We start from the raw sequence: 141,022 nt of genomic DNA, 5'->3' as shown, positions 1-141,022 counted from the left end.
ATATGACGTAGTCTCCTGCTTCCCAATAGCTGCCTCCTGGGCAGGAAGTCACTCGAGGAACCTGAAGGGCCATCAGACTGACAGGATGTGGCATCCCAAGTCATGGGTCTGCACTTCTTCTGGGCAGTTTGCTACCATATTTCCCACCAGTGGGAAAGGCTCACGTAACACCCCCAGCCCTGGAGGCTGGTAACCCCTCATCTTCCCAGCTGCTTCTTCACAGAGCAAGAGCAAGATGCTCCAGGGACTGAAAAAGGGTCCAAGGCAGAGACAGGCAGTGGGGGCAAGGGGGGGGGAAAGTAATAACAGGGAAAAAGTAAGAAAGAAAAGCAAATGAACTCTGTAACAAAATCCCAACATAGAGATGAGACACATGATAGACTGTCTATGCAGCCCCTGCTCTTCCAGCCCTGGTCTCCCACCCCCACCCCAGGTCTGCTGATTCCCCTCGGTTGTGATCCACAGTCCCTGTGGTTTCCTAGCCCTCAGTGTCCTCCCCACAGCTTGCTGAGGCCTGTCATACTCAATACACACCCTTGCTATTTCTGAGCAGAGATGCAATTCTGCCAGGGACCAAGAACAAAGCTGGTTAACAGTGAGGTGAGTGCAGGAGAGGAGCGGTTAATCTCCCAGCATGTTCTGGGCACAGTTGGAGTGGGTGGGAAGCTATGATCATTTTACTTTTGGCCTCTGCAGGCTGAATTTTTCATGAAATTGCCAGAGGGAAGGTCAGTGAGAGCCTGCATGAGCACAAAGCCGGTAAACAGCAGAGCTGGTCACAGTCAGATCACGGCCACATCCCTGGGCAGGGCCTGGAGCTCTGCCTCTGCCAGACTTGCCCTTACATGCGACTCCTCTTATCACTGGCTGCATGAATGGCACGACAAATCCCCATGGCACTGTGAGTCACCTGCCCTCTGTGCACATACACATAGGGGCACCGTACATATGCATGCACATGCACGCAGGAATGCCACACACACACTTGCACAGATATAAATACACGCACACGGGAACACATCCTGCATGTGCGTCACTGGAGGTGTTCACAAAAAGGCTGGACAATCACTTGGTGGTTGGGGATGATGTAGACATAGCTGTCTATGCCTGTGTTCTTCCATGGGTACTTCCCATGCTTCTGGGCTTTGCTGCTCGCCTTTCTGCTAACGTGTTTGGGTGTTTCTAAGCCTCCCTCAGAGGCACTGAGTGTTGGCTACAGCCAAGGCTGAGGATTGGGACTGGGGTGTGCCAGTGCTCCTGCTGGGTTCAAAGCTGGAGGTTCCTGGCCAGAGGGTCTTGCCCTTCCGCTCAAGGTCAGACTGAGCTCCATGTCTGGGGTCAGGAAGAAATTTTACCCTATGGTCAGATCAGTATGGACTTAGGGGGATGTTGCCTTTCTCTGTAGCGGGGGGCATGACCCTATAGCCAGAATCTCTTGAGCATCCACTGACAACATTTCACAAAAGCAGGACATTGGCTGCCGTGGTTCCCCTGCTTCACCCGTCACAGGCTAGGGCGTTAGGTCTGTATGGCGTCAGGGCTGATAGTAGAGTTCAGATCATGCATTGAATAGGATGGTTTGGATAGGGGTGATCCTGCCTCATGCAGGGGGTTGGACTAGATGATCTCTGGAGGTCTCTTCCAGCCCGACTTCTCTATGAATCTGTGCACACACAGAGACACCATATGTACAGAGACATGTGCACACGTGCTCACACATGCAGACTTCCCTCAGATCCTTTCCTTTTGCCCTCCTTGCCATCCTTGGCCCTTTATTTGGAGCCTTCTGACATGTTTGGTTGCTGCAGAGTGGTAGGAACAGCTGTGCATTGGCGGAGAGGAGTTGGCAGGTCAGGTCAGAACTACACACAAGCTCCAGTGCTGTGCTAAGAGCTAGCAATGACCCCCAGGAGGCCATGTGCCAACTGGCATCTTGAAAGGGCCATGTTATCCCTTGGCACCAATGCATAGAGAGGAAATCTGGCGGGGCATGGATGGGGAGCAGCTGGTCCATGACAGCTCCGCAGATGCCCCCATTTTTTGGCAGCCCGGGAGGGACACTGTGGGGCTCGGAGCATCAGGAGCAGTCTGGCACTTCGGTCAACTCGTGATTTTATTGCGAGCCGGATTGCTGATGGTCTTCAAGCCCCAATGCCTGCCATCAGGGGACTTGGCAAGAGTCAGCCTCACCTGGAAAAATGAGTTTCAGCCCCTGATGAAGAAAAGCTGGTAAACGGGATCAGAGTGGGACCCTGCAGGCTTGGATATCAGGATGCACAGGAATGCTCATTATTTCTTTAAAAAAAAAAACTCTGCAGGATTTTCAACCCAACCCGTGAATGTGCACAGTGAGGGTGCTCACAGGCAGCTGGGAACAAAAAGAGCTCACTGGAGTCCATCTTAATCCCACTGAGGTACTGGTGGATTCACCAGGCTTGCGGGGAGAAAGCTTTAGAGGAGGCAGAGAGCTCTAGAAAGAGTTAATCCAGGGCTCACAGTAGGGGCCTGGACTGGTGCAGTTTGTGTCAGGTGAGTGAGGATTATGATGCAGAGATTCAAAGGGTCTTTGGGATATGTCTGAGCCACCAGGAACAGAGAGGTTCAGAAGGAAAGCCACCACTCATAGCGCTGGAGGAGTTCCTTGACAAAAAACCAGGGGGATGGACACGGTGTTACCTGCAGACGTGGGCATGTGTGTGAGAGAGGTCCCAGCCGCAGGGCTTCCTGTGCAACCTGAAAAGACCTAGAAACTCTGGGCCTGTTTCCTCTCTCACTGATGCTGTGGGAAATCGGGAGAAATTGCCCTAGGGGCAGTTCTCCTCTCACTCCTGCTGGTGCAGCTCAGGACAATCCCACTGAATCCACTGGTGAAAGACTGATGTGCATGACAGCACGGTCAGGCCCTTCACTGTGTCCATGCTTGACTCCTGCGGATGCAATCCTGGCCAGCAGCAGCTGCCCCCCATCCTACCTCCCCTGGAGAGGCAGCAGCTGGCAGGAGGCTCCTCCACTGATGCCATCCCAGGGCCCCAGATTCCCCTCCACGCTGCAGAAACAGTCCCGATGGGTCCCCATTCTGCAGGGAGGATAGACTGGGACCTGAGGGGAGCCTGCTTGGGTCTGACCCTCAGCTGCTGTACATCATTGTTGCTGCCTTAGCTTCAACAGCCCATTTGCTTCAGCTGATGGTCTGGCCCCATGTCTGGCTTGGAGCCCCAGCGCACAGAGGGAGGAGGATCTCACTGGGTGCTTCTTGGATTTTGTCTAAAGAAAACAAGGCTAAACTTTTGCTCTCTCCCTCCTTCCCCTCTCCCCTGTGGGAGCTTTTCTGTGAGTCAGCTGCTAGCTCATAAATCTCCCACCCACACAGACAGCTGTGCCCCATCCCTTGCCAGACATTGCTAAGGGTTTAACCCTTCCCTGGGCACAGAGGAAGGACTCTGGGGGATCCCATCTTGCCTTCAGCAATCTCCGTCCCATCCCCACATCAGCACTGTGCTCAGAGGGGATGCACTGGGCTCTCAGGCTACCAAACTGGACAGCGTGGGAAATCCATGCTCAGGTGCTTCCTCCCCCCTCCCATGGCTGGAGTTAACAGAGCTGGAGCTGGCTTGCTGCTGCTGGTTGGGTACGTGGCACGCAGTTCAGCCCCAGAGCTAATGATTTCAAGTCATGTCTCAGGCGGCGCCTGCTACTGCTTTCAGCCATTGCGTGGGCTTTCGGAGCTGGTCCAGAGGGAAGGATTTTTCCTTTTGGTATGCGTGGGGTGGAGTCCCTCTCCTGAACCACTTAAAAGCCCTTGTGGTGCATGTCTGCTGCCTGCCTATTAACTGAGGTGTGGCTCACTATCCTGGGGCTGGTTGCAGCATGGCAGCAGTGTATAGCGATGCAGAGAGGATAAGTAGCTTGTCTGCCCACAGGGACCTGCCTGGCTGGGGCTCTGGTGAGGACCTGTGGAGTCTATGACTTGCCAGTTGCTGATCCCAAGTTTTGTCATTGTCCCCACTGGAGGGAGGGAAGTTACCCATTACAGTCCTGACAGATGAATGTCCACATCTTTAACCTCCCCTCCCCTCCCCGGCGCTGGGACCTTCAGCAGAAAGACAAGACTGTGGCCTTTAACCTCCCCTCCCCTCACCAGCTGGGAGAGAGTTGGGAGAACTGAGGTGGCCCCAGTTGCCCCTAATTTGTAGCTAATCAGCCTTGCTGGTGGCAGCAGCACTGACATAATTTTCAGAGGTTCGCGTGCAGTGGCTGAGTGGCATTCAAAGACAGGTTGGTGGGCCCTGTAGCTCTCTTCCTTTGTGCCCCAGCAGCTATCTGGGCAGCAGACAGGCCAAACACACCTCTTTCCCACTCACATGGCAACTCTCTGGTAAGGAACAGCATTAATTCATTAAGAGGCTTTGCAAAAAGAGCAGAAAGCAGGCACCAGAGTGGAAAGCAATGCAGGCCTTCAGAGGGGCTGAACACTGACAGCTTTTGCCCCAGTGAATAACACAGAGCAGTGTCTGCATACCGGCTCCTCGGGCCGCTGAGAGTCTTCCCTCCCATTTGCTGCCATGGCGGGGTGGGCAAAATATGGCCCATGGGCTGGATCTGGTCTGCAACGGGTCTTTATCTAGCCCATGGTGGGTCCTTGGTCCCCTGGCCCAGGCACAGTCCAGCCGTGGTGCATCCTGCCACCCCCTGGGCACGCAGCAGGGCTGGGGCGGCTCCGCAGCTGGACTGTCTTTCTAGGTAGCCCAGGTAGTGGTGGCTTCTTCCAGCTGCCGCCACCACTGGCCCCAGCCCCATGGTATTGGCAGGGACCCGTGCTGCACAGCCCTGCCCCTGTGCCTGCTCTGGGCTCGCGGTGTCCAGGCTCGGCAGTGGTGGTTCAGGACAGAAGTTGTTGCTTGGTGCGCGGGGGGAGCGGCCACTCTCCTGCCCACTGCCAGCAATGCCCTGCTGCAGCTGCCTGGAGCCCATGTGGGGCTGCCCTGCATCTGTTCTGCACTGGCTCTGCTGCCCTGCGGGGCAGCCCAGTGACGGCAACAGAGATGCAGGGCAGCCCTGCACAGGCTTTGGGGGACTGCAGCAGGGAACTGCCGGCAGGAAAGAGCCTAGAAAAGCAGTCCAGGCGCGGAGCCACCCTGGTCCTGCTGCATGCCCAGGGGCAGCAGGATGCGCCACAGCTGGGTGGCATGGAGGGGCTGGGTCGGTGCTGTGTGCAGGTTCCAACTTATCCACTTTGTGGGGCTTGAGTCTGGAGTGGGCGTGGGATGTGCTGGGGCTGCACACTGCTGGCAGTGGTGGGGAGGTGCCCCAGGGCATGCGCACTCCAGGCTGTTGCAGGGGAGGTGCTGAGTGGCTCAGGGGGGCATGCACGGGAGCTCCCATGTACCCCCCCACCATACCCACAAATCCTCCCCCACAAACCCCACAACCACACCCTCCCCCACACATAATCACCCACCCTGCAAACACTGCACCCACCCACCCTTCCCCACATGGAGCCCGCCACACACAGACCTGCCCACCTTTGGGGGGAGCCCCCTCACTGCTACATGAACATACTCTCCCCCACGTGCACCCACACTCCCCCAGCCACCCTCCCCCTTCACACACTCCACAAACCCCATCCCCACCCACATGCACACTCACACATACCCCACATCCTCCCCCACACCCCAAATACACACACATGAACAGTGCCCCACAAGCCCCATACCCACCCCTTCATATTCCCTACTCCTCCACACCCCCCTACAATATACAAAAGACTTTATTTTGAGCTATTATGCAATCACCTCCATATATGCTACACAAATGCACACAAATCAGGACAAAAAATATATTTTTAAAATAAAATTAAAATATGTTATTGTCAGTGTTTGATTTTTAGTATATCATTTGGGGGGGGGGGGTTCCGGTTCCAAGGTGGCAAACCCCCTTCCCAAAAGAACTATTTCTGGGGCAAGGGGAGGGACTTCTAGTGGCAAAGGTCAGGGGTTAGGGGGTGGGACTTCTGGTCCTAAAATGATGACCAAGGGGGTGGGGCACCTTTTAATGGGCGGGGCTATCCTTGTGGCCCTGGACAGCTTGCTAAAACTCATTAAGCGGCCCTCCAGCCAAAATAATTGCCCGCCCCTGTGCCATGGGTATGGGGGGAGGGCTGTATTCCCTGTAGCAGGGCTGCGTGGTTGGCCCCCCCCACAGGCCAGTGTCTATATTTCCCTTTCACGACTGAATTTAAGGAAATCTGATGTGATGGAGTTGAGCAGCCTCGCTACCGAATCTCCTATGTGAGCCTTGCAGTTATGCAGCAGGGCTTATGCAGCACAGCAGGTGCTATGAGACGATGGAGCTTTGCCTGGGGTGCCTTGTTGCAAGGAAGATGGCCTCACTGCAAAGCTGTGGTGCTGGTGACATCCTCCCGCTGAGCACTTGCGCGATAATCTGTTGGCCCTGAAGTTTGGCAAGCACGAAAAGTTTGCTAGAAAGAAGCCTCTGCTTTGCTGCATATACCTCTGGTTTGGCTGTAGCTAACATAGTCAATGGACCCACCCAGTCCAGGTCAGTCTGGAGTAAACTGGTGCCCTCTGCTGCCCACTTCATAAACTACATGTTCCCACTTCAGTGAGGTTCACCCATTTCTATCTCCGATTTTGTTAGTCTACAGAGTGCAACTCTACCGGGCCTTCTGCCTCCCCTCTTGTTTGCAAAGCAATCGGGGGCATGGATGGTGCTTTACAGATGACAGCAGCCTACTCCTCAAAGATGCTGTGCTCTTGATAGACAGAGTGCAGAGAAATGAAGTGTTGGGGGGTGCAGCACAAAATGTTGCTATTATTATTTAGCTGGCAGTATTTAATGTCACATAAATTCAATACTGGGACTCAGGAGCGATTTATGTCCTGCAATTTGCTCTTTTCATGCATAGGCTCAAGTTCGTTACTAGGTTCCTCTCGGTGGGGACTCTGGGAAGGGAAGGGAAGGGAGCAAGGGTTCTGGCCTTTAATTCTCTTCTCTAAGCCATAGCACGAGCATGGATTTTGTTACCATGATCTACAGCAGATGGGACACGGAGGCGACAGATTCCAGTGTCTTGCTACAACAACAATATAGACTTTCACCTTTGTGCCCTAGAGCTGAAGGCATTTTACAAATGAATTTCAGAATCATGACCTGTTTTACAGATGGGGAAACTGAGGCACGGAAAGGGAAAACAATGGACCTATCTGACGTTGTAGCTTGAACCAGGAGCAGATCTGTGAACAGAGCTCACAGCCTTGACTTGCGGTGCCTAAGAGGGGTAGGGAGGTAGGGTCTCTGTGAAGTGTATCCCTGGAGGTAGGCACCAAACTTGCACCTACATCCTGCTTCAAGCACCAATCGCCCCTTGCTGTTATTCTGCCTGCGTCCCTTGGAAGAGCTGGATCTGGAAGGTGCTTTCAGATCACAACTAACACATGCCAATAGAGGCAAGCTTCCCAAAAAACAAAGTGGCATCTGCCACTTCCTTTTGAGACAGGGCTGGTGGAGGCAGCATTGTAAGCGGGGCGCTCGCCCAAGTTGTGGGAGATGCACGTTTCCCTCCTCACCCTGAAGAGATTCAAACCCATGTCGCTGTGCAGAAAAAAGCAGATTTGGGGAGTCAGAAAGAGACAATTAAAGCCTGACTGTAGCCTAGTGACTGGAGGACCCTGTGCACTCACTAGGTGCCCTTTCCATTGAAGCACTGCTGTGAGTGGGGTCTGTTCAGACCTGCCATGAGCCATCAGCACGTGTGCAAAAGGGAAACTGAGCCACACAAGCAGGCAAATATGCAGACCAAGGATTTTCTGTGTAGCACTCGCCAGTGTGCCTTTCACATCTTTTAAAATAAGAGAAGTGCGTAATCAAGAGTTAGGGTGAGGGGGGGATTGTCCTAGTGGGACACAACACATCCAACAGGCCATATGTTGTTTGCTCATGGTGTACAGCACTCGCTGGGGATGGAAGAGGGGTGATGTTGAATCCCTGCAGGCAGAGGAAGGCTGTGAGCCAGGTCTTCCTCCTGGTGAGTTCAGTAACTGCTGGGATAATACCAAATATAAGTACCACTAATGCCTCTTTTATTGCTCTGTTTTAAGACACATGTGAGCCCTGCTGAGTTCTTTGGCAGAAAAGGCAGAGGTGCCTTACCCTCAGGAGTGGGCTCCGGGCTGTAGATCCCAAGTGGACAGAGGCCTTTCCCTGCAGCCTGCTGCAAGGTACCTGATATAAGACTCACTCCTGTTCTCAGAGATGACTCTTAGCAGCTCCCTGCTTAGCTTGCAGGGTGTTTGGATCTCAGGCTGAGGTGGCAGCTCTTGTCATGCACCAGATGGGGAACCAGGTGTTCAGTCAGGGTCCTGCATCCCAACCTGATGCCAGGTACCTAGCATTAGGCTGATGACACTCAGGTATACCTGGCTCAGGGCTAATCAATGATTCGTAATAATATATATAGGTAGCAAACTCATTCCCCTTCAAAAGAAAAGCCTATAGATTATAGGCATATGTGTTGAACTTTTCCTGGCTGCAGGAAAGACAACCCCAATGCAGGCAATAAAAAACCCTAAACATTGTCTTTGGAGATCAATTAGTTTAAGACACTTCTTGCTCAGGAACCGTGGCCAGAGTACTCCTGGGTCAGATACTGCAGTAGTTAAGCACTTTACTGCATCTGGTCCTAAGTATTCTTCTGGGCTTACTGCAACTCCGACATCTCCAGATCCCATCCCTGAACCTAGCCACGCAGGTGTAAATCCACTGCTCACCAGGGCAGTGTGGCTAGGATGTGAGTAGGAGTGGCTGAAGAGTATGGTCTTCAGCTTGTGGGAGGCTGTATCTCTTGATAGCAGAGTCTTATATTTTCATAGTTTCTAGGGCCAGAAGGGACCTGAGTAGATCATTTAGTCCGACCCCCTGCCCTTGCAGGAAAGAGTACTGGGGTCGAATGACCCCAGCAAGGTGTACATCTAGCCTCCTCTTAAAGACCCCCAGGGTAGGAGCCAGCACTTCTCTTGGAAGTTGGTTCCAGAATAAAATTACAATTAAATCTTGGCTCCAGCATCTTGGGTAGTAGATAAGGGGAGTTCTTCATTGAAGTCAGCAGATTCTGAAACCTTGCAGTGCGCTTCCCCTTTGGTCAGTAATCCAAGAGCTGAAATCACCCTAACTGGGTGGGTAGGGGAGTCTTGTAGCTGAAATCGGTATCAGAAGGAGAAATGGCAGCTCTTCCCTGAAGAGTTGGAGGACAGCAGCTGAGCAAAGTCCAATGACTTTGCCCAGCCTCCATGGAGCTGGAGCCACTGGGCTGGGTGCAGGTACATTTGAAGTGGGCAAGTGCAGACATGGCATGGTGGCTGAAGCTAATGACAGAGAGGCAGTGTGGAACGCAAAGTGTCCTGGAGCCAAGCAGCACTTCCCAGGAAGGATAGAGCTGAGGTTATTGGTAACCACTGACAGCAAACTACAGGTCAGAGGAAAGAGCTAGAGGAGAAAGGGGAGAAAAGGTGAAGTCAAAGGACAGTCATACCAGCATGCAGGGAAACTGAGGCAAAGGTGCATGAGCTAGGCAATGGTAGGGTGGGTGTTGACTTAGTATTTGCTTCCTGCTAGTATTTTTGTATTTGCCAAAGTTCTGCTGTGTTAACTTTCCCTTTAAGAAATATTCTCTTCCTACCCAGACTCAGTGCTTTGAAGGGGGAAATTTTTGCCTATTAATGGTGCCCAGAAGAGGTTTGTGGGTGAGAGTCAAGGCTGTTTCATGTTATAATATCATGAAGAACATCTGGATTTTGAACCTTGTTGAATACCTTATTTTTGCTGATAGGAGCTGGAACAGGGGGCTACAGATTGTCTGTATTTAGTCCTTGTGGCTGTCAAAAAGCCCAAGGCTGAATTGATTCAGTCGTTGCAGGTTAGTCTAAGCTGCAGATATTAAACTGAGAAACAACTGGGCAGACATTCACGTTTGATTCAGGAAATTCATCCACGTACATGTAGTGGCTCAAGCCAGAGGCCAGGGGTGCTAGAGCAGGGCTTTCTGACATGTAGCCAGCCTGGTCTGTGTTCGCTTCCTCTTCCTGCTGCCCCCAAGGTCTCTGGGATTTGCAGTCCAGAGTTACAGCAGCAAGACTCTGCAAGGTTGCTCATCACTTCCTCTTCCTGCTTCTGGGATTTGTGGTCCACAGTCATTGCCAGCAGTAAGTTTTTAGCAGGGCAGCTCTATACTCAGGGGAAGGGGAGTTTAACCCACCTCCCTGGCCCCAGACCCCAGCTGGGGTTTGCCTGGGGACATAATCCCTGCTTCCTCCTCCCTTCCCCTCCCCTCCCCTCCCCCTTTCCTTCTCTGCTGGAGCAGACAGCCCAGGCCAGCAGAGCATGCTGGGGGACTATTCTTTAATTTGAACCAGGAATGGGTCTGGGACAGAAGTTCTATAAACCGGTTTGACCCAAATCAGTTAAGTCTGATGGTACGTTCAACCAGGTTTGTCTTAAACCAGTTTCAGCCATTTTGAAACCAGTTTATGTGCACTGAAGAGTTCTGTTCTGTTACAAGCTGAAACCAGTTTCTGATCACTTAAACCAGTTTATGTGTAACTTCTGTCCCTAGCCAAGCTGTTCTGAGCCTGGACCCAGAAAACCCTGGTGCTTTGGGCTTTGTGAATGTGGAGGTTTGCTCTGGGCCTGGTTTTAGCTCCCAGGTGCAGCTGGGATAGTCTCCTAAAAGTTTGGTCCACATTACTCATTTCCTGTTCCCACTCCCAGTCTCTCTCTATCTCTTTGCCCAATACATGTTGTCCTGCTGATGTGAAGAGGATGATTTCCTGGTCTCGACCACCTATACCCCAAGCCCCTCCACAAAAGGGCTGAGAGAGAGGATGCAGCCCCAGCCCCTTCTCCAAGACAGCGAGGGGGCTGGGGCAGCTGGCACGGATGTCTAATCTGCCTTGACATGTTAGAGCTGGCTATGTGAGCAGGAGCAGCCTGAGGAGGGGTCCTAGGGGGAGGGGAGGAGCATATTTGAGGCGTGATCTCGGAGAGGTTCCCTTTACAGACAACAAAAGCTCAGCTGTTGTTTCTAAGTTTGTCCCAGGCGTTTTGGGAAGTGAGCTACCTTTTTAAAGGTCAGACGGGACAAAGAAATGAGCTCTTTGTTTGGGGGCTGGGGCAGGGTGGAAATGGAAAAGGAAGCTGGCTGGTTCCAAGCCTCTGCCACCGATCGGCTCCGTGGACCACAAAAAAAAATTGTGGTGGGGCTGTCTAAGCGGCCTAGGGGAGTCAAGCACCCACTACATGTCAGTGGGAACTGGATGCACGTCTGATTTAGGAACTTCATAATGTCCAAAATAAGCTGGTGCCATCTCTGTCCTGGGTATAAAAGAGGTGTGCTGTCATATATGCCCTATTGGGCAGGTTTTCAAAGACCAAGCCGGCACAGGCAGATGTCTGGGTGGTATTAGGCACCAGAGCTTTCTGGTCTGCTAGTGGTAATGGGAGTGCTGGCCACCTAATGGGAGTGCTGGCACCCAGTGGCCACTGGCTCTTCAAAACAGGTAATTTAAAATGCTGGGGCCTACCTACACTGTTGGCAGCCCGTTGTGGTTCCCAGAAGTACTGGGGGAGCAACAGCACAGGTCAGGTAGTCACGAGAGATTCTCCATGCGGAGAGCCTGGCCAGGGGAAGGAGCTCAGCTTCGGCTGCTCAATGCTGCAGTTGTAGCTGGCCCCAGCCCGAGTCCCTCTGACCGCACGGCCCCGCAACAGGGCACAGGCACGTTCCTTTTATGCTCCCTGCCTAGGCACCGCAGACTCTGCCCTGAAAGATCTCAAGCAAGAAAACAGCTTGTTTGCCTTCTCCTCAGCCCTTCTGACCTGGGAAGGGGCTACCAGGAGCACCAGGCAAGTGATAAGACAGGAATGCATATGCAACTAAAGCAGGGATGTTGGATGGCACTTTGCAGTGCTGCATTGCAATAGGATCAGTTGGGCCTCCAAGTTAGGGACTGGCTGCTGGTCTTCTGGTGCAGTGCATTGGAGGAAGGCAAAGGGACAGCATCGTGAGCAAAGGTCTGTAAAGCAAAGATATGACATGCGTACTGGACTTGTGTAGTGGGTATCCATCTCTCCATCTTGTGTAGACCCAGAGTGTATGGGTCCACTCCTGGTAGCTTTGGTACTAGGGCTCTTGGCTTCATTTCCCATCTCTGCCACTGGCTCCATGTGAGATGGTGGGCAAGTTGCTTCTTTCCCCTGTGCCTCAGTTTCCCCACCTGTAGCCTGGGGTCTGAAGTGCTCACTGCATTTGAAGCATGCTTTGAATTCCCATGGGTGCTATCATCATATCCCCTTGCTGTCCCATCCCCCCCACCCCCTTCCCTCATTTCTCCTCCCTTTTCAATCTCAACAAAAGAGGAAATCTGAGAAGGGAACACATGATGCCTCTAAGTGTTTTGCTGGGCTGGGCCTGGCTGGGTCACTGCACTGGGAGATGGGCCCCAGGGTAGTGGAGGGAGGGGGGGTGCGCATCCTGCCTGTCACCAGCTAATTTTGGCTATCTTGTGTTCTGAAAACAATCCTTGGTGGTATGGGACGAGGGGCCAGCTACTGACTGGCCAGCAGCTGAAGGCACACTTTTGCCTGGCCCTTTTTTGCTTTATAAAGGTTTAAGTGGGCCAGGTATAACACTCCTTGCTTGTGAGTCGCATGCAAGGCCTGTGATGGGGTCTGGGTGCATTTGCTGCTCTGGCCTTAATGTCCTAGCAAGCAGCACTCCCCGATGGGCAGTGGTCTGGCCCTTTCCGTTTGCAGCATTGCAGCATGGTATATAAGCGCATCTTACCAAATGCTTTGAAAAGGGCCTGTTCCCCAGGGCTGGATGCAGCAGGGATTCCCAGTGAGATTTTTTGCTGTTCCCACATGTAAGAGTGGGCCTGGAGCTCTGGCACAGAGCCTTGTTCAGGACAGCAGGGAATGGCACGAGAAAGAGTATTTCTTAGGGCTGGGGCAGGGATTTGACCAGAGGGCACAATGGGGAGGTATGTGGCCGTACTAGGGGCTTCCCTGCTTGGGCAGCTCCTGGGAGCAAACTGCTTCATCTGGGGCTCTGGTTGAATCCCTGCCCCAGCCGGTGAGAGACATGGTCTAAACATAATGGGGCACTTGAGACCTGAACTTCTGGGTCAGATTGTGGAAAGTGAATTTCCTTTGCTAACCACCTGCCTGGGGATCCAGGACCCACCTCCACACCACATGGGGAACCCTGGGTCCTTCTCCAAGTTCCACTCTTTATCTCCCAGGTTGGTGGCAACCCTAACGGCGAGGCTGGGGCTTGTCTTGCCCTTTGTGGGGGTGCCGGCACTCTCTCGTCCTTGCTCCCCAGGGTGAGGCTCAGGGGTACAGGAAGATGCCGTACGCTATCAGGCCTTGGCGTTTGTTCCACCGTCTGGCTCGTGAGCTTTGTCCCTGGCCTTTGGGTTGGGACTGTCGGATGGGAATGAGGCCTCCCTGTTTCCTTGTGATTCCTTAGGCTTTTTGGCAAATCTGGCATATTCTCCAGGTTCACTCAGTTTTTAGGTGGGTTTCAAAGAAGGCCACTACTTCATTGTAGCAGGATGGAGGCACTGGGGACGGGTGGAGAAAATGACAACAAAGTGGGGTGAAGTAGGAAAAAAGGATCCCCAGAACGGAAAGTGGAGATGGGGAAGGAGACCCCGTGGTGTCCAGCAGGGGCAGGGAGCCCTATAGAGGGGCGATCCAGGCCATGCCTACAGCGGGGAGCTAGCAGCATATCAGGATCGCTTCTGTATCCAGCAGCGGGCACTGCCACTGCCTAAGATTCAGTGGGATTAGAGCCAAACCCAAGATTGAATCTGCTCCTGGTTATATTGGTATAAGTATACAGCAATCCCATTGACCCCAGGGGCACATGGCTCAGCTTTTGGGGCAGGGCTGACACACAGGCTGGCAACCGCCTCCCTCCTTTGACAGTCCAGCAATGGGGCTGATGGAGGGTGGGGCCCTGGAGCACTTGCTGTTGTGACGTGGTCCACTCCTGGGGCCAGCCCATGCGGTAGAGCCATGGGACAGGAGAGAGGAGCTGGTGGACTTGACCTTTTCCCCAGCCCCAGGCGAGGCTGGCGTGCATCGACACCTGCCGGGCCTATAGAGGAGCTTTCTGTGAACCACTGCTGCCAACTTAACATCAACTCCTCTGCTGGCATTAATCAGAGGCACGTAGACTTTTCCCAGTGTACAGGAGGGTGCAGATCTGACCCTTGGTCCTTGGGGATGCCATAGTGGGGTCAGGGGGGGACGGGGCTTTTCTTTACCCTGGTAAGCCTCCAACACTTGTGCTCAGAAGAGGGGAGGATGGCAGGCTACCTCTGCTCTCAGCTGCTGTTTCCCCCCAACAATGGGCATAGGCTGCCTCGTGCCCACAGCCGAGTGTCCTGGAGTTACCATAATAGCCGCAGGGATTAAAATTCCAGGCATTGTCCTTGCTGGGCTGTGGTCTCCAGATTGTTTGCTCATAAGGTCTACCCTAAAAATACACAGGCCAACAGGTGCAACCCTGGTCCCAATTCTCACAGCCCCTCACCCCTCCAAGCCTTTGGGGTAGACAGCAAGGATGTTGCTGAGACCAGCACAGTCAGGCCCTGGCACTGCTTTTTGTTGCATAAGTTTGCAGTTAATTTGATCGAAAAAGCTGTTGGAGCCTGAGAGGCACTGGCTTCAGGGCAAGGAGGCAGACAGTATTGCCAAGTCTGCTTATAATAAGCAGAATTGGGCTTGTTTGTTTGTTTTAAGTCACTTTAATTTTTTGAGAGTCATGGGTTGATAAGCACCCCACTTCCCTCTCTCTGAAATGGGTTGGGCTTGTTTTTAAAGGTAGTGCCACTTCTTTTTCTTGTGAGACTTGGCAACACTGGGGGCAGAGCAGGCAAGTTGTGCAGGTACCACTATCCCACCTCCTGGCCCCTCACCCAGCTCTGCCTTTGTCCCTTGCTCGTGACCCAGAACCCCCTGCCCTCCCAGTCCTGGGCGCCCATCCAGCCAGTGCCCTGTAGTCCTGACCTGCAGCCCCTACTATTCCAGTTCAGGTGCCTCACATTGCTCTGCTGACAGACCTGTGCTCTGACCTGTGTCCGCACCCCTGCTGTTCCTCTTGTGGGATCTCTGCAGAGCTCTGGCCAGGCACCTCAATCTTGACCACTTTCAAACACCACTCATCCCTGCCTGCTGTTCCTCCCTCACCCGCCTCAGCTCTGCCAGCGCACTTCAAGCCCCTGCAAGTGCCTCTGCTACGGAGAGATTGCTCTGCATTTCCCGTGCCCACCAATGCTGCTTGCAGTGAGGTGTGTTTGGGTGGAAGAGCCGTTCTCCTCTGAAATCAGGCTTCTCTCTTTGGAGATTTTGCAACCACTTGGGCTGAGCAGGTGCATGGAGGCCAGGAGGCCTGAATTCCTTCTGAGCAGGGAAAGTAGGATTCAGAGTTTGGGGCTCAGACAAATCCCTGTTTAATTTGTCTGTTGGTGTGGTGGCCATCGTAGAAGACATTTCGGTTTTCTCCTACTCTGTCCTCTATTGATACGAAACCCTATGTCTTTATGTCCTCTATTCTTCTCTTCAGGAGAAAAATAGAGGACATAAAGGCATTGAGTTTCATATCAATAGAGGACAGAGGATAACCGGACTGTCCTCTGATGGCCACCCTGTTGTTGGTCTAAGTCATTCATCATGGCTCAAGCTCTGTCTGTCTAAATACAAACACAAATACGTCAGCATGCATACCTACTGATATGCTATGTGTGTATAAGTATGTAGTAGATGTGTATGAGTGTGTAGCGGGTCAACACATATAGCGTACTTCTCTATAGAAATGTGTAATGTGTATTCATGTTAATGTGCGCTTGTGTATCGCATACCTGTTGGGGAGGGGCAGCTGTAGTATGTGCATCTGCACTGTGCGCATGTCCATGTGAACATGCATTGTGTATATGGTGTGAGTTTATGGTGTCTATGGGTATCCAATGGATGGGTGTGTGTGGTGCGTGTGTGCGCCATGTGTGCTTGTGTATGTATGTATGAGTATGTGCACATGCTTTGTGCCTGTGTCAATGGCTGTGCTTACATATGTGAGCATAACTACAATGATGTATTTATACACTTAGGCCTTGGACCCATCTCACTTCCAGTTGCTTTTAAGATGGCCTGTCCTACAGGAGTTACTCCAGAAATTCCCACTGGGACCCCGTAAGAAAAGATGCTATTGGTCATTTTTAAACTGAATGGCTGTTCAAACTGTGTGAGAGAGAGAGAGAGAGAGAGAGAGAGGGAGAAGTTGTGCACTGATGCTGTTCCATGGATGTATTAGCACAATGGCAAATATGCCTTGGTGTATCCATTTGTAAAGTATTTATGTTGGAAGAAAGTGTGTGTATATGCATGCATGCACATGCATGTACATGTTGTCTTTGTATGAGGCTTAGTGATTAACTATATATATATAGTGTGTGCATTGCATGGAGATAGCATGTCTGTTTAATGTACCTGTATACATGCAGCATCTGTATAACATGCACATGTGCAGGGTGTGTGTAGCATGCATAAGTGGCATGCAAAATATGTGTGCAGTGTGACTGTGGTATGGTCATGTCCCACATGTGTCAGCTGCATCTGCCGTGTGCGTAGCATGCACAGTTATATACAGCGAGGGGGGTGTTTAAAAGGGGTATATGTGCCTGTTCTATTTTTACTGACCACTTGCAGTCAGGCTTGGAATTAATACTGTCCTCCCTTCCCATCCCCTCACAGTCTGCAGCCCTCCAGCCTCCAGCCACCACCTCCCCCCTGCCTGGACTGCACTAGGTAAGACGCTGCCATGCTCCCCAGCCCCAGGAAGAAGTTTTATGGGCTTTTTTTTGTTTGGGTTTTGTTTTTTGCCATTTGCTGATTTATCAGTAAGATCTGATTCTGCTAACATTAGGCAAACTAGTTCTGTGGGTGCCTGTCAGGATGGGAGTCGGAGCGGTGTTATCTAAGAAGTAGTAGGGTATCTAGACATCAGGATGGCAGGTAACGTGGGAATACCTGACTCTGCCTGCCTGTCTGGGGAAGCTGGTAGTGACATGCTTCATGGGAACTATGTCTTCTATAAAATGCGTTTGGCAGCTGTTGGTTTTTGCTTCAACAGTGTTTAACTGGCTCTCAGGAAAGCAGCATGTGCCTCTCTTGTCACAGCCAGTCCCTGCTACTTTATCTCATAGAAGCCCTGGGGATCCAAAGGCCCTGGGGGACTTTGGAGCCTAAATCTCCTTCACTTGCAACAAGGTTTCTGAGCACTGGGAAATGGGACTTCAGCTTCTGGCTTGGAGAGTGTTGACCCCAGTGTCCAGCTGGAGCCTGACTCGGCTGTGAGGTTTAACCAAATGCACCTTCAGCTTCTGCTTCATCTGCCAGTCAGAGGATGCAGCTGCTTCCCAGGACACACTCTGGGGCTGATCCAGTGTCCCTCACGGTCCAAGAGAGGGGCTGATATAGTGGGGTGAGCAGTGTGGAGTTTGGAGACTTACTGCTTAAATCATCTGTCTCTTCCCACTTGACATATCTGCCCTGCTTTGGCCACAAAGCCTTTCAGGTTGGTATCTGAGGAGGCATCTGCCTGTCCAGGCGGTGGATCTCATGTGAGATCCTGCCCCAGGGACTAGCTGACTGCCATATCCCTTGAGAGACTGTATTGCTCAGAGCCGGAATTGCTTCATGATGCACCTTTGAGAGCTCCATTATACTTGTGTGTTATTCGAGTGTGTGATATATTTGTGTCGTGCTGTGAATATGTCCAGTTTGCATTATGTGAGCATGTTGTGCGTGTGGGCACATGTGTTCATACATGAGTGCTTGGTGCTTTGTGTGTGGTTTCCTTTGTGAGTGTATGTCTGCAGTGCATGTGTGTGTAGCGGTGTGTTTGTGCGTGCTTAGGGGCTTCTGGCTAGCTGAGGTTAAGGAGGTTGCTGTTTGCAGGTGAGGCTGGCTTCTACAATAGAAACAGCATCTGAGGAGCTAGCGCTTTAGTGAGTGCACACCATCTCTAAGGACAGCTGGGGAATCTGTCCCAGGGGGCACATAAATCCAGTACACATGTCAGCTGGCACAGGTCCAGTAGCCCCCCTCCAGACAGGGGGAGGGCTCCCTAAAAATGGTAATTTTCTGGCCTTATCAGGAGCTCAATCCAACCTGCGACCAGCTGTTGGGTCAGTGCAGGGAACTTGCAATCTCCTGGCTCTGGCAGGTGCTTTTTGCAAGGCTGGATTCCTGGCTGCCAAAGGGAAGGCAGTTTAGATAAATCTGTCCCTAAAAGTTGATTGACACTGACAGGGGCTGACCCACCCTGGGGGGAAGCAGAGATCAGTACCTTCTAAGGGCTCATACTTTCGCCTGGACCACCCGGAAACTCTACAGGACTTGTCTTTGGTGCAAATCGGGAGTAACTCCCTGGGCTCAATTCTCCTTTCTCGCCATAAACGTATCAGACTTTCAAAATGGAAAAGGTTTGGTTTGAAAACGTCAGTTCTCAGCAAGATTTATCTTTTGATGCTCCTGATCGGAAAATATAAAATGGGTTGAGATCAGTATTTTTGTGCAAAAACACGTTTTATTGAAGTCACCTTCTATGAACAGACCCTTTCTTTTTTGACAATGTGATCAGCTGTAGCCCTGGGACTTGAGTGAGAGCTGACTGGGTGCACAGGCCAGTGTGGCTGTGCCCAGGGGCAATGTCTCCCTTGGCGACTGGTCTAGCAGATGAGGTAGGAATTAGTAGAAAGAGCTAATTGTTAGGCCACTGCTAAGCAACAGTTGTGGGGAGGGACTTTGAGATTTAGACTCATGAATATAAAAGCCTGCCTGCCTAGGGTTAGCAATAGGGAGCACCTCCTCTCTAATTCAAAGCTCTCGCTACAAGGCTTGTATTGCATGCAGTTCTTCTTTGTGGAACCAGAGTAGAGATAAAGGCCAAGAGATCTCTTCAGGCTACAGGGTGGCTGCGCTAAGCTTGAGAGATGAATTAAGAGGTTGTGAAGTCTCCATCCTTGGAGATTTTTAAGACTAGGCTAGACAAAGCTTTGGATGGGATGCGATAATTGGGGATGGCGGTTAGACTAGATGACCTCCTGATGTCCCTTCTGCCTCTAATTTCCTGTGGTTGTATGATTCTACATTTCCCCTGGGATCCTGATTCAAAGGGTCCCAGCAGGAAGCTGAAACAAAGCCATGTAATTTAGGTGCACAACTGAAACAGCTCGGAAGCAGAATTGGGAATTTTGAACGGTTTCATTCAAGCCCCAGCTCTAAATGGACCCCACAGAAGTAATTTGTAATGATGCATAAGTTGGGAGAGGTGGGGTGGGGGAGGTTGTGAAAAGGAGGCAGCACAGTTTGGAGGCAACCTGCAATCAGACAAAAGGCAGAAAGCTTAATACATGATGCAGTAGAAATTGTTCACCCTGCCTCATCAATCCTGTCCCTTTATAGCCACCCCTCCCTACTTTTATCTAAGAGATACTGCCCAGCTGATGCACCACACAGTAATTGGCTTTTCAGTGCCAGCAGCTGCTTATCTGGCTAATAATAAAAGTGCAATTGCTCTCAGAGACACGCAGGAGCAAGACAGAGCTGCCTTCTTTTATCAGGTGTGCTGGCTGGCCTTCCTGCCCAGCTTTGCTTCTGGTTAGCTTCTCCATCTCCTTTGCGCTCAGACCTCTCCATGTGAGTAGGGCTTGGCAATCTGGAGAGTAGTGTGGGCAGGGGTTTCAGGTGCTTGGAAAAAGCCAGGAAAAGCCCCTGAGCACAAGGTGGTCGTGCTCCCCTGACTAGCTCCAAGGGGATGGGGAGGGGTGGAAACTTATAGCCTCCCAGAGCTCATCGGAAAATGTGAGCTTATCTGAGCTGTATGGTTTGCCCTTTGTTTAGCAGGCTGTCAGCATAGCTGGGCACAGAGCCACTCCACTCCTGAGGAGGACACAGTGTCTAGGGGAGCAGCACGCACCATCCCCAGCAAAACCATACAAAGTCATGATGTCCGTTGTCCGCCAGGTTAGAGGCAGACCCAGCTGTGGTCTCCAGGCAGGGGGCTCCTGGAGGCAAGGACAGAAGAGCGCAGCTCCACTGGAGACGCTCTAGATTTCTGTTTACCTTGTCCTAAGTTTGCTGTCTGCCCACACCCAGTTGTGGCCTAGTGAGACGCAAACAGTGAGATTTGTCCGGTTGTGGGACTTCGGTTGCAGTTTATTGGAAAGCAGCAGCATTCAATCACAGATCCTTGGATCATCTAGGCTAGGGACAAATATTACACACAAGCTGGTATAAGTGATCAGAAACCGGTTCAAATCACAACAGAAGTTCAGTGCACATAAACTACTTTCAAAATGACTGAAACTGGTTTAAGATAAACCCGGGTGGATGTAGTATCAGACATGAACGAAGTGTACCCCCGGAAGCTGGGGGGGCATGGCAAATTCCCACAGGTGGTGGCAGGAGCAGGGCAGTGGTGAGCAGGGAGCTCCTGCAGGCAGCCGCAGCGCTCTCGGCCGCATGGGGGCGAGCAGCGACTGCCCGCAGGCACCACCGGCAGTGTTGGGGCGCCTTTTTGCAGGGGGTGCACCGGCAAGTGCAGGAGGGGCACGTGCACCCATGTGCACCCCCTATACATCGCCAGTGGTATCGGACTTAACTGATTCAGTTTAAATTAGTTCATTGAACTTCTGTCCCAGGTTCCCTCCAGATTCAAGTTAACTCACAGTCCCCTAGCATCCCAGGATGCTTTGCACCTCTCCCACAAGCCCCGCTTTGCAGGGTGGGTGGGCTAGCCTTGGCCCAAGCTGTCTGCTCCAGCCTAGAGGTGTGCTCTAGCGCCTCCCAGCTTCTGGCCTGAGCCAACGCAGGCATGTGGCTGCACTTCTGGAATCAAAAGTGAATGGCTGTTTACCATATTTTATGGTGTACAAGGTGCCATGGTGTATAACTTGACCCCATATTTCCTGTCGAGAAAGTTAGGATTTTCATAGATCCGGTGTATAAGTCAACCCCACCTCACTGGGGAGGGGGCCGGCAGGAAGGCAGCTGGGTGCACTGGCAGCGTGGACAGTGTGCAAGGCACTGGAAGCCCAGGAGGGCTCACGGGAGAGTTGAGCATCTCCGAGCTGGGGCAGCACTCAGCCCGCTGGCAGCCTGCCCAGCCAGACCCAGGGGGTGTTGCCACTGCAGAGGGAAGGACCAGCGCTCCCCCCACACGCACACACCTCCACCCCACCTTGCAGCTCAAGCGCCGCCTGGCCCCCCAGCCACTCCCCCACCCGCGTCCTGTCCTGCCACCACAGACTCCATCCCTGGCTGGCACAGCAGACGGAGTGGGGCACGTTGCCCTCCAGGCCCAAGGCAGGCATCGGGGCCATGCCTGCCCACAGGTTCACACTGGAGCCGGTGCCAGGGTTGCAAACCAAGCTCTGGGGGTGGCCCCTTGCCCTGCCACAGCTCAGTCCAGCTGCAGCAGCGCCCAGGAAATGGCACCCGTTAGCCACAGCCCGCCGCATTGCCCACGCCCAGTCCAACCCAGCCTGGCTGCCGGTTTCATCCTCGCTGAGGCAGCCCAACTAGCCCGTGCATTAGTCCACCTATACCCACTAGCAGCCTACCTGGCCAGGCCTGGGGGCCACTGCCACAGCAGAGGGAAGGACCGGGTCCCCCTGCAGCTCAGGGGCTCTCTAGCCCACAGGTAGCTCAACCATCAGCCATGGGAGAGGCAGCCCAGACTCAACGGGCGCAGAGTTTGGGCACCCAGCCTGTCTCCAACGTGTCGGGCGGGGGCAGGGGTGGGAAGCAGGAGCCTGGCCTGGCCTCAGTCAGCACCTTAAATGTCAGCACACTGCCTCCCCGTGTGGCAGGGTGCCGGCACGAGGTCCAGTTGAAGTATTGATACAACGTAGAAGTTGAGGTGGAAATTTATGGGGTTCGAACCTCAGCATATACCCCTTGAAATAAAATATGGTAGTTGCTTATTGGTTTGATGTATGCATCTTAGACAAAACTGTAAAGATTGAACCTACTGAGCCTCAGGCTTTTTGACTGTCTGTACTCCATTTCATGGGCTGGCAATGCTGCCCCTTCCCACCTTGCACCTCTCCCTGCTGGTGTCCCGCAACAGCTCTGTGCGCGCCTCTCAGGCCAGACCTACTCCACCCACCGCTACTGTGCTGTGACTCTACATACTGGTCTCAGCTCTTACAGCCTTAACCCCAAACTCTGTCAATGAACCTCAGTCCTGAGCTGCAGCCCATTTCCACCACAGCCCTGGTCCTCTTTGTAGTCGCAGGCTGTTGATTGTGACATCTCGTTGCGGGGGGGGTTCTGCCATACGGCTTGCTTCCTTGCTGTTGATTATTTTGTTTTTGCATGATCCTAGGTGCAGAGTTTGACATCACAATGCCAGAACCGTAAGTAGCAAATGTTCCCCTTTGGCTTTGGGCACCAGCGAGAGACTCTACTTTGGCCAACCACCGGGTCTAAAGTGAAGACTTAAGCGCAGAGCAGGTCACTATGACTGGAAGTGGGCCCAGGAGCCCACTCCCACAGCAGATGCACATGGTTCTGCTGGGAATAATCTGCTAGAGGGCAGCATAGTCCTACCTTGTGCTATGTCCTTCACAGCAGGAGGACTCCACAAGTTTGCCTTTGATTTTTGTGACAATGGTCCAATATTTTAGAGAAACTTCTGAAATGTTGCCTGTCTTTGGTCAAGGAGGTCAGTTTGGTGAAACTGAAATTTCACGCAAGTCCAAATTGTCCGATTCTTCAAAATAAGAGCGGGGGTGGGGGTGGGGGTGAGGATGAGTATAACCACTTGGAATATATATTTGTAATGGGAACAGTCCTTCATTGGAAAGTGTCAAGCTGAAGGGGCTGAGATGTGTCATGAGATCAACAGGCTGAGATCAGAGGAACAGCCCTGCCGCACACTGGCTGCAGAACGGGCCCACAGAAATATTTCTGGTCTGTGGCACATTTTGCATGGCAATGGCAAGCAAACCATCTGCACCCATACCAGAACTTGAACGGATTTCTTCCTCCAGATGTGTCTGATGCCTGTCTATTGATGCTATGTTCTGTTTTTCCTCCTCTCTGTTTCTTCTCCCGGACTGAACAAACAACTGCAGAGAGGTAAGAGGTGCTCCTGAATGTTTTCTTGTTTTGAAATCTGGACAATAGCAGGTATTTTTTATAATGCGTTTGCATTAAAAATGCCTTGTTTCCTCCTTTCCCTTTAGAGAAAATCCAAGATCACAGCCTCACGCAAACTCTTGCTGAAGGTGAGTCCCAAGGAGTAGAAACTCCCATTGGGTTTGTCTTGACTGGAAGAGCAAGTCAGGGCTGAAAATGATCACAGATGAAACGTTGCAAACGTTCCCTGCCGGGGAACCCGTTTGGACTGACAAACAGGGTGGTACTTGGAGAAGCTTACAACAGAGGCCTCCTCATAGTCCATCTTCGCAATTCCTAGTACCTGTGACAGACAAGCTTTTTAGGGTGACTCTGATATCTTTTATTAGACCAACTTAAATAGTTGGAAATTTTTTTTTTAAGCAAGCTTTCAGGTTTAAAAACCCTAACCCTACACCCTAGTACCTGTGATGAATCCGTCGCCACTTCAGGCTTCAGAGTTCTAGCCTACCGCCTTCCCCCGTGTTATCACCTAGGATTGAACCAACAGAAAAAGCACAGGTTAGAGACACCTGTGCAAAAGGCATTGCAGCAAAGGCTGAAAGGGACCATCCTGGACCACCTTTAGCATAGACAAAGGCCTGGCTCTGTTTGCATAAATATCCTCTTATCCTTTATGTAGGGTAGACACTAGGAAGAGCTACAGCATGCTTATCCAGAGTGCATCATAAGCAGGCGAAGATATCAAGCGTGCATCCATCCCAAGCAAAGTGCATGGGATTTGTGAAGCAGGGGCTGCCCACTCTGTCTCTGGTTATTTTTTTTATTATTATTGTTACTTGAATAGTGCCAAGAGGGCATCAGGTACTTGGCAGACAGGCTACGAGTCTAGGGAAAACTTTCAATCTGAAGGGGAAAATGAATGAATGAAGAGAGACTGCCCATGCTAACGCAAAGCTGGAGCAGATCCCCTGATAGCAGGGACATCTCTTCATTTCCACTCCCCACTCTGGGCAGCACAGCCCTATGCTGGGGGTTATGGCACGCGATGGGGGAAATAGTTTTTGTGGGAGCACAGCATGGCAGCCCCTCTCTGGACTGGGGAACACACTCCCCAAATGGCCTTCCTATTTGTTGGGATCCAGTACCATAGACGCACTGAGAGCTAGGGCAGGCTTTCCTTGTGGGGTGTCTCTCCTTGAGATAATGGCTCAGGGTATGAACAGACATAACATTTGGACTCCATCTACAGCAGGAAAAATGAAATGCTTCTAAATAGTACCTCATTCCAACAGGGTCACTTTTGGAGCGCTTCAGCTAGTTTTGAGCAGTTAAAAGGGCACGTGGGTCCGGCTCTTTGCCCTTTGAAGTGCTTCAGAGGCATTTGAAAGGCTTCGAATGTGATGTCTGTCCATACCCTAAGAGATGGATGGCAGATCTGATGTATGTGCTCATGCCGCTGTTGTATGATGTAGAGTTTGATGCTGGCCAAAGCGAAGGAAGAATGGGATCAAGAGCAAGTGGACAAGCTGTCAGAGAAGGAGAGGTACCTGGCCGAGCGGATCACACCCCTGAGTATCAGCGGGCTCTCCCTCAGCCAGCTCCAGGTACACACTGAGCTGGCATCGTCAAGCCTGCTTGGGAGTGAGGAGAAGCTGGCAGGGGGCACCGGGGATGGTGGGGGGGCCATTCTGTTCTTTATTATGCAGGCTGAAGCAGGGGTGAGGAAATCCTTCCAGTCACTTCTGGATGAATCCCCCTGGAAAGTTGAATCATGTCAGCATCCCTTCCTGCGGGGTAGAACGTGTAAAGGGGGTTTCTCACATAGCCCCTAGGAAAATGTTAGCAGCTGGCATTTTGGGATGACTGACTGATGCTGCATCGCCATCATATTGGAGGGCACTAGAAACCTGCTGTGTGCTAAGGGCCTGTTTTTTCAGTGGGAAACATGGGATAACAAGGCAAAACCTCCCCAGCAAAGCTCAGGGGCAGGAGCAGCATGTAGGGCGTTGACTCAGAGCTTTCCTTCTGCGCTCTGACCCTACAGGACCTGTGCAGGGAACTGCATGAAAAGATCGACGTCGTGGATGAGGAGAGATACGACATCGAAGCAAAATGCCACCACAACACCAGAGAGGTAGGAGGAGAAGAGGAGGACAAATGGCTGCTGGATTGGATACCCATTCAATGACTTGTGATTTATTTCTCATATGCATAGCAGCCGTTACTCATTTTGCTCTGTGTTATGTGCCGAGCCAGCCTGATTACTACCATTTCGATGACAAAAGCTTCCACTGGCTCCCAAACCATTCTTTCTGCTGTTCAGATACAGTAACAGGTAGTCCCTGCCCCCAGAGGGCTGACTGTTTAAATAGGCAAGAAGGATGCAGCATAAGATGGGAAGGGTATGCAGGAAGAAACTTGCCCTAGGTCACCCAATATGCTAGAGACAGAGATAGGAATCGCATTCATTTCTCTCTGTCCTTGTTAAGTACCATATCCACATGCCCAGGCATTCCCGACGGGTGGTACGTGACCTGGCAATACATGAGCATGGTTTACCAGCAGTTCCTTTCTCAATGAATTTCCCAAAGGTGGTACGTGAACTGGTAAACTTCAGGAGGTGCCTCCTGGTGCTCTTGGCCAGGAGAGTGCAAGTGGATACAGGGAAGTGGATGGGCTGAGAGAGCCTTGCAAAGCAACAGACTTCAGCCAAACTGGCAGCTAGTTCTGCCCAGTCTCAGATACCATGGGCCCATTTCAGAGCCACAGGACAACCCTCATTCCCAAAAACTCTAGGTATGGTCCATGGGGCTCAGGGATGACCAAGGTCAGGATTTTATATGGGGTACCACGCAATATCCCAGATGTGCCCATGTTCATCGGTCAGGGGCTCCAGCAGCGACTCTTGAAGGGTGAGACAGAGCACTGGCTCGGTGACCCTTAGCAGAGTCTGAGCACAAGTGCAGCAGACATGGCCAGGGACCCTTATCCATCAGCAACTGGATGCAGTGTCTGGAGCTAGGAACAGGTAGATGTCTTGGACTGAAAATTAATGCTTCATTTGAGATTGTCCTATCTGGAGAATCACCTCTGTTATGTTCTCAATCTGGGTGGGCTCCTGTGAAGATCCCAGAGCCCTAGAAGACGAGGGTCTATGTACCATGGTTCTGGGAGCAGGCAGAGGTGCTTGCTCCATGTTAGTATGAAGCAGAATTGGGGGCCTCTTTCTGCTATGGTTCAGCTTTGGGATGTGACTCTTACTGCTTGATATTCCCTTCACCTTTAGATTAAAGACCTGAAGCTGAAAGTGCTTGACCTCCGTGGCAAGTTCAAGCGCCCTCCGCTGCGGCGTGTCCGTGTGTCTGCTGATGCCATGTTGAGGGCTTTGCTTGGCTCCAAGCACAAAGTCTCCATGGACCTGAGAGCCAATCTAAAATCTGTCAAGAAGGAGGACACAGAGAAGGTGGGTGACCAAGAACAGTCCTCCTTTCCCCAACTGCATCTCATCCAAATGGCCACGTGAATGAGAGATGGAGGAGATGGCTTAGAGCAGGCCAAAGGTTGCCTAAGGCAGCATGCGTTCAGACATCCCTACTTCCCCCGAGTGCCATCCTCCCACTACAGTATCAGTGCTCAATTCATCGCTTTGTGAAATTGCTAGAGATTTTATCCAAAAAATAAGGGTGCATGTGTGCACAGTGATATTCGTCTAGTGAGATCGGGATCACTATGAGATCATACAGGTTTTAGTTATTCAGAAATGATGCAGTTAAACCCGACTAAATATGAGGAGGTTTTGTGACTATCCTTCCTAACTGGGTTGGAGAAAAGTTACGAAAACTGACAAAAAGCTCAGTTAGGCTCCGGAGTGGTGAGAGACGCGCAGGTGAAGCCCGCTGCACCCCCGCTCCCCCGAAGCCCTCCAGACACCCCCTCAGCAGGAGAGGGCGCGGGGGGGCACAGGACCCTGCCTACGACCCCCCAGAGTAGTCAGCCCCAGCCGTAGCCAGCCTACCGGAGGCATGACACGGATGGGCACGCGCCGCACCCCTTGGGCCCCCTCGGGCTCTGCGGCCCCCCCATTGGGCACCTCAGAGACGGCCGCCCAGACGGAGCCCATGGTCCCGGGCCCACGCAGACGGAGCCCTGGCTCTTGGCTGCGGGGGCTGCCTGTCCCTTTTTCAGGCTCTGGGGCCCGGGAGCATGGCCACCTCCCCTTGCGGGGTCTGCTCCCTACTGGGGTCTCTGGCGCGCCAGCTGGAGGAGCTCCAGGCCGCAGTCCAGAGACTGCGTGCCATCAGGGACCGTGAGCAGGAGATAGACTCCTACTGCCAGGCCCTTCTCCCCCGGGAGCCGCAGGGGAGAGCTCCGTCTCCCTCCAGGACTAAGGAGGACTCTGGGACCTCCCGCTCTGCCCAGTCAGGGGCACGGACCAAGGTGGTCAAGGGCCCCAAGGCCCGCCGCACCGAGGCCCCTGCCCCGCCGGAGCTTAGCAACAGGTTCGCACCTCTTGCAGCCCCGGCAGAGCCCACGCAGTTGCCGGCTCCCTCAGGCAACCCAGGCTCGACCGCAGCTACTGCCCCTGCTCTCCCCAAGTCAGAGCGAAAGGTGTTTGTTGTGGGAGACTCTGTCCTGTGGGCACTGAGGGGGAAATCTGCCGCCCCGACCCCTCAGCCCTGGAAGTCTGCTGCTTCCCGGGGGCCCGCATCCGAGACATTGCGGAGAGGATCCCGCAGCTCCTCCGGCCCACAGACCACTACCCCATGCTCCTTATTCACGTGGGCACCAATGACACGGCTCAGAGCACCCCCAGCCAGGTCATGAGGAACTAGGGATTTGGGAGCGGGGCTTAGGGGTTTGGGAGCTCAGGTGGTGTTTTCGTCGATCCTCCCAGTCTCGGGCTATGGGTTGAGGAGGGAGAGGAGGATCCACGCGGTGAACCAAAGACTGCGGAGCTGGTGCCATCAGGAAGGCTTGGGCTTCCATGACCACAGCCCGCTCTTTGGAGAGAGAGGCAGTGAGCTGCTGGGAAGAGATGGCCTCCACCTCTCCCCCCTGGGGAGGAGGCTCTTTTCAGCCAGGCCGGCTGACCTGCTCCACTGGGCTTTAAACTAAGCCCACTGGGGGATGGGGGGACTACTGCCACTGCTGGCCCGCTGAGCGGCCCTTGCAAAGCCAGCAGACCAAGGCACTTAAGGGAGCCCACCCCTGCCCCAGCCCTGGCACAATCTGTGGGCAAGGCAAGAGCCCCCAAGGGCACACTTGCCTGCCTGTACAACTAATGCCAGGAGCCTGGGCAACAAGCAGGAGGAGCTCGTCCTCCTGCTCAGTACAAAGAATTATGACGTCATTGGGATAACGGAGACCTGGTGGGACTCCACCCATGACTGGACCATGGGTATAGAGAGCTATACCCTGTACAGGAGGGATCATGTTGACAAAAGGGGCGGGGGTGTAGCTCTCTATGTGAAGGAAAGCTACATGTTCCTGCAAGCTGATGTTGGCGACCGGCATGGACAGCTAGAGACCCTCTGGGTAAAAATTCGTGGGGAATACGGCACAGGGGACGCAATGGTGGGAGTCTACTACAGACCTCCCACTCAAAGTCCTGAGCTTGACCAGGAGTTCGCCCGGGAACTGACTGAGGCCGCTTGCTCCAGGACCTTGGTTGTCATGGGTGACTTCAGTTACCCGGACATCTCGCAGGAAGATCACTCAGCAAAATCCAAGCGGTCGCAAAGCTTTCTCTTGTGCGTGGATGACCTCTACCTGACTCAAGAAGTCTATGGGCCAACGAGAGGCAAAGCGCTGCTCGACCTGGTACTGGCTATGGGGGACGACCTAATCGGCGACCTAGTGTTTGATGGGAAGTTGGGTGACAGCGACCACGAGCTGATCACCTTCACCATCTGCCATAAAGCTGGCAAGTCAGTCAGCAACACAGAAGTCCTTGACTTCAGAAAAGCTGACTTTGACAAGCTCAAGAGGCTAGTCGGTCAGGCCCTCAGGGACCGTGACCCCAGGGAGATGGGAGTTCAAGAAGAGTGGTTGCTTCTCAAGGAAGCGATCCTCAGTGCACAAGCTAAATCTATTCCAACACGGAGGAAAGGCAGCAAGAAGGCACAGCAGCCCTCCTGGCTCTCCAGGGACCTAGCGGACCTCCTGCGGCTAAAAAGGAAAGCCTACAAAGGATGGAGGATGGGATTCACCTCCAAGGAGGATTATTCTGCACTGGTCCGGTCCTGCAGGGAGCAAACCAGGAAAGCCAAGGCTGCAACTGAACTCCAACTAGCTTCAAGCATCAAGGACAACAAAAAGTCCTTTTTCAGATATGTGGGAAGCCAGAGGAAAAGCAAGGGCAATGTTGGACCCCTGCTAAACCAGATGGGGCAACTGACAACTGACGCCCAGGAAAAAGCCAACCTATTAAATAGGTACTTTGCGTCAGTCTTTCATCAGTCCCATGGGACACCCATGCCTGCTGTGGGACAGGGAGATCCGGGTGATGGGGATCCCCTACCCTCCATAAATGCTGACCTCGTGAAGGAACATCTTGAGAAGCTGGATACCTTCAAGTCAGCCGGCCCTGACAATCTGCACCCCAGGGTACTCAAGGAGCTGGCGAGCGTCATAGCCCAGCCCCTGGCACGGGTCTTTGAAAACTCCTGGCGCTCTGGTGTAGTGCCCGAAGACTGGAAGAAGGCCAATGTGGTGCCGATCTTCAAGAAAGGGAGGCGAGTGGATCCGGCTAACTACAGGCCCATTAGCCTGACTTCTATCCTGGGGAAGATCTTAGAAAAGTTTATTAAGGAGGCCATCCTTGATGGACTGGCCCAGGCTAACATCCTAAGGGACAGCCAGCACAGGTTTGTTGCGGGTAGGTCTTGTTTGACCTTCTATGACCAGGTGACCTATCACCTGGATGAGGGAGAAGAGATTGATGTCATATATCTTGACCTCAAAAAAGCTTTTGATCTGGTATCCCATGATCACCTCTTGGCCAAACTGCCCAGTTGTGGCCTTGGCTCCACCACGATCCGCTGGCTGGGAAATTGGCTTCGTGGTCGGACCCAGAGGGTTGTAATTGATGGCAGTCACTCATTGTGGTGCCCTGTGACCAGTGGGGTCCCTCAAGGCTCTGTCCTGGGACCCATACTGTTCAACATCTTCATTAATGATTTGGACATTGGAGTCAGGAGTGGACTGGCCAAGTTCACCGATGACACCAAACTTTGGGGCAAAGCATCCACGCCAGAAGACAGGCGGGTGATCCAGGCTGACCTGGACAAGCTCAGCAAATGGGCAAATGAGAACCTGATGGTGTTTAACACTGAAAAATGCAAGGTTCTCCACCTTGGGAGGAAAAACCTGCAGCACCCTTATAGGCTCGGCAGTGCTACGTTGGTTAGCACTACAGAAGAAAGGGACTTGGGGGTCATCGACCACAAGATGAACGTGAGCCTGCAATGCGATGCTGCGGCTAATAAAGCGACCAAAACGCTGGCTTGCATCCATAGACGCTTCTCAAGCAAATCCCAGGACGTCATTCTCCCCTTGTACTCAGCCTTGGTGAGGCCGCAGCTGGAGTACTGCGTCCAGTTTTGGGCTCCACAATTCAAAAAGGATGTGGAGAAGCTTGAGAGAGTCCAGAGGAGAGCCACACGCATGATCAGAGGTCAGGAAAACAGATCTTACGATGACAGGCCGAGAGACATGGGACTCTTTAGCCTGGAAAAGCGTAGGGTCAGGAGTGATCTGATGGCCACCTATAAGTTTATCAGGGTGACCACCAGGATCTGGGGGAACGTTTGTTCACCAGAGCACCCCAAGGGATGACGAGGTTGAACGGTCACAAACTCCTGCAAGACCGTTTCAGGCTGGACATAAGGAAGAATTTCTTTACTGTCCGAGCCCCCAAGGTCTGGAACAGTCTGCCAGCAGAGGTGGTTCAAGCACCTACATTGAACACCTTCAAGAGTAAATTGGATGCTCATCTTGCTGGGATCCTATGACCCCAGCTGACTTCCTGCCCTTTGGGCGGGGGGCTGGACTCGATGATCTGCCGAGGTCCCTTCCAGCCCTGATGTCTATGAAATCTATGAAATGAGATCCAAGTCAGTGCGAGTGATAAATAGTTAGTGAAAACTGTTTTCTTCCTCTCTCCCTGGAGTGTGGACCAGATCCTTATCTTGGGTAACTAACTGGCATAATTCCCTTGAAGGCTATGCTGATTTACACCATTTGGGGATGTAGTTTTCTTCAACATGGCAACTCCATTTCACGGCCATCTCTGCTCTAGATATTTGGTGTTTTTATTCAAGACACAGGTTTTGATGTCCTGGGATTACAGGAGAATCTCCATTCTTCTTCTTCAATTCTGTTTCTTTTAAAACATAAGTTTCTAGCCCTCCTGACTATGGGGAAGATGTGACTGCTAAAGTCTCCAGCACAAGAAGGCAAATGCTCAGGCACTACATTTATTTTTATTTTTTTAAATCTCCTGATTTTTGAGACAGTGTTGTTGTTTGGAGGCCTGATTCATGACTTCTGAATGCTTGGGGTTGGTGATGCTGACACGTGAGCGCATTTTCAAAAAGGCCTTAATCATCCTCCAGTTGTGCACGAAGACATCACCTGCATGCACTATTATCACATGTGCAATGTGAAATCCTTCACTGTGCAAAGAGTCAAATTAGGCATAAGATAAGAAACAAGCTTAGGTTGATTCCCTATTGAGGGGCTGCATTTGACCCTAAAGGCCCAGTTCTAATTCTGCTTACCTACAAGCTGGCATAAATCTGGAGTAACTTCACTTCACTTGATCAGAAGCAAAGGTTTCTGTGACTTCAGTGCCTTTAAAGGCCTGATGCAATTGATGTAATTCCACTGAATGCCATGCAGTTACTCCTGTTTTGGATTGAAGTACATGGGATGAAAGCTAGGTCTAGGATTTGTATACTGGATTAAACTCTGGATTTGACTAGTTCAACACTCATCCTATGGCAAAGGCCAACCCAGGATGGCTTACAGTAAGGGAATGGACCTGATGATTCAGATAATGATGCACATGGCGGGAGTGTTCCCTTCCTGACCCTTGAGTGACCACTTTATGCCCTGAAGCAGAAGTTTTCATGGCCATAATCCTTACCTACTTTGCTATTCCTTCTGATAACATTATCCAGTCCTTTCAACTGCAGCCAAGAGTAAGCCGTTGGCATATAGCCTGCTCTGCACTAATGACAGTACTTTGCCCTTATCCAAACCTCCATGAAGAACAATGCTGGCAGCAGCTGATGGACTCTAAGGGTCTGGTTCTGCCAAGGGCAGGGCTGCTTATGCAAGATGCCACATGCCCCTGGCTCCCAAGCACAGCAGGTCAAAGTGCTTAAGTAGTTCCCAGGCTTGGGCCTTTATTCCTGCTTTCCCAGCTATCTCCAGTCTATATTCATGTTAAAGGCCATCTTGGATTCCAAAATAATAACTCCACAACACCCCCAAGGGTTCTCCTTGGGTTTTGTGTAGAGCAGGTTGCAGGAGATGGTGCATCCTATTGATTATGTGATTTATAAGGAAAAGGTATCACTTGAAACTGGATCGTTTTACTGCTTGTTGTCCCCCACACAATGTGATGCCTGGGGCTACTGCAGCAATTTGGACCCATGATCCCACAGCCTGAACATGCAGCTCATGTATAATTGATGTGCAGCGTTACGGATTCAATGGCTTAGTCCCAAGCTCCCCGAAGCCCAGTTCTCTTGTGACCCCGAGTCTGCCTCTCCCTGCAGGAACGTCCAGTGGAAGTGGGTGACTGGCGTAAGAACGTGGAGGCCATGTCTGGCATGGAGGGTAGGAAGAAGATGTTTGATGCTGCCAAGTCTCCAACAGGCCAGTGAGAGGTACTGTGCTCTGCCCTGTCTTCCTGCTCTCTCCTCTTTTTTTTTGCCATCTGCTCCTCAACAAAATGGTGCACAGGCAGTGCCTCTGGCCTGGAATCCGCCCCCCCCCCCCCAAACCCCCTTAGTTACAGTTTTGCTTTGATTCTTGTTCTTGGAAGACTAATCCAGTGGCTGGTTAGTCCCTAGGCTTCGGGTTTAGGAAGCATTTTGTCCTGTAGCTGTGAGCTGAGTGAGTGCAGTGACCCATCTGACTCCTGACTTGGCAGCTGGGATCAGAGACAAAAAGCCTAGATCTAGTCTGTAAGAGGCCAAAACACTTTCCTGCAGGAGGCAACCCATTGGAGGTCCTCAGGAAGAGGCTGGAAAAGCATTGGTCAGGGATGATCTAGGAGTTGGTGTGCCTATGTTCTCCTATGGGTATTTCCCATGCTTCTGGGCTTTGCTGGTTGCCGTATGGGGACAGGAAGGAATTTTTCCCCCTTCTGTTGCTACAGGGGTTGGGGGTAGGAGGGTGCATTTCACCTTCCTTAGAAGCATTGGGTGTTGGCTGCAGCTGACAAAAGGGATCTTGACTGTGGAAGACCTGCGGTCCTTCTGGGACTAAAAGTTGGAGGTTCCTAGCTAGAGGGTCTTGCCTCTTCTCCACATTTGGGGTCAGGAATGCATTTTACCCTATGCTCAGGTTGGTGCAGACAGTGAGGGGTTGCCTTCCTCTGTAGCAGGGGGGACATGTGGCCCTCTTCCTTGGATCTCTTGAGCATATTTTAACAGCCCTCACAGCAGCAGGACATTAGCTATTGTTGTCTTCCAGCTTTATCTGTGGCAGGTTACAGTGCAATGCTTTCTGGATGGGTCTGGGTTGACTGTGTAGTTTTACTAATCTGCTAGACACTGGATTTTATGGGGTGTTTTGGATAGGCATGATTCTGCCTCAAATGGGGTTAGACTAGACGGCCTCTGGACGGCCCTCCCAGCCCTGCTTTTCCATGATTTGGTGATCTTAAGGCATAGTTTCCCCTGCACTACAGGCAAAAGTCGCTGCCCTGCCCAGGAAGAAGGGCTGAGCCCCAGGGAGCAGTAGGCCAGGCAGGGGGCACCTGAGATGATAAAGAACTGTCTCATCCCCCTTCCCACTGCAGAGCCCCTGCCTTCATGCTAGAAGGCGTTTGAGGGTGGGGCTGAATTCACTGCAGCTGGTGATCTGTGCTATGAGATAAAGCAATAAATTGTACCTGGGTGTCTGCCAGTGCTGCTCCGTACTTCTGTTTGCAGGCTGCAGTCACATCATGCGCTGCCTCAACTTGCCTTTGGGCAGGATCCCGCAGCAGACACCCCACTCACCTAGACTGCAGTACATGGCCCAAGCCCCTGGTGGTAAACCCTGTCTCACAGAGGGATGGCTTTTCTGGTTTGAGTCCAACCTTTGGAGTTATTTGCTTTAACGTCTCATTTTTAAGTCAAAGCCCCTGCTGACCAAAACCTGTGTCTACACAGAGAAGGCATAACCAGCATTAGCAGATTTAGTCATGCTGGCTTAAATCTAGTGAGCTCAGGTAACGGGGACCTAGGAACGTAGGATTGGAAGGAGCCTCCCGGGCCATGAAGTCCAGTCCATTGTGCTCAGTTGGACATTAACCAAAGGACTCCCCAGAAGTGCCACTGTAAAGCTGCACCCCCAACGACAAGGCATAATACCCCCCACACTAAGAACACCCTGTCACATGCCAGGGGTAAAAGCAGGGGGTGACAAGGGCACTGCCTATGCTCTGCCACTCCAATGACAGAGCAAGTAGGTGGTTAATGTGTGCTCATAAGATCCAAGGAAAAGGCCCAAGCCCCACGCCGTAGAGGAAGGAAAACCCTCCCAGTCCATGCCAGTCTGACCTAGGGGGAAAATTTCTTCTCAATTTGGGATTTGCCAATCAGTGTGAGCCCAAATAGAAGAGAAACACCCCCTAGCCAGGAACCTCTGGGCTTTATTATAACTTCTGGCAGGAGCCTCAGCCAAAACTCCCCCACCATCCCACAAGACATTCAGAAGAAGGTGGGAAAGACACTAGAAACCAGGAAAATTCATGAGGGGAGAGGAAAAAATCCCTTCTGGGCAACCAGGGAAAGACCTGAGGCATCAGGTCACCAGATACCTTCCACACTCAAGGCAGTTTGCTCTAGTATGCACCAATTTGAGGACCACAAACACTGGTTCCACCTTACACAAGGACCAGTGTGCCAGGATGCTCTGTTATATCACACTGTCTCTTCCAGAAATATATCCAGTCTAATCTTCAAGAGATGTAACAATAGCAGGGGCCTCTCATGGTATGGGCTTTGGGGCAGGCTGTGCAATATGGGCCGTGGATGTGTACTCAACTGGCTCAGCACACAGTCATGTCCAGGCTGTTGCAACTTCACGGTTGCCATCCAAGGCTGCTAGATGAAAGCTAGCTGGGATATCCCTCCCCTGCTCCAGCTGCTGGATAGTCGCACTCTGTCCTGCCCTGACAGTTTGCACACTCAGTCTAATATAACCCTTTCCTGTTTGGACAAAGCTACTATTAGATTGTTTCTTTTCCTCTTAGGTGCTTCCCAGAAGGACGAAGATCTCCCTCCACCCCTGCCTCCCATCACCTGCAGCTTTGTTCCCTGCTGGTGTATTCCAGCAATGGCCTTCGAACCAACCCATTTGTGAAAGTCTCCCTTGAAAAGATAATCCAGTCCTTTTGTGCTTCTGTCACTCCCTGCCCCACAGCCGTCCCCAGTCCCAGCAGTGGCAGTAGCCACTGCCTCACTTGATACAGTGAAATAATTGCTCCAGTCTGGCACTAACTACAACAGGGGACTGCCATTACTTCCTGAAGGTCCTGGCTTGCTGTATCCACCCAATGGAGTGACGTGAGCATGCATTTGTAGGGAAGAAGGTATTGACATTGTGGCCCAAAGTGCCACTCGTGTTAAATACTAAGGGTGAGTTTCCAGACAACCATCCTGCTCATGTCATGTCCTGTGCCATACAGAATGGAAATGCCTATGCCACGTGCTGACGGTTACATGGAGGCAGGCTGTCTGAATTTCTTAGTCTTGTACCCAACTCCAAAATGTTGCTAGATGTGTTTGTCCTGTCCTTCTCCACCAGCTATGGCAGACAGCACTGGGAGGGAACTGTTGGTCCTGCTCTCACCACCCAGCTCTGACGTGTCCAGTTTGTGAGATGTGACTGCGGTGTCTGTACGGTTATTAAAAGACTGTCCTTAGAACAGAGGTGTAGGGTGTGTGATGTGTTCGTCACTGTGCGTTCCCTCATTGTGAAATCAGGAAAGCAATCTTGAGGCTGGTGATGACAGTGGAAGATCTAAGGCATGATCTGGAGGCAGGGATAGCGTAGGTGGCCCTGCTTAGATGCCTCCCAAGCCCTGGCTGTGATAATGACCTCAGCCCCAACCTGCCCACTTCCTGATCCCTAGTGTGCTCTGCTCTGCCATGGACCTCAACTTAGTAGCACTCCCAGATACTGCGACCCTGCAATTCAGTGAGCCCCAGGTCTGGACTGCACAGCCCCTGGTGTGGACTTCTTCAGCATCAGTGCTCTGGTGCAGTACTGCAGTTCCAGACACAGGGTTGCTGCTGCTCCCCTCACAGATTCACAGAAGTTTAAGGCTAGAAGGGACCTCGTGAGATCATCAATCATGCCCTTTGCTCTTGAGGCGAGCTGTTCCAGCCCTAGGCCCCGACACTTCTTTGCTGTTGCAATGCTCCCCTGACTAGCGTCATTCCTGCTGGTCCTTAGTAGACCCTGGTCTGTTTGCATTAGTTCTGGATATCAGCTCCTTGCCTTTCCATTCTCACGTGGCCCCAGAAATACATCCGCACGTGATTTCCCCCTTTAAGCATTTTGCTCACAGACACTTCCTCCTCCTGTGATATATTGTAGCTCTTTTAACCCTAGCCCTTGCCCTCGTTCCCTGGACTCTGGAAGCTGAGTGATCACTAACCCCCTTGACAGGAGCACAAGGACTTATTTCTGGTGATTTGACTAAACAAAGCCACAGAGCCAGGCTGGGTTGTATCACTATGGGGATGCACCAGGTCATTAGGGAAGTAAATAGGAGGGGGCTCTAGGTGACAGCCTGTGAGCTGGTCCCACAGGATGAGGGATGGTACAAAAAGCATTTTTGGTGAGTATCTGGGCTTCCAAGAGAAGTGTTGGAGTGATGTTGTAGCCATGAGGGCCTATAACAGTGATTCTCATCCAGGTTGTATCAGGAGGTGCAAAACTACCCTGCCTCTCACACAATCCTAATCGCTCCCACTAGCCTAGTGCACTGGGGCACCTCATTCTTTGCAACAGAAGAATTGCTCTATTATTTTTCTGTAGCCAAACGATGCATCAAAACTAAGAGCTGGCATTTTCCACAGGCTGCCTTGTGTGTATGGAGCGGTGAAAAGCTTGAGAACCACTGGTCTATCAGGTGCAAATCTGCCCTGCCTCTCACCACAATGCTAACCATCACCGCTAGGTGGCTTGATAGAGCCATGATAGAGCTCTGGAAATGCAGGTGATTTTGTCTGTTTTCCATCTGAGCCAAAAGAGAAAAGAAAAGTAAATAAATATATGAGGGTAAGGCAAGCAGGAGCATTTTCAGTTTTCTCTGAGAGACGAGAAATAGAAAAAAATAGTCATTTCAGGCCTCCTAATGCTTTGAGATGTCAACCCAGAACTTCATTTTCATAGATTTCATAGACCTTAGGGCTGGAAGGGACCTCGGGAGATCATCGAGTCCAGCCCCGTGCCCAAAGGGCAGGAAGTTAGCTGGGTTCATAGGATCCCAGCAAGATAAGCATCCAATTTCCTCTTGAAGGTGTTCAATGTAGGTGCTTGATCCACCTCCGCTGGCAGACTGTTCCAGACCTTGGGGGCTCGGACAGTAAAGAAATGCTTCCTTATGTCTAGCCTGAAATGGTCTTGCAGGAGTTTGTGACCGTTCGACCTCGTCATCCCTTGGGGCGCTCTGGTGAACAAATGTTCCCCCAGATCCTGGTGGTCACCCCGATAAACTTATAGGTGGCCATCAGATCACCCCTGAGCCTGCACTTTTCCAGGCTAAAGAGTCCCATGTCTCTCAGCCTGTCGTCATAAGGTCTGCTTTCCTGTCCTCTGATCACGCGTGTGGCTCTCCTCTGGACTCTCTCAAGCTTCTCCACATCCTTTTTGAATTGAGGAGCCCAAAACTGGACGCAGTACTCCAGCTGCAGCCTCACCACAGCTGAGTATAATAGGAGAATGACATCCTAGGATTTGCTTGAGAAGCATCTATGGATGCAAGCCAGTGTTTTGCGACAATTTTTAATTTTTTTGTGACAAATAAAATTTGCATAAAAAAGCTGGGCCGACTCTAATGGTTCCAAGGGGAACCATGATAACTGGGTCGGTCCTGCTTCCATGAAGTCAATGGGAACTCTGGCACTGATGCAGAGTGCGGCAGGGGCGAAGTGGCTGTTCAGTGATGTGCCCTTTGCCTCATGCTAAGTTAAGTCACAGATCCCATCCCCTCATCTGGGGTTGGCACTGATTCTGGCAGTGGTGCTCAGTTCCCTGGATCAGAGTGTTATCTGGACCCGTGAGCTAGACAAGACATGCAGAGCTGGTCTGCGGGGTGGATCCAGAGCATGGAGCTGTCATCTAGCTCATGCGGTTGGAAATTTGTCAGCACCACTGTTAATTGCTGCAGGTCCCAGGCCTGTGGCAGCCATTGCTCCTCCTGCCACCAAATTTCTGGCTTTATAAGCAGCCCCATAAGCCAAGATGACATAGCTACATACTCCAGATCTGGCCTGCAGTGTCCTATGGGCCTGGAGGACATGGCTCTGCAGCCTGGATCTGGCCCACGGGTTGTATCTTTGGCATCCCTGCCCTAGTTAATAGTCAGGAGCCCACTGTGGTCATGCAGGACCCTTCCATCCGCTTCTCTTGTCTCCACTCCTGTGTCACTTGAACCAGCTCCGGTACCAGTCTCCACGGGATTAAATCAGCCTTGCTTTTTTCTCTCAAACATTGCGTCTCCCTGCTGAACCTATTGTTGTAAGGGAGGGGGAGAGGGGCAGGCAGCAGGAGCACCCCCTCGAAGCTGTGCTGTGGCAAAGGTCTGTCCATGGCTAGCCAAGGTCTGGACCGGAAGTGTCCAAGGAAACGACATGTCTCACAGGGGGGAGCAAGCAGGAGGGGAAGGGAAAGAAAGGTTACATTGCCAAAAGGGACTCTGCTGCTTTTTCGTTGCAGCTGCAAGGCCTTCATTTGTGTAGCAGCGAGGTCTTTTATGCTGGGGACTCCCACAAGTTTCAGGAGACAAGGGCAGACTGCTTGATTTCCCCTCCATTTGCCCTCCCCAATCAGTGAAGTGGAGCTGGAAATCCCATGTGCACGATCCCATCAGCTCCACTCTGCTCCCCCCACACAAGCAAGATACCTGCTCCCACCCCAACCCTTCCAGTGCAGCCTATAAAATATATGAGTGGCTATAAACATAGAACAAAGGACAGACTCCTATCTACTCCACGCTCTTCAGGGTGAAGGGGAACTGGATGGATCAACATCTCAAATAATATCTCATTTCTTGGGTCAGTCGTCTGGGGAGAAGACCTTTTGTACAGGGCACTGGCTATAAAAGTGCAATGTGCTGAGCCATTGTGCCAGTTACATTTTTCAAACTCCTAACTCAGAGGCATAATTGAAATCAGCTTTCCTGCTTAGTGTTATTTCCCTGCCACTTTTGGACTTTATAGGCTAGGGAAGTAACCAGGCAGGATGGCCTAGGGCAGGGGTTGTCAACCAGGGGTATGTGTACCCCTGGGGGTACTTGGAAAAGGGCTAGGGGGTATGTGCAGGCAGGTGGGGACAGAGTGCTGCCATGCATCACCCCATGCTGCAGCCTCCCAGCAGCTCCCCTCTGCGGACCATAATGGCACCACTCAGCTGGCCAGATGATGTGGGGAGCTCACCCATGGCCGCCACTGCCTCCATCTACCACCCTGCACCACCACTGCCACCAGATGCAAGCTCCTCTCAACTCTGTGTCCAGCCACCGCCATTCCCCCCCGCCCCACACGCTCTGCCAGAAGTGTACCCAGAAGGGGTGCACTCCTTAAAAAAGGTTGAAAACCCCTGGCCTAGGGCAGGGGTTCTCAAACCTGCTAGACTCAAGCACCTCTGGGGACATTTTCTCTCTTAGCTATTGCTCTTTTTGGTGACTGAAAAAATAATAGAGCAATTCTTCTGTTGCAGAGAACTCAGACCACAACAGGTCAGAACACATCTGACAGTATGGATTCTGTGTTTGAAATCTCTGAGTTTATCTTGTGAATCATGTGTAGGTGCTAATCCTAACGGTGTTAATAGTGACCAGAATCTGCAGCACCTTTAAAAGGCTTTTAGGATACCCCAGAATGCCCTAGGACCCTGATTGAGAATTGCTGGTCTATGGGTTTGATTGCTAATTGGGTACTTCTGCAAGCCAGATGCTGTCCTTGCTTTGCTATGTACTTCCTTCTCTGATTATGGACAAGTCAGGGCAAAAGTTTTAAAGTTATTTTGGGAATTAGGTATGTAGATACCTTTAAACATCTAGTCCTTAGTCCTTTGGCATCCTGCTGGTAAAATGGGAGTAGCACCACTTTATACAGTGGGGCAATGATGGTGGTATCCAGGATAGAAAAGTTAGGGTGTGTTTTCATTTTTGTATTTCTTTACTGCTGTCCCCATTCCCAGAGATGTAGGAAACGTTCTTAATGGAGGGTTTGACATATATTCATCTTTGAGAACAAACCTGGGAACTTTAAAACAGGAAGGTCAACATCAGGGTAAGGCATGAAAAAGTGAGCTAGAAAGAGAATACCTAGGACAGAGTGTGAAGAATTCTCTCTGTGATTTAGCTGCCTGGGTGATTTTGGGGAGACAGCATATAATTAACTGGGACAGAATGAATCAGGACACAAGAGTTAATAATACTTGTCTCTTACTGAATCTACTATAGGCTTCTTAAGAACTACAGATCTTCCCTCTGGTACCTACAGCATCCATTCAGCAGTCTCTCCTCTCATTCATCACCAGTTCTAAGGGGAGAGCGCCCCGATGAACTGCCCGCACGCAGCTCCATACAGCACTGAGGGTTTTCCTTGAAGAGCTCCCATGCAGCTCAGCCTATAAAGCACTGCAGCTTCCCAAGGTCACAGAGGGAGGTACTATTGCTTGGGGCTGCATGCCACACCTACCTCTGTTCTGGATACCTTGGGACAAACATCAGGCAGGTAGGCCACTTGTCAGAAGCAGGTAACAAACTGTGCCCAGGAGTATAATTGGATGAAAGGTCAAGTGTTTTGGCTCGGTACCAGAACACTACCTTGTAAACACACAGAGTGACTATACAGCTCATTTGTAGTCTAAGTGGCGGCCAGTGTATGGGGCAGAAGCCTAGGAACAGCTGTGAAGTGGAGACCTTTGAAATCTGCATGAAACAAACAAGACAAGCGATCAGTAACTGACATATCCTGAAACCGAAAGTTACAGGGCGTTAATGTGCCGTGTTCTCCGAAGCTTGCCATTTCAAGCAGACCTGCCCCAAAGGACTGCTTCAAGCCCTGTCTATCCACTTCACCCCAGCCCAGAAAGAAACACACGCACACACGGCGACTTGTACATTTCAGCTTTACGAGAAGCAAAAGGATCATCGCCTTGGTGAAAAGTGGTTTGGTTATGTATATTTGAGCAGTGCGCTTTTGGGCTAGGGACAGACATTCAAAAAGCCAGAGCCTGAATTGATTCGATCTTTGCAGGTTAGCCTAACCCACCTAGGTTGAACAGATTTGCAACAGTACAGACATTCCTTGTGGACTGAGGAACTATCGGCACATGCCTGCAGTTGCTCAGGCCAGGCGCCGGGGGGTGCTAGAGCTACTCTCTGCTGCAGGGGAGCTGTGCTGGAGGGCCGAAGCCAGCCTTGGCAGTAACCTGCAGTGAACAGGCCAAGAGGGGTTTAATTCCCCGCTCCCTGCCCCACTGGCAGGGACCCGAGCCGGGTCAGCCAGGTGTTCCCCCTTTGCTGCTGCAGCAAGGGGCTGGCATGGCCCCTGAGGCAGAGGGGGCAGGGACGGGGTTATTCCCTCCTCTACCTCCACTGTCCCGGGAGGATTGCAGCTGGGTCTGGCTGCCCTGACTGCCGCTTCTCGCTCCCTATTTGGGACAAGTGGCAGAATAAGCCCTTTCTGCCAGACTCTGGAGGCACTGTTGGTGGCAAGAGGTGGGGGGGAGGGGTGAGCACCATCCAAGGGGTGGCGACCACCCACAGATGCTGCCAGCACTGTTGGTGGCAGGGGTGGGAGCAGGTGGTGAGCACCATCTGTGGGGGGCGATCATCCGCAGGGGCTGCCAGCAGTGTTGGTGGTGGCCAGCAGTGCTCGTGGACCACCTGCAGACGTCACTGGTGGTGTCAGTGGCAGCATGGTGAGTGGCGACCACCCACAGGCACCACCAACAGTGTCGGCCGCTGCTGCCAAGTGGGCCACACCAGCTTTCCTTGCCCTGCAATGCAGCCCCCCACCTGCTGGGAAGAGGCTCACACTTAGGGAAACCATGACAGGGGCTGCTGTCCCAGACATGGTCATTCCCCCCTCACTGCTCCAGTGGCCAGGTGGGAGTGGGGCCAGACACTGCTGGCAGGGCCCCTTAGGCAGGGGGCAGGGAGTGCGGTTATTTCCCCTCTGCCCCCAGGCATTGCAGCAGGGTCTGCCCTCCTGCCTGCCACCACATAAGCCTCTTCCACTGGATGCCAGAAGGAGGGGGACAGGAGGGGGCTTATTCTGCTGCTTGCCCCAGCACAGAGCAAGTGGTGGCAGAGGCGGAAAGACCCTGCTGTGGTTCCCCAGGGGCAGAGGGGGCGAAGGGGGGAATAACCCCCGCTCCCTGCCCCCTCTGCCTCAGGGGCCATGCCAGCCTGCCGCTACAGCAGTGAGGAGGGGAGTGCCCAGTAGACCCAGCTTGGGTCTCTGCCAGTGGGACAGGGAGGGGGGAATTATACCTCTCTCTGCCCAGACCCCTGCCTCTGCCTGTCCCTGCTTGGCTGGGGAGCAGAGGGGCAGGGCCGCCCTGCCCAGCTGGAGCAGAGACCCCAGGCCAGCAAGCATGCTGGGATGCTGGGGGACTCTGGTTTAAGTTAACCAGGAAGGGGTCTGGGACAGACATTGCACAAACCAGTTTGAGCTCAATCAGTTAAGTTTGATACTATATTCAACTAGATTTATCTCAACTCAGTTTTGGCCACTTTGAAACTGGTTTATGTACACTGAATCACTTAAACCGGTTTATGTGTAATGTCTGTCCTTAGGCTTGGAGAGAGGAGACGGGAGTCTTGAGTTCATTCTCCAGCTGTCATTGACCTTGGAGACAGATTTATGCCTGTATACCTGTACAGGGCCAGCCCGCCCTATCCTGCAGTACCTGCAGCCACAGGGGGCCCCACAGCCAAGGCAGTTACCACCACTCCGCATTGCCGCTGCCACCGGTTTCACATCTGGCCACTAGTTACTCCCCTCCCCACCCCCCCCCACCACCGCCAGCTCCTTTTTGTCAGGGGGCCCCAAAAAATTGTGGGCCAGCCCTGTATCTGTACAACAAGAGTAATGACACTGTTACCTTTTTGATCTGAAAGTAAGGGTTGTTTTACTTGCCTTGTGCTAGCCTTGATTTCTGCCAGCACTTCTATTATATGAATCCTTGAGTTTTGCCAGCAATTAATTAAAACCCAGGGTCTTGTGGGTTAAAAAGAAACTGATGCTGGAATCAGTTGTCCAGTGCAATCCTGCTTATTTAAAAAGAAAGTACACAAAGTTCTGTTTTATGAAATACGGGAGAAATCAAACAGGAGAAGACCATTTCTTTGCCCATAAATTGTAAGTTTTTTTCCCAAGCAGTACTTCATCCCTAAACTCACATCCTCTCAGGTTCTTGAAGTTATGCTGCAAGTGTGTTCCTGGAAACATATTCTTTGTTTGATTCTCTGGTGGTTCTCTGGCTTCTCTTTTATGCAGAGATGCAATCATATCAACCCCCTGTCTTTGTGTTTATCAGACCCCTGGTTTGGAAAACCTCACCTGGGTGGTAAATATTGGCATGGCCAGACATTGCCTGGGGTTGTGGTCAAGTCCTTGAATGGTAGTTTTTCAGTATTTGAGCTCTCACTCCAACACTACTGAACAATTCTTCCCTTATTTAGCCTTCAAGGGGTGGTCTGATTGCCTGGCTCCCAGTATAAAAACACTTAACCACCTAATTGGTGACTGTGAATCTTAATTATTGACTGATAAGTTCTCCGAGGTCCTCTGATGGGACACATGGACTAAGAACAAAGCATTTATATCCAAACTGTTCAGACAGTGATTTCCCTCTGCCCACAAAGCGTTTTTTTCCCCACAAATGACTTTTTTTTTCATCTGGAGAGCAGGTGGAAATTGGAGACAACCTTTTTCAACAGCAGAAGAATGAAGCAGAGCTTCACAACCAGCTTAGTTATGCAATGAGATTAAAGGAACTGGTATAAGTTTATGGAGGGGCTAGGATGATCAAAAGGGGAGTGGTGGCTCTCCAGTCAGGGGGTGTGATGTGTTGAGTTATTTCTGTGGTCCCCAGGCTGCAGAGCAGAGTGAAGGGTGTTTAATATTCCCATGCTTCTGGGCTTTGCCCTCATGGGGCCATGAAGGAATATTTTCCCCTTCTGTTGCTACAGGTATCTGGGTTTCTTATTGCCTTCCTCAGAAGCATTGGGTGTTGGCTACAGCCAAGGCTGGATTGTGTCAATGCTTCTGCTGGAAGGAAAATCCCCCAGAAATTCTTGGTTACAGGTTCTTGCCCCTTTGCTCAAGGTGAGGCTGTTCACATTTGGCATCAGGAAGGAATTTTACCCTGTGGTCAAATTGGTATGGACTATGGATAGTTTGGCTTCCTCTGTAATGGGGGCTATGGTCCTCTTCCTATCACCTCTTAAGTGTATTTTAACCATCACTTCCTGGCTTTCCAACAGCAGGTCATTGACAGTGCTCTTGTCCCCCTGCATTATGTGAGGAAGGTTAGGGTGTTCTTGAGAGACAGTTAACCGTGATAATCTGAAGGCAGGCAGAAGGCAGGGCAAGGTGCCTGGTAGTTGTGCAACAGGATTATTTATGTAGTTTTAGGAACAGGTGAGACATCTTGAATAGGGTGGTTCACAGTGACAGGGATGCTCCTGTCTTGTGAATGGGGTTGGAATAGATGATCCCCTGAGGCCCCTGCCAGCCCGATTTATCTCTGATTCCAGATTTTTCTTCATATTTTTCTTTGAAACCATGAAAAGGGCTCTGATTTTGGCAACCATGTAAATTCAAAGTAGTTCATCTATTTTATGCAAATTGAGTATTTTTTCATGCAAATACATGTTCCCTTGGAACCTGTTTCCAAGATATTTTTTTTTAAGTTTTGTTTTGTTTTGTTTTGTTTTTTTATCAGGAGGGGAACATTTTTCAGCCAGCTCCAATCTGCATGTTAGGAACAGAGGAGCCAAAAATAAATAGGCCTGACATTGTCTCTTCAAAAATGTCCTTTATCATCATTTACAAAATGTTCTCTTGTTCTCCAAAAAAGCCTCCCAACTGCCCTGTTAGCTAAACAGAGTTTGCCAGTATTTGCCACCCAGGACATGAGGATCAACAGACATGGTGGGGCGTGTAGCTTACAGCCTGGGGGCAAAGAGATGAAATGCTGTTACCTCCTCTTGTGCTTTGGGCACAGCGCAGCTTGTGTGAAAACCCTTGCCACTTCCCATTGGTTTCTGCCAGGCCAGCCTGCTGAAAATCAGAGCCCAAAGTTAAACATTACCTGGCACGGCCCCCCGCAGAGCAGGCTGGTGCCCAGCTTGGAGCGGGCAAAACAACTGAATTGAATAGGTGATTAACTCTTTGTCACTTGCTAAGGAATCTGGCAGGTTTGTGAAGCCAAGTGAGAAGAGACAGGGCCAGGCCCTGAGCTCAGCTGCACCTGTGCAAGCCAACTTCAGCCAGGTTACGCTGGGTTTACACCAATGTGAACAAGTCCCTCTGACCAGTAAGGTCTTCTGAGATCAGAGTTGCATTGTCTTTCCTGGCTTTCCTTCATGCCAGAATCCATGTTAAAATCCCTATTTGTGAGCTGAGCTGGGGAAGGGGCCTCTTGTAAGCCAGGAGACCTTGGATACATCCTGTTCCCGTCATCAGTCAGCTCAAGAGCAGACTCAGTAATACCAAATCTCATGGAAGAAATGACAAGATTCCTGATTTCGAAGTCAAATTAACTCTGACTCATAATCTCCTGATAGAGAGATCAAATCTTGGGATCTTTTCTTCTGGCCCATGTAGAGTGCCAAGCTAGTAAGTCTGTGGAGGGAAAGGGGTAGGGAGAGATGGAAGGGGGAGAGTGGGGGGAGGGGCAGATCAAGGCCCCCATGGTAAGGGAGAGGATGGGGCAGAGGATGAGGTGAATGGGGCCCAGAGTGCGGGGCGAGTCATGCAACAGAGCTGTGGGCAGCCGTCTGTCTGTGTGAGTATATGTGTGCATGTGCGTGTGTGTCTCTGCCTCTCACGCCCAAGCTACAAAGCCCCCCGAGGCCTTCTGCTGCCCCTCATTCCTGACACACAGTACCCCTCATCCTGCCACAGCATGTAAGGAGCCGGGCTCCAAACCCGACACCCCCCCAAGCCCTGTACACCTTCACAAATACTCCCCCCCCACACACACACACTTCAAAAATAGCATCTCATGATTTACATTCCAAATCTCTTGATTTTTTTAAAGTTTGTCTCAGGATTTTTGACACAATGGGGTTGGCAGTACTGCAGTCTCCTTTCCCACAATGCAGTGGGAGAGCTCCTAAAGCCAGAAGAATTGGAACAGGTATCAGATAGGGCTGGAAATGTGAATGTAGCACTGCCAAGCACATAAGCTGCCAGGGCTCCATGGGAATTCAGCTTTTCCAGCTGCCTTCTTGCCTCCAAGGTTCTCTGGGTGTATCCAGATGCTTAATAAACAGCTCATGGAAGAATGACCTTGCCAGAAAAAACCAAGGCTGAACAGCTCACAGAAGCCATTTGTAGACAAGCCATTTGTAGACATGCTCACTATTTTCTAAACCATGTTAACTGATTCACACAGTTCAAATTAAATGTCATTTTGAATTAAGGGTTAATAGACCATTGACCGTCACAGGAGGGAGTGCTGGCTATATATAGTCTATATTCTTGACAGCCCCTTAACAGACCCAATTTGCAGTCTCTGTGTGTGCACTTATGTGTAATTAGGATGCAGACAGAAGTGCAGTTCCTTGCTGTAAGTGATAGTACTTTGCAGGAAACGTTCTGAGTTACAAGGATCCCCTGGACCAAACAGAAGTTCATTGTTGGTTCCAAGGGGGAGGGCAATCCAGCTGCTGCTGCCAGCCTGCAGGCAGCTTCCCTTAGCAATGGCCCCACCTTTCTCCCAGCCTGTCCCCATTTCAGAATCAGAGGAGGGAAAGGGAGTAAAGGGAGCTCATTCTGGGGTTCCCAAGTCAGCGGTGGAGAGTGGGGGTGGGTGTATTGGGGCCCCCCACACACACACTTTGGGAGGGGGGGCTCCAATACACCTGCCCCAACCTCCAGCAGGGACTGAATCCCCCCCAACCCAACTCCTTCTGCTCCCTTTCCCCACCTCCCATTCTGAAAACAGCAACAGGCTGGGAGGCAGCACAGACACAAATTGCAAAAGATGCTCTGTTTTGAAAAGTCTTCATCTGACCTCTCATGAAATGAGGGTTCAGATTTTCACCCAATTGGCCATTTTTTAAGTGGTCTGCAACTGTGCACTTGTGTTTGGTCACCAAGTGGCTGGAGTGGGTAAAAAATGTTACTTCTGTCTGCACCCAATAAGCCTATTTAAGCACTGCTACATCACTGCAGACCTATTGACAGTTATCTAAAGTGCTGTTCCAGAAGCCACAATGAATGCAACTAACCTGATGCTGGCACATATGACTTTGTAAAGGTATTACTTTGTGCCTGATAGCCTCTGTTGTGTTGCAAAAACCCAACCGAGTTTTCCTTGTGGGATTTGATATGAGCAATGCTTATCTGTTTATCTGAGTTCCTAAGGAGTGTTTTTCCTAAAAGTAATGCTCTATATACATGTTAATTAATACAGTTTAAATCGCCTAATTCGAACTGCCCCTAGTCTGCATTAACTTTAATCCTCATTCAATGAGGCTTAGTTAATTTGGGCTGGAGCCAATATTAATTCATAGTATAGGGCTAAGTACAGTAAAAAAGCCTGAGGCTGAATTGATTCAGTCTTTGTAGGTTAGTTTAAACTGCAAAGATTGAACTAATAAGCCAATGAACACACATTCACTTTTGATTCAGGAAATGCAGCCACATGCCTGCAATGACTCAAGCCAGAAGTCAGGGGGGTGCCAGAGCACAGCTCTCTGGTACATAGCCAACATGGGCTATACGTTTGCTTCCTCTTCCTGCTGCCCCCAAGGTATCTGGGATTTGCAGTCCATAATCACAGCAGCAGGACTCTGCAGGATCACTTGTCACTTCCTCTTCCTGCTTCCAGATGCCTCTAGGATTTGTAATCCACAGTCACAGCCATCAATAAATTTATCAGGGTAGGGCAGCTCTGTACTCAGGGGTTTAACCCAGGTTTAACCCCTGACCTTCCTGTCCCCAGACCCTGGGTGGGGTTTGCCTGGGGGGGGGGCAGTGAGCCAGCCAGTGAGGCCAGCAAGCCAGCCCTGACTGCTCCAACTGGGGAGTAGAGGGGTAGGGCCAGCACTGCCCTCTAGAGCAGACAATCCAGCCCAGCCCAGGGATGCAAAATGCTGGGATGCTGTGATTTAACTTGAACCAGTAAGGGGTCTGGGACAGAAGCTTCATAAACTGGTTTGACTTAAATCAGTTAAGTCTGATACTGCATTAAACTAGGTTTATCTTAAACCAGTTTCAGCCATTTTGAAACTGGTTTATGTGCACTGAATTTCTATTCTGTTAAAGGTTTAAACCAGTTTCTGATCACTTGAACCAGTTTGTGTGTAACTTCTGTCCCTAGCCCAAACATCCACAGGTATATAGTGATGGCTGTAGTCCAGATTAAACCTAGAAAAATGTAATGTCTATAAATGTCCAGAATATTCCCAGGATTACAAGTCTCCCCCATATTCTATTCCACCCTGCTTTAGGACACTTATGAGCAACAAGTGTGCCTACAGCAGGGCTGTCCAGGGTGGGAGTGGCTGGGGGGATTGCACAACATACCAATTCCAGGCCCCAAGCTGCACACTACGTGGGCTGTGTGCTGTGGGGCCTACATGCTTTGTGGGCTCCACAGGACCCCTGCCACACAGACAACACAGGCCTCTGCCACTGCAGCTATACAGGCAGTGGGCTTAGTAGGCTCCCTCCCACTGGGCTGACCTGCAGGACACCCATGGGGGGGCTGGAGGAGCAAGGGGGGGGGGGGTTGGGGGCTCATGCAGAGCCCCCCATGCAGCATGGGGCAGAGGAGGGCAACAGGGATCACCCCCTGCCCAGCAGCACCCGGTGATTGGGAGCTTTTTTTTTTTAAACAAGTGCCAAGAGGTGGGGCAGCCATTGCCAGGCTGGGAGGGGGGTGGGGGCTGGGCGGATTCGGCTGAATCGAATCGAATTACTGTCCCGCAAATTGGCCAAATCTGAATCCAAAGTGAATACTAGCTGCTTCACACAGGCCTACCAGAAAGCAAGAATCTCCGCATGCTTCCTGGCTTCTGGTCTCCAAAGGTTCCTGGAGGCAGCACTCGCTGGCTGTGTGCCTTGTCCCCGGCTCCCACTGTGGGTGGAGTGCCATACAGGAGAGCACCGTGGGGTGCCAGAGGACTGCGGGAGGGTGAAGCATTCCAAAATTAAGTTCTTCAACGGTTTCTGTGAGGAGGCGCACAGGCGACAGGCACCTGAAACCCAGCTGCAGGTGGTTAGTGGTTAATAGTCTGCTTGGCTGGCAGGCTGAGATCCAGCTGCAGCTGATGACTGGGAAATGATGGGAGAGCATCCAGGAGGGTTCAACACTGCAGGATCGGTGTGCAGGGAAGGAGATTGTGGGGTTGAGGCAAAAACACAGTGTTTGGGTTACCCCTTCCAAAGGCTAAAGGAAAGTATTAGGCTTGGGTTGTTTGCTTGCTCGGTTTACTCTGGGAATGATTTTGCCCTGTATAAAATAAACTTGCTGGAAACCCTGAATGCAGGGCAGACTGGCCTGGGTAAGGAAGCTGGGTCAGTGACCTGCTTATGATGCCTCTTAAGGTTGTTTTTGCAACCCTGCTTTGGCTATGCATGTCTGTACCCTAATTGTTCAGTGCTTCAAAAGCACTTGCAGTGTTTTAAACCTGTGTTTCTCAACCTGTGGGTTGTGGCCCAAAAATGGGTTGCAAGAATATATGAAAGAATTGCAAACAAACTTTTAAAACTGCATCAACAAACTTTTAAAATTGATTTTCCTATGAAGGAGAAAAGCATGGGGAAACCTGTGGCTTTTCTCTTGTAGCCTGGCACAGTTCTAGCCTGCAAGGGGCTGCTTGGGGTCTCCCAGGACTCACCCCCCCCCCTCCCCACGCACTGTGGGGCTGGGACCTGGGGGCAGCAGATCAGGAGTGAGGAGCGCTGGGTCAAGACTGGCTGTCAATTTTTACCGGTGAGTACAAAAAGAGGTTGAAAACTACTGTTTTAAACAATGTGACTGCCCATGGCCTGAGCAGTCAGACTTCCAGAAGATCTTGGCAGACTGGGAGCATAGAGGGTGCTAAGCCCTTTGGTGACTCTGACCTAGGGTTGCCAACTCTAAGTGAAACTATTCTGGGAGACTGTTTTTCCTAACGTGACACAATATCATTCATTTTACTCTTCAACCTATTCACAATATCAATCTCCCGGCCAATCCTACTGTGGCCCTTTGGCTCTGATGTTCAAAGGTCTGTTGTTTGCAGCTGATCTTGAAACCAAAAAGGGACTTTGGCCTGCCATACAACTTCCAGCCTAACCCACTCCTGGGCAGGCATTTGCATTTACACTAGAACTCCTCTCAACAAGTTTCCACTTAAGCTGCATTGGGGGGGGGAGGGGGTTCTAGTTTGTTTTTATTTCTAAAAGGTGTTTGAAACCTTTCACTTGTAGCCCAGGTACACCTGGGGGGGCGGGGGGCGGTGTGCCCTGTCCTCCGATGACAGTGGTGGTGGTCAGACAAGGTGCTGAGGAAGGGGTCAGCTACTAGAGCGGCTTCCTCCCTTCTCTATAGAGCTAGGCCGAAACCAAATACTTAACTATATACAATTTATTACAAGAATAAATAAAGATGCTTAATATAAAACAGAATATTTACAAGGCTTAACATATAGTGCTATATATAAAATTCCACAGTTCACATATAATACCAAATATGAACCAAATAACTTACAACTGATACAAACACATAGGAATAGTAACTTAACCATAACATTTCTTTAAACCTTCACAAATAACAATACCTATATACACGTTGAGATATTAAAACCCATAAACCATATAAACCCCCTTAAAGAACACCCCTAGCTATACAGCCCTTAACACAACAACCTCAAAATTGGGAGTGCACTCAGCACTTTCCTGATGGGGTTTCCCTGAAGCCCATCCCCTTTAAGGCCCTGGGATGTGGATGCGCCCCTCCCGCAATGGAGGGTGGAGGTGGGAGACCCTCCTCACCCGTGTCAGCCTCCCCTGTGGGGCCCACTTCCCCAGTAACTCACGCTTCCTCTCTGGAAAATCCAAGGCTCATCCCCTGATGGCTGATCCCGCAAGCGCCTCTCCCCAGCGATGCCTTTGGCTCTCCTTGATGGCCCTGCACTGGGCACCCGGGGCGCTGTCTCTCGCATGGGAGCCAAGCCCTTGCAGGCTGTGACTCCCTGGTCTCACACCGGGGGTTCTCCCCTTTCCTGGGCCCTGTGCTGGGCACCGGGGCTCTTTTAGTTAAAAGTGGAGCTGCACTGTGGGGCTCCGGTCACCCAACCTAGAGCCAGGGCTAATATGAGCAGCCACGAGCTGCTTCCAAGGCAGGTCTCCATGTGCCGACCTGCACACTGGGTGAGGCCCAAGCAGCTGCAAGCTGCTCCCAGGGCCAGCCCTCCGTGTACCGATCTGCCCACTGACTGCCCAGCTGCTTGCTGGGTTCGCAGACTCAAGCCACCTCGAGCAGCTCCTGGAGCCTGATCCCCATGCGCCAATTGGCACACCACTGGAGCTCAAGCAGGGTCTCAAGGATGGCCATCTCTGGAGCTCCTCTCTCCTCATCATCTGTGCAGCATGCTGAGCACACTCCCCTTTTATACGCTTCAGGGGCTCCACCCCCGAAGTTCCCTGGACCTGGCTGGCGCAGTTCCGATTCAGGTCCACCTGCTCCTTGCCCCCCCCTCCCTTTGGAAAAGGGCGGAGCATTGCTTCCCTTGTGCTGCCTCCGGATTGGTGGGTGGGCTCCACCAATCAAACAGCAGACCCTCAATCCTGGGACTCAGCCCAAGCTCCAAACAGGTAAGCCTGCTACATGTTCGTGCAAAACTTCACCTTTCCATGAAAAAAAAGTCAAAAGACTGATAATCAACTTGTCCTGGTGGTGACAGTCTGCTCTGATGCCTCCCGGGAGCTTGGTCTGTTTGTCTGCTGCCCTTCTTTTTGGGATGAGTTTCTCCACCAGACAATGCCTTGCTTGATGCACCGTGACCAGGGATTTCAATGCTGTTGCTACTTCCCCATTATCTTGAGATGAGACTTTGGTGCATCATGGGAGATGATGGGAGTAGGAAACCCTGTCCATAGAGAAGAATGTGGCCCTCAAACTGCTATTTCTGAATCTAAATATCTCAGGTTTGGGACGAAATAGGTTCTCTTTTGCTCTCTCTTTTTTCTCGTTCTGTCTGAAAATCAACTTTGGTCATGAAAAAGGCCACTTTCTGACTAGCAATAAGAGTTCAGGAAACACTATTGTGTGCATAGAACACTTTATTTTATTTTTATTTTACAGATGTGCACATGTTTTTCACCTTCCTGAGCAGGCATTTTCCTTGCAGAGATGTTGTGTATATCTCTGCTGTGTCATTGTCCTATTTTAGCCCCATCTTTAATCCCCTTTCAGGTGTCTTGAAAGCTCTAGGGGTTTTAGATTAGAGACTGAAATGAGCATCTGGGTACCAATAAACCGCTGCTTAGAGAAAGTGAAAGGTCTCATGGAGGCATAAAACAAAGATCCCTTTGTAATGTGGTGGTTCATGACCTAAGCCATGAAAGTCCCTATCTGTTTGTCTGTAGCTTTTAAAGGATGATTAAGATAAGTGCCCTTAGCTTACTAGATGGCGTCACTGGGCTTCTAGAAAATACATGGACAGCTTCTTGGAAGAGGGGACAGAAAGGCTCATAGAAAGGAGGAGAAAGAGTCTTGCCTTGTCAATGAAAGGCAGGAGATGAGGAGTCTGCTGTACATTATATGCATGGTTGATTCCCCAGTGACGCCACTGGTATCCTACTGCCGGCCACTGTGTGGAGTATCTGCCATTGATGTGTGCGGCTGCATGGACAAAAGGCCATTTCCAAGTTGGGGTCAGGGAGCTGCTGGTCTCAGTCAGCCCGAGACTCTGGCTGCTGTTGTGGTAGAGCTGCACAAAGTACCAAATGCAGGCACTGCATGTGATAGTGCAAACAGCACTGAGATGAGGTGGACCACAGTGAAAGGGGGAACCTGAGATAGACGGGGCTGACCACAGGTGACAGAATAGGGAAAGGTCTAGGACCCTCAAGCCAGCCTGGCCTGGAGTAGCAGGGCCAAAAGAAGCACAGTTCTACCGTGCTACTCAGAGGTGGGTGGAACTGACCCCTGGGCATTGCTTGGGTCCTACTTCAGCCCCTTTATGCCCTTATTAAGCCCAAGTGGTGCTGGCCCCTCTGCACACTCTTACCCTATCCCTGCCTGCCCCTTCATCCCCCAGAAGACTGCCAAGAGCCTCTGGTTGACAAGTAGAGCCCCTTCCTCTGTGGGACTTCAAGCAGCAAGTAGCTAGCATGTGGTGATGAAGGCGAAATCCTGGTTGCTAATCATCCAGGATTGCCCTGGGGCCTCTAGAAATTGGATATAAATTTCCTGGAGACTGCTGAGAGTCATCTGGGAGATAAATGGTAGGGCATTCACTAAAATAAATGTTAAATGTTGAATCTGGTTTGTATAGTAGTCCAATTGGTTTTTAAAATGTAACAGTAATGTGCATTTGCCTCCCTGACGTAATGACTCAATGTCATTACGTCATGTGATGAAACCTCCAGGAATAGATTCAAACAGAGTTTGCATCCCTAATCCCGGCCCATATGAATCTGATCCCTGCAGCATGACCAGCCCACGTGATCACATCAGTGCAGTGACATGATTGTGGTCAGGCTGTAGCCACCCTAAATGTGACCCTCCAGCCAGCCCAGGGGAAAGCCTCTCTGGTTGGTGACTATTCTGCAGGAGCAGGGCTATTAAGGAAGAACAGGCAGTCAGAGCTACCACAGCCACATAAAGTTGTCTCTCCTTCTTCCTCCCACCTGCCCCTTAGGATCCAGAGGGTTTGGGGGTCAGGAAAGGGGGAAGAGGGAGCAACCGGTCTTACAGGAAAGGAGGTGGAGAGGGTGGAACAGAAAAGCTCAGCTGGCTTGGAGAGATCAAGGTATGGAAAGAGTGAGTGGTAAGATCCCCCCACAATGAAACAAAGGGGAAGAACTGAAGTGGGGCCTGGGGGAGCATGATCCTTTGCTGGGCCGGGGCAGGGCAAGTTGTGGGGGCTGTGGCATTAATTAGGTTTCTGGGGCTTAGAGAACTGGAGCAGCTGGATGCTCCTTGCTCTCAGGCAGACATCAGGAGCTCTGGGAGCTGTCAGGCAGTGTGGGTGAGCAGGATCCTCTTCTTCCATACATATGGCAGGCTTGGTAACACCAACAGTCACAAATACAGGCAGTGGAAGAGAGATTCCTAGCTAAAATCAGACCAAAAGCCACAACATTATCTTAAAAAAAAGTGAGAGAGAGCCAGTGCTGTAGCAACAAAGTTTGATGTCTGGGGCATAGCCTGCAGTGGCAGCCTGCCCTCACCCCATGCACAGATCTGAGGGGCATACGCTCCCCCCCCCCCATACTTGCCCAGGAGTGCATGCAGTGGTGGGAGCTGCCCTTCCCCCATTCTCACATCCGCCAAAATGAGCCACTCACAGCTCCGTCCCGTGCCCCACCTGGCTGGACAGCACTTGTTGGAGCTCGCGTTGGTAGCCTCACTTGCTCCACCTTGCTATGGCACTGGAAAGAGCTTGAAAGAGAGTGAGCTCACGATTTTTGGAGGCAATCCCATGGATTTTTTTTTTGCTTTAGCTTTTGGAATGGGTGATACTGCTGCCAAACAGAGGAGAGATGTCTTCATCTGAGAACTAAGATTATAAGAAGTCAATCTTTTGGAGCAAACTTGTGCTCTCATTAGTAGCAAAGACCTCAGTGGAGGTTCCCTGGATTTGTGTTGATGTAACTAAGACTAGAAATTAGCCCTTCAGGGAAATGGAAGCAGTGAGCAACATCAAAGAAGCCAGCCCAGTGGATAGAAAAGGCCCTGTTTACAGATTCACAGAAGTTCAGGGCTGGAAGCAAACTCCTGAGATCATGGGGTCCAACCCCCCTGCTCTGGGCAGGAAAGACTGCTGGGGTCATATAACCCCAGCAAGGTGTGCATCCAGTCTCCTTTTGCAGATCTCCAGGATAGATGCCTGCACCACCTGCACTGGGAGTCTATTCCAGAGTCTGGTCTCACAAACCGTAAAAAAGTTTTTCCTTATATCCAATCTAAAACCTTCTTCTAGGAGTTTATGACCATTGCTCCTGGTTTTCCCCTGTGGTGCTTTGGTGAGTAGTTGTTCACCTAGCCCCAGTGCTCTCCTCTGATATATTTTTAAGGTGCCACCGAGTCCCCCCGAAGTCTTCTCTTGTCTAGGCTGAACAGTTCCCTATCTGTCAGCCTTTCCTCGTGTGGCTTGCTCTCCAGGCCTCTGATCATACGAGTGGCTCTTCTCTGGACTCTCTCAAGCTTCTCCACATCCTTCTTGAACTGCGGTGCCCAGAACTGGACACAGTCCTTCAGCTGTGGCCTCACCAATGGCGAGTAGAGCAGGAGAATAACTTCCTGAGTTTTGCTTGAGATGCATCGGTTGATGCATACCGGCGATTGTTTGATCTGCTAACTGTAGCATCACACTGGTGTCTCATATTCATTTTATGGTCAGTTATGACCCACAGATCGCTTTTGGACATGGTGCTAGCTAGCATAGCACCACTGAGCCTGTAAGTGTGTTGCAGATTTTTCCTCCCTAGATGGAGGACTTTACACTTCTCAGTGTTGAACAGCACGTGGTTTTGATCTGCCCATCTAACTAATCTGTCTAGGTCCACCTGAATCATCAGCCTACCCTGGGGTGTGGCCGCACGTCCCCACAGATTAGTGTCATCAGTGAACTTTGCCGGTGTGCTTTTTAGCCCCACATCCAGATCATTGATGTAGATGTTGAAAAGCACCGGCCCAGTACCGAACCACGGGGGACCCCACTGGCTACCTTCCACCAAGTCGACATCTATTAGTACTCTGTGGTCTGACCCCGCAGCCAGTTTCCCACACATCTAACCGTTGAATTGTTGTGCCGATAGTCCCCTAGTTTTACCTTACCATGATTCCACCAATAATGAGCCAAACCCCCCCCCAAATAAATAAAACCTCAAGACCCCCAGGGGAAGGAAAACTAGAAAGGAGAGCTAGATCCTCAGCTTGTGTACACCAGTGTGGCTCACCGATATGCTGATTTACACCTGGGACTTGCCCAATTCAGAATTATCCTAATCCAGAGTATTCAAAGGAAAACAATTATGCCCCAAGAACCCGGTCCGCATGACTGGGCGCTGTGTTTGTTGACTAACGACCAACAAGGGGGCAAACTGTGTTCTTGCATTGATGCAACCTCTTGCCTCACAGAAGCCAGGGCAGATGGAGGGGTGAACCGAACTTGGCCTGGGAAGGCCAATGGAAACTAACTTATTATGAATGCGTCAAAACAATATCAGGCCTGCAGACCAACCAGGCTGCAATCTTTGTCCCCAGAGAAGCCAATACAAGTCTAGCTTCTCACTTGATAGAAAATCTGTTGCTCTTTAATGGGTATAAATTAATCTACAGCTCCTGAAGCTGTCCCATTAACTCCTCCCTTTGACTGCAGGAAGGAGTACACCCTGGGCAACTTCAACAATGAAACCAGACTTAGGCTATGGCCATACTAGGACTCAAGGGTGGAGCTAGGATTTGGAAAAGAGGTGTGCAGGTGGTACAGTGCATCATCACACATTTTTTCCAGTTAAAGAGAATCTAGAAGTTTTGCTAATGTTAGGGGCCGAGTGCTATATTATTTAGTTTAAGATCCAATCAAAAAACAAATAACTATTGGAATGTTCACTAATTTACCTGGATTATAAGATTATATATAAATCTTAAATCAACAAACCAGGCAACAATCGTAATAATATATTGTTTTATTAGTCTAGTAGTCATTATACTGGAATGTACATCTCTAATTCATCTCTTATTCAGATTTGTAAAAACAAAATCTAGCCTTCTTGAGCATCTTGACACTTCACTGTCATTCATTTTCACACCTGAGTTAATGTTCACCTAAGTTCATATTGCCACACCTGAGTTAGGGTTTTACCTGGAACTAAGAACAGTCTGCAGGAGCGTGAAATAGAAGAGCGATCTTATGAAGAATGGCTCAGACAGCAAAACTGCAGAAAGGAAATCTTGATTTCATGGACCTTAAGACCATTCAGAATGAGAGAGGGTTGTTAACATCTGTGGAGCAGGAAGAGATTGGCAGGTAGGCCTGTGCAAAACAGCTAGTATTTGCTTCGGATTCAGCCGATTTGGGGGACAGGGATTTGATTCAGGGGATTCGAATCACTGTCCAGATTCGATTCAGCTGAATCTGATTCGGAGATTCAGCTGCTGTCCTGGGGCTTTTCTTGGTTTTTTTCTTAACTGGGGGCTGGCAGGGGTCCCCCCATGGTCCCTTCCCCCACTTCTAGTACTTACCAGCTTGGAGTGGCTGCAGCTCCCTGCTGCAGCCACCAGGGACTGCCCAAATCATTAAAGCTCTCCGAATCTTTTCTGAAGATTTGGAGAGCTTTGAATCAATTCGGACCTTTAAATTGGTCCCAATTCGATTCGAACTCGGAGATTCAACCCCTGAATCAGGTTGAATCTCCTCTGAATCAAATCAGCACTCGAAGCTTCGCACAGCCCTATTGGCAGGGATCAGGTAGATGAGGAGGAGGAGGGACCCACTTAACTCATGGCAAAAGTGAAAGCAATTTCTGTGGCTTGGTTGTGGCCCAAAGAGCTGATCTCATGGTAGCCCCCATCCCCGGTGCTGATTGGTGGACAGGTCCCGAGGGGAGGAGGAACGAGTGGGTGGCCTCCTTCTTGACTGCTGGCTGCACTCCTTGCAGCCGCGCCACTTGGCGCTGATTGGCAGAGAATCGCGAGGGCGCAGCTGCCATCTTGGCTGCTGCCCTTTGTGTCGCCCTGCCAGCTGGTGCCTTCCCCTCCTGGGCAGGCTGCAGGGTTGGACCACAGCAGCCATGAGAACTGCTGGCTTGCACTGGGAAGCCAGCATTTCATTTTTATTGTTGGCTTTTTTTGGTTGATTTTTCTGGGAAATCGCGGCCAGTGTAATTTTTTTGCACAAGTAGCCATTTTTCAAGGTTTCTGTGAAAATCACATAACCATGATTTAAGTAGGTCCCTAATGAGCCATGAAGTCAATGGACTCCCTCAGCAGAGCCTGATTAAAAATGCTGCTGCCTCTCCCAGGCTTTCTGTTTCAAAATATGGATGGGGCAGGAATTAAAGGGGGGCAGAACTGCACCATTCCCCACCCCCAGCCCCCTGGATCTGCTTCTGCTGGGAGTGTTTTACTGGTGTACAAAATATTATATTCTAGACCAGCAAAGTGCTTCTAGCGTGGACACACATTTGCTCTGTGTCAACAGGGTAGATCCACCCTACAGGCAAATAAAATTGCACAAATAAAAGTGCACCTGCTTTAGGGGCTTCCGCCAACACACCCGTCAGTCAGGTTTCATACTTCGGCACAATCCTGACTGATGAGAATATGTAGTTTAGACCCAGCCTAGGATGCTGGGAAACAGGTTAAAATAGCTCAGCTGTCCCCAAGCAGAGTCACTGACTTTCTCCAGCTTACAGCGATACAGTCATCTGATTTATGGGCTGAATTTCATGACTTTCTGCTCTTCTCCTGAGTCTCACGGAGGCTGTGTAGCAGATTCTGTCCATCTCAGTCATGTGCAGCAACTCAAACTGAAATGAGTGGATGAAAGAAATCACAATTCTGGCTGGGCATGTATCAAATAACCATTGGAAGTGAGGAGTTTCTGGAGTGACTGGATTAAATATGAGGCCTGTGACAGAAATGCTGCTGTCACTGCCAGGCAGGTGGTTTTATACTTAAACTGCACCAGTCCATCCTCCCTGTATCTGCCTTGGAAAATAAGCCTTGCCTGATGGAGATGGCCCTCTGACAGATTTATCATTTAAAACATAATTGCAAGCAGAGATCTCTCATTAAACGAATGCTAGGTTAACCGCTCACATTAAACTGTCAAAGCGAGATCATTTACCTTTCACCCTGGAAGAGGCTAGGGCTTGATGAAGCACAAGTAACAGGTGATATAAACCAAGCAAACCAACCAGTTGCTCAGGTTTATGGGAGAAGGGAATTTTATGTATGGAGAAGGAAAAGGAGGCGGTAACACCGTGTGCAGCAGGAAGGGCCCAGCCGCTCCTGGTATCGGGGCAGGTTTGTGCAGCTGCCCCGCCAAGCAATGCAGTCTCTCCTGGGTGGCAGTGCTCAGCACAGGGGGATGTGGTGCCACCACAGCACAAATGCTACTACCTACCTATCCCCTTACAGCAAGAGATGAGCACCTTACAAACAAGAATGAAGTTATGTCCACAGCTTTCCTGAGAGGTAGAGAAGGGCTATTTCTCTTCCTTGCACATGGAGATTAAATCTGGTATTTTTGAAGGAGCCTGTGGGAATTAGGCACCTAATTCTTATTGCATTTCCGAAACAGTTTCATGCCTAATTGACTTAGGAGTTACAGAAAACCTCAGTGTAAGATCACACACAATCTGGGACAGAATGAGAATTGAAATGGGATCCCATGAGTCAGTGTCCAGTCCAATATCCACATGCTCATCTGTGCTCTTTGCCTGCTATTTTCCCTGTCATGTTACATGAGAGCTCTGAAAGAAAAATGCACAAGTTGCCAATGGCTTCTGCTAGACTCCCTTCCTTTCCTGGTACATTCAGTATTCTCTTGTCACAGGCAGGGACAAATTCACTGGGATAAAAAAAAAATTATTGGAACCGCAACCTCCCACCCCCAGTTTTTTTGAAGGTCATCAAAAGCAGATTGGTTTTTCTTTCCATCATTTTGCATTTTTGCAGCTGTTCCTACATGTCCTAGTTCCAGCCCTGGCCCATCAGACATCCTGCTCTAACCACAAGAAAGTTTTGTTCTTACGGCACTTCAGACCTGACTGAGAGAAAAGTACTGTTACCCCTTTTTGAGGGGAGCAGTTAAACAACCTCAGGGTGCTGCAGGTTGTTTCAGTTAGGAAGACAGATTGGCGATAGGGTCAAACACTGCTAGGAAAAAATCTTGCTCATTTACAATGAGCGTCCAAGTCACATTTCCCTGAAAAGAAAGGGATCGGACAGTGAAAGACTCCATCTTTGCTTACGGTTCCAAGCCTCTTTTTTTAGTCAGCGTTTAATCCCGAACACGCTTGCTGAGCTTTTCTTGGGGTCGTTTCATGGTGCTTATTGTGACTGTACTTGGCTTTTTGCTTGGCCACGCAATGTTCAGAGTTGAGGTGCCAGACCCTTTAGTGGCTGTCAACTGTAGCAAGTGGGCATTTGTACACGGCATGAGGGTTTATTTCTCCCTAAATTGATGCAGTGTTTTTTAAAAAAACACCGCTTCAATTTAGGGCAAAGTAAACACCCATGTCGGAGCCTGATCCTTACCTGCCTCTCCAGTGGTGGGGAGGGGAGAGCGAGCTGCTGGCGGGCAGAGCAGTCCCTGAGCTGGGGGGAGGCTGGGCCTTCCCTCTGCAGCAGCAGTGCCCCCTCCCAGGCGGCACCCTCCTCAGGCAGTCCTCAGGGGCACTGCAGCCATGGAGGTAAGCACCAGGCCCCCGTGCAGCTCAGGCAGGCAGCCCCCGGCAGGGGGTGGGAAAAGATCAGGCTTGCCGGTTTTTTTTTTTCCCTTTCCTTCTGCAGAGCCTGCCTTCCCGGGCTGCTGCCAGGTTGCCCGCACGGTCTGCCTGCACAGGCCCTGAGCCGCACAGAGCCCGGTGCTTCCCTCCACGGCTGTAGGGTAGGAAACTAAAACTCCTTGGAGGTGTTTTACTTTGTAGGGCCCCAAAGTGAGGGTGGCCAGAATCTGGAATGGGCTTCCAAGGGAGGTGGTGCTCTCTCCTGCCTTGGGGGGTCTTTAAGAGGAGGTTAGACATGCACCTGGCTAGCGCTCTTTCCTGCCCAGGGCAGGGGGTCGGACTCAATGATCTGCTGAGGTCCCTTCTGACCCTAACATCTATGAATCTATGAAAGTCATTTGCTGCGTCCCAACGTCATTACACCTCCAAATGTGCTACAGCGGCTGGAATTAACACGCAATACGCCGCCACATGTGCAAACAGCAGTGCCATTAAAGTGGTGCAAAAGGCATTTCACTTGCTTTAAACCCTCTTTCAAGTGTCATTAACAAATGGCCATTTAGTCTAATGGTTTTGTGGATTTTTAAATATAGTAATAAGGGAGTAAAACTCGTCAACAGTAAGAAGATGCAACTGTGAAAGCACAAATGTGCACCAGGGGCTGGGATGACTTGTGTGATCCCTCCCCCTGCCCGAACGATTGTGAACTCTGCTTTCAAAAGGGACTAGATTATTTCACCTTGATGGAAGGGAAGGCCTCTGCTTTAATGCCTGCTCCGATTAAATGGGAGCTGAATGACGAGTGACTGATAGCCTCCTCCCTCCCACCTGGAGGAAATTCCACCCTTCCTGCCCAGTCAGTTGTGGGGGAACCGACAGACAGCGAGAGGCTGGTAAAACAGGTTCTGAGAAGGGAGTTGTCCCTGAAAAGCAGGGAGACCTGGACAAGTATCCAATGAACAGGGGCTGAATTCAAACCCGGACAACACCGGCAAGGAAGGAATGATTTTCTTTGTGCCAAAGCTGGGTCACACCCGTGGTAGGGTGCCTTTTGCAAGGTGCTGCTAGTAGACAAATTACAGCTCAGAGTCTGTCAAGGTAGATAAGAGACCATGTGATACAGCCTGGCAGTAAATGGGCTGCAGGGTAAAGGTGCACAGGGAAATAACACGGTAGGGGAGGCACGGACTCTCTTCCCGGTCCTTTGGGCAGGTCAAGTCCGAGTCCCCAGGGCGATCTGTATCGTGGTGCATGAACTTGACAACTGGGAACGCTTTCTGCTCTTTTTGAAAGCCCGGGAAGTCTGGGATGTCTTTCAACAGAAAAAACTGGTCTGCGCTTTCCAGGTAGGTGCCTTGGTTTAATGGTTAACCCTTTCTGCCCCCCAGTGGAGCGTAAGGCAAGAGTGGGCTCCGGGGCAAGGGGGGTTGTCAGTCAGGGAAGGCAAAACTAGAACAGAAAGGGGTGCTCCAAGCAGGGCAGGACAGGGCAGGGCCAGCACTGGCACTCAGCCTGCTGCCAGGGGCTTCGAAGGAGTGAAAAGAGCCTCCACTTCAGTCCTGCCTGGAGAAGTGAGCTGTGCCATGTATCTGAATAGCAGGTCTGCTCAGGAAGGTGACTCTGAAGAGGCTGTCATGGCTTGCCATGTTTGGTGTGTTTTAGCCAGCGTGGATCTAATCCATTCCTCTTGCATGAAGACAACCTTTCTAACTGCCGACCCTGCGTGCTCCTGAGACCTCAGCACTGCAACTGAAGAGTACCCCTGATTGACTCTCTCTTGTGCCTGTGCCGTTTCTAGCACAGTGACATGCTGATCTTGGCTGATGTTTCTAGTGCTCCCTCAATACAGAAAACAGTAATTCTGCCCCACGGCAGGAGTCTGCCTAATGCAAGACCTTAACAAGCTGCAGGACAATTATCCACTGACATCATTTGACACTTCCTGTATGTTTGCTCCCTTTAGTCTTTTCAACCACAAATGATAACTGAGTGCAAGGCTGGGTGGTGAGTGGGAACTAAACTGGTGCTCAGGCTACTGAGGACCGGTTTACCCAGCCTTACGCTGCCCGCAAGAAGCATGCCTGCCCAGAAATGAGGCAGCCACACACCCCGATGTGACTCTTGGGTACTTCGTCCCGGAGTTCCTCCTGGTTCTCCAAGGCAGCTACACCACCCCACTGCTGGGAAATGGTGGGTGGGGGTAGACAAACCCATAGTATCTCTGCAAGGTGCAGAATTTCATCCCAAAGGCAGGCTGCTGGCTCCCATGCTTGTGTACATCTCTCAGTGATTCAGAGAGGAGTGTTGGTTTAGTGGTTAAGGGGTTACCTGGGAAGATAGGAGACCTTGGTTCAGCTCTGCTTTGCTGCACAAGTTGGGCAAATAACTCAGGTTTCCGCTCCTCATCTCTACAATGAGGATAACACTGCAGGATTGGGCATATTCCTTGAGCTAATTCATGTAGAAGTTATGGGCTTGATGGATAAGGTTCTCAGGCCTGTGCTACGTGGCAAGTGAGAGAAGATGTTCAGGCCAGAGTCCTTATGACTATCCAGAGTCATTTGACTTGATTATGATGGTTAGTTACATAAGACACCCAGTCAGGGAACAGGAACAATGTCATGTGACTTTAACTCATGATTAGACAAGTAGGCCCTCAGTATTCAATGAGCAAAAGGGTTAGGGGCAAATCTGCGAAAGACCTGTGGCATTTAAATCCCCAATCTGGATCCGCAAAAATCATGCTTACCTGCTGCCTTAAATCAAAGAGGCATCTGACTTGCACCAGTGAAGTTCCCCATGGGCCTAAAGGTGTGACTATCTACGTTTTCACTGTGCTGACCAATTTAGTATCTAACTTTGTCAGGGTTCACAAACTAAGAGTTTCTTCACCAGCTTTGCATGTGGGCCCTGTTCAGGTGGGTCTTCACAGTGAAGACCTAATAAAACAGGTCCTGCATGAGGTGGAAGAGATGCACCTTTTTCCTAACAACCCAGTGGCAGAGCATTCAACCCAAGTCTCACACATCCGAAGTCAATGCTGGCTTTTCCTAAGAGGATGTGACCATACATGTGCATGTGAATGCCTAACATGCTAGGGTACTGTGGGCTAGCGCTTTCTATCCCTCCTGTGAAGAGGGCAAGAAAGGAAGCATGACTGTAGGCTAGTGTGCAGGGCACTTCCCTGAATGGGAGAAGATCTGGGTCCTGGCATCTCTTCCAACTGAAATATAAGTATTCCTAGCAAAAATGAAACAGCTTGAGAATAGGGACAGGAGAAGAAACCCCTCTTCCCCAAAAGTACCTTATTAGCCCAAGGTTACAGCATACTTATGGGAGAGACAACCTCATATATCCTCAGGCGAAGGAGGGAATTGTCCTGTCATGCCCAAGTGCTGTAACATTGGGTTGCTGGATTAAAGGGGTCTGTTGCCACCTCCTTTTCAGGCCTTGCTGGGGTTCAGGCATGTGAAAGGCACCTATTTTTCCTTCCTCTTGGCTCTCTCAGACAGGGGCAGGGTATAATCCACAGCCCTCTCTGCATTTGCAGCAGGTTTGTTGAGAGCGCTCCCCAGCCAGTGCAACACCTTCTGTGCAACCCACTCAGAGGCTCCATAGACTGGCCACCTAATTTGGGACTCTGGATTCCCTACATGGCAGGTGTGCTGTAATGCTCAGTAAGCCTGTGCGAAGCAGCTAGTATTTGCTTCGGATTCAATCGATTCAGGGGACAGTGATTCAATTCGGTGATTCGAATCACTTTCCCGATTCGATTTGACCGAATCTGATTCAGAGATTTGGCTGCTGTCAAATCTCCGAACCAGCCAGGCCCATCCCCTGCCTGCTCCCCTAGCCTGACAATGGCTGTCCCACTGCCCCAAGCTCCTGGCTATTGTTTAAAAAAAAAAGCCCTGACTCAGCGGGTGCTGTCAGGCAGGGGGGGCGATCCCCACTGCCCCATGCTGCGTGGGGGGCTCTGCACAATCCCCCCTTACCCCCCCCCACTCCCCAAGTCCCTCCATGGGTTCCCCGCCCAGGCCAGCTCCGGCCCTTTAAGAAAAAAACAAACAAGAAAACCCTGGACTCCCTGCTTCTGCCAGCAGGGGGTGATCCCCGCTGCCCCCCACTGCCCCATGCCACATGGGGGGTTCTGCACAAGCCCCCAAGGCCACTGCAGGAGCCATGAGTCCTGGGGCTTTTCTCAGCTTTTCTTTTTCTTAAAGGGTCAGAGCTGGCCCGGGCAGAGCTCCTGTGTGGGGCTGGGGTGGGGGGAGGGGTCGGGGGGCTTGTGCAGAGCCCCCCATGCAGTGTGGGGCAGTGAGGGGCAGTGAGGCTCACCCCCCGTCCAGCAGCACCTGGTGAGTACTGGGGCTTTTTTTTTAAATACCGAGCTGGGGTGGGTGGGAGCAGCCATGGGGGGGGGCTGGGGGTCAGGGGGCCTGGGGGAGCGGGGGGGGGGGCTGGCAGGGGTCCCTCCATATTCCCCTCTCCCAGCCCCCTTTCCTCTGCCCCTAGTACTTACTAGCTCAGAGTCGGCTGTAGCTCCCTGCTGCAGCCACCAGGGACTGCTTGAATCACCAAAGCTCTCCTGCTCTTTTCCAAAGATTCGGAGAGCTTTGAATAGATTCGGACCTTTAAATTGGTCCCCTGATTCATTTCAGATTTAAAGATATGGCCACCAAATTGAACTGAATCTCCTGCGAATGGAATTACCACCCAAAGCTTCGCACAGCCCTAATGCCCACTGGGCGCTTCTACACATTCATTAATGCACTGTAATTCTGGCGCATTAAGTTTAGTACCTGTAATAGCAGGTACTAAATGTGGCATAATCAGCGCTACTGCGCATTAGCTCAAATGAACACCTTTTGTGTGACACTTAATGCCCATTGGACTAATCTGCTGTGCATTAGCATGGTTTTTGCCGGCCGCACAAATGTGCAGTGGAATTAGTCAAATGGGCATTAAGTGTCTTGTGTAGATGTGCCCAGTGTTTTGTAGATATGACCCTAACTTCATCTGAGGGTCCACTTCCACCATCCCAGGTGAGCATGGATGGGGAGAGGCTGTATACTGGGAGGTTGACAGTGGGCGTCTTGGGAAACTCAGGTTTCTTACCCGGGGGCTATGGGATTTCTGGCAATTGCTCTAGATTGCTGGCTTTCTTTCATACAGTGATCTGTTTTGATTTTTGCTTATAAATAATATCCCTTCAGGAAGAGCCTGGGTACCTGCCACTCTCTTGGGATTCTCCTGAGTTATCGCCTCCAGATTATAGCAGCCAACAGTATTGTTTATATGGGAGTAGTGCCTAAGGACTCCAGCTGGGATTTGGGCCACATAGTGGGTGCTGCACAGAGGATCTAGGCAACAATCCCTCCTATGTATCACAATCACAACTGACAAGACTAGCAAGGAACAAACTGCACATACCATAATCAAATATTCAAGTAGGTATGTGTGCATCATGCAGATTAGCTACATAAATCAGGTGAGGGTGTTTCTGTTCCCTCATTGGAAGTGTTGTAACACTGAAATGAAGTAAATGTGAATATTCATGACCCGATTATTTGTAGAATTAGCTACGAAAGTAGCTTGCAAATGCTTTCAAATAATGAATGACTAAGTAGTCTTCAATTCTAGCCCGTGCATTAACAATATAATTGCTATCTATGCCTAATTAAATGATCCACAACCAATCATTAATTCTGTGTAATTTTTTGTTCTTTTCCTTTTTGCATCACTCAGTCTCCCCTAGTTACTTGTCACTCGAAAAGGAGTATAAACTGGGCATCACTAAAAGATAAGATTCGTCATTGTGTGCCGAGGACGGTCACAGAGTTAGGCTTGCTTAACTCTCACAAGGTCAAAAACGAAGCAAAAAATGAACCAAAAACCCCTCAACATGCCAAAGCTATTTTCATTTTGCAGTATTTGAAACTGACCCCATTTGTAGTTTGCGTGAAGTTTTCTGTGCTAATTTTTACCAAAACAGGGACTGAAAAAACGACTGTTTTCATTAAAATCTGTTCTGAAGCTTACCAGAACTTAGGTTGTGGTTAAAGAGCCCTTTTAAAAAATTATTTAAAAAAATATTTCGGCAACATACTTGTCTTGACCTCCGCAGTAGGAGGCATCTAGCTGCTATATAGCACTTTGCAGCACATCATAAAACATTTTACGAGGGAGATCTGTGCATAGTTTCCATTTTACTGAATTCAGAGAGGTGAAGTCAGGCAGCAGGTCAGCGTCAGCCAAAATCACAGCCTGGGCTCTATCCGCTAAGCTATCCCAATACCAGCATACAATTTTTGCTACAACAGGGCCCACGTATACAGGGACGATAACTATAATATGAAAGTGCAGTACATCACAATTTTGCACATCTAAGCACCTGATTAGACCTTCCTTTGTGCTGCCAAAGTCCATCGATTTTTTTCAAAGAGCATCTGGGAAAGCTAGCCCTGTGCATAATAATCTTAGCATGTTTAAGCACAGTCCTAAGCAATACAGGGGAACCTTTTTATTTAGGGCTGTGTGTGTCGAGGGGCGCCGGTACCTTCTGAAGAGCTACGTGAGCTAATGCCGGAGCCAATGCCAGTGAATGAGGTCACAGCTCTGAACTGCCTTAGGGAAGTTCAGTCACCATGGCGCTGGAATGAATGCTGTTCCTTACTGAATCAGGTCATTGTAACAGAGGGTGGGACAGTCTCCTTGCCTGCTACAAAACAACCCCAGGGAAAGGTCTGTGAGTCACTGGTGACACTGGTGCACCCTGCTGCAATGCCTCTGCCTCTTCTCCAAGGGAAGGTGGCTAGTGTCCTAACTAGACTGTGAGGTCTGAAAAACTACTTGGCCAAGATCTGTATTTGCTTAAACTTTACCTCTTCTCTGGTTCTGCTTTTCTTCTTACCCTTTCACTCCCGCCTTCAACGTTGCAGATTGAGAAGAATAGAAAGCAAGACTCAGTGGAGGAGGGAACATGGTTTAACTTGTGCCAGGGATTTCATTGCGTGGTAATCATTAACCCACAATGCCACAGCTGCCAGTCACGGGGGTTGCAGTGGCGCAAATGCTGACCTAGACCTGATTCTGGTCCTTTTCATCCCAGAATCAGGCCTGCTCTGATTTCAGGCCATGCAATTTCAGACCCCAAGCTTCTGTGCAATTAACAGTCCCACAATAGTTCTCCAGGTTTTACTGTTCTTAATATCCCTGTGTAAATGCTTAAGAAAATGGATACGTATTCCCCAGAAAGTTTGTTACAGTCCCAACCTTTCTTTGGTTTCAACATGAATAAGAACTTGGAGAGCTGGGGGTTTTCCAGCTGTTGGACTGAGAAATGCTTGGCTGCGGTTTGGGGAGAACTGGCTGGTGTTTCAGCAGCTCCACTGCATTAAACAGCAAAAAATATTCTCTGACTTCTCCAATATCAATTTCCCACGTGAGAAATAAGCAATGTTCAGTGTCTCTGTGGAAGTTACAAATAATTATGAATGGGAGGTGAGGTGGTGTGTGCTTCTCCCAGTGAGTAGAGATGTGGCCTATCCAATTAAATTTGAGCTCCTCTCCAAATGAGGAAACTTACTATCAGCAAAAATTTAACTCTGGCAAGCGGGTGTTGATAGTCTGCAAGCTTGTCTTCCATGGACAGATTTATGAGTTATACCAGTATCGCTACTACCAGTAGAACTCCTTTCTCCAGCATCAGTGCAATGTGTTAGTAGGGCTGGGTTTTTTAAATTTTGTTTTGCCCGTTTTCCTCCCCGCACTATTTGGTTAGTTACTGTTGCTTTAGGAAGTATTTAAGCTAAACTAAAAAAGCCACTCATACTGGAATAAGAATGTGCATAGGGTGGGAAGGGACCTAAGCAGATCAAGTCTGAACCCCTGCCCTGGGCAGGAAAGGATGCTGGGGTCAAACGACCCCAGCTAGGTGATTATCAAGCCTCCTTTTGAAGACCCCCCAAGGTAGGGGCAAGCACCACTTCCCTTGGAAGTTGGCTCCAGCTCCTAGCCGCCCTGACTGTGAAGTAGTTCCTCCTGATGTCTAGCCTGAATCTACTCTCAGTCAACTTATGGCTGATGTTCCTTGTTACCTTCAGTAGTGCTTGGGGGAACAGGGACTCTCCCAGTGCCTGCTGGTCCCCCTTGGCCAGCTTGTAGATGGCCACCAGATCCCCCCTCAGCCTTCTCCTGTGGAGGCTGAACAGGTTCAGGTCCCGCAGCCTGTCCTCATAGGGCCTGCCCTGCTGCCCCCGATCATACGAGTGGTCTCCTCTGGACCCTCTCCATGCTGTCCACATCCCTCTTGAAGTGCAGCGCCCAGAACTGGACGCAGTACTCCAGCTGCGGCCTGACCAGTGCTGCATAGAGGGGGAGGATCACCTCCCTGGACCTGCTCGAGATGCATCTGTGGATGCACGACAAGGTGCGGTTGGCCTTCCTGACTGCCTCCCCACACTGCCGGCCCACATTTGTCTTGGCATCAGTGGTGACTCCAAGATCCTTTTCTGCCTCTGCACTGACAAGAAGGGAGTTCCCCAGCCTGTAGGTACGGTGCTGGCTCTTCCTCCCCAGGTGCAGCACCTTGCACTTGTCAGTGTTGAAACCCATCCTGTTCTCATCCGCCCACCCCTGTAACCGCAGATGGGAAAGTACAATCAGTATAGGTGCATCAGTCTGAATTTAACTTTAGCTTATACTGATACAATATATCTTATGTGTAGCAAAGTCCTGAGTTGAGTAGCGAAAAAAAAAAAGTACAGTCCGTTGTGAAATCTCAACTCATCTTTAAAAAAAAAAATCTTTAAATTCTACCTATTTAAGGCATTATTTGCCACCGAGCGGGAATGTATGGAGGAAGAGGTGGTTGAAAATGCCATTTAGTTCTTGTGGAAAAATTCCAAAGTTAATGAAATATATATAAAAAAAAAAAATTGGTTGTAAGACAAAACCTTTTAGCGTGAACCATTTTTAATAGGAAAAAAATCCCATATAGTTTAGTTTTAAAATAGGAAATTTTTACCAGTGTGTTTTTCAGCCAGAATGAAATTTCTTTGTCTGTCAAGACTTGTGTATATAAGGGAAAAGGAATTTTGAAATTAATCTCAAATTCTGTGTAGACCAGCTAGTGAGGCCTACCGTTAATTTTGCTTGACTTTTTCCATTAAATTTGGGTATTTGATCCTCATATCTTTGCCAGACTTCAGCCATTTGTAGCACATGGTTTCATAGCAAGGGTCTGCCTCTGTGAATTTTTCCTTTTGAAGATTTCAGCAAAAAACAGTTCAGCCGTTTCTGAGAATGAGATGAGAGAAAACAGGTTATGGGGAAAACTCTTACAACTCTTTCATGAAAAAGCTGTAATCTTCCCTTTATTTTGAAGATGGCAGGAGTTTCTGCCATGTCTAGGGTTTGCTGTTTACTCTTCCTGTGAAAATCCACATGGTTTTTAGTCTCTAAAAATTCCTGGTTCTCACATGCTCGGAGGTTAGTGACTGCAGCACTATTTTCCAGAAATTCTCTCAGCAAAAAGACTGCTCCATCCTCACAGAGCAACTGAGCATGCATCAACCTAGGACTCCAGAGTCTGAGCTGGACTCTTGCAATTGCTCCTCCTGGCTTCCAGGAACTCAGAATGTAGATTTTTTTTCTCTCCTTTGCTCACAAGGCTTCCTCTGTTGAGTATAGAAGTGGGAAAGCAGGAACCCAGCATGGCACAGGGATGGGGTAGAGAAACAGGCTGCAAAGACGCATTGAAGGACTCAAATAAAAGTCTCTGCCCAGTATAGCTGCCTCTCTCCACAGCCTGGAATGGACCCAAAATCTGAGTCTCACCATTGCTCTGCTTTCAGCAAATAGTTGTGAAACCCACTGGCAAAGTGTCCCCTCTCCCTCCAGTGTGGAGCCACACTGAGAGTGGCAACCTACCACAGCTACTAGCTGCTTCTTTAAGTGGCTGAGATCTGTTTGATGGATCTATAGGTCCTTACCCTTCTGATGGCCCAAGCGTGGCATCTTCTTTTTGGTTAAATAAAAGTATGTGTTTTAAAATGTAATTTCCTATATTAGGAAAATGGTCACGTGGCCAAGTCAAACACTCAAAATGTAGGGAATACTTGGCATTGCACTCATTTGAGTTCATAAGCAGGTGTAAACAACTCTGGTGTTTTTGATCCTTTTTCTCCATCCTCTTTCCCCTCAGCATGGCTAGGCACAGGCATTCAAAAAGCCTGAGCCTGAATTCATTCAATTTTTGCAGGTTAGTCTAGCCTGGCTAGGTTAAACCTGTTTGTAACTGCAGAGACTTCCCAGAAATGCAGGCACATGCCTGCAGTGGCTCAGGCTAGAAGCCGGGGGGATGGGGGGGACTGCTATAGCAGTCCTCCCTTCCCTGCGATAGTGCTGAGCTGAGGCATGATGTTCAGATTAGGGAGGGGTCCCCCCACCTTCTGACCAGCCCAGCAGGGAGTTGATAATACAGTGTTTATCATCTTTAACTCAGTGTTAATCATCCCATTAAGAAAAAAACAGAGGGACATTACCAGCTATGTGCTGATTATGCCTCTTTCCCATCTGCCACAGCATGGACTGTAGCCAACATGAGGTCTGCTAGCTAATGCTGAGAGATGTCTGTGTAAGGTGGGGGGGAAATCCCTGATTAGCAGAGGAGCAGAGGGAAGCCAGGCGGATACCTGCAGTCTCTACAGAGCTGAAGCCAGGGAGCAGAGGGGAGGAGCCAGCTCTGCTGTGGAGCGGAGAGCCCCACCCAGCCCAGAGTGCATGCCAGGATGCTGGGGGAGTCTGGTTTAAGTTAAACCAGCAAGGGGTCTGGGACACCGGTTGGATCCAAGTCAGTTAAGTCTGATACTACATTCAACCAGGTTTATCTCAAACCAGTTTCAGCCATTTCCAAACTGGTTTATGTGCACTAAACATCTGTTCTGTTACAGGATTAAACTAGTTTTTGATCATTTAAACTGTTTTAAGTGTAATGTCTGTCCCTAGCCTAGTAGATCTGTGGTTGCATTGTTCCTCAGCAGGTGTCTGAATGGGTCTCATAGGTACTAGTCACCTGGTCAGTGGCATGATGCTCCCGGGGAGAGAAGTCCTTCCTGATCGGTGGGGTGGGGATCTGGTCTGATTCTCTCTGAAGTCTGAGACACACATTTTGTGCACACTCGGCGCATCTACATGTGTGCACTTACTGCGCAGTAATAAAAATTACTGCACAGGACGGGCACGCATCTATACATGCACACCTGTACTGCACAGTAAATATGGCAATTTATGCCAACTTGAGCGTAAATTTGATAACCTGCATCATGCACGTATCAAATTTACACCCAATTAGTTACTGCATAGTAACGCACATGTAACACAGTAACACTGTGTGTGTGAACTGACTTGGGACTAACTTTAGTCCCAAATCAGTTCATACACAGCATTAATGTGCCTTAACACCTGCACATATAGATGCTGGCCTATTCCTGTTTACTGTGTAGTAACTTACTGTGTGCAGTAAATTTAAGCCAGCGTAAATGCACATGTAGACATGCCCACAGTGGTCCAATAACTGGAATATACTTGTCTCACTTCCAAACAGCCTGGCGAGGCAGAGGACTCTGGAGGATGAAGAGGAACTAGAACGAGAGCGCCGGCGAAGGCTCCGAAGTCTGAAGTCCTCCATATCAGTGGAGGAAGAGGACCTCCCCACTTCACCAAATGCTAGCCACCCAGTGCCAGACAGGTGGGCGGAGAAAGGCTGTGACCCTGGTCCAACACTGCCCAGGATGCTGCACATCCACATGGCTGATTTTTTTGTTTAGCTAGGGCCTGACCAAAACTAACTGGAATCAGTGTGAGCCTTTTCATTGGCAGAAATAGGGTTTGGATCTGGTCCAACAGGAAGGTGTTAGAATAGAGGCCTGGGAACCTGGGGTCAGTCTGAGGTTCTGCAGTGGAGAGATTGCATGATAAGAGCAGGAAGCTAAGGGGCATGGCTTTGGGCCATACTGAGCCACAATGTGACTGGATTTTGCTGTCCCTTTCTGTGGCTCAATTTGTTCTCTTGTGTAACACGGGACAGCAATATGTTATGTGCAAATCGTGTGGAGATCCTTGGCTGGAAGAGGCCGTGGAATGATAAATTGATAAATAATGAATTACTGTTTGTATTATAATGCTAAAGGCCAAGACTTTGCGAGCAGTTCAGGGGAGCTAGACATTCATTGAAATGACACATCCCAGTTCCCCACGCTGATTCAAGAATCTCAACCCCATAGACTTCCATTTGAATCCACTGGCACAAGTTTTGTACTCGCACACGTACAGGCTGGCTCCCATCCCTGCAGGACCAAGGGATGGAGGCTGATCAGGGTTATGGCCAAAGAAGAGTAGGTTTGACCCAAACAAACACCTAATCTGTGCCTGACACAACTGTCCATACAGCACAGGGTAAGTGTGAAAGTCAGTCTGGGTTTGCAGGGTGGACCAGGCCTAGCCTGGAGATAAATGTGACTGTTAATCTGACACCTTTCCATCAGGGCTAAAGTAAGCTCCTGTATAAAAATCAGCCTGCTGGTGCCCTCTGGTGTCTGAGCGTGTCTCTGCCTTCTCCCTGCTCCCAGGCCCCAGGAGGCAGACCCACCAGTGGCAGCGACCCCAGAGGAAGATGAGCAGAAGGTCTCAGAGGTGCTGAAGACAGAGGAGGTGAGGCAGCAAAGGCGGCAGGTGACAAGCATCTCAGAAAACGTGAAAGAGGAGAAGGAACCAGAAGCAGAAGCAGAAGCAGGTCCCCCAGAGCCAGCACCACGGCGGCTGTCAGCCCAAGTGAAGGTCCTGGCCAGAGAGTTTTCTAAGGAGCAGATGGATCCAAGAGTGGATCAACATCCAGAGTCAGCGCCAGAGCCGGAGGCTGTAGAAAAGGAACAACATCAGCAGCCAGCTTCGCATGAAGAGGAGCATCGAGCGGAGATAGCAGGACAGCCCCCAGGGTCCGCACAGGACCAGAAAGGCCCCATCCACCTTGAGAGAAAGGCTGTCCCCAGAGGAGAACGCAGCGTAATAAAGAAACTGATCTCTCCGGGGGCATCTCCTTCTAGCCAGCCGGTGAGCAGCACTGCACCATCATCAGCTTTTAAGGATGTATTGGGAGTTGCACAGTAGAGGGAGGTTACCTTGAAATCCCCCGTTCCTGGAGTCAGGTGAATTCATCAGAATCGCAGCTTTTCTTTCTAAAGGGGCTGGCTTCTGGCCTTTGTGGCTGAAGCAACAACAAGAAAAGAAGTTGAAAGCATGGCCCAGAGGCTTTGATTCCAGAAGGCCAAAATGGAGGGAACCCCAAATGATTTTTTATAGTCTAATGTTTTTGGGAGGACCTAAGTTGTTATATCTGAACTCATGGCTTATGGTACTGCACTCAGGCAGAGGAAAGGGTAAGGGGTGTGGGGTTTTGTGTGCGAGAGAGCGCATATACATCGCTTCCCTCTCTTCTTTCCCTAGCTCTTTCTGCTGCTCTCCAGAACTGGAAGGAGAATAGGATGGTGCCTCACCCTCAAGTACAGAGTTTGGGGTTTGCCCTATGCAGGCCTGCACAGTTAGGAGCTTCCTATGGTTTTCATAAGCTCCATTTAGTGTTGCTTTGCTCTTGTAGCCTGGGTCACTGGGACTGACACCTCTCTGCCTTTTCTTGACTTGTATGTCAGGTGTGTGGGTTTTTTTTCCTAGGATACTGCAAGGAATCCCCCAAGGTCTGAGGAAACAGCAAGATCCGTCCCTGCCTCGCAAGAACCTGAAGACTCCTCTGTTGCTTCCCACACTACTCTCGGCTCACTCAGTCGCCACAGTCCAAGGACGCTCTCGTTCCGGGTAAGAGCTAAGCAGGTGGAAGAGGAGTGCTCAGAAAGAGGAGGGTCTGGAGGCCTTGCAGAGTCAGCTTACAGGAGACTTCCGGCCTGGCTGAAAGCAGAAATGCAAGGAAGCTCGTGAAGCAGCCAGCCCGGCTTGTTCACATGGCTCAGAGAAGCTGCCAAACTCTTTCCGGCATCACGGTGAACTCCTGAGCCCTAGGACCCATGTCTGGTGCTAGGAGGAGCTTGAGTTTGTGGAGGGTTTGGAGGAAGGGCTCACAGAGCTCTGATCATCCCTGCTCTAGGAGCAATGCAGCTGCCCCAAAGCCAGTCCCCTGATGCTCTTCCATTGTAACTGCAGGCCTGTCCCACCTCTGATCTCCTTTCACTGTGTTTCTAGGTGATGTCAAGAGGCGAGAAAGAAGAAAGTCCGCTTACCAGAAGGTCAGTGGGTTTTACTTATATTTCTATGAATGTCGCAAAGCTGCTACTAAAGCAAGACCTTTGGCCCCTTCAAGGATCTCAAAGCTTTGTACCCACCCTAATGAGATCCTAAGGCACTCAAGGGTCAGTGTTGACATTTTATGGGGGAGAGACTAAGGCATGGTGAAGCAATAACACTGCAGCTGTGCTCCTTAAACAAATGTGCCTTTATTTTAAATCCCATCTGTCTTCCAGATTTCTTGGATGGGAATTGGCCAAGCAGGAGATCTCTTTTAATATGATCTTCACTCCTGGGGTTAATTCTCTTTGCCCTCACCCTGAATTAAAACAGGCGCATCTCCATCAGTGAATCTAAACTGGAGTTAAAGCTGACGTGAGATCAGAACTTGGTCCAGCAGCGCTGGTAGGTCAGCAAAGAGAAATTTGGTATTGAGGACAATGCAAAAAAGAGGCAGTTATGCTCTCCCACCCCAAAAACATCTTTTAAAAAAGCCTTTCATAAGCAGGGAAGAACCACGCAAACATGAAATGTTGCTCAGAACGAAGCAGGGGTAAACATCTATAACAGCAAGGGATTTTCCCTGAGACATTGCAAATACCCAAGGCTACCTTTGCAGAATTTCAGGGGGATGGAAGCTGAGGCATGGGGACAGGAAAAAATGTGGTCTAGATCATAGTAAGAGGCAGAGTCAAAAAGAGAACCCAGGTCTTCTCATGCCTCGTCCTAGCTTTGCTCCATTGGACTGTATTGAGGCACTTTTTGTGGGCTACTTCCATACTTTGGAGGCAGCATGGCTCAGGGGCAGGGCACTGGACTGTGAGTTGTGAGGCTGTCTTTCTGACACCGACCTGTTGTGTGACCTTTGGCAAGTCCCTTTTCCCCTCTTGCCTCAGTTTCCCTATCTGCAGTATGGGATCATGATAATGACCCATTTCTGTTAGTGCTTTTGTGATGTACAGAGCAGGATTACTGGAAAAGTGCTAAATATTACCATAGGAGTTAAACAAACCCCAAGATTAAGCCTTCTCTTGGTCTTTGCACCAGCCAGGAACTGAAACACCCAAAGCATCTCAGACTTGTTCTCATTGCAGCCTTGTCATAGACTCCCAAGCATGAAGCATTTAAAACAAGCGCAAGGTTCATAGATTCATAGATGTTAGGGTCAGAAGGGACCTCAACAGATCGAGCCCGACCCCTGCCTGGGCAGGACAGAGCGCTGGGGCCAGGTTTGCATTGCTAGTTTACTTGGGGTCTATGTCATGTGCAGCCCTTTAAAAAACAGTCATAAACTGAACTTGCAGTTTTCTAATTGGCCACTAGCGGTCACGCTTTATGCTTCAGTTGGCCAGAACTTGCTGCAAAGCAGTTCTCACCCTTTTTAGACACAAGGCACCCCTAAGAAAAATGCCAGGCCTCAGTTTTTACTTGTTTTTTTACTACAAAAAAGAGCAGTATTTCTGTTCCAAGGAATTCAGAAAGCCCACAACTCCAACCAAGAAATCTGGAAGACAGGTGGGATTTAAAATAAAGGCACACTCATTTAAAGGGCAAAGATGCAGCGTTACGGCTTCTCTGTGCCTGTTTCTCCCCCATAAAATGTCAATGCTGACCCTAACTGTCAGGGGACCTTATGGTCTCATTAAGGGCAGGATATTTTTAACAGTATAGATGTTTGCACACCTAGCAGTGCTACCCTTACATAGCACCCTGCAGTACCCTTGAAAGGATCTCAAGGCACCTCAGGGTGCCACAGTGCTTTAGCTGAGACTCGTTGCTGTAAAGTCAACGCAGAGCAGCTGAAGAATAATTGGGGAAAGACCTTGGATCCTGGAAAGTGCCACACACGTCTTGTCACTGGTTTGGACCCAGGGGCTCTTTTAGGGTTTGGGCTCCAACAGATTCAACAAATCTGTTTTGTGAGAGAACATCTAGCCGTTCTTTGGCCTTCCAAAGGTAGCTGGATCTCGCTTCTGTGAATATAGGCTGGTACAAGTGATTAGGGCACTAGCCTGGGACTTGGGAGGTCAGGTCCAGCCCTACGTTATACCAGTACTTTGTGCGCGGGCTTGGGTACATCAGCTTCTCTGAGCAGAATTTGGGGGGGAGGGGGACATAGTTTATGCCTCTAAATGGGAGGTTTCTAGCCATGCAGGTGGCCTTCTGGGGATTTACTTGCAGGTAACAATTTTGTTTTTCCTGCAAGCGTGCATGCAGACTGGGAATGCACAGAGAGGCTACACTCTTGTACACGCATCCCGCCCGCCCCCCTTATTGGATACTTACCTGTCTTTAAGTAATGAAATGCAACCTGCTAGAAACCCAGGACAAGCAGATGTTAGACTCAGAAGAAGTCCAATTTCAGCCCTGGCATCTGACTGTGTAGGTCACTTGCCCAAGCAGCCAGAGACCCCCTCACCCAGCGTAGGTGGTTGAACCTGTCTCTGTGACTTGCCAGCACAGCGATCTAGCTGCCATGTCACAGTTTGGGCACTAGCCAGACCCTTCCCTGCTGTCTGTTCGAAACTGTCTCCATCTGTGGTCTGGTCGTTGGTGTGTTGTGGTGGGAAGTCAGAGGGTCACAGGTTGAAGTCAGCTTTGGGCTGGGGGTCCTAAGAGCCTAGTCCCTTTGCAACAGCCTTAAATACTCTGCTCGTCAGGCTCAAATATGGGAGGTCCTGTCCTGGACTTAGCCTCAGGTATTCACAGGCGTAGCTCTGCACATCCTGTGCCGGGTACAAACTGGAAAGGACCATGCCCAGCAGAAGGAGACTGAAGCAGAGCTCTGCACAGCCATCTTAGTTATGAAAGATGATTAAAGGAGGGGATAGGAGCTCTGGGTGGCCGCTCAGCGTGAGGTGTGCATGCTGGGCGATGACACTCAGGTCCCCCATTCCCTCCCCTTCTCTAGTGCCAGCGTGCGACTTCCCAGCAGTGTCAAGCTGGAAGAGAAGCTGCAAAAATACACTTCAGTTGTACAGGTAATGAGGGAGGGCCCCTGAGCTGGGTTTGCTCTGAGGTCTGTGGATTCTGACCAGGCAATCTGCCATGCCAACTCGGGGGGCGGAGGGGGGCGTTAAGTGTCTGATCCTCTGTGCCTGGTCAGAGAATATGCCCTGTCTGACCTGGGTGAAGAGAAACCATGGGGTGCAATGTTGAGAGGGGGAACAAAAATTCTCTTGCCAAGTAGAGATGGCTGGGGATGTGGGGGAATGGGGACATAGGCTTCCCCCAGCAGGTAAGTGTTGTGATGCAGGGAAAATGCATGAACACTGGCTATCCAGTAGGCAGCAGGCCCTCCGTCTACTGGGCAGGGAGCCATGCTGAGAACCAGGGCTCCCTCCTTCCCCCTGCTGAGGGGGGGCATGGGGCTGCTTGGAGGGACCAGCCAGGACCCCCAGCAGCTGGAGCACAGAGCTGGCCCCTTCTGAACCCTGCTCCCCCTCCCACCTGTTCCTAGCGGGCTGAGCTGATGAGAGCACCCGGGGCCGCCCAAAGAGGTTTCATACCATCATCGGAGAGTGTGGCCAGCAAGCGCAGCATCTTTGAGGCCAGTGCCACCAGCAGGGCTGATCAGGCTCCTGCCAGGAAGGTAAGGGCTGGGGTGGGACTGGAACATGTAATGGGTATGCGGGGTTACTATATTATATTTCCAGTTTCAAAAAAGAGGACACCAGTTGAGGGGTGGAGAGGGGAGGGATACGATTGTGGGGGTTAGTGATATGCCGGTGCCCTGCTTCTCCCCATGCCATTGCCCCTTGCTCCCAGGCCACAGACCTACCTCAAGCCCTGCTGCTGCCCCTCAGTCTGGACCCACAGTACTGCAACCCCCTGGGCCATGATGGTGCCCCTCACTCCCGACCTGCAGCTTCCTGGAGCTTCCAGTGCCCCACACTCCTGACCCACCATCTCCCATCCCCCTGGTGCCCCTCACTCCCAGTCCACAGCCCCATCAGCTCTGCTGGTGCCCCTCACTCCTGACCCACAACCCCTGCACCCCACAAGCCTGCAGCATCTCCTGGCTGCCTGCACCTGCAAGCAAGGGCACCAACCCTGGTACTCAGGCCAGGCTACACAGCTCCCTGCTGCCCCTGAAGGACCACCCCCGCCCGCCCCCTTTCCCCACTGGAGGAGCAGGAGCCTCCCCCCAGCCCGCCCTGCCTTGCTGCAGCTCCAGCGACTGAACAGCTTCCGCTAGCACTGGCAAGCACCCATCCCCCTGGACACCCCCGCACACACATATATATACACACACATATACACAGACTCACATGCCCCATACAGCCCCCCAGAGAGTCCCCAAGCCCTGGCCCACCAACCCCTGCTCTCCATAGACTTACCTGCATCCAGCTGCTGGAGCTGCTCCTACCTGGCTGCATGCCGGCCATGTGTGTGCATGCACAAATGCATGTGGCACCCCTAGCCCCAAGCTGCTCTTGGCTAGGGCAAGCCAGGAAGTGCCGGGAAAAACTTTGATGCTGAACAGAGCAAAATCCTGGCCATTTATTTATATTTTAAAAAACCACCTGGATGGAGATTGGAGGACCCAAAAAGAGAATATGTTTGGGAAAACCCGGACGTATGGCAATCCTATGGGTATGGGGCTCCTGGGAGTCCTACCTCAGGCAACACTCTCCCTTCCCCGGCAGAACTAGTGGCAGAACCCAGACCAGGCACTGAGCTGGGAGCAGGAGGGAGCAAAGAGGGAAAATCCTTCCTGCTCAGGATGCCAAGCTGATACTGTCCTGACTGCAGCCCAGTGGCACCCCTGGGCCAGGGGCAGTTCCTTGCAGAACCGGATGTGTCCATACCTTCCCCTCTAGCCTCAGCTAACTACTGCTCAAGGAGCTTGTCAGGTCCTGTGGAGACAGCTGGAAATCCCCATGCAGCTGCACTGCAGCCAGGGAAGGAGAAGGCTGGGGTAGCCTCTCTGTGCTGGGGTCTCCTCCCCATGGGCATCCTGCATTATGTGAATGAGCACTACAATCACTTCCCTTCAGTTAGCACGTGGCACTGTGCCCTTGGGAGCAGGGCTGAACCTTTGCCCTAGCATGGTGCCCTGGAGGTCTGGGCTACTGTAGGGGCTGCACTGGCTGAGATCTGAATGGACATGGGTTTTATTTGGTGATCGTATTCCTCACCTCTCACCGTAAGCAGCAGTATGTTGCTACCCCACACACAGCCATTCTAGCTCCTAGTGCTGTAGGTGAGGTCCCGCTGTAACGTGTTTATCCCACTGTGCTAAAGGAGAATTTGAAGATACCTAATGTGGTGTCATCCCGCATCAATCTCTGGATCAGCAGGACTCAGGAGCCCAGCGACGACAGTGGAGCCAAGGTACTGGATACATGGATGCGCTGCATGAGAGCAGCGGTGCAATGGTGACACGGTGGAGCCAGGGGCCCTACATCATTACAGCAGCTAGGGCTGCATTATGTTGACCAGAAATTTTAATTCAAGGGGGCGTTAAAAGGGCCTATTTATACACAAGTGCTGGCCAGGGCATCATGGCTTAAGTCTCAATAGACCCTTTTAGCACCTCTGACTTGAGGAACCAGATCACTGCTGGGGAGGGGTCCCTTGCTCCTGAGACATTACACTAATGTCCCAAGCCAAGAGCCTCTACTTCTTTGTGGCCTCCTTGGAAAATTGCTCACTGATACTACTACGGGGTGTAGGCGGCTTGCCATGAGCAACAGGGGCACCAGGGGAGGTGCCTGAGAGGCTGTGTTCACTAGTCCTTAAGGCTCAGAGCTGGCAGAGGCCCAGGAGGGAGCAGCACTGTCCGTGTGCATCACAAACCAGCCCTGCTTTCCCCCAAGCTTTGCAAGGATCCCTTTGCAGCGTGGGATCTGTGCAAGCAGAGATGCCTCATTGGGGCTCAGTAATATGCACATCCCTCATCCCATAGACCCTACAGGTGTGCTCCAGACTCAGCTCTGCCAGCACCACCGCCTGTCCGAGGCAGCTCCAGGGGTCAGTCCCTGTGGCTGTGAGACTGTGCTGGAGGCATGTGGCCTGGCTGGAAGTAAAGGGCCCGGCAAGCAGTTTTTGAAGCAGCAGCTCGTACACGGGCTCAGGGTGGCCCTCTGGGGGTGGTTCTGTGAGGTCTCCCCTGGAAACAGAGGATGCTACATGAGCATTTGCCTAGAAAGAAGGAAGTATGGACCCAAAAGATCTCTGTATCCAGCTTGATCACGATTAGGGAATGGCTGAGTTAAAGAGTGTCTCAGCCACCCACCTGCAGCTCTACCTCCTCCACCCTGAGGGTGTTTCTGGAGGAGCCTTGCAGCTACTTTGCCACTTCTTCCTGTGTGAAGTGACTCCCCTCCAAACATCCCTCCCCACACTGGCCTTGGTTGGGCCCGCACTGCTGGTTCTAACAAAAGAGACCAAATCTGCCGGTTGTGGTACTGTAAGGCAGGGCTGCGTTACTCAGATCTACCCCAAATTGCTTGGGTCTGTGTGGATCCAGGTGTTTGGTTCAGGTGTGGCTCAGGGCAAAGCAGCATTGCAGGTATCAGCAGCAGCACTGCCCAGGACAGTGATGTGTACAACCTAAGACTCCTCTCCCTCCAGGACACTGGGAAAATGAATAGCTCAGCAAAGCACAACTTAGTGACCAAGTGGCCCAAAGACTCTGCCAACGACACCAAGGTAAGTGCAGAAGCAACCTGAGCAATCAGTACCGGAGCTAGGACCCAGCCCCAGGACTGATCCTCACCCCCAGCAGCACAAAGGGGCACAGTGAGGGCCTGATCCTGTCCCTTAATGGTTGTGATGTGTGAGCCTGGCTTGCCTGATAGAGGTGGTGGGGCTGTGTAGATGGATGCCATGGTGGGACCAATGCCTTTAGGGAGAGTTTGACTAGGGGAACTGGTTGGGATCTTGCAAAAGTGGGTAGCAAAGCAGGTGTCTGATCTGGGGAAGCATGGAGAAGATTGGGTGGGCGGCACCCACGTGACTAAGCAGCACTGTGCAGAGTTAGGGGTTGCAATGACCAAGGCTCAGTGCACACCTCGATCCTGGTAGCCTAAAGCACAAACCAGGTGGCCTTCTCACAGCCTCTGGCCCAGCCTGACAACACCTCTATTCTCTCCAGCTCTAACAACATGAGACGTTCTGGGGAAATCTCTCTCTGCAAGGATCATAGCCCAGCCCACCCCTACCTCCAGAATCCTTCATGACCGTCTCCAAGCCGCTGTTCCTGTAACACCTACAAGAAGTCTGCATCTCCCAGAAGTTGGAAGACCCTCCCCCACTTCCCTTCTCTGGGGTGGGGGTTCAGTCTCCTGGTGAATTCTGCTTGGTGGACGGGAAGGAAGAAGGTGTGCAGGTTGTCACCTGAGCCCCGGTGTGGATGATCACACACATCTCTTGCTGTCTCTTCCAACTATGCTGCTTCTCATATAGCAAAGCCACAAGTCCATCACGTGTGTTGCAGGCACCAAATCTCTGCTGCCTCATCCCTCAGTAATGTTTCAGTTCTAGCTTAGTCACTGTATCTATAGTAGGATTAACCATATGCTCCATGCCCAGCAGCTTGACCCAGCATCTCACTGTGCTGGCAGGAGAGGAGGCTGTCTGGGTCAGCTTTATACCTTTAGGACCTTGCTTGAAAGCCTGCCTGGAATTTGTATGCTGGCAAGTGGCTGCTTGACACTTTAGCTCACCTTACAGTGTACCCAGTACTGGTAGCACTGAGACTACCACATTAGTTGGCCCTTTGATGCTATCAGTGAGGTCCTGAAGCCTGAATGCCTCTGCTCCTGTCCCAGGGGAAGTCCATGAATACCAGGACCAAGGCTTGCTAGTGAGCTGCAGGGCATGTGGGAAGCTGCCACTACTTGTCTTGCACCTGTTATTGAAGCAAAGAAAAGGATTTTCCATTCCAAGCCGCTGCATTGATTGACTTCAGATGGCACATCTGGCTGAGGATCCTTCCTTGTGTCACTTAAACCCTCATCCCAGCCAGGTCATGCGTGTGCCTTGCACAGCCCCTGGACATTCCCACTGGAGAGGTGCCTGGCACTGTCTTGGGGATTAGTGTTCACATTGCCGTCTGATCTGGTGTGGCAGGAACGGAGACTCCTGTAGCTCCCTTAGATATGGTGCGTACATCATCAGAGTGGCTCTTCCCATCCCTGTGCAGCTGGGACCCTTCTATTTTAGCAATGTGGGAATGGCAGTGGGGCCATACTTCCTCCAGGAATTATGACTTTTACCTGTGAATCACTGCACCAAAAACTAAACTTGACCTGGGACAGTTGCTGGGGAGCAGAGATCTTAGTTGAACTCTTCCCTCCCTTCCTCAAAGACTCCTTTAGAAAAGCTCCTGTTCTAGTTATTGCCCTCATCATACAGAAGGGAAAGGGTCTTTTTAACTGCTGTAGGGGGCAAGGCACAAAGCACTGTGTCTGAACTGCAGCAAAGGAGCACTAGGTTAAAACTCGGGGGGGGAAACCCGTCCTTCCTATCAGAAGAGCATGGTGATGGAGCAAGCTCCCTTGGGAAGTTGTGGAAACTCTTTCACTGGGGATTTCTGAGGTTAGATGAGCATTTGTCTGGGGTGATTTAGGGATAGTGCATTCTGCAGGGGGTTGGGTGACCCCCCCAGTTTCCCCAGGAATTTTATGATTTTAGTTGATGAGGGGCTGGCACCAAAGCCCTAGCTTCAGTCACCCTGCACTGCTTAGCCAGACTTTGGGTCCTGAACTCATCTCTTACCTTTTCCCCTTCTGGAAGCAATGCTCTCTCTCAGGGATTAGCTTTAATGTGCTGTGCAGAGGAGCCACAACAGGGAGCCCCTAGAATAGCACTGTCCAAACCCCTTAGTTCGGGGGCTAAGTATATGATCTCTGAAGGGGCCTGGAGCCACATGATGTTTTAGGGATATGATGCTTTGGCTTGGGACTCTGCTGATTTGGTTTTGCCCTTTCCTCAGGTTCCTGCTAGGTCCAATTTACTCCTCTGGCTTTTACAGGAACATGCCTTTCATTTTTCTAATAAACATCATTTTCTTTAAGATGCTCATGGTCTCAGAGTGTTCCTGGGCTCCTCAGGGGATCAATCTGGAAGTCAAAGAACTGCCTCCTGGAAAGAGACTCGGGGGCATACAGCTTTCAGTCCAAGGCCTATGGCAACTACTGCCCTGAGTGTAAACATTACCTGTCCCCTGATAGAAGCTAGGTCTTGGAGGAAGTCTTTCCAGACCCAGCTGGAGATGAGGATGTGCATGAGAGTCTCCTGAGACAGCTGGCTGCATGGGATTTGTCTGAACACCCAGGACTGCAGGGACCTGTGAACAGCACTCTTGACTTGCCTGGGGCCCTTTGTGCCTAGCAGAGGAGGATGGTACCCGGTCACAGGGAGCAACGTGGACAGCAGCCACAAGCTAGGATACGTAGGTAGCCAGCCTACATCTCAAATCCAGGTCCGCCCTCCAGAGCATTTGCTTATCAGCATTCAGGCCACTTAAAAGTGACAGCTGACTGGCTTGTGTCAGCCCCTTGGGCAGTTGCGTATCTGTCATGCGAGTTTAAAATAGCAGGTCTCTGAGGGCCATACAATAGCTTGGGCTTATATGGGCTCCTGGGAGGGGGGGGCAAGGCAGAGTTACAGAAGGGGCTGTGGCTGACGCTGCCAAAATAGCAGCTAACAAGTGTTCACATTCCAAGCCCTGCCGCGCTCGCATGCCTCCAATCAGGCGTCTGGCCGGGGGTGGGGGCTCTGGAGCCCTGTTAAAGCCTCTCTCCCCCAAACGGCATTTCTCAGACACCGCGCCAGCTTCCACTTGGCTGCAAGGGATCTCACCTGCTCCCTGGCTGAGAGGTAAGGCACCTCCCTTGGATCCCGGCCCTTCAGCTCCATGGGGTTGACGGGTCTTTCAGTGGGACATGAATGACTGAGCAGCCACCTATCCGCTATGCCCCATCATTTATGCTCTAGGAGGGGTTTGCCTTGGCGTCTTAACAAAAAAGGCCCCTACAGGACTCTTGCAGCCGTCCCTGGGATGGGGAAGGGACTCCTCTGTAAGCAGCAACTGAATCCCCATCACTAGTTATACACACGTGGAACTTCATTGACTTTGAGTTCCTCCTGATGTGCACCTGGGTGAGTGAGAGGGCAGCTGTGCCCAAAGGATTCACTTCTGACTTGCACTAGCGTGAGTGAGAAGGGAATTTGGCCCAATGGGGTTATTCCTTTTCTGCCCCATGGTGAGTGTCAAGAACCTCAGGTCCAGTGCTTAGATTGCTTGGGGATAAGAGCAAGGCTAGAGAAAGGCAAGATCTTGTGGTGTTGAGTCCCTCAGCTCATTGACAAACTGAAGAATGGAGCAGGTTTAGGGCACTTGTGCTACAGACCTGGGAGATGTCCTTATGAACTGCTCAAGTGGCCCACGAGGCTGCACAGTGGTGATTCAGCAGCAGCAGCAGGGCCATCCCTGGGGGTGGGAATTGCAGCAACTGCCCCAGGCCCTGCACTTTGCATCCAGCCACGTGCCTCCCCACCACCACCACTGTGTCTGGGCCCTGCAACCCTGCTACAGTCATCTCTGTCCATCAGGCATGGTAGTTTCCATGAGCACTGCACCACTAAAACTCCAGGGATACAATCAGCCACTTAATCTCAGACAGAATTTGGGGTGAAGCGATTGTACATGTAGGCAATCAAGTACTAACTGACCTCACATTGGAGGACAGCAGATCAGTGCTAATAAATTGGGCCCTCTTAACAGACAGACCCAAAAAGGTCATATGAGCCATTAAATCACAGCTAAATTGGAGGATGCCAGTGGTTTTCAAACTTCCTAAAGTGACAGAACCCTTTCATTGAACTTCTTCTGCCGTGCAACTCCTACCCCTATCCTAACGACTGACATGGAGCCAGGGCACCTGGCCCAGCAACAGTGGCATACTACCTCCTAGCCCACTCTGCCATTACCCCCAATCTCTTTGCCAACCCCTTGATGACCTATCACAGAACCCCAGGGCTCCAGGGAACAGCATTTGAAAACCACTGTTTCATACCAAACGCTTTATCCTGCTTTTATTTTTCTCTTTGTGTTCCAAGGACTTCCTTGACTATCTTCATAATTTGGAACCACTCCATTAATTAAAGTTCTGTGCAAACATTGTAATCTATGGATAAGACATTCTCTGCAGTGAGCTGTTATTTGATCTTGGCGATTTGTGCTTCTTGGATGTGCAGATATGTTTCAGTGCATTGGTTAGATGTATGGAACTCCTTAGAATCAAGTTTCTGGCACAGATGGTCCAAAATTTGCGTTCCTTAAATATTCATCAGTGTTGACCTACAGGTGCAGTTTGCTGACACTCCTCCAGGAAATGGTGGGTTGGGATTTTGTGGCAAGTGAATACAAAAGGGGTGTCAATGAAGCTGGAAAGAATTTATTTAAAAGAAATGAGCAGCATTTAGGGAATTAAATTTGCTCAGCTCTCACTAAGATGGAGTCTTTGCTCTCCCCTGGTGAGAGAGATTGTACAGAGCTGGTTAATTTAGTAGTTGAAAGCTGGATTCGGGGTTGGGGGCAGGGCAGTTATGATGAGTTAAAGTTTCAGAGGCAGGACTTCAAGGTTAATTGGCTAATCTGCAAATGAGCACTTGGTCATTTGGCCCAGGGCATCAAAGGCAATGGGATATGACATGGGCCACATCACTCCTTTGTGTCTTGTTAACTACAGAAATGATTTAATCATATTAGCCCAACAAGCTCTCAGGCTTGGCAGGGCTTTTGACTTGAGAGAAAATGTTTGGCTAAAGGATGAGGACATAAGAGCCATCGATACATATCTGAAGAATATAAACACTAAGAAGTGGCAGGAAATATTATTGCCCATCTAAGAGGGAACTGCAAATAACAGAATGGAGTCAGGAATTTCAAATTTAGTTTGATGTTGGAAAAGCTTCCTAGTGGCCACCTCTGTTAGACTGTGTGATATAATTATGGCACCATCTAAATACTAATGGGACTGACAGACTGGATGATAGGAAGACTGGCATACCTGGGTGTTGAGTTCCCATCTCCAAAGTCCCAAAGGGGGTGTTGGAGAATGCATCACTCTGGAGCCTTAAAATTAGTTTGGGGTAAGTCCTGACAGATAGACTCTGCTCCAGGAACCAACCATGCACTGAACTAGATGGTGTACTAGGCCTTTTCTCTCCTTGATGTGCATGATTCTGGATTCATAAAGTTCTTTATTAAATTGCTATAAAGCCTGTTCTGTCTGGCACAAGCAAAAAATACCAAACACATGGAGCCAGCACCAGCTGTTACAAAACATCTGATAAGAGGTGATGTATAGCAGAACTGATTTGGGAACAGGTGCTTCTGCACATGAAAGTTATTTGTAGAACTGCCTGAAACTTTCCTTGTGAAACCCAAGTTTCACTGAGTCTGAGGGTTTGATTCAAAACTGAGCTTCTGGCTAGATTAAGCAGCAACTTCGAGTTTTGGGAATGTTTCAGTGAGGCAAAGTCCTGAGAGGTAGACAGGATTCAGAAAATGGTGTTAGATGAGGCTCACTAATGGAATCTGGTGCGAACCCAGCAGAAATGGAGGCTTGAGTAGAAATTCACTGTGGAGTTTATTTGACCTTGAAACACCAAGTGGAAAGGATTCAGATGGACTTGCAGACAGTTTGATGGTGCACGGTGGTGTCACCAGTATCCATTTCTAGCTGTTCTTCAAATTGTTAACTCTGGTAAAATCAGATGCTTGGTGAATCTCATATCAGCTGTGGACCTTTAGCCTGCAGTGCCTATATTGCTCACTTCCCCAGCCCCACCTGCTGCTCTTTTCCTAGATGTTTCCTTATGCTGTATCGGCAGGCTTGGACTGTCTCTCCTTTAGGTCCAGAGACTTACTTACATGCCATGGTGATCAATAGTTTCTGACTATGTTCAATAGTATTTTGAGCAAATATGGGGACCAGATAGAATAGAGGCCAGGTTACTGAAGAGATATCGTACTCTAATGATAATAGTAATTTGCATTTCTATCCCATGTTTTGCTGGAGGAAACGGCTAACTTTTGTAAGGTGCTTTATTGTCTCTATTTTATGGAAGGAGAAACTGAGGCAAAGAGGAGTTATGTGACTTGCCCAGGGTCACATAACAGGTCAGCAGCAGAGCCAGGAGTAGTGCCCAGGAGCACTGACTCTCAGTTCCCAGCACTGCCCACTGACTGGGTGTACTAGAATAGACAGGGCTGAGTCTAGAGACATCCCCCTCCCAGCCAGAAACCGCTAAAGTCTATGAGTCTTTGGAAAGTTAGGACATGAATTATTACAGGGATTTCATATATTTTGTGTCTGAATAGTTGTGGGTATAAGATTGCAGGAGGCTTGAGCAACTGGTGACTTTTAATTAGCCCAAGACAGGGAGTTAGGAGCCAAGATAACGAAAAAGGACGCATCAAGGGAACAGCTCAAATTCAGGGTAGGAATGGCAGGATTAACCTTGATGTTCCCTGCAATGACCAAGTCAATTCCATGGCATTTCTTTGACTCCACAGAAGACTAACTTTCGGTTAAGCAGAAGGGGCAGCCTTTAATACTAGAAACCTTAGGGCAGTAAAGTATTGCCCCACCCTCCACACAGCCCAGAAGTTTCCTAGCTGATCAGAGAAGTGGCTATGAACTGTCCACGGGGCCAGAGCTTCAAGTTATCAGTGCTGGGTGATGCTATTCCTGACCTCCTGACTCCGATTTAAAAACAGCTTTGTTGTTGAGCCAGAGAAGGGGGAGGGTGGGCTCAGAAAACATTATCTCAACACTGCTGGCATTCAGGCTGACTTCATCCTAGGGACACAGAAATTCTGTTCTTGTATCTCTGATGACGAAGGGCTAACTGGGAGGCTATTTTCTTACTGCAGCTTCTAACACTCGCTCTTAATTCCTTTCTGGCAGATCACAGAACATGTCCGATTCCAGAGAAATCACTGAAGAATATGAAGAGTAAGAGTCCTGTTTTCAAATGCCAGCCCTCTCACAGCTTCCATGCTGAGTGAAATGCTTTTTCTCTAAGCCCATATTGTCCCATGCAGAGCCCGTTCTGCTTATTACAGGGCCCTGTCAAGAATCACCAACCAGACTGAAGTCATTCTGGGGGAAAAGTCATGCTTATTTTAAACACAGTATTACAAGAGTGCCCAAAGGCCCTCTCTGAGATTAGAGAAGTGTTGTGCATTGGGCTGTTCAGCCACTCAGCCAGAAGCTCAGTCCATGCACTGAAGGGTTTGCAGTGCAAATTAGCAAGATAAGCAGAGTCGAAGAAGGGAATCACTATGGTACAGGTGGGGAGCTAAGGCCCAAAAAAGAGATCAAATGACTTACCCTAGGTCACACTGGGAATCAGTGACAGTTGTGAATTGAAAGGTGGATCTTCTCAGATGCAGTCCCTGAGGTCTGTCTCTGCTATGAAATGTAAAGCCTTGATGATTTCATTTGATTTAAAGTTTTGATTTTGTGTCTCTCTTTACCAGCACTTAGGCCCTAGTGGTAGATATAGGTCAAACCCCACAGACCCATCCCCAGAACTGGGGAAAGTTTGGACCTGGATACAGATGTGGTCCATCCTATCTCTGCTGTCCTATAGCAATAGGGGCAAAAACGTTAGTGTTACCTGTCTCAGTGAGGGAGACTGAGTTAGCTGTGGGAGGACTAATGCACCAACGACCAACACAAGCGTGTCAGTCCGTAGCCAGTCATTCTGATTTGATGGTTTTTTTGTTCTGCCTTGCAGAGAGCAAGAAGGTAAGGTGATCTGGAGCCTCTTCAGTCCCATCAGGACAGATCAAACCTTTAAAATGGTCAGTGAAATCTCAATAACCTGTTTATATCTCTCTTTCCCTCCCACTTTCTTTTTCTACAGAGGACTGTATTGAGGAAGGTAGGTCTTTCCCTGCTGTTTGGAGGGACATGAGGACTATCACTTCATTATATACTTTGGCTTAGAGAAATGCTTTCATTTTCTTTTTGTTGAGCGGCTTAGGGTGGGTGGACTATTCCTTAAGTGCAGATGGAGAAAGATGCATAAATACTGTAGAGAAAGGTCCTGTGATTATTCTTTCCATTTTCAAGCAGATTTGTTTCAGCTGGTGTTTGGCTGAAGTAAAACTTGTCCCTGTGTGAAGGTGGTACAACATACACTGGCCATTTGTGTCCCAGTTCAGCCCTCCAACATTGAACAGTATTATCTAAAGTCTTAGGGAGTTTACATTTGGCCTTCACTTTATTGATTATTGCTCATGGAGACAGGCAAGAGCTAAATCCTCCAATCTGAGCACTAAGGGAAAAAATCAGGATTCCAAGCTTTTCCAGCTCGTGTCTGTCTGCAGTACCGAGGCCAACATGATAACTAAATGGAGGCTGGAGTTGTGACTGATTTGTCTGAACGACAGTCCAGCATGAACCTGCTGCTGCTTCAGAATAATGAAGAAACTAAAAACGGGTGCATCTTGTAGATTTTTCTGCATTTGCTGGAGGGCATGTGACTGACAGTATGTGTGGATGTGTGAGTACATGTGCATGCCTATACTTACGTGAGCAGAGATGCATAGGTTTGTGTGAGCACACGTGTGCAAGTGTGCGTATGCAAAGTGGATGTGGTAGAAAAAGCTTTATTCCTCTATGACTTCATTGACATCTGGGCTACACCTGCATGGCAGAATATGATAAGCACTAAGAAACCTAGAGAATACAGAACCGTGAAACAAATCAATGAAATACCAGTCGTCTTCTTAGAGGACACTTGAGCTAGATTCTTTACAGCTTCAAGATATTTAACTTTTTTCACTATTCCTTTCACGTTTCCCACGTTTAAGAAGAGGAAGAATGGATAGAGGAGGAAGACGGTAGTAATTTTTTTTTTTTTAAATCTCATTTCTCTACTGCTTGCCAACCTTGTACATAAGGAATGTCCATGGGTTGACTTATACGCCTACGTGCTTCTATCTCCCGTCATCTGGAATGTGACCTCTCTCTTATCCCCATCGCTCCTCTGTTGTTACTTGTTGTCTCGTCTCCTCCCTCTTTCAGTCCTGCTTGATATGCCTTGTGAATCCACTCTGGTCTCCTGTGTTTAACTCTCATCCCATTGCCAAATTCATCTAGTATTTGCTTCCATCATTGTGTTTCTTTTACTCTCCTCCTGGGGCTGCTAGTCCTTCATGCCCTCCAAGGAGCCACTGACCCCAGTAGCCCTTGCATGGCACCAGAGTACTCTTGTCGCAGTGCTCCTTCCTCCAGTGGAAAGATATTACAGTGCTATAAATAGAGCGCAAGATAAGATTGTCGAATTAATGGCTGGAGGCCACCACTTTTAGTGCCCACTGGTATCTCTTCATTTGACTGAGGACAGCATAGGAGAGCAATGAAATTGTCCCCTTCCCTGCCCCCATATGTTTCCTTCATGTCTTGTTCTTTCCTGCCTTGAGGAGTGATGAACCTAGACTCAGCTGGCCCTGTGGTGGCCCTGACAGGCCCCTGGAAATGCTGTTGGGGCATCCCATGATAGCACGTGGCCACTCCTATTCATGTTGGGAACCTGACATGGATAGAATCATACAAATGAGGGATAAAAATGTGAACCATGGATTTGGGGTAGAGGTTTAGGGGAAGGTCTTGTGTACCTGAACCAGGGCTGTCCAGCTTCTGAGCAGCTGGGGGCTGCATACCATTCCACTGGCAGGCCCCTGGCTGCAAACTTCATGAGCCTCATGCAGTGGGGGTCACACTCCGTGTGAGCAGCTCAAGTCCCCCTGCCACACTGTACAGGCAGCGTGAGCCTCCACACCCCATCTACTGCCATGCAGGCAGTGGGTTTGCTGGGCCCCATCCCAAGATGCTGCCCTGCCCCAGAGACCCCAGCTGCCACAGCAGCAGAAGTAATGAGTGGAGTGGCAGCTGGACAAGAGCCTGGTGGGGAGGAGAGGGGACATATTAGACCCTCATGGGCTGGATGCAGACTGTAAGCCATCAGTTGGACAACCCTGATCTGAACCATTACCCATCCGTCTTCCACTGCCTTTCCCTTGCCCCTGTCTCTTGTCTCTGTCACTCCCATGGCCAGCTCCCTAGGATGGGTTGCATGTTATTAGCTAGCCTTTGGGAGCCTCAGTTGCTCATCTCATCCTGCACATTGTTCTGCAGAACAAAAAGAGCAAATAGAGGAGGTGGAAGAGGAGGCTGAGGAAACCAGGGCTGAAGGTATGTGGTGGAGCTGCTGAAAGACTGCTCTCTGCCCAGCTGGCTCTGGCTGGCTGCAATGTTCAATGGTTTGACTGATCTCTGGGCTGTTTTCAGAGCTCATCTCTGGTTTTGATCTCTAGGTGTTTAAGATCTCTGGCCATTAACCCATTCCCTTGGGTTCTCGGCCAATACTATGTCCCAGTTCTGCTCACCCTCATACATGTAGCAAGCAGTGCACTGATGTTAAAGACCGAGCTGCACCCACAGCCAGCTTGTAAGCAGTGAGAGTTGAGGGTGGTTGCTGTAAGCACTTCGCAGGATTGAGCATATTTAAAACAAACAGAGTACTGTAGTTGACATCAAAGAGGTGACTTTTGCCACTGTGCTATTTCTGGTCTGATAACTGAGAGAAATGAAGCCCTTACTCTTCCATTCCCTAACCACGGGGTGTGCCTACACATGTGCATTTAATGCACATTAGCCCAATTTAAGGTGCATTAAGAGTGTGTGTCTACATGTACACACCCTTAATGCGCCTTCAAAATGGTGATTTTAGGTTATTTGAGTCTAAATTGGAACCTCCATAAAACAGGTATCAAATGTATGCACAAATAGCTAAGTCACATCTGCGAATGTGTAGATGCATTAATGCACATTAACACAGTATGTCTCCATTGACTTGGGACTAACTTTAGGTCCGCACACACACATTAATGTGCCTTAGCGTGTGCATGTGTAGATGTGTGCCTAAATTGCCTTAATGCGCATTAGGCTAATGTGAATTGAATTTAGGCACATGTAAAACCATGTGTAGACACGCCCACTGGTAGCTTGGATTAGGGAGGTCTTACTCCCTTGTACAAGTGTGCAGCTCAAGTCATGTTCCTACCTATGGGTTTCCCCAGTGCACCACTTGACAGGGAGCCTTGGGAGGATTTGTGCATCAGAGATGCTCCCAGGGTCTAGTGGCTCCCCAGCTACCTGCTTCTACTGGACAAGGAGGAATGGGCTGAATCAGCCCGTTCCAAGAAGAGACAAACTCCCCCAGGGTACAGCCTAGGTTCTCACTATTCCTGCCACTTTGTGCACCTATTAGTTTGTGCAGTGGTGACCAGACTGGTCAGGTCCAGGGACTAACCAAGCTAAAAGCAGGAAACTCTCCAGCTTGAGCTAGAGAGCCAGTCAGTCAAGCTGGGGCTGTACCAAAAGTACAACACTCAAGCCAGTGGAGTAGGTGTTTTATGAGGGCTAGATCCGAGGTCAGGATTTCCTTAACATGGCTGTGCTTGAGTGTGAAATTCTTCATATCTCCAATGCCCTGAGCAGATACTGGTGTTAAGAGCCAAGTCAACTCAGTGCCAAGCAATGTGAAAAGCTCTCTGTCTTTAGATTCAGGGGTCGACACTGCATTATCTCTGTCCCTCCTCCCCAGCACAAAACCAACCATCTACACTTAAAATAAGACAAGTAAGAAAAGAGAGTTGGCATCTTTCCAGCACTCAAAGGCCTGAGACTTTCCTCAGCATGTTCATTTCCAGACTTAAAGCTAGAGTATAATGTCTGTGCCAAAGATTAAAAACAGTCAGGCCCCTCTGAAGTTGGCCAAAGCACCAGGTCTCCCCCTGAGGAGGTACACAGCTGCCTTTATGAGGATTCCTCAATAGCAAAATCTCAGCAATGCAAGCGCACTCCACAGCGGCTATGAGAAGCATGCTAGGAATACCACAGGGCCCTTGCTGGGGGAATGTGCTTCTGTGCAAGTATCTGATTGAATTCTCCTTTCTGGTTTTAAAATAGAACATGAAGATGAAGCTAAGGAAGCAGAAGAAGGTAAAGCAAGTGGGAGAATAGGCGTATTTTCCTCTTGGCCTGCATGGTCCCTGTTTTCACTCCACTTAGGCAAACATGATTCATACGACTTAGATTTTCAGGGTTAAATTTAACTGCTGCTACTCATGCAGTTTCTGACCTTTGTGGTGCGAGACACTCAACCTTTCCCCCCTGTGCAGCACCCTTCCCCACATGCACATGGAGAGAGCCATATACTTTTGTGCTGTCCAAGGAGGAATTCACTCAAATGAAGAAAAGAGAAATTCTTCTGCTTTCAGAGTTCAGGTGCTAGCAAGGCAAAGGAAAAACTGGTCTGAGGTACAGAAGCCCTTGGAAGCAGCCAGGTCTTATTCTGGTGGGAATCTGGAGGGTCTAATTGAAGCCCCACTGAAAGGCATGGTTTCGTCCCACATCCAATTTTCAGGTCTGTCTTTAGGGTGCGGCTGCCCTCAGTGCTCAGAGGAAAATGCAAGGACCAAAAACACAGCCCTGCAAACCACTACATGCTCCCTGCAAGATGGTGGAGCATTCCCAGCCATGTCAGAGAAGATGAGGGATGCAGTGTTGGGCCCCAAGATGTCACATGAAGGATGTGTTGTCATAAGCCTCTGCACAGCCCAAGGATTGAGATCCCTGTGGCTCTGCTGCCTTGCCTAGAAGGAAGCGCATGTAGTAACTGTCCTAGCTCCATTTGTAGATTGCTATATTGAAGCTTATGACCCCAACCTTTTGCCCCACCCTCCTACCATCGCCCGCAATACTCTTAGAGCATGAAGGCTGAAATGGGACAGGTACAGAAGCATGATATATGTGCCAAACAAACTCCCACAGGCCCTTCAGGGGTCACCTGATAAAGCACTTTTTGCTCAGCATTGAAACCGAAGGTATCCCAAAGACCCAAAGTGGAGGCACTTAAAATAAGCTGGGAAAAAACAGGTGTCCAAGCTGACTCACCCTACAGGAGAGGCTGACACCAAGCTAGCCTCCCATGCAGAATGGAAGCATGTGTTGGGACTGGCACCGGTCAGCCACAAAGGTGCAGCTAGGGCAGGTGGCCAGGACCTAATATTTTGTGTTCCTACAGGTGGAGAGCAGGAGCCTGGGGAAGGTAATATATTGTCCTGCCCGGTGCCCCAGGAAGCTAGGGGAAGGAGCGAGACATCATCCATGTTCACAAAAGGCAGGGGCAGGAGTATGAGGGGCTATAAATGCTCCCTGTCACTGAGGCGCCCGAACTTTTTCCTGGGTCCCATGAGCCAAGTGCCGTCACTGTAGTGCTACAAAGAGGATGGCCCACTGGCTACCACATCCATTCAGGTGCTTTCACTCTGGCAAACCAAGCAGTTGGGCTGGAGTTGCAAGCCCCAACCTCCTGTTAGGTGCTCTTTACCAGGTCTTAACCAGCAAATCTGTTGTGTTCCCTGCTAGTGCCATCACCTGTGCTGGCTTATGGACTGGATGCACTTCCCCCGTGCTCCTGCACTACATGATTGTATGCACAACCCACACTAGCTGGGCAAAGGGTGGGATAGCAAGGAGACACTGCTCCAGCCAGCTCCGATCCTAATACAGGCAGTAGGAAAAGAGTCTGACCTGACCTCCAGGATCTGAAGAGTGGGGCCTGAATTTGGCCTGAATTTGGCAGCCTGGGCCCATCTATTGTCTTAAGTTGATGGTCTGATGCCTCATTAGATGACTTCTTACAGTAGGCTTAGCTGCAGCTCTCCAGGAGCTGCAAGCTGCTGTACAAGAGGGAGCAAAGACAACTTGAAGCACTGTCCCCTCCCCAGCATTCAAATCTAGATGCGAGACAAAGATCCCTGTGCCGCTAACTGTGTTTCTCTTTTGTTCCCATGGAGCAGCAGAAGAGGCAAAACCAAGGCCCAAGTAAGTGGAACTGCGTTGTGTCTAGCAGGATGGGTGGGATGCCTGGAACTGGGTTTCTCTGCTACAGAGCAAGGCTCTGCGCAGTGAAATCAGTACAACATAGTGTATATAGACTTTGGGCATAGCAAAGGGGATGAGGACCGGGGCTAGAACGCTATAGAAAAGGAGCATGGAAGAGAAGCAGGTAGTTTGAGATTTTGCGGGCGGGAGGGGAGAAACAGAAAAAGAAGAGGGGGGAGAAAGGAAACTAAAGAAAGAGAACAGGAGCAGGAAGGCCAAATCCAGGCCTGGAGCCTCAGGGGCATCAAGCATGCTTGTTGGCACAGCTGAAGCCTCCCTGCTGGCTGTGGCGCTTGGAAACCATCTGCGCATTCCTGGTGCAATCGGAGCCTCCTGCACATTCCCCAGTGCAGCCAGAGCGCTGGCATCCTCTTGGAGCCATCTGAGCATCTCTCATGAGACAGCTGTCTGCCTGGATCCTCCCACACAGGCAGGAACGTGGATGGGAACATCCTGTGAACCTCTGGGAGTCCTGGCAGATAGAAGGAGCAAGTGAAGACGGGGTTCTGCGGGCCCACGGGACGGCCACGTCCTTCTAAACCGTCTCCTGTTCTTTCCTTTCCTCCCCCCCAACTCCCTGTCCCTGTACCCCATCGCTTGGCCACAACCTTTCCTAGTGTCTCCAGGTAGGCTCAGCTTTCTAAGCTCTTGTGGTAATACTGCTCCATAACCATGGCTGGGTTGTGCACTGACTTGCGGTAGAGGCACGTGCACTCTGCTTTGCTGACCGTTGCAGGAAAGAGGCTGCTGCTGCGCTTGGGGCAGGGGCAATGTTCTCATTTTGGAGGGGTTCAGCAGAACAAAAGGGTTTTGGATGGAAACGCGAGCAGTAGGAATGGGAATACTCGGGTCCATCAGAATCTCTTCTCGTGTGGGCAGGCTCGAAGGAGAAGGGTCTGAACAAAAATGCCTTTCCATAAGGACCTGCAGCAGCCTGCGGCCATTGTAATGACTGTGCAGTTCTGAGCCTCCTGCAAAAGCACTCTCTCTTTCTGATGCGGGCATCTTAATGCATTAGACAACATGGGCTAGTAGCCAGGAGGCTTAGCTGGAAGCCAGAATACTTGGTGGTCTTTAGCCCCAGCTGTGCTCCCTATCTGTTCCAGACAAACGTCTCCTTTCCTTGTGCTTCCGTTTCTATTATATGTAGGACAATATTACCTCCCTTCCATGGAGAGTCCTGCAGTCCAGATCTGGCCCAGGGGACCACACCAGTGTGACAGCCCTGCTGTATAGGATAGGGACACGTGCTGATTGGAGCTTCCAAATATTGTGTTGGTGCGCTGCTAAGATTCCCATATTTGTAACTTGGTGCCAGTATGCCTCCTCCAGAGCTAAAGAGGGAGATGTTTGCCTCCAAAACCTTTTATTGCTTTTTTTTTTTTTTGAAGCAACTGGCTTAGTAAAGTCTCTACCGAAACCCTCAGGACAGATATAATATCAGTGCTCTTTAACAGCTTATGCTCATCTCAGTTGACCACAGCATGGTCCCCTCATGTTTCCTTTGAAAGGCTGCATCTGTTTTCTAGACTTGCAAGGCCCTGCCCTTACCTGTGCCCTGGGGACTCCTGTCATTGTACCCGTCATGTGCACACACCTGACTTGGCCCTGTGCAGAGCTGCGGGTAGGAGCCTGAGGCAGCCCTGGAAAAACCATGCCTCCAGAGAATTGCAGCACCTGTGCTTTTCTCTGTCTTGTCCATAGGGGGAATTTTGCCCAGAGTTACATTGCAGCCCCACCTTCCCTGCCTATATTTCACGGAGGCCATGAAGGCATGGACACTGGGGAGCTCAGCAGCACTGGGGACTAGCAAGAGGACACAGAGCCGTTTACTTCTGAGTGGAGGGCTCCAAGCCAGCCCCATTTGATTGTGATTTGAGGTTCCTCCTGCCCTTTGGTGGCCCCGGAGAAGTGAAGTGGGGAACCTCACTGGCCTTGGAAAAATGTGGCTAAAATATAAAAACCAACCCACAACCACTATTGCATCCTAGCTGGCAGCCTCAAGCAAGTATCCTCCTGTGCTGAGAACTGGTACAAGCCCTCTGTGTGACAGGGGCTTGATGAGTTTTTGGTCAGATTTTTAACTGCCTAAAGCTTGAACACTTTTCCCCGTGTAAGGCCAAATTCTTTCTCACTGACTGTTGAGGGATTACAGTCCATAAATCCCTGATATTTCTCTAAAATCCCAATCAGTGAGGCATCCAGACCCCCAGACACCTGACAACGCTAGGAAGCTAATAGGCAATGAAACCCCCAAACACACAAGTGAATTCACATATACGGACTAGTGTCTCCTGTAGCGCTCCATAGTGGTGTGCTGTCTGGATGTCAAATCAACCCCAAACAAGTTTCTCCCAGCTAGAGTTGGAAAAGGGGCGCATAGGGCACACTTATCCAGCTGTGATGAAGTTATGGCCCTGAACACGCGATTAAAGTTTCCCAGAACCGTCAGCAGAGAGAGGCAGTTAGTCATGTTCATCCAAAGTCAGGCAGGCAAAACGCATGAACCCTGAGAAAGGGTTTAAACATTGCTATGGAAGAAAGTGAGGCTCTTAAATAAAAGTGTGCGAGGTTGCCCGAAAGGTCACCAGCCATCCCCAGTCCCTGTACTGCAGCATTTAGACTGGCCTAGGCTTGCCCCTCTTATTCTTCTGTCTTCATTTCTAGACTGTTTATGACAAACCTGGTGCCTCCCAAGATCCCAGATGGGGAAAAAGTGGACTTTGATGTGAGTAGTGGATGTCTAACGGGTCCCAGATTGCTCTGTGGGTCAGTAGTCGGATTCAGTGCGGTGGCCAGCAGGTTGGCACTAAATTTAATTGCACATGACCATGAAGGGATGCAAATACAGAAGAGAGTAGTCTACAAGCTCTCTTGGGGTCCTTTCCCTCCATCCCTCTGAGTATTTACCCAGCCCACTTCTCACTGCTATAGCTGCCAATACCTCTAGGTATTTACCCAGTACATGCAGGTCCATGTCTGCCATCTCTCCCTGGGCATATAGCCAGCACTGCCTGCTGGCTCATCGTCTTGTCCTGGGGTTGACCTGGCCCCAGTGCTGTTGATCCCAGAGGGGGTGGCAATATCTGACTGAGTTCCATGTACCGTGCAGGACATTCACCGCAAACGCATGGAGAAGGACCTGAATGAACTGCAGGCCCTGATTGAAGCTCATTTTGAGAACCGGAAGAAGGAAGAGGAGGAGCTGATCTTCCTCAAGGACAGAATCGTAAGGCTGGAGCTCTTGGTCGTCCACCCCCACCCCCCTGCCTCCCCCAGTGAAGGGATATTATTCTCCTGACAAAGGCACTAGAAGCAGGATTGGGCCTTAATAATGTGGGAAGCTGAAAGCTGAAGCAGACCCAACTTCCTGGGAGAGAGGGAGCCAAGGTCACAGTCAGGTGTATCCGGAGCCCAGAATTGAGAAAATCCCACCTGGAAGAATTATTTCACTAGCAGAGTAGGAAAGCACTGGACCAGCTTACCCAGAGAGGGGGTAGAAGCTGCACCCTTGGAGGTTTTCAAACCCTGGCTAGACAAAGCCTTGGCTGGGATGATCTAGTTGGGGCAGGTCCTACTTTGAGCAGGGGTTGGACTAGATGTGACCTCCTGAGGTCCCTTCCAGCCCTATCTTTCTATGGGTCTATAGTCCCGATTATTTGGACCCCAGGTAGTGGGCTGTTCCAGCACTCACCCCCCAGCTGTATCTGGTCAGGATGTTCATGCAGGGGGCACTGGTAATGCAGTACTGTGTTGACCCAGAAAACAGCTTGTTTGGCCCAGGCTGCACCCCAGGCATTTGCAACCAAGAAAATGTTTGCAGCAGGCTCCCTTGGGTGTCTTTATTCTGATGCCTTGCCCTTCCCACCCAGGAGCAGCGGCGAGCGGAGCGGGCTGAGCAGCAGCGGATCCGCAGTGAACGGGAGAAGGAGCGCCAGGCCCGTGTGGCTGTGAGTGTCCTGCCTCCCAGCCCCCTACCATATCCCAACAGGGGAGCTGGGCTCGGGCTAAGGCTGGGATTCTTCCCAACAGGATTAGATTATGTTATTACTTCTCAAATTATAGTGACTCCCTTTGTAGATGGGGGAGGTCAGAGCCCATAGGTGATGCTCCTAGATGGTGGAGCCCAAAGGTAATGCACACCCAGGCACTGGCCAGCCATGGCATAGGGAAGCCAGACAGTCTATCATGGCCCCTTTGCCAGGCTGCAGCTTTCGGCTATGCTGCTTGCAGCTAAGGAGGGTCAGGGTGGGTTAGTGTTCAAATAAACCTTCAGGGGCCAGGGTAGCAGTGAGTTCCCTCTCCTCCAGCTTTTCTCCAGACGCTAATTTTGGTTCCACTCTGGCAGGAAGAGAAAGCTCGCAAAGAGGAAGAGGAGGCCAGGAAGAAGGCCGAGGAGGAGGCCAGGAAGAAGAAGGCTTTCTCCAACATGCTGCATTTTGGGGGCTACCTGCAGAAGGTAAATGGCTGTGAGGGCCTCGTGGGAGCTGCTAACATCTCTGGAGAAATGGGCCCCGCAGCTGCGTAGACATCACTTGCTGACTAGGCTTTAAGCTCATTGCTGCAGCATCTCATATAACATGGAGCAGCATCACCTGCTCTCCCAACTCCCTAAGCAGTACTGGCCTGTTATGGGCCTTTCTTGCTCCCATCCCCAGGCTCTGGCTGAAGACCTCCCACATACAGTGCAGCGTGGACCCTAGGCAAGGCCCTAGGTCTCTCTCTGTTTCAGTTTTGTTCAGTGACATTACTGTCTGAGCAAAGGGTCTGTCTCCTTTGTGGTTTATCAAGTGCCTTTTTGCCACTGATTCCTAGGATTACCATATTTTTAGTTTTAAAAATGGACACCTGTGGGGAAGGAGGGTAATATGATTGGGGGGGGCAGTGATATGTCCGTGCCCTGCCCCTGCCCCTCACTCCCAAGGTACATCCCCCCCAGCCCTGCTGCTGCCCTTCAATCCCAACCCACAATACCCTGCCCCCCAGACCATGCTGGTGCCCCTCACTCCAAAGCCACAACTCCCCCATCCTTGCTGATACCCCTCACTCCTGACCTGCAGGCCCCTGGCGCTGCCAGCTCCCCGGCATTGCCCAACACTCCTGATCCACAGTCCTCAGCCCCTCCTGGTGCCCCTTACTCCCAAACCACAGCCGTGCTTCCCAGCCCTGCCAGTGCCCCTCACTCCTGACTTACAGCCCCCTGCTTCCTCCAGCCCTGCAGCGTCTCCCAGCTGCCCTGCCCCTGCAAGCACAGGCACCAGCCCTGGTGTTGCCAGCCCATGCCCCCATAGAGTTACCTGCATCCAGCTGCCAGGTCTGGTCCCACCACCCTGCCTAGCTGCATGCCAGCCAGGTGCATGTGCACGTGCAGAGCACATGGTGCCCCCTGTCTCCAGTTGCACTCCCCCCACTCTCCCCAGCCCCCAAGCAGCTCCTTGTAAGCTGGGAAGTGCTGGGAAAAACTTCAGTGCAGAGAAGAGCAAAATCCTGGACATTTGTTGATATTTAAAAAAAAGCCTGGATGGAGATGGGAGGACCCCACGTGTCCGGGAAAACCCAAGACGTATGGTAACCCTAGTGATTCCCAACCAGTGTGTTGTGGCACTCTGAGGTGCCTTGAGACCTTTTCAAGGGTGCCATGCCATGTTAGCACTGTTAGGTGTGCAAACAAGCTTCACAAGATAAACCCAGAGATTTCAAATAGCAGTTCATTGTTTTAAAAACGTTCTGACCCGCAGTGGTCTTTCCGAGTTTCTTGCAACAGAAGAATTGCTCTATTATTTTTCTGTAGAAAAAACAAGCGAGAACGAAGAACTTACATTTCCCAAGAGCTGCTCTGAGTCTAATTAAGGGTGTCTTGAGGCTAAAAATGTTGAGAACCACTGGTTTCAAGGGAGATGAACCATTCTTATTGGTATTTTACCACCATAACGACCCCACCTTGGCTATGGGCCTGCATGCTTGGTAGTGCCCAGTCATACACAAGGAGAATCAATCATTGCCCAAAAAGTTCACAGACAAGAGGAACACGGGTACAGAAAAGAAGAATGGCCATGCTCAGGATCACACAGCAGATCCCTGGCAGAGCTGGGCGTAGAAGCCAGGCCTGCTTAGTCCCAGCTCTTAGACCAGGCTTATAGCACAGGGGCATCTGGGACCAGGCTGGTGGAGCAAGGCAGATGCGGATGAGAGACTCTCCATCCAGCTAGGCATCCCTTTACAACCTCCCTGTCCCCAGGGCTGTTGGGGCTCCCTGGGGGAGGAGAGCCAGCGCCGGGTGGAGGTAACTCCGTCTGACTCTGGCTCACTGGTGGTGTCTTCAGACAGAGAAGAAGAGTGGGAAGAAGCAAACAGAGCGGGAGAAGAAGAAGAAGATCCTCAGTGAACGGCGCAGACCTCTGAACATCGACCATCTCAGTGAAGACAAGCTGAGGTACGAGTGGGGCCAGGGAGCTGGGGGAGGGGGTGACCCCACTTCTCCTACAGGCTGAAAGTGATGTGGGGGCATTTGTCTGAGCCACAAGCCCTTTGTCTCACTACCTCCTGGCCCCCGTCACTCCCCAACTCCTTGCTTAAACTCCCTTGCCCAGGCTGCTCCTCCTCCAACACCTTTCTTTGTGTGAGGATCTCATGCTACCAGGGTTAGCCCTGACTGCCCAGTTGACCCATCTGAGGGTGGCCATCATAGAGGACAAGGACAATCTGTTTTTCTGCTACTCTGTCCTCTATTGATATGAAACCCAATGCCTTTATGCCCTCTATTTTTCTCTTGAAGAGAAAAATAGGGGACATAAAGGCATCCGGTTTCGTATCAGTAGAGGACAGAGGGCAACCGGACTGTCCTCCATGATGCCCACCCTACCCATCTGTGATGTTGAGCATGAAATGGTTGTGCTGATGCAGGGGATGTCCTGGAGCTGGGGCTGGAGAGGCACTGGGAGTGCAGGGTTGTATGCAGTATTGACAGTGTTTTATTTGTGGTGCAGATGCACTAAGTGCCGCCCTGGCCCTCACCTCCAGGCCCTCTGGTCTCCCGGTGGAACCTACCACGGCTGCTCATATCCCATGCCGGGATTTTCAGTTGGGATGTTTCCCATGAGAAGCAGCAACACAAGGGCTCAGCGTGGGAGCCTAAGGGACACACTCCAGTTGGCTGTGTAGAGCAGGCATTGCAGGTCTTGCCTAGACAGCACAGCACCTTTTTTCCCATGCCAGAATATTACACAAGCGTGGCTTGATGTACTACATGGGCCTAAAAAATCAGCTAGTCCTGCTGTGGCATAAATGAAGCATAGGACTGGGCATTGTTCAAGTCCACCCCCAGCAGGCCCCAGTCTAAAGAGAGCCCCATCTCCTGAGGACTTGGGGATCAGGGAACTGCGTGCAGTTCAGGAAATCACATGGCTCTCCCCAGGTGCACAGGCACACAAATGCCATCTCCCCTTTACCCTTTCCCTGCTCACCAATGTCCCGTAACTTTCCCTTTAGGGACAAGGCCATGGACCTGTGGCAGAGTATCTATGACTTGGAAGCTGAGAAATTTGACTTGCAGGACAAATTCAAGAGGCAGAAATATGAGGTGAGACTTGATGATTGTTCTGGTACTGACATCCCCCTGCTGAAGCAGATGCCTTTGTTCCCATCACTACCGCAAATGCCCTGGATGCTGGGGCTGTTGCTGTACCCAGTTTTGTCCCCTGATCAGGAGTGTCCTTTGCAACAGAGAAGAGCCAGGACTGGGATGAGGATAAAGTGGATTGGTCACAGACAGACCTTGGGGTTCTTCGGGTCCCAGCCTACCTTTCTAGAAGCCTAGCAGTTATGGAAGGGGCTGCTGATTGCACTTTATGGCCAAGTTATCATTAGCAGAGATTGGTTGCTGCTTCACCTTCTTCTGAAGTCCCACATTCCCTCATGTTGCTCACCAACTCATACAAGCTGCCAGCTTCAAGCCTTACCAGATTTCTGTATTTGTCCTGCAGATCAATGTTCTCCGAAATCGTGTTAGCGATCACCAGAAAGTGTAAGTACCCAGGCTTCTCCAGCCTCAGATGAATCAAGCATCCCCTGCCCTCTCCCTGCCCCTCTCTGTTCCTTGCCTGCTCTTTTCTCTCCTTGAGTAATTTTTCCCCATTTGCATTTCTCTTTCATTTCCCACATCATCATCTCTTCCTGTTGCTCCTTGCTGCTGCTCTTCCCTCTAATTCCATTTACTTCTCTTCTTTGCCTGTATCTCGTCCTTCATCCTCCCTTGTCTTCCTATCCCTGGACCATGCTCACAAGCATACCAGGTCTAGCCTGGGGATGGTAAAACTGGCAGGAGCCAGGACTCTTCTGCTCTTCCCCTATTCCTCTCCCTTCTCCTAGCTCCCATCCTCTCTGACACTTCTCATTTCTTTCCATCCTTTCATCTCCTCTATGATTCCATAGATATTAGGAAAAACTTTCTCACAAGGCTGGTAGTAATAAAGCACTGGAACAGGTTACCCAGAGAGTTTGATCTCCATCCTTGGAGGTTTTTAAGACCAAGCCTTGGCTGAGATGACTTTCACTTCTGGGTTGCATTGCAGTTGTTAAGGCTGTACCCCTCCCATGTTGGAAGCCAGTGACAGAGCATACTGGCACCAGCAGCATTGCTGTGGGTGAAACGTGCCCAGCTCTTTCTAGTACATCTTCATGGCTTGCCTATTTTGGCCCCTCTCCCATGCCCAAGTCAGGTCCCTCTGCAGAAGCATTTTGACTCTCAGCAGCAGAGAGTGGAGTGTGCTTTTGGGTAAGATCAGGTCAAGAAGATTATGCTGTCAGAGCAGCATAACCCCAAGAGGAATTAGGATCTGGTTTCCTATCAGCATCCCTTGTGCCAGGGAGGCTAGGGAAGCACAGCAGCTAGGAAGTCTTTCCTAGTTCCCCCAAGATATCAGCCCATGTTCAATCCAGACAGATGTAAATGCCTTTGTTCGAGCCGCTCCCTCCTGCCATGCCCCATCAGACATCCCAGGTACACCCAACTCAGCCCATGTGCTGGCTGGAAGCACCCTGATCTGCTTAAACCAAGCCTCTCTTCTCTTATCCCTGACATGAATCATCCCTACAGCAAATGGTGAGTAGCATGGCTATCTGTGTGCTTGGTGATACTGCAGACACGCTGCAAGGGCAAATAGATCTGATGCAAAGCTAGATCCAGGGGGAGTAGATGGAGTGGCCCAGGCAGCATGGAGGCAGCTGTCTGTCTCCATGGGCTGCTTGGCATGTTTGGATGGGGATGCTTTTCATACCGCTCTGAAAGATGAGGGGGCAGGAAGATGACAGACAGGAGCAAGAGAGAAGCTGGGCTCCTGCTGTGTCATTATGGTTTTAAGAGTTCAGTGATTACAATCAAAATGTTAACACTTTAGCCCGGGGTGGCCAACCTGCAGCATGGGTACCACAGGTGGCACAGGCAGCCCCTCTGTGAGGCACGTGGCGAACCGGAGAGGGGGCAGGGAGCAGAAAGCAAAGTAGCAGAGTTGGCAGGGAGCACAGGGAGAGAAGCAGAAAGCAGAGCAGCAGAGCAGGCAGAGGACAGGGACTGGAGCCACCCTCAGGGAGGGTGCAGGGCTAATTTGGGACGCGCCTGCCAGAAAGGTTAGCCCCCCACTGCCTTAGACTATTTTGTGTGGAGCTTGCTTCCTGGACAAGCTGTCTGATTGGTCACTGAGATCACATGGGACGGTTTCTACCTTGTGACTAGATGTGCTGACCTCCACAAGCTGGAAGTCGTGAAGGCATTGCTGAGGTTTTGATCCATAGGAACTTAGGCCAGGTCTATGCTTTAAGTCTTTGTCAGCATAGCAGTATCTGTCACAAGTATAACTTCGATGACATTTCTGTTCCAAGCCCCAGGGGGGATGCAGTTATACTGTCATCAAAGGGCTTTTGCCAGCAGAGCTTGCTTGCCTGGAAGAACTGATGTTAGCCACACCAGCAAAAGTGCTCTGTTGACAGTGTCGCACTCAGGGTTCACCAGTACAGCTCTATGGGACTCACCGCATCAGCAAAGCTCTTCCAGTAGAGACCTGGCCTCTGCCTTGCTGAAGGAGACGTACAAGCCTAGGGCCTGGTAGGACTGGGAGACCTCTTCCTGCTGCCTTTGTGCAGGGAGGCATTTATATATCTCTAGGCAGGAGGATGCAGCACAGTGTTGGGAATCTGTTGCTGAAAAGAAATATGGCTTCTCTCTGCGCTGACTTGGGGAAGCTTTGGGACCAGATTTTTACTTGGCTTAACTCAGTGTTGCTCCATTGACTTTAAAGAAGGTGTGCAACATCCCCCTCCATCAAGAAAGGCTTCAGGCCTGAGAGAAGTTTGTCCCAGAGGTTTTCTCCATCTCTTTGCAGAGTTCTTCAGCTGCCTCCTCTCACCAGCTGGCAGAGAGGAGAGCTTCTTAGAGCCCTGCTCAAGAACCTAGACTTGCTGTTCTCTCTGCCCCATGTCCTTCTGCGTCCTCTTCAATGGACACAGTTCAGCCTATGCTTCTCTGCTTTCCTTCCAGCTCGAAGGCTGCCCGTGGGAAGAGCATGGTTGGTGGCCGATGGAAATAGACACTGCCTGGGTGGAAGGCAGACGAGAGGCGCAGGCATGGAGAGGCACATTCCTGTTTGGTCATCCAGCTGGATTCCCTATGCCACAGAACCTGCATGAACCCACAACCCCCAAGTTCCCGAGGCACCAACCAGTCGGGCTTGTGAAGACTTCACTGCAGGGGTAGCACTGTCTCCGTGTGGGCAAATGCTTTGTGATGTGCTGTTTGCTCTTGTCACCAAACCCCAGGATGTTGTTGTGTCTGTAAATAAAGCTGAGAGTGAAAGGATGTGCACCTTTCATCTTTGGCCTCCATGCCCAACTTGTTGTACCATCTCGGGGCTGTGTGGCAGACCTCGCATTCCCCCAGCTCCACTGATCTGTGCCCTTATACACTTAGGAGACTAGACTATCATGTGTCACCAAGAGATAAAAAGAAGAAATGAGACATCACTAACAGCTTGAAATCCCTGCAGGAGCAGAGGTAGCCTCAGAGATTCAGAAAGGCTGGGGGATACTTCTCTGGAGGTTATGCAAAGCAACCTTCTTGATATTGGACCCTTGAGGTAGGAAAGCCTCATGTGAACCCACTCCCAGCTCTTCAGTCATGTACTCCCTGCTTCCAGCTGAGCCAGAAACATCCTGAGAATATTCTTTCACCATACCATTCTGGTTCCCGTACAATCAGGAAATGCCAAGGTGCAGGAAAATGTTTTTAAAAAATGGAAAATATCAAGTCACACAACATTTTTCTAGCCTTAGATGCATATTTTAACTTGTACTGGAAGGTTCGGGGTCTCTCCAGTCTCTGAGGGTGCATCTAGATGTTCAATAATGTGCTTTAAGTAATGCACTTCAAATTTAGTATCTGCATTGCGAAGTACTAGAAAAAGGAGCATTAGCCTATTTTAATGAGCACTAACTAAAAAGCACACTTTAGTAATGCTTTAATGTGCATTAAAATAGGGTAATGCACATTAAAATGCACATGTAGATGAGGTAAAAAAACTCTCTCTTGGTTCGTTTTCTTTGGAGGCTCATTGAATAACAAATCCTTAGGCACACATTGTTGGTGAGACAAAAGGTATATATTTGCAAATAGGGTCAGAGGGAGAAGACAAAAGATCAAAACCCTCTGCCCCCCAGTACAATCATTAGCAGGCTTTTATCCCCTCTCTTCTGGCACGTGTACAGAAACAGGAACTCTTACAACTCATTTCCGGTTCATACAAACATGCATGAGAATACGTCAGATCATGCATCCCATGTGTATTATAATTAACTACTTAAGTATGCGGGGCGGATAGGTTTAATATGTATTAGGTTATTACGCGTGCTCAAAAGGGACCCAAGGGTACTCAAGGTTCAACCTGAAGGCTAAAATGGCAATTATTCTTATCTTAGCCTAAGAACCGTGGGAGCCATGAAAGAAAGTGTGATTTAGTGTAACAAAGAGATAGTAAATTTGCAGAACAAAGAGAGCTCTTGGAGTTTTTCCTTCAGTTTCCAACCCCCCCCTTCCCTCTCTCATTAAGGAGACAAGGAGGGCTGGCAGCCGTGCTTATTCAAAGGACAACACTATTGATGGGAGCTAACAGCTATTGATAATGCATTTTTAATAATATTTCTAACATAGACATGCCTTGAGATTTTAGACCTGGGGGATTCTCCAGTTTTCCAGTCCACATTCCAGCTAAGATGGGTTTCTGATCCAGGAGTATTGGCAAGAAACAAGACTGTATGTCCTGGCTCAGGTTACAAATAATTTTATTTCTAATTTGCCCAGCTGTTTAGTATTTTGATCCACTTGGTTTAAGTTACTATTTTTTAAATGGATCCCAATCATCTAACCCAGGACCTGGTTTCTTGTGAAGATGTGCTTTTTATTCTCCATGACAGTCCTGTGCAGATCACTGCGCTCAGGGCATTAGAGTGGCCCTCCATGCTTTCGCATGGTGCTCTGAATCTCTCCCGCTGCCTCTGAGCCTGTCTCAGTAAGCAGTAGGGACAATTTCACCCTCTCATTTCACTGCAGCACAGCTTACACCCAAGAACAACTGAGAGCCCTTGTAACAGAGCAGTCTGGCCCTTTAAGGGAAGCAATCACACCTGGAATAGGAGTCCAGCTGTGAGTGATTAGCTGCAGGTAGCCTCCAAGGAGCTCTGGCTGGGGGAAGGAGCAGTTTTGGGGCATGAAGCAGACCAAAACCTAAAAGACATTTTGGAAGGGCCTTCTGATGTTGGGAGAGAAGGCTGAAGGTTTGCTTTATGTGTTTATTTATTTGCTTGGACCAAGGATTATTGCTTTGTGTTGTGAGGACTGGCTGAAGAGGTGGGGAACAAAGCCAGACAGCAAGGCTGCAGGCACACAGCCTGCTTTTGGACTACCGTTGGAAGGACTGTTAAGGGGGCCAAGTTTGCTTGTGTGTCAGTAGGCACCCTGGGCTGCTTATAGCACTGGTGCCTCAATCCCCTGCTGCTTTATTTTGGCCTCATTTGCTCTTGGGGCTTTATTTGCTCCATTTGTTTGGCTCCTAATGCTGTGTAACAAAGGTGGGATACACCAGATGGAGCATGTGTAGAACTGCCATTTAATTCAGCATCTGTTGTCCTGCCTGCCTTTCTGTCAAATGAAAGCTCCTACTGATATAGCCAAAGGCTTTTTCTTTGGTCAGTAGCTACCATCTGCTTTCATGCAAGGAGGGCTAAAGCAGGAAGTACATTAATCCAGCCTGGTCTGTGACTCTACATATGTTATAGAAATAAGGGGAGTGACTAATGGGATTCAAAAGCAGGGGGAGTTGGTGAGGGGACATCCAGGGGAAGCTTCAAGAAGATCTTGCAACTGGAAAAGACCGTGTAGATCCTCGGTGTTGCCTTGTTTTTGGCCGTGCCCTCTCGCTTCACTTGCTGTAGGTTGACTGTGAGCTGCTGCGCCCATCGGCTCAAACTTCCTACCAGCCCTGTCCTTGGTGAACAAGGTGCTGCAACAGGGGTAGCCTGCTGACTTCCCTTACTGACCCACGAAGGGAGTGCAACCATCCTGTCCTTGGAGCGGGCCTCCGCAGCCTGAAAGAACCTGTGTATGGAAAAAGTCCTCCAGCTCCACTAGAGGAGGACATGAGTGGAAGGGATGTCCTTGGCCCTTGTGCGTGCCAGGGAGACTGTAGTAAAAAATCGCCAGTGGCAGATATTCTTTTATAAGGTAGCTAAGCTTATGTGCAAAGTGGGGGGAGGCCCCCACCAATGGGACTGGGAGCCCAGCCTGGGGATGGCTAAGAGGAGAGGACCAGGCACTGAGGTGTGGAGGGCATAAAAATAGCGCATGCATCAGTACTTTGCTGCCCCGGGCAGTAGCTGTCCTGCTAGTGGTGGTGGCTGGGCCAGCTGCAGCTGCTATTGGAGCTTGTCTAGGGGGATGAACCCAATTCTAGTCGGTGAGGATCCCCAGGGTGATCAACGTGGCAAAGTGGAATCCTTTGCCTGTTTACGTGCACAGCCCAGGGTTGCCCAAGTGTTACTGGGCTCGTGAGAAACTGTCAGCTGGTCAGGTTTGGAGCAATGGCCCCTGAAATGCGTCTCTTTGGATCACCACAAGGTGGTGGCCTGGGTGCTCTCCCAGACGCAGGGTGCCCTGCCCACACACTGGGGGCACACCCCTTTCCCACACTGTGGCCTGTGCAAGTTGTATTGCTGGCTCCTGGCCAGAGCAGGCAGATACTGTTGTCTCAGGCAGCCACGCCTGTAAACTCTCCCCGGGCAGTGCCTGGGCACATCCCTGCCCCATGCGTGGTGTTTGAGGGCTGAGCCACATGGGAGCAGCTGAATCAGCATGTGGTAAGAACAGCAGCCCAGCCCTCCCCCCTGCTTGCCGCAGAGCCAACTCCCAACACAACCCTGCTCCTCTGCGTCCCCCTCTCCTGCTTCTCAGACCTCTCTAAAAATGACATCAGCGGCTGGGTTGCTCAGATCCACAGAACCATTCATGAGCAGGGGGTTGGACTAGATGATCTACCTAGGTCCCTTCCGACTCTAGCTACTATGAAACTATCTCCATGAGTGTGTGACCACTGCTGGGATCAGCCTGCAGAGCACCGTGTCCCCCCAGGACTCTCCTCCCAGGGGCAGGTGTGTCCCAGCTAGACTCTGGAGGTTGCACTCTGCTTCTCTATGCACTGCTAATGGCAAAGGCAGCATGTGTCTTGCCCCCCCCAACCCTGGAAATCTCTTAACTTGCCTGTAGAAAGGGATTGTCTGCTCCTCCCCAAAACCTCAGCAGCATTGTCGGTCTCCGTGGACTCGCAGGGCTGGAAGGGACCTCAAGCATGAGCTAAGCCAATGTTCTGCACTTCTGGAGGCTGGGCCAAGACGATGGCTGTGCAGTCTGCCTTGGATGTGCAAACCAGAAGGCTGTGAAGCTCCTTGTCAATCCCATGGTGGAAAGACAGGCCCAACTGCACAAGTGACTGGGAATGTAATCTTATTCTTAGAGACATTTCTCAACCCACAATACAAGCATAATTGAGCTTGGGAGGCGTCATAGGAAAACGAAGCTAAAAGGGACCTCCAGGGGTGTCCAACCTCTTGCTGAAGGTAGGATCATTCCTGTCCAAACAGTCCCATACAAATCCTCGCCTTGTCTACCCTATATCTAAAACTACACAGGCAGCCCTGTCACTCATCTACAAGATACACCTTAAGCTGCCACATGCAGAGCATGGGGACAAGGGCTGTCGGTGTCCTGCATCAGCAAGTATTGTTAAAATGCTATCGAGATCTGAAAAAGAGGGTTGTGCCCCCTACTACAGAGGAAGGCAAACCACCCACCCACACACACACAGAGTCTACAGTCAGTCTTCCTGATCCCAAATGTGGTGATTAGTCTGACCTGAGCAGAGGTCAGGACCCTCTAACCAGGATCCTCTGGGTTTTAGTCCCTTCAGAAGAACAGTCTCCATCCATGGACAAGGAAGAAGTGGCAGTGCAATGAGGATTATAGTGTGTGATCCTATATGATCAAGCTTCCAGGGGGGAGCAGGGTGACTGCCCCAGGCACCGAAGCAAAGGGGTGCTAGCAGGCACTGCCCAGCCATGAGTGGCTCATTTGGGGGGTGCAGGGACAGGGGAGGGGTGGCTCTCACAGCTGCATGCACTCCCAGGCAAGCGGGGGTGGGGGTGCCCCCTGGATTTGTGTGCAAGGCAAGGGCAGGCTGCCACTGCAGGCTTTGCCCCAGGTGCCAAACTTAGTTGCTTGGCACTGCTTAGGATGGTGGGGGACTGCAACCTGATGACCTTTTACCACCTCCAGATTGGATTGTAATATCTTGTATGGTATCAAGGTTGATGATAGTTTTATGATGAGTTTAGATAGATTATGGATTTGCATAGGATGGCTTGCATAGGGATGATTCTGCCTCACGAAGGTGGTTGGACTAGATGGGCTGTGGGAGGTCCCTTTCTTGATTCCATGATTACTATAAAGTGTTCAACATAGAAATCATTCAAATGCACCATTCTGTGCAAAGAGCAGCAACATATTTGCTTAGCAGTGCCTCCCATAAATCACACTGCACATGATCTTCATACTTGTGTTGTCTCCCTATTTTATTTTGGAAACAAATACACAAGTTCAGTTTGGGGAAGAATAGAGACCGGAGCTCAACCAAAATTTTTTGTTAAAACATTTTGCAATAAAAAAATGCTAGCTCAGCAAAATTGAACTATTTAAAAATATGTATTGATTTTATTATTATTATTAATCATTTTCCTACAAGCCTTTTTTCTTTTTTTTTAAATGAAGGAATAGCTTATTTTGAATATTTTTTTATTTCAGAAAATTTTGGAACCTTATTCCAGAATCTTGAAATCTCCCCAGTTCTGTTCTGCTGCTCCAAAACTTTTTTTTTTTTTTCTTTTCTTATTTTTATGTTATGTATAGAAAACAGTTGTCTGAAGTGAAATAAGGCATATTACATGTACCCAATAAGAATAATATAAAAGTGGAAAAAAAACCCTGAAATTAAATCTGAAACATAATTTCAGAATTTCGAAGCCCAAATTGTCTAAAAGTAGGATTTCCATTTTATTTTATTTTACTTGGTTCTGTTACAACTAAGACTAAAACCAGATTTCGCTATGTTGAATTTTCTGGGCTCTAGAAATTCCATGTTCCACCAGCTCTCCCAAAGGGTAGCAGCATGGAAATGCTAACAAAACAGTATCAAGATGAGGATCAAGGTGCTCAATACTATATTCGCATGTAATAAGAGGCAATCTTTGTCTTGAAAGGTCTATGCTTTAAAGAAACGGGTATCACTACTCTATGAGAAATTGGTCACAGCGAGCATAAATGATTTGTACAGGGTGCCACACACGGCCTGGGGTGCGGCTGGTATTTGAATCCTTATGGCCCAAATCATGAGTTAGTGTTTTACCCACAGCATCCTCCTCCTTGCCCTTGCTTGGGGGTCCATTTGCTCAGGCTTTTGAATGTAAGTTCATTTTATTCCTGTTGCAGGCTGCAGATGTAGGTTCATTTTATTCCTGTTGCAGACTGGTTGTTTCCAGTCATTGTTTTCACTGGTGGGCCTGTACATTGTTGGCTATAGAGCTAGTCCATAGATGTTAATTAATTGCATTGTAATTAGTGAACATGCCTATGGCTTATGGAACCATACTATTTTATTAAATCAATCAGAAAAATAAGTCATGTTCTAGGACAACTTCTGCAAGCACAATTCAGCGCCCCCATTATACCAGGCATTCATGACTGTCACCCTAAGTAAAGCAAGGCACATACTGCCAGATCCTGCTTGCTTAAGCAGGTTGTGAGACACTGGGATGAAAAGGAAAAGAGCTTTAGCTGTTTCTGTAAGCTGCATTTTATGGGAGGCTGCTAGGAGGGGACTGGGCTTCCAGTTGAGTGCTTGAGTCATGGCTTTTGCATGTACTCTCATGCCCGGTGTTTGCACAAGGGTATCAAGTGCAAGCTGTGCTCTTCTATTGTTCAGGACAGAAATCACTGGGAGGAGCTGAGTGAGGTGACAGGATTTATTTTCAGTCTGGAGTTCCTTTTTGCTGGGCTGCTGGCAAAGTCCAGTGCCTAGCCTGCTCCTCCCTTGCACAGCATTGACCGCTGGAGGGCAGTGCTGCTAAATGCACATGGCTTAACTGTCCCTCAGTATAAATCAGCCAGCACCTGGCTCTTAATGAAGCTGTGCTAATTTGTACTGCGTAAGAATCTGCCCCTTCAGGTCCGAATGCCAAGCACTTGTAGATCCCATTAAAGCCCCTGGAAATAGCACTCTCTCAGGATAAGGCCCTGGTGAGATGGTTGTCATTCGAAATCCATATTGCATCAACCCACTGGGTAGGTACAAAGAGTTGCCTGTGAAGCAGCGCCAGAAAATCCCCATTGCCATCCTAGGATAGGGGAAATCTGATGCTCCTTCTCATCTTGAGTGGCACCCCCCTGGATGGATAGGTCCATGGATCTCATAGGGGTAGTTTCAGAGGGGCACAGGTTTCATGCTGGCCCGCTACATGGGGTGAGTCATTCTCTTTATAGCAGTGGGTTTTTACCTTCACCATGAGGGGCATCAAACCAGGGGTCCTAAATGGTGGTAGCCTGGTCTAGAAACAGGATAAAAAGTAGTTTGTGTGTAAACTTTCTCAACCCAGCTTGGCCACTTTATCCATCAGAAAATAAGGCACAGCACACGTCATTCTGGGTACTGAGGACAAAAGGGATTGCCCCTAATACTTTTGCATGGGTAAGTCCTAAGGAACCTCCCACCACCGTTAGCCAGGTGTTTCCCATGTTAATAGTGCCAGACTTTTTTGCTGTTGTAACTGCAACACAGCCAGTTGGGTTTAGTCACTGCATCAGGGGCTTTACTAAGGGACATAGGCAACTGGTAGGGGGTACACCTGCCCCCACTGGTGGCTGACACGGATGCTGTTGGTAGGGCTGGTGCCCCTCCTGACAGTGCTGCCACCATCAGAGGCTTCTGCGGGTGCCCCCCCAGATTCAGGAGGCACCAGTCACTCATGCTAAGGGAGGAAATAAAGCTCTCGGACTGTGCAGACCATTATGATAGAGAGGTGTTGCAGAGTGCCTGCCCCCCACCCAGGTCTCTGAACTGCCCTGGCACAGCACAGAGCCAGGTTCATCTTCCCTTCTCAAAGGGAGAGAACTGGAGATGGGGCTTGCTTCTGCTTGGCTGGGGCTTAGTCACGCCTTTCCACAAGGCTGGATTGCTGATGACAGAGATCCTGGGGAGATTAAAGGCAGCAGCTTATTTGTGGCTGAGGGAGGTGTGGTGTGAACTCCAAGGAGACTCCCAGGAAGGCCTGCGTAGGCAGGCTTATGCTGGGCAGGCCTTTTGCAAAAGCCTCCTGATGTTCATCCCTTTGTTACTATCATTAGATTCTTCTTTGCAATAGTGTTTTCCTAGAGGGCACACTCCTTAACCCTTTAAATTCAGACACAATACTTCTGGGCCCCTGCAGAGAAGGATTTCCCAATATCACAGCTGCATGACGATCCCGAGTCCCAGTATTCCCTCACTTGCTTTCTCTCCCTCTCCCTCTCTCTCTCCCTCCCTCTCTCTCTCTCTCTCTCTCTCTCTCTCTGAGTGGTACAGTCATACATAGGTGTGTAATCAGACTTTTAAAATATACTCAAAGGCAGACAGCCATGCAGACACAGAAACCAGCACTTGGCATATTTCCCTACACTCAAAGGCAGGCAGGTGCGCGCGCACACACACAAACACACACTTGCACAAACTCTCCCTTAAATGCACATATATACCATACGTTCCCATGTGTTTGCACGCACGCACTCACGCCTATGCGTGTGTGTGCATGGATGCATGCATACCTGCCCACAACTCTGCCTGGTGCATCATTTGATTAGCCAGCCAGGGGCTTAGAGGAGCTGCAGGGGTGAACTGTAGATGAACCATGCTCACAGAGCAAAATGGACCCTGGGGACGGTGACCTGCTTGTTCCAGTAGACCGAGTTGTTCCTATATTGTTTGTGGCATCCTATGCTTCCCAGCCTAGCAGAGCTGAGAGCACTTATTTCTAACAGGACCCAAGGCTTTGCTGAGGTGAAATTTAATTGGGCTTCTTTAATTTGCACACTAAAGGAGTGAGGGGGCTGATACAAAAGGCCCAAGGACCTGAGGGAGCCCAGAGATTTAAGGTGGAGGGAGGTTCCCTCCATGAACCCCACCCTTGGCAACATATAGAACAACACTTTACTCTTAATAAAGTGCATCTGTCTTTGCCTGAGAGGTCTTGGCACCAGATAACAGGGACAGGGTGTTGTACAGATAAGGCACAGTTTAGATGCCATGCACCCCAGTTCAAAATAGCAGCTCGCTGTGGCCCTACCCAGCTGTGGCAGCTGCCAGTGGTCTTGCTGAGTACAGGATGTGTGATGGAAAGATCAGAGGCATCTTGGAGCTCTGCTGACAGGGGGCAGCCTATGAAAAGAGAAGGTTTGGCCTTGGAGATAAAAATCAAGGGCTGTAACAACTCTTAGTACTCTTTCATGAGGTGTTCCAACAAAGTAGGTGGATTGAGCAACATGTAGTATGGTTTGAGGAGAATACAGTGGATGCAACGCTGCTCTTGAATTGTGCCTTTATTTCATCTTCTTTTCTGTCTCGGTGCCTATTCCTGTGAAATGTAAGTGCAGCTAGACAAAGCCCTGGCTGAGATGATCTAGTTGGGGCTGGTCCTGCTTTGAGCAAGGGGGTTGACTAGATGTGATCTCCTGAGCTCCCTTCCAACCCTAACTTTCTATAGTTCCTTATGGCCAAGTTCCCCACTATTTATTTGTAAGGCCTAACATTCACCCAGCCTGAGATTCTGATGCACTTCAGTCCCAGAGAAGCTCTGTTTTGAGAAGCCAATTGGAGTCCAGGGATCTTAGGTACACAGTTAAAGTTAAGGGTGCGCTTTGCAGATTTGGGGCCACTGAACACAAACCAGTCCATAATGCATTGTATTCTGAACTTGGAGCAAATGTTCTTGGCTTACAACATTTGATGGTACAGTGTTGTGATGATGATGCCACCATAGCCTGTGACTCTCATTAATTCTTCTCTCTATAAATAATGAAAATAGTTAAACACAAAGGGACCGAGGGAAGGTCGGCTGGCTGAGTCCATGGCCCATGGTCTATGGCTCTGTGATCTTACCTTGGTGAGAGTCCATGGTCCTGTGTTCTCACCTTGGCCCTGTCACATACTCCCTGACTAGGCTGGGCTCACCATTTCAGGAGTGGCCCAGTCATGAATATAAGTGTCTAAGCCCAAATTAGAAGCTGATTGTGAACATTTTGCTCTTAACCTGTGAAGGCTAATTAAATATGTTATATTTATCTCTGCAAAGCATTTTTGAAGATGAAAAGGGAAGTCCGAGTATTAATTTACTCCATGGTGTGGGACAATTCAAGGACTGATAGCATCAGAAAGTGTGTGTTGCATCCCAAATCAAAATCACCATTGCTCATCAGGAACACAGTGACCACAATAGTTGCCAGACTAGATTGGACCAGTGCCCATTAGGGTTTTACATCTTGGTTCTGACAATGCTCAATACTAGCTGCTTCAGAATAAGGTGCAAGTGAAATGTCAGCGGATAGTGATGGAATAAACTGCTCAGAGAAGTTCTTCCTGATCTCAGGCAGGTAGGATTAGATCCATAAAGAAACTTAGCTCTCTAACTTCTGCTGTGTGGCGGGCCAGTAGGGGGCGCTCCTGCGTTGAGCCGCCCACCTCCCTGCGCCCGCCCACCTTCCGGGCTCCGAATGCCTCCCTAGGGGCACCTTATGCCCAGCCGACCCCTCTCCCGGAGCACACTTGCTAGTCTGGGGGTAACTTTGCCGCCGCCACCCCGAGAAGGGACTGTCTCGGCCCTGTGCCCTCAGGGAAACACAGGCCTAATAGTCCGACGGGTACTCGACCCGGTACAGGCACTTGGGGCACTTCCCCAAGTCAGGGGGCAAAAAGGAAAGTCTCCCTTAGTCCGCAGACCTAAGGGGTCTCTTAGGCATAATTTAGACCCACCCCTCAATAAGTCTCCCACACCAGTCACAAAGGAGAACTTTATTGATTACAAGGGGTAGGGTAAACTAGGGCACAGGATTGAGCAATATCTTAGAAATCCTAAAGAGCAAACAGTGTGGCTGAGGTAGCCTTTTGATCACACATCTGTGTTACTGCCAGCTAAATATCTAAACAGATTGAGTAGCTTACTCACAAGCATCTCCAGAGGCTAGTTGAGTTTCCCCTCTGGAGTCTTGGGGTGAGAGAGAGAGAGCTAGGTTCAGATGGTAAGGCTTCTCTGTCTCCCCTGCTTTGCTGCTGCTTCACCTCACATCCTTCCCCCCACCCACCTAACCTATATAGCCCCTGTGACCTCATTCACCTGGTCCAGTGGAGGTCAGCCCCAGTTGGCTGTCGGCCAACCAATATGAAATACGTCACTCGTTGCTGGGCCCAGGTAGATGCCCCCCACCCAGGTGGCTGATGCCAGTCATGTAGGCAGAGGGAGCAGGTTTCCCCCCTCCCTCAGGAATGCAGCCAGCTCAGGTTACCTAAAGAGACAGGCTGAGTGAGGTGTGACTCCTCTGTGCTGGCCCATCTAATCACATAGTCACAGGGCAGAGATTTTGGGGAGAAACCAAGGTGGCTTTCTGCCACATGCTGCATTTTGGTGAGTCTCAAAAGCCTTGCTCAACTGCTGCCTAACTCCAGAGACACCTAGAGCCCCTTGGGGCCTAGATGTCTGCAGCTGAGCACTAGCACAGTTTCTCAGATCCCAAGAACATTAAGTTTCTGGGCACCTAGCTCATGTCTAACTCCTTTCAGCATTCACAAATGAGCCTCTCTTATGTGGCACTCAAACAAGTAGGGCTGTGCGAAGCTTTGGTCCCTGATATGACTCGATGGCCGAATCTCCAAATCCAAATTGAATCAGCGGACCCTTTAATCTCTGAATCAATTGACTCAGAGAGATTTGGACAGATTCAGCGATTCGGACATAGACACAGCTTTTAAAAGTTTTTTCTACATACCTCTAGATAGCAGGGGCTCATGATTGCTGTGATGCTGGGGTGCATGGAGTGTCCCACAGAAGCAGGGGGCGCTCCCCAGCGCGCTCAGCAGCAGACCTGGAAGTGGACCAGAAGCACTTCTGGGTTCACCAGGGAGCATGCCGGGGTGCCGCCCTGTACCCCCCCCGCTCAGTGACTGGTGCCTCCTGGGTCTGGGGGGACACCTGGGGTCCCCCTGCATTCAATTGCCATGCAGGCAAGTATGGGGGGCCCCACCTGTGTGCTCCCTGGAAGTCCTGAAAGTGGACTGGAACTACTTCCAGTCCACTTCTGGGTTTGCTGCTGAGCATACTTGAGAGCACCCTGTGCTGCTTTGGGATGCTCAATTGCTGCGGTGCTGGGGCACACGATGAGCTCTGCTGCTATGTCAAGGTATGCAGAAAAAACTTTTAAAGCTGTGCCTGTGTTTGAATCACTGATTTACTGAATTGTCCAGTTCGGATTCAGCTGAATCAAGTCGGGGACAGTGATTTGAACCAATGGATCGAATCGCTGCCCCTGATTCAGGCTGAATCTGAATCAAATAGGGCTCATCTCACACACCCCTACAAACAAGTAGGCATTCAAAGAAGGATCCTATTGGATTGGGTCTTGCAAATAAAATGTGTCATAAGCAGATGTCCCCTTCATTTTTGTCCCAACAGCCAAGTCCTAAAGACACTTACCTGGGAGATGTGAGTCCTTTTCTTAAAAAGGACTCCCTGAGAGGAGCAAAAGTGAGCACTTAGGAGACATAGCTTCAAATAATGTATAGAAGGTTACTGCTATCTCAGGCGCATGCTTAAACTGGTGCAGTGCACAGAGAGGCACCAACACTGATTGCCTTCTCACCTATGCTTTGTGTGAGAGAGGAATGTCATGGTGAAGATAACTACCTCCAGGAGAGGGCTTGGGGTTGCAAGAGTGGAAAGTGGTATCTCCCTGCTATACAGGAGTTGGGCACTTGAATCCCTGAAGGGGCTAAGTCTTAAGACCTACCTCTCTGTCCATTGTCTCTCAGTTTACGTGTGCCAGTACAGCTGCATTTGAGAATAGCCTTCCTCTGGTGTGCTGTAGAGCAGCTCTTACAAGAAGGAGGCCCTGAAGGGGTCATGAAACAGCACCTCCAAACTTTGCTATTATGACATTTGACATGATTACATATGTGGCATCAGTGTCCCATTTATTATAATTTCATCAAAGTTGGCACCAAAAAGGGAATTAGGTGACTAACTGTCATGTAAGGGGTGCCTAGCTCCAAAATTTTGATTCTCCATTGCCATCCTCCTGTGGAAGCACCTAAGTTTCTTTGGCAACCAAGTTTCCACCTGTAGCATATGGTGGGTCAGTAGGGGGCACTCCTGTGCTAAGCCACCCACCTCACTATGCCTGACCACCTACCAAGCTCCGAGTGCCTCCCTTGGGGCACTTTGCACCTGGCTGATGCACTTTCTCGAGCACATCCGCAAGCCTGGGGTAACTGCTGCCACCACCCAGGGATCTGGACTGTATCCAGGCCCTGTGCCCCCTGGGGTACCCAGGCCTTGTAGCCCTTGAGGGTGCTTGACCCACTGCGAGAACTTGGGGTGCTTCCTTTAGCCTGAAGCACAGAAAGTAGCCTCCCTTAGTCAGCAGAACCATGGGGGCACAATGGCCTACCCATCCCCTCTCTCAGCCGGTCCACCACGCTTGTATAGCGGAGAGCTTTATTGGTTACAGAGGGTAGGCTTGGGGGAGGGTACAGGATAGAGACATATCAAATAACCCAGAGCAAACAGTATGGCTAGGTAGGTAGCCTTTTGTCACACTTCTACATTACAGCAAGCTATATATCTTGATCAGTTCCAAGTACTTTACTCACTTCTGCATCCTCACCATCCTGAGAGAAACAAAAAGAGAGTTGCAGATGTTCCAGATGCTGTATGAGGCTTAACATGGCTGCTGCCCCTCCTCCTCCTCCTGGGCAGTCTTGGCTTATATAGGCCTTTGACATCGCCTTCATGACCCAATGAAGGCAGATATTGTCTGAGACCAACCAATCAATTTGAAATGCATCACACCTTGACCTGGGCTCAAGCCACTGCCTTAGGACTGCCCTTCTAAGCTAAAGGCAGGAAGTTTAACAATAGACCTGGCCACAGGGGGACATAAGTTCCCCCTCCCTAGGGGCTCCTCTAGCCTCGCGGTCTCCAAAGTGGGGTGCACGCACCCCAGGAGGTGCACAAGATGATCCATTGGGGTGTGGGAAGAAAATATTAGAACTTCTATTTACATTTATTTTTTATCTAAAAAAATAAGAAAGAAATTAAGCTTTACTAATATTTAATATACGGATTGACACTGGCGCCCTGACTTGGTCTGGACATCAGACGGTCACATCACCTACGGTATGTGAGGTATGCTGAGGGAAGAGTGGGAGTTCCACAATGCGGAGGTACAGTGTACAGTGGTCTCCAAACTTTGTACAGTGTTACACTGAGTAGTACATATGTATATGTATTTGTTTCTAAATTATATACATGTGGGTGGGGGCATGCTCAAAAATTTTTTACTGCTACGGATGCGTGATCAAAAAAGTTTGGAAACCACTGCTCTAGGCAACCAGGTGGCTGCCTAGCAACTGGATTGACCGACAGGTGAGAAGATCAAGACAAGGGAAAAGAACAACAAAAAATAAATAAAACAACAAAAAACCTAAAAGCAGGAGGCTGGAAGAGGATTCTTCCACATAGCCTTCCCTAGGTGCCTAAATATCTGTGGCTGAGCATGCCTATAATTACAGGAATCTTGACAACACAAAGCAACTTTGTTGCTCCTGGCCACTAACTCTGCCTCCCTCACCTACAGGGATAGGTCCAGGTCAGATGTGACAGATTGGACCTGGTACAGAGCATAGCAAGAGGAAGGGACTTCAGTGGTTAAAGTACTCATCTCTGATGTGGGAAATAGAGAGTCAAATCCCTTTTCTGTTGGGAAGCAGAGAGTTGAACCTCCCTAACACGTGACAATGTGCTCTAAGGCAAGGGTTGACAACCTACTTACTGTGGGTTGGGTCCAACCCATGGAGCCATTTTATCTGGCCTATGAGCCCATGAGGCTTTTGTGACCGTCGGGCTAGCGAAGGGGGAGGGAGCACCCCCTTCGGAACAGCGTCCCGGGGGGAAGGGTGGTGCTATCCCCCTGGGTCCGGAGCAGATGTAAGATAATCAGGTCCCCGCCCTGGTTCTCGCCCGCCACGACTTGTTGTAAGGTTCAGTGGGACGGCTCCTGATTCTCCGTAGCCCGGGGTCCCCGACGGTCACGTTGCGGGGCTCCGCCACCCCTTAACACCCCGGCCTTACGCCTCCTGGGATTTCCCGTGGGCAAGTCCCCGGCCCTCGCCTGGGGTGCCCCGGTGATGCTTCTCACCGGGTCCCCTGCCCGGGGTAGAAACCTAGCCGGCGGGCACCCCCGCTTCCGGCCTGGGTCCTTCTGGGTCCCCCCTTTCGGTTCTGGCCCGCTGGTGTCCGGCGTTGGTCCAGGCGCTCACGGTGCCCCGTCGGGGTCCTCCCAGGTCCCAGCGCCGACTCCCGATCCGCAAACTCCGGGCGCCGTCGGGTCGCAGTCCCAGTACTCCCCGTCGCTGGAACCTTCGTCGTCCGGGCCGGTCCGCCACTCCCCGCTCTGGGTTCGGGGTCCGGCTGCCGCCGCTGCCCTACCCCCCAATGGGGTAAGTAGCCCCTCCCCGTTGGCGTCCGCGCTCCCGCCGGGTGCAGGTCCCCTTGCCGTCTCCTCTTCTGGGCTCCCTGCCTCCGCGGCAGGGAATCCCCCCTTCGGGCTCCTCCCCCTGGGTGCGTCCCGGCCGGCTGATTTTATTGCCGGCTCCCGGCCACCGGCACGGGCGCCGGCTTCCGGCGTAAACAAGCGGCGGATGTCCCGCTCGGGCTCCGCCGCCTCCGCGGGCGAGCCCCGCCCCGTCCCCCTGGGACATAACCCCCCCCGCCAGTTGCCTTGTGGCGGTTTGAGGGATCTCTCCGCCTCGGGTTTGATTCTCTGTGGATGTTCGTCTCGCGTTCCAGGTCCCCCACTGGAGGTCGTCGGTTCGGGGCATCTGGAGAGGAAGTCGGCTGTTATATTATCCTTTCCCGGGCGGTACTTAATTTGGAATTTAAAGGGTTGGAGGGCTAGTGCCCATCGCATAATCCGCGTGTTATCGGTCTTAGTAGAGTTAAGCCATCTAAGGGGAGCATGGTCGGTGATCAATGTAAACTTTCTCCCCAATAAATAATACCTAAAGTGTTCCACCGCCCACCGGATTGCCAGACACTCTCGCTCTATTGTCGAGTACCTGGTCTCGGCCGGGAGCAGTTTCCGGCTGGCATAGGCCACCGGTCGATCCACCCCAGCGTCCTGTTGTGTCAAGACGGCTCCTATAGCAACCTCGGAGGCGTCGGTCTGCAAAGTAAAAGGGTTCATAAAGTTAGGGGTACGTATCACCACTTCCTCGCATAAGGCCTTCTTTAAGGCCTGAAAACTCTGTAGCCTTGGTCCGGTCCATTCGAGTCCTTTCCCGGGTTTGCTTTTCAAAGCTTCGAACAATGGGGCCGCTACTTCGGAGAATCGGGGCACAAATCTCCGATAGTAATTTACCAGTCCCAAGAAGGAACGGAGTTGCTTAAGCGTTTGCGGGGGTTGGAAGGCCTGAATGGCCTGCACCTTGTCTTCTAACGGCCGTATAGTCCCCTGGCCCACTCAAAACCCTAGGTATTTCGTGTATCTTTGTGCCACCGCGCATTTGCGGGGGTTCGCCGTTAGGCCGGCTTGTCGTAGCTCCTGGAGTATCTCCCTGAGGGCCCACACGTGTCGGCCCCAGGAGCGCGTGAATATAACGATATCGTCAAGGTAAGCCGCAGCGTACTTTGCATGCGGTGCCAGCAGCCGATTCATGAGGCGTTGGAACGTGGCGGCGGCCCCATGGAGGCCGAACGGCATTCTGACGAACTCGTATAGGCCCCAGGGGGTTCCGAAGGCCGTCTTTTGGCAGTCCTCCGGTCGCACCGGTATTTGCCAATACCCCTTCGCGAGGTCCAGGGTGGTTATGAATTTGGCGGCGCCGATGCGTTCTATCAGTTCTGTTACGCTAGGCATCGGGAAAGCGTCGAAGGTTGCCACCTCGTTTACTCGCCGGAAGTCGACGCATAGCCGCAGACTCCCGTCGGGTTTGCGTACAGGAACCAGGGCGCTCCGCCACGGGCTCCTTGACGGCCTAATCACCCCCAGTGCCCGCATCTTCTTTACTTCTTCGCGTACTTCCTTGGTCAGGTGATGTGGTATAGGCCGCCAACGATCCCGTACCACGACGCCGGGTGGGGTTGGGATGGAATGATACGCTGCTCTAGCCCACCCTGGTTCTTCAGAGAAGGTCCCTTGGAATTCCCTTATGAGGGTCCTTACTTCCTCTTTCTGGGGCCCTGATAGCTCCATTCCTATTTTAATCTCCTCCAGGGTCGCCGGGGCCTTTCCTCCTCCCGCTGCTTCCGGGCTCCTTACGTTTTGTTGCTCCCTCTCTCCAAAGGCGGCCCAGCCCTCCGGCTGGTGCCACTCCCGCAGGAGGTTGACATGATAGATTTGCCGGGTGTTCCGATGCCCCGGGCGATATACCTCATAATCGACAGGCCCCGCCCGTCGCGTGATCTCAAACGGTCCCTGCCACTGGGTTAACAGTTTACTGGTTGAAGTGGGTAGTAACACTAACACCTTTTGCCCTGGCTGGAATTCCCGTACCTTGGAGCGCGAGTCGTACCTCTCCTTCTGCCGTTGCTGAGTGTACCGTAGGTTGTCTGCCGCCAACTCGCGAGTCCTTCGGACTCGTTGCTGGAACTCTCTTTGATACCTGGACGGGCTGCCGATAGCTGCGGGTCCCTGTTCCCACTCCTCCCTAAGAATCTGTAGTAGGCCTCGTGGGCGATGGCCCAGCACTAATTCGAAAGGGGAATAGCCCAGGGATTCGGATGGGGCATCTCGCAGCACAAATAATGCCAGCGGCAGCATCAGGTCCCAACGCTGTGGGTCGCCCTGAACGCATCGCCGGAGCACCCTTTTCAGGGTACCATTGAATTGTTCTACCAACCCGTTGGTCTGTGGGTGGTACACTGAAGTTCGGAGCTGTTTGATTCGCAGGGTTTGGCATACCCCTCGTAAGACGCCCGACATGAAGTTCCGCCCTTGGTCCGTAAGGATCTCGCGGGGCACCCCTACTCGGGAGATCCAGCGTACCAACTCCTCCGCAATTCGCGGCGCCGTTACCGACCGCAGCGGGACTGCGTCTGGGTATCGAGTGGCGTAGTCCACAAACACCAAGATGAACCGGTGGCCACTGCTGCTGCGGGGCAACGGGCCCACCACATCCATAGCAACGCGCGAGAAAGGCACGTCCACAACGGGCAAGGGTCTTAAAGGGGCCCGTAGGGGCCGGTCCTCCCTAGCCCTCTGGCACACCGGGCATGCGGCGCACCGCCGGGCCACGTCTTCCCTCATCCGGGGCCAAAAGAACCATCGGGATATCTTCCCAAGGGTCCGGTCCCTGCCCAAGTGTCCCCCCATGGGGTTCGCATGGGCCAGTTGCCATACCACCTGCCGGAAACGGCTGGGCACCACCAGCTGTCCCCCCGCCCCGGTACCAACCTCCCCGTGCGGGATGTGATACAAGAGATTGTGCCTCACCTGGAACTCGCTGCCCCCATCCGGCTCCGGCTCCGGTTGGCGTCGCCCCTCTCGGGCCTTTGTCCACAGCTCGTGCAGCTCAAGATCCTCCTCTTGTCCTTGTCGGAACTGTGGTCCACTTGCGATGTCCTGCCAATCCACGAGGGGTTCTTCTCCCTCGGCCTCGCCAAACCACTCGTCCCGGACCCCCTGAGCCCGCCGGGCCATCTCTAGGTCCCGAACCCTCTCTAACACGTCGTAAAGAGGGGCCCAATCCCTACCCAGCAGCATATCACATGCCAGTTTGGGGGCGACCCCGACTAATATCTCGTCCCGGAATTCCATGACGTGCATCCGCACCCGGGCTCTATGGAGGGCCTGTGTCTCCCCATGGAGACACGCCACCCTTATGGGCTCCCCTTGCCACCGCTGCCCGGGTGGAAGGAGCTCTGCCTTAATCAACGATTGGGCGCACCCTGAATCCAGGACGGCTGAGAGCGGGCGGCCCTCCACGCGGGCTCTCACCGTGGGACGCTCCCACCGAGGTTCACCTTTCCCGGTCCCGAAGCTACAATCCATCGGCTCCCCCTGGGTTTGATCTCGGGGGTTTTCTCCCAACCTATGGGGGTATCCCTGGGGCCGCCGCCTATCCGTGTGCCGCCCTGGACATTCCCGGGCGAAGTGCCCCATCTCTCCACAATGGAAACACACACCATCCCTATTTGGGGTTCTGGGGCCTGGTTTACGTCGCTCCGTTTCCCTGCTGGGTACCGGTCCCCGCCTCTCACGCGGGTAGTGCCACTCGGCCGCCATGAAGGACTCGGCCAATCTTACAGCGGCCTCGCAAGACTCTGGAGAGTGTTGGCGGACCCACCTCTGCGTCCGCTCTTCCAGGTCATTGATAAATTGCTCCATCACGATCTTATCCACCAGTGCGGCCAGCGTCCACGTGGGCAGGCCGACCCACTTACCAAACAGATCCCTAAGGCGCTGCAACAGTACCCGGGGCCGCCTCTCCTCTGGTCCCTTCCGGGCCCGAAACAGCCGCCGATAATGTTCCGGGTTGATTTCGAGGCGGTATAAAATGGCAGCTTTAACAGCCTCATAGTCCCGGGCCTCTTCTCGCGATAAGGCTCTATAGGCCTCTTGGGCCTTACCCACCACTAGCGCCCCTAGCTGGCTCGCCCAGTAGGCCTTATCCAGCCCGAGCGTGATCGCTTGCCGCTCGAACGCCTCCAGGAAGGCCTCCGGATCGTCTTCTGCCGTCATTTTCGGCATCCGGGTGATCGGGGGGCCCTGTTGAGCCATCATCCTTTGCTGTGCCCCCAATAACTGGGTCACAGCCTGGAGCGTCTGGGCCACCAGGTCTGTTGCCGTCATCTCGGCTGTCTGCATCCCGCAATTCCCCCTAGATGGGGAATGGCATTCCCGGCCAATGCACCACTTGTGACCGTCGGGCTAGCGAAGGGGGAGGGAGCACCCCCTTCGGAACAGCGTCCCAGGGGGAAGGGTGGTGCTATCCCCCTGGGTCCGGAGCAGATGTAAGATAATCAGGTCCCCGCCCTGGTTCTCGCCCGCCACGACTTGTTGTAAGGTTCAGTGGGACGGCTCCTGATTCTCCGTAGCCCGGGGTCCCCGACGGTCACGTTGCGGGGCTCCGCCACCCCTTAACACCCCGGCCTTACGCCTCCTGGGATTTCCCGTGGGCAAGTCCCCGGCCCTCGCCTGGGGTGCCCCGGTGATGCTTCTCACCGGGTCCCCTGCCCGGGGTAGAAACCTAGCCGGCGGGCACCCCCGCTTCCGGCCTGGGTCCTTCTGGGTCCCCCTTTTCGGTTCTGGCCCGCTGGTGTCCGGCGTTGGTCCAGGCGCTCACGGTGCCCCGTCGGGGTCCTCCCAGGTCCCAGCGCCGACTCCCGATCCGCAAACTCCGGGCGCCGTCGGGTCGCAGTCCCAGTACTCCCCGTCGCTGGAACCTTCGTCGTCCGGGCCGGTCCGCCACTCCCCGCTCTGGGTTCGGGGTCCGGCTGCCGCCGCTGCCCTACCCCCCAATGGGGTAAGTAGCCCCTCCCCGTTGGCGTCCGCGCTCCCGCCGGGTGCAGGTCCCCTTGCCGTCTCCTCTTCTGGGCTCCCTGCCTCCGCGGCAGGGAATCCCCCCTTCGGGCTCCTCCCCCTGGGTGCGTCCCGGCCGGCTGATTTTATTGCCGGCTCCCGGCCACCGGCACGGGCGCCGGCTTCCGGCGTAAACAAGCGGCGGATGTCCCGCTTGGGCTCCGCCGCCTCTGCGGGCGAGCCCCGCCCCGTCCCCCTGGGACAGTAGTCTGTTCTTGTGCTGGGGCATTTCAGGGTCTCTATCTCACCCCAGACATAGCTGGAGGTGCTGAGCAAAACATGTGAGCTACTGCATATAGAAGTAGGCCTTGTACCTACAAAGTAATGCTACTCTGAATATTTGACATCTTCAGAGGGTACCCACACTGCTCCCTGTGAATGGGAATGTCTCTCTGGTGTTGAGCAGAGCTAATCAAAAAAGGAGAAAAAAAGATTCACAAGTAAAAAGCTTCCCTTGTGCTGAAATTATCCTCCCAGTCGCACTTTGTGCCCTCTGCAGATGTCAGCTGCTCTGACCCTAGCTGGTACCTACGAGTGTTGATCCCTCCTTGCATAAGTCCAGTTCCAGATCACTCTTGGAGGTGTTCATTCACTTCTGGATCCAATTTAAGATGACCTTGACTCCATGACCTTGCTCCAGTTGACCTCTCTGTCTACTACCTTTTTCCTTTCATTCCCTTCTTCTAGCACCATCCTGTTTTCTATCCCAGTGGTCTCCCATCTTTTTTGATCGCACACCCCTATCAGTAAGAAATTTTTGAGCACATGCCCCCAATCTATGTATATTTATATAAATATAAATATAAATGGAAGTTCTAATATTTTCTTCCCACACCCCAATGGATCATCTTGCGCACCCCTTTGGGTGCACGCACCCCACTTTGGAGACCACTGATCTATCCCTTCACTTATGCTCAGCACAGCTTATGCAAGAGCCTTCCCCTCTGCGTCTCCTGACATCTGCAGGGCTGCTCTGGTTTATTGTGTATCAACAGAACTTTGTGTTGGTGGGAGTGGGACGACGGGAAAAGGAGGAAGGTTGTGCACATGGTGGGAATAATGAAGAAGGGCCTGAAGTTAAGAGCTAGCGTGAGAGGGAATTCTTGGCTAAAATAGCAAGGATGATGCAGCTTGGGATCAAGGTTCATTAGTAAATCTTGCTCAATGTGTGTGTATTCCCCTAACTGGTAGGACTGTGCGAGTCGGCAGCGATCTGATCTGGCTTCAGATCCAGCCTCTTCAGATGGCTGCAATCCAATCTGGAGCTCCAGACCGGGTTTCCAACTTGATCCAGCTGAAGCAGCTTTGGAGCCTCCTCGGAGATCCGGCCATAGGGTATAATGGGGAATCAATGGAAGATCTATAACTTTGTTGTTTTCTGTATGATTTGGATGAAATTGCAGGGATGGTAGCCTCTGCTAAGAGCATGAAGCCTGCCAAGTTTCAAGAATATCGGTGCAAGGGTTTGGGGGGAACTGTACCCCAAATTCTTGAAAGCCTTGTATGTGGTAAGGCGCAGTGGGCTGAAAACTGCAGGGGTGGTGGCTCTTACCAAGGCCACAACACCTGCCAGCTGTGTGTGTCCTAGAGCAGGCCTGAGTGAGTGCTGGGCCCTGCCAGGCCGCGAAGCCTGCCTGCCAGCTGGGTGTGTCTTGCTGGGGGAGTCTGTCGTTTGGGGTCCTGCACCCCAAGCTGCCTGTGGTGGGCCAGTAGGGGGAGCTCCTGCATTGAGCCTCCCACCTCACTGTGCCCGTCCACCTTCCAGACTCCACGTGTCTCTCCAGGGGCCCCTAAGCCCTGGCTGACCCCTTTTCAAGCCCCACTGCAGAGTCCGGGGTAACGTAAGCTGCCACCACCCCGAGAAGGGACTCTCTGGGCCGTGTGTCCTTGGGGAAACACAGACCTAATAGTCCTACGGGTACTCAACCCAGTATGGGCACTTGGGGCACTTCCCCAAGTCGGGGGCCAAAAAGGAAAGTCTCCCTTAGTACACAGACCTAAGGGGCCTCTTAGGCATAATTTAGACCCACCCCTCAATAAGTCTCCTACACCTGTCACAAAGGAGAACTTTATTGATTACAGGGGTAGGGTGAAAATAGGGTAATATCATGGAAATGCCATAGAGCAAAACAGTCTGGCTGAGGTAGTCTTTTGATCACACATCTGAGTTACTGCCAGCTAGATATCTAATCAGATCTTGGGTAGTTTACTCACAAGCGTTATCCCGAGGCTGTTGGAGATCCCCTCTGGAGGCAGGCCATTCCCAGCTGATGAGTTTGGGGGAGAGAGCCAGTTTCAGATGGTAAAGCTCCTCTCTGAGTCCCCCACATGGCTGCTGCCCCCTCCTCCTGGGCAGTCTTAACTTATGTAGCCCCTGTGACCTCATTCACCTGGTCCAGTGGAGGCCAGCACCTGTTGGCTGTTGGCCAACCAATTTGAAATACATCACTAGTTGCTGGGCAGACTCTAGCTCACCAGGTAGATGCCCCTCACCCAGGTAGGTGATACCAGTCACGTAGGCAGAGGGAGCACTTTCCCCCCCTCCCTCAGGAATGTAGCCAGCTCAGGTTACCTGAAGAGAGAGGGTAAAGGTGTGTCTCCTCTGCTGGGCCCATCCTCATCAAATTGTCACAGAGCAGAGATTTTGGGGAGAAACAAAGGTGGCTCCCTGCCACACTGCTGACAGGCAAAACTCATGATGTGGGTGGTTGACACAGTGCGGTGGGTGGCAAATTGATTACACAGTCCGGTGAGTGGCAAATTGGCTAGCGGGCTGTACCCAGAGAGTGGTAGTGGATGGGTCGGTATTGATCTGGAAGGGAGTGGGTAGTGGGGTCCCGCTGGGCTAGGTCCTTGGACCAATACTTTTCAATGTCTTCATCAGTGACATCGACGAGGGAGTGAAGTGTACTCTGTCCAAGTTTGCGGATGATACAAAACTGTGGGGAGAAGTGGACACACTGGAGGGCAGGGAACAACTACAGACAGACCTGGACAGGCTGGACAAATGGGCAGAAAAAAACAGAATGCAATTTAACAAGGAGAAATGCGAAGTGCTGCACCTAGGGAGGAAAAATGTCCAGCACACCGACTGCCTAGGAAAGGACCTGCTCGGCAGCACAGAAGTGGAAAGGGATCTCGGAGTCCTAGTGGACTCCAAGATGAACATGAGTCATCAGTGTGACGAAGTCATCAAAAAGCTAACTGCACTTTATCGTGTATCAGCAGATGCGTGACAAACAGAACCACGGAGGTGATACTTCCCCTCTATCGGGCGCTGGTCAGGCCGCAGTTGGAGTACTGCATGCAGTTTTGGGCACCGCACTTCAAGAGGGATGTGGCTAGCCTGGAGAAGGTCCAGAGAAGGGCCACTCGTATGGTTAAGGGCTTGCAGGCCAAGCCCTACGAGGGGAGACTAGGGCACCTGGACCTCTAGAATCTATCAAAGACAACAAAACCCAACTACCGATGGGGGCACATTCCTCACCAAAAAACACTCTGCCTCCAGTCTCTCAGGCCTGATCCTGAGAGGGAACAAATTACAATGCAAACCACTTTTCAGAGGGTTGAAAACCCCTTCATCAGGCGGAGGACATCAGTCTTCCCCGCCCCGCTCCCACTCTCCGTCCCTCCCCCCGCTCCCCCTCCCTCTTCTAAGTCGCTCAAAATGGCCGAAGCAGCTCTAGAGCATCCAATGCAGATCCGAAGCACTTTGGATGCCCCCGACCTGCTCCGGACACCATTGCTTGTATCCCACTTCGACCCGGAAGCGCCTCTTCGGACGCCGGATTGTCCGAAGCAGGTCTGGATCCGAAGCGGGATCCGCAGCCCCGCACAACCCTAGTATTTAGAGTTCACTTTATTATTATGATAAGAGACTTGCTTTAAGACTGTAAGCTATATCAATAAAACAGTGTCCAACTGATAGCCATCTTTGTCTTGATCTCTCTCTGTCTTTACAGTGGTCTTTAGTTTTACTTGTGGAGGAACATGGATTTGAGGGGATTTTACAGAGTGACTTCGGGATTTTTTTTGATCGGGGATTTTTCAGTTTTCCAATAGGGAACACCAGAATTCCTGCTAGGGAGGCCAGCGGCAGGACCCTGCTTGATCAGAGCTGGCACCTTGGATCCATCTGGCTGTGGCTGACCGCCTGGCCAAATGGGACCAGGAAGACATGCTTTGACAGTCCAAAGCAGGCCACCACACGCGGAACATCTTCCGGGTGATGGCTGGGCAGGGGCACACATGGCAGTAGTGCCACAAAGGCCAACCCTGCAACCACAGTCCACTGGCAGCTGGCAAAGAGGGGCAGATGCCTCTACTGGCTGTGCAGTCCCCATCCGAGTCTGGCAGGTGCACAGAGCATCACAGCCAGGCAGCAGCCCCCACTGCCAGACTGCTGCAGTGGGTAGAAGGTGCAGGGAACTCTCTGGGCCGCTTCAGTAGTCCAGCTGGCACAAGGGGTAGTGTCCCCAGGTACCAATTGGCTGGGCCCCAGAAGCTCCTGAGATCTAGTAGCCCTGAGCTACTTGCCAGGATGGCTTTTTATACTGCTGGCCCTGGGCTCTAGCTCCCCCTAGCTGAAGATCAGGGAGGAGCACAGCAGGGTTATTCTGCCCCCAGTGTCACAAATTGCTCCACAACAAAGTGCATGTCTGAACACGTGCGCTAAAAGAAAAAGCCCCGGCTCAGATTTGCACCACCTGACAGGCCAGTGGGGCTTTAGTTCAGGTTTGACTTGTTTTTGCCTGCTCGGCCATCCATTAAGATGCTCATGCACTCTCAGGGCTTGGAGGTCCTTGTCAGGATGTATGCTCTTGTCACAGCTGGAGTCACCGGTCCCTGAGTGGCTCCGTTTCCGAGCGATCACCTTTTCTGAGTGGAAAAGATCAGGGTCAGGAGGAGGAGTGAGTGTTGCGGCTCTACAAACCGTCTCAGCCACTACCATGTTTTTGCCTTTGCGAGAGGGAACAGGAAATGGGCCCAAACCTTCCAAAATGGCTGCGTATAGTTTGAGAAGGTGCGCCTCGGTGCGCCTTGGTTGCATGTGCTGTCCATTCCACGGACTCATGTGCCCAGGTTGAAGGTGGTGCATGCCACCCTGCCAAATGTTGGTGGGTCACTATTGTCTTATAGAAAAAGTTCAATCAGATTCATTAGCACCAGATTTGCAGGGGGCAACGATTGCACCTTGTGGTTTGATGCGTGCACCACCCCAAGCAACCAATGTAACATGAGCTGCAGTCTCTGTACTTTGCCTCGCAAAGCGTTTGCTACATCTGCTGCGACAGGCTTTGCTTCTGCCCCGTATGTAACTGAAAAGCAACTGGCAAGCCTTCACTCATGGCGGTGCTGTGCCAGGCCTTCTGGTGACCACATGTCCCTGAATGCTGCCTTGCAGACATTGTGCCGACGTACCGGGTCCTGACTCTTCTTCCACACCTTGAAGTTTCTCCCTCTGATTTGTACATTTTTGAAAAGCGATTCATTCCCGAACGTTTGTAAGACATAAGGCCAGGAGGCGGGCAGGACCGAGGCTTGTGCGTGCTTCCACACTTTCTGCAACCCTGCCTTTGTAAGCTGGATCTCCCACTTGTGCAGCAAACTTCACTGAAGGCTTGCTGTGTTTTGGCAAAGTGCTCTGGCATCAGGCTGCTGGTGACTGCCCGAGAGGCAGGTCACTTCTGACACCCCTCGTGGCTCCTCCGTCATCCACCCCCCAGCAAGCCAACATCTTACAAGTTGAAGATGTGGTGGTTTTCCGCACTGTCCCCAAAACTGTTGCTGACCCCTGCCATATGGTGTTTACTCTATGCCATTGGGCTCAGGGATGGGGCACCCCCCACCCCGCCATGCCCCTGGGGTTGTGTCCTCCCGTCACCGTTCAGCAGAGCCCGGTGGGGTGGGAAACAGCTTGATCGTTATTAGGACAGGATTCATCACCTCACGTGCTCACAGCTTGCAGGGGCAATTACCACCACAAACCTCACCCCGGGCAGCAGGGGGACAGACTGGGTCATCCCACTGCGGACCCCTTACAGGTGCATCCTCGTACCGCACCCACCTGCACGCGTTCGTGCCATCCTCCCCCTGGGGGCGCGGGTGGGGGCGGGGGCGGGGGCAGGACTGTGGTCAGCAAAGTCCAGTCCTCGTGACTGCACCGTGCTGGGGAGCTGCCTTGTATCGGAGCAGGGGGAAGAGGAGACCCCGACTGGGGATCATGTGGGCGATCCTCTAGGAGTCTGAGCAAATGGAGCCTTTGGTCTCCTACCGAAGCAGGGCCGGAGGGTTTGGAGGCCTTTTGGATTTGCAGAGGGGCGCATGTGTATTTGTGTCTGCCCCGCGTGCCGCTATTTGGTGAGTGTTCAAGTGAGTGTCACTGGGGAGTGTGAGTGTGTGCGTGCATGTATGTGTGGACATATATGTGTCCCTGCTACGGGCAGCAGAGAGCACTGCTGGGATGTGGCCTGACCCCACAGGGCAGCGGTGTGATTAGAGAGGGGCTGAGGATCGGGCCCCGGGGCTCCTGTTTAGCCGGGCCCCCTGGACCAGGGCTGTCCCTGTGCCCGCTCCACACGGAGAACCACGGAGAACGCGCCCAGAGTTCAGGGTCCAAGGTCGTGCCCAGCCGGGAGGACCCCCGGGCCAGGCCACAGCAAGGGTGCCCACAGCCCCAGCACGCAGCACCTTGGCCGTGTGGGGTGGGGAAGACCCCGGTTGCCATGGCCACACGATGCTCCTGCCCAGTGACATCACAATCCCAAGGCTCCGTGTCGGTTACCGGCTCCTCCCAGTGCTCTCGTGACCCCCCCAGAGCCGGCTGCCCCTTCTCCTCGCTCCTCTTCCTCGTCTTTCCTCGTCCCCAGATTTAGTTGATTAGGCGTTAGTTAGTTACTTAGTTGGTTAGTCAGTTCGTTTAATACCTTAGTTTAGTTCATTCGTTTCTTAGCTTACTTAGTTTAGTTGATTAGTTTAGTTGCTTACTTTCTTAGTTTAGTTCCTTTAGTAGATTAGTTTAGTTCGTTAGATAGTTTAGTTCATTTAGTAGATTAGTTTAGTTCGTTAGTTTCGTAGTTTAGTAGATTAGTTCAGTACCTTACTTTGTTAGTTTAGTTAGTTTAGTACATTAGTTTAGTTCAATAGTTTACTTCATAAGTTTAGTTTGTTAGTTAGTTACCACATTAGTTAGTTAGCTAGTTTCTTAATTAGTTTGTTGATTAGTTTCTTAGGTAGTGTGTTAATTAGTTAGTTACTTAGTGGTTAGTGTAGATAGGTAGGGAGGGGTCGGAGCGTCGGGCGCGTGCGCTGGCTGGAGCCGTGAGTGCCCTTTCTCGCTCCGCCGTGGGGGCAGCCCTGGGGACACGGCACGGGCCGGTCGCGGGGACTTTTGGGCGATGCGGCAGGTTGGCGGCAGGGGCCCAGGTCGTGCGGGGGCCCAGCCCTCGGCCCCAGGCCTCGCCCCTGCGCTCGGCAGCGCCTCTCCTCTTGCCTCGCTCAGCTCAGGGCCGTGTTTGTTTGCAGATGCTGCGGCGGGAGAAGCTGCCCCCCGTGCGCCTGCGCCCCAGCACCCTGGGTGAGACCGGGCACGTGCCCCCGGGGGAGCACTGGGGGCTGGGCAGCAGGGGAGGCTTCAGGGCCCCGGGGCCTCCCCTCCCGGCAGGGCTCCCCTGGCAGGCCAAGCCCACGCTGTCCCAGGTCCAATGTGCACAGCCCCAGCTCCGTGCCCCCCCGCCCTGGCTGGGAAGGGGGAAGGGGAGCGGAGGGGCCCCCACAGCCTCCTCATTCTGGGCCAGGTCCTTGCCCTGCAGCCCCAGCCCTGCCCGGGGAGTCTCCCCTGACAAGGGCCCTGCTGCCCTCGGCGCCCCTGCACGGTGGGGCCCACACGGGCTCTGGGCCCCCCATGCTCACAGTGGTGCTCAGTCCTCACAGCCTCATGCACAGCCCTCTTGTTCCCTCAGCACCAGATGCCTCGCTGGAGGCCGACAGGTGGGCAAGGGGCAAACTGCCCCCAATTAAGGCTTCTCCCTGTGTGCCCTCCTTGGGGGAAGGTGCGCAGAGGAGGGACCCTGCACCTGGTGAGTTTGGGGCCTGCCTGAGCCGGGGGAGGGGAGGGCTTGTGCGACTGCATGGGGACGAGACACCCACCCCTGCCAGGGAGATTCGTCTCACGGGCAAGCAGCCACGTGCCTGGGGTCTCTCCCACACCTGCTCCCTGGAGGGACTGCCACCCGACCCCCGTGGGGGAAAGCCATGCCCCCGTGGCACGCAGGACTGCTGGCAGCGGTCCCCACGCGTGTGTCCCGGAGGGGCTGGTCGCCCTGCGCCCTGGCAGCAGCGTGGGCCCAGCTGACGCGCGGCCCCTTGTCTCCCCTCAGGACCACGGCCAGGAGCAGGCGGCGCAGCAGCGGTGGGGGCAGGCGGAGGGGCGGGCGAGCCCAGGGGCCAGAGGTGGCCGCACCCCCCCACTCCCGTGAGTCTTTCCCCTGCCCGGGGGCTGGGGGGGTGGATGTGGGGGGCAGGGGTCTCTCACCACGTGCCCCGTGCCCCTCCCAGCCCCATGCTGCACACGAGACCCCGCAGGAGAGGCTCCCTGTCCTGCCACCTCCACGGGCCCTCCAAGAATAGGGGGAGGGGAGGGGGTCGTGGGCTCATCCCCCGATCACAGGCACAGTCCTTCCCAAATCTGTGTCTGAGGGGACCTGGCATCTTCAGCTGAGAGGTGGGGACGCCCCTGAGACAGGTGGGAACACCCAACCCCAGGGATCCCCCGGGCGCAGGTCTAGGAGCCCTCTGCGGCCCCAGGGCTGTGGGGGCGCCAACCCTGCATCCCGGCCAGGCAACGGGCAATTCGCTGCCCAAGGCAGTCCATCGCCCCAGCTGCTCTTTCCTTCCCCAGCAGGAGAAACCCCGCGGCGCGCACCGCCGGCACCAGGTGAGAGGGACCGAGCCGGGCTGGGGGCTGTGAGGAGCCCAAGTGGGCTGGGTGACGGCTGCATGGAGGGGTGGCCCAGGGGGACAAGCCTGGGGCTGGGCTGGGCGATGGAGGGCGAATGCAGGGCCAGAGGGACAGATGCTGGCGAGAGCTGGCTGCATGCACAGACACACAGGCCGTGGTGGGCGACCTCTCTAAGCCGCACTGTTTCGATAGCTGGAGCTGGAGGTGACGGCGCTGAGGGCCCAGCTGGCCCAGCAGGAGCGGGACGCGGCGGTCCTCCTGTGCCGGTAGGTGTGGGGCTGGGCAGGGAGCTGACTGTTCCCGGTGTGCGGTGCCGCGCTCGGGGCACAAGCCCACAGCCCATCCCTGCTCCTCGGCGTGTCTGTTCTGGGGGAGGGTGGTTTCTGGCACGGCGCCGGCAGTCTGTCTGAGCCCAAAAATGTCTTTTGTGTCCACAGTGCTCGGCAGAGGGAGGAGCTGCTCCGGGTGAGTTTGCGTGGGGCAGAGGCCGGCCGGGCCGTGGGGCAGGGGAGGGTAGAGGCCGAGGCCAAGCTTGGCCAGGCAGGGTAAAATCCCAGGGGATGTTCAAGCGGGGAACAGAGTCCTGCCACATTGCATGTGGGGAGAGGGAGGGGCTGATGGGTGCCCAGGGAGATACAGCTGTTGGGTGCCGAGGCCTGATCCGCCTGGTGCAGCCGTGGGCCTGGTGTGACGGGCTGGGCTGATTGTTGTGCAGGCCCAAGTGGAGGACCTGGAGCGGGAGAACGCGTCCCTGGTGCTGGCCCTCCAGGCCCAGGGGGAGCAGGGCCCGGCTCGGGAGGACAGCCCCACGGAGGTGAGCCCCTCTGCATGCCCCTGCCCCAAGGGGTCCGCGTGTGCCTGTGTACAGGGCAAAGCTGTCCCCCGCTGTGCCAGCACCTGCAGTAGAGGGGACAGGGAGGTGCCCTGGCTCTGTGGGTGGAGGGCTTGTGTGTGCGGTGCTGGGCACCACGTCAGCTTTCTGGATCTCCCAGTGTATGATGGGCGGGGTGAGGTGTGTGCTGCACTGACCTCTCCTGCTACGGCTATTGCTGTCCACCAGCTTACCCCGTTGTTCTGGACTAGGAGGTTGGTTTCCTTCTCACTGCCATGTTGCTTTTCCATCTCCAACAGCCTCCCATGGATGTGGCAGAGGGGTGCTGGCCACCCTTGACGGGGTAAGTGGGGGTCACGAAGAGGAGGGTGAGGTGCGGGGCTCTCCTGCTTCGCTTGCGGGCTCTGGCACAGGCTACGGGATGTTGCAGATGGTGGTTTGTGCAGGTAGGGGTGTAGCCCCTTCTCTGGTGCTGCTGGGGATGAGTTCAGTCCAGGGCCCATTTCTGACCAGTTCCTTTTTGTGCAATCAGGAGCATTAGCCCCCACCATGTGGAGGAGGCAGGCACGCAGACACACGTGCTCACTACCGGGGAGGCCAGCACCCAGACAGAGGGCCCTGGGCAGGAGCACGCCAGCACCCAGACCAGGGCCCTCTGTCTGGAGGATGTGGGGTGCCAGGCTGATCCCCCACTTACAACCGACACCGGCACACAGACCAGGGCTCGCCGGTGTCAGAGAGCGGCTGGACCCAGGGACAGGTATGGTTAGTTTGTGACCCTGGGATACGAGGTGAATGGGATGAGGAGGAGGAAGGTCAGGGTGCCAGTCCCTCACCTCTGGGCGTCGTGCAGCATGGGGCTACAACTTGGGAGGAGATTGCCCCCAAGCTCTATGAAGGCTCAGGAGGCTGTGGGGAGGGGTAGGTGGTGGGCTGGTGTAAGAGGACGGGATGGACTGGGAGAGCATGCCAGCCCTGCGGGGATAAGTGGGGGACAAGGAGGGGAGCAGGAGGCGGTGCCGCAGGGGCCTGTGGGGGACTAGGGCTGTCATGCGCGGTGTTCCAGCTGCAGGGTAGGCGGGAGGTGCTGGGAGCAGCAGTGTTTGCAGGTAGGGGAGTACTTCCTTCAGGGGGCTTGGTGGGCTTGAATTCAGTGCATGATTCATCTCTGACCAGTTGTTTCTTGTGCAATCAGGAGCCAAGCCCCCTCCGAGGGGATCGAGGAGGGGACTCAGACCACCAGGAGCCTCTGCAAGGAGGCCAGCACCCAGGCAGAGGGCCCTGGGCACCTAGACGTCTCCACGCAGACAAGGGCCCTCTGCCTGGCTAATGTTGGGTGCCAGGCCTCTCTCCTTCCGGGGATGGAGGCGAGAAGCAAGACCGAGCCTGGTCTAAAGAAGACAGGACAGGGGGAAAGGTATATGAGGTTTCGTTTTGGTTTTTAAAGAAAGACTTACTCTTCCAAGACAAGTCTAGTCCCAATCCATGAGCGAGTCCACATGCATACGTGGCCGTCCACCCGGGAAGCACGATGCTTTTCCTAGTGTTAGGTTGTGAGCGTGGGGTCCGTGAGGGGAGCTGAGGGAGGGCTGGAGCCAGGACCCTGTTCCCAGTCCTGGGAAGGGTCTCGCAGGTTGGGAGAAGGACAGGTCGAGGGCCAGCACCCCTGGGGCCCTTCCCAGCTCTGGAGACCTTGGGAGGGAAGAGGTGAGTGAAGGAGAAATGACTAGTGTGTCTTCAGGAAGTGCCTTGCCCGCAACTCCCTGCAGCGGCCTGGGTGTCGGCGGGGCAGGGCTGGGCAGGGGCGCTGCAGGCGAGGGGGCTGTGTGCTGGGACCCGTCCCTGTTGTCTATATTGAGGTGGCAGCCAGGAGCCAGACCTCGGCACAGTCAGGAAAAAGCGAGCAAGGCAGACGGGTGTGGGATGGCTCCAGTGCTTCGTGCAGTGACAGGGAGGGAGAGGGGGAAGACCTGGGCACGGGGTGGGCGAAGGGGCAGGACCTGGGGGATTGGGGTGTGTGCGAGGTGACCGATGTCTCTGCCTCCCACGCCCAGGGCTGATACTGCTGCAGAGGGGAGGAGGAGAAGGGGGCGAGCAGCACGGAGGTGAGTGTCCCCCCTGCACCCCAGCAGGTCTCAGGCCTGAGAGGCTGTCTCCCAAACCCACATGATGATCAGGTGCCTCCTGCCTCCAGGCCGGTCAGGATAACCTGTCCTGCCTCTCTTCTAGGGCCCTGGTGCCCTGTATGGACAGGTTATCTCCTGGGCTGGACCCCATTGTCCACCTCTGGGCCTGAGGATGCTGCTGTCAGGGCTTCACCCCAGGGCTTGGGGCTCCGAGCTTCTGGCCTAGGTGTGAAGCCAGCCGGGGACAGAAAGCCCCAGTCAGAGCACGTGGTCGCTGCCAGGGAGACTCTCCTTTCCCCCATGGTTGCTACCTGGGGGTGGGCGGAGGCGCCGAGATCCACCTCACCCCACTCGCATGACTTTTTTCTCGCCTGGCCTGGACCCCCCCACCGCCCCCTCCTGAGTGTGCCTGCGCCCACCAACCCCAGTGTGGCCTGGCTCGGCCTCTTCTCCCACAGGTTCAACATCGCGTGGATATTTCCGTGCTGCTTCGCCCTCAGGCGATGAAGCCTGCCACTCCTCCCCTCCCCGTCCACCCCTGTCCTCCCTCCCTCCATCCTCCCCTCCCTGATCCGGGATGGGTCCATGCGATGACAGCGTTGGTGCCTCTGCCTCTCTGAGCATGTAAGTGCTTTCTCATTGCTTCTAGGTTTTGGCTGCCTCTTCTCATGTCTCCTTGTCTTGGGCCTGCGCGCTCCAACTCAGGGTCCTGGTTAGTCCGAATCTTGCGATTGTCCCTCTCACTCTCGTGTCCCCTCGTAACAGGCCCCCGCACAACTCACCTTGGCACTGCGACTCAGGTGGA

General features: G+C 51.4%; 3 protein-coding genes across 7 annotated transcripts; all 3 read left to right on the top strand.

The window, feature by feature from the left end:
• The first annotated feature begins 23,224 nt into the window (after window positions 1–23,224).
• Window positions 23,225–36,379, top strand: TNNI1 (troponin I1, slow skeletal type). The gene is made up of 6 exons (XM_090026079.1): window positions 23,225–23,375; window positions 24,702–24,833; window positions 25,274–25,363; window positions 26,516–26,692; window positions 33,015–33,125; window positions 35,705–36,379. The coding sequence occupies exons 2-5, from the start codon at window positions 24,708–24,710 to the stop codon at window positions 33,120–33,122; spliced, it is 501 nt and encodes a 166-aa protein (XP_089882205.1). The 5' UTR covers window positions 23,225–23,375; window positions 24,702–24,707; the 3' UTR covers window positions 33,123–33,125; window positions 35,705–36,379.
• Window positions 36,380–62,432: 26,053 nt separating this feature from the next.
• LAD1 (ladinin 1) lies at window positions 62,433–84,873 on the top strand. Its single transcript, XM_090026200.1, has 10 exons — window positions 62,433–62,899; window positions 73,162–73,305; window positions 74,186–74,666; window positions 75,285–75,425; window positions 75,807–75,850; window positions 78,760–78,829; window positions 79,309–79,440; window positions 81,096–81,185; window positions 82,428–82,505; window positions 82,951–84,873. The coding sequence occupies exons 1-10, from the start codon at window positions 62,862–62,864 to the stop codon at window positions 82,954–82,956; spliced, it is 1,224 nt and encodes a 407-aa protein (XP_089882326.1). The 5' UTR covers window positions 62,433–62,861; the 3' UTR covers window positions 82,957–84,873.
• Window positions 84,874–90,743: 5,870 nt separating this feature from the next.
• On the top strand, window positions 90,744–107,687 carry TNNT2 (troponin T2, cardiac type). 5 transcript variants are annotated; one of them, XM_090025617.1, is made up of 14 exons: window positions 90,744–90,761; window positions 91,696–91,725; window positions 93,023–93,079; window positions 94,859–94,891; window positions 95,976–95,999; window positions 96,757–96,778; window positions 99,506–99,566; window positions 99,951–100,067; window positions 100,711–100,788; window positions 101,187–101,297; window positions 103,162–103,271; window positions 104,327–104,417; window positions 104,821–104,861; window positions 107,370–107,687. In XM_090025617.1, exons 7-14 carry the CDS (start codon window positions 99,513–99,515, stop codon window positions 107,416–107,418), a joined length of 651 nt encoding a protein of 216 aa, XP_089881743.1. In that variant the 5' UTR covers window positions 90,744–90,761; window positions 91,696–91,725; window positions 93,023–93,079; window positions 94,859–94,891; window positions 95,976–95,999; window positions 96,757–96,778; window positions 99,506–99,512; the 3' UTR covers window positions 107,419–107,687. The 5 variants fall into 5 exon arrangements, with proteins under 5 accessions (XP_089881743.1, XP_089881742.1, XP_089881746.1 ...); XM_090025616.1 differs by having other exon boundaries at window positions 96,754–96,778; XM_090025620.1 differs by lacking the exon at window positions 91,696–91,725.
• Window positions 107,688–141,022: the final 33,335 nt, after the last annotated feature.

The sequence above is a fragment of the Crocodylus siamensis genome, chromosome 13 (assembly GCF_052110815.1).
Source record: "Crocodylus siamensis isolate JL-2025a chromosome 13, ASM5211081v1, whole genome shotgun sequence".
In the NCBI taxonomy this organism is placed as follows: domain Eukaryota; kingdom Metazoa; phylum Chordata; order Crocodylia; family Crocodylidae; genus Crocodylus; species Crocodylus siamensis.
Note: the sequence above shows the minus strand (reverse complement) of the source record. Positions and strands in the feature narration are given on the sequence as shown.

Bases quoted from the DNA above. Each gene is read 5' to 3' on its own strand.
- TNNT2 (XM_090025620.1), top strand. From the start codon at position 99,513: ATGACAAACCTGGTGCCTCCCAAGATCCCAGATGGGGAAAAAGTGGAC. The intron at 99,567-99,950 runs GTGAGTAGTGGA...TGTACCGTGCAG, and splicing joins GGGAAAAAGTGGACTTTGAT to GACATTCACCGCAAACGCAT. The intron at 104,418-104,820 runs GTGAGACTTGAT...TTTGTCCTGCAG, and splicing joins TCAAGAGGCAGAAATATGAG to ATCAATGTTCTCCGAAATCG.
- TNNI1 (XM_090026079.1), top strand. From the start codon at position 24,708: ATGCTGGCCAAAGCGAAGGAAGAATGGGATCAAGAGCAAGTGGACAAG. The intron at 25,364-26,515 runs GTAGGAGGAGAA...CTTCACCTTTAG, and splicing joins GCCACCACAACACCAGAGAG to ATTAAAGACCTGAAGCTGAA. The intron at 26,693-33,014 runs GTGGGTGACCAA...CTCTCCCTGCAG, and splicing joins AGAAGGAGGACACAGAGAAG to GAACGTCCAGTGGAAGTGGG.
- LAD1 (XM_090026200.1), top strand. From the start codon at position 62,862: ATGTCTTTCAACAGAAAAAACTGGTCTGCGCTTTCCAG. The intron at 75,426-75,806 runs GTAAGAGCTAAG...CTGTGTTTCTAG, and splicing joins CAAGGACGCTCTCGTTCCGG to GTGATGTCAAGAGGCGAGAA. The intron at 75,851-78,759 runs GTCAGTGGGTTT...CCCCTTCTCTAG, and splicing joins GAAAGTCCGCTTACCAGAAG to TGCCAGCGTGCGACTTCCCA.